This window comes from Meriones unguiculatus, chromosome 2, assembly GCF_030254825.1.
Source record: "Meriones unguiculatus strain TT.TT164.6M chromosome 2, Bangor_MerUng_6.1, whole genome shotgun sequence".
In the NCBI taxonomy this organism is placed as follows: domain Eukaryota; kingdom Metazoa; phylum Chordata; class Mammalia; order Rodentia; family Muridae; genus Meriones; species Meriones unguiculatus.
In genome coordinates, this window is record NC_083350.1 from 185,422,831 (window position 1) to 185,567,009 (window position 144,179).

Sequence of the window (144,179 nt, forward strand, 5' to 3'; positions counted from 1 at the left end):
TGATTTCAAGTTTTAACAGAGTTGTAGTAATAAAAAATACACACATGGCATTGGCATAAAAAGAGACATGTTGATCAGCAAAATTGAAGTAAAGATCCAGACATAAATCCACACGCATATGAACACCTGATTACTGATATAGAAGCCAGAACAAACTGGAAAACAAACAGCATTTTCAAATGTTTCTGGTCAAAATGGATGAGGGCCTATGAAAGACTCTATCCAGCAGTGTATCAAAGCAGATGCTGAGACTCATAACCAAACTTTGGGCAGAGGGCAGGGAACCTTATGAAAGAAGGGGGAGATAGAAAGACCTAGAGGGGACAGGAGTTCCACAGGGAGAGCAACAGAACTAAAATATCTGGGCACAGGGGTCTTTTCTGAGACTGATACTCCAAACAAGGACCATTCATGGAGATAACCTAGAACCCCTGCTCAGATGTTGCCCATGGTAGTTCAGTCTCCAGATGGGTACCCTAATAAGGGGAACAGGGACTATCTCTGACATGAACTCAGTGCCTGGCTCTTTGATCACCTGAGGTGGGGGACAACCTTGCCAGGCCACAAAGGAAGACAATGCAGCCAGTCCTAATGAGACCTGATATGTTAGGGTCAGATGGAAGGGGAGGAGGACCACCCCTATCAGTGGACTTGGAGAGGGGCAAAGGAGTAGAGGAGGGTGGGGTTGGGAGGGAATGAGGGAGGTGGCAACACCTGGATACAAAGTGAATAAACTGTAATTAATATAAAAAATAAAAATTTAGGGGCTGGAGAGATGGCTCAGAGGTTAAGAGCACTGGCTGTTCTTCCCAGAGGTTCTGAGTTCGGTTCCCAGCAACCACATGGTGGCTCACAACCATCTATAATGAGATCTTGTGTCTTCTGGTGTGCAAAGGTACATGCAGACAGACATATTCATGATAAATAAACATTTTTAAAAAAATAAAAAATAAATATTTAAAAAATAGATGTCAACATGCAGAAAAATAAAAGTAGATCTGTATTTTCTCACTTTTTAGTGTAGTTCTTGCAAGTCCGGTATACTTTGTCTCACAGATGTCTCTGGAAGGCGTACATAGTTTTCTTATGCTGGGAATCACACCAGGTCCTCATGCATATGAGACACTTACTGTGCCAAGTGAGCTGCATCCCTGACTTGTACAGAGAAGTGTTGTGTACCACATACCAGTTATTTTTGGAGAAGGCAAACAAGAGTTCGAAGAAAAGAAAATTCCCTTTAATATTTTGAAATGGCTGAATATATAAATGATTTTCTTATAAAAATAAATTAGGACAGTTTAATTGGTATCTTTCTAACATATAGACTGCCCTTTCTTGCATGCTGAAAACAGAAAACTGAGTGGTAATTCTGGGCTCTCCACTGCACATGTGCACCCTTGCCATGTTCTCGTACATATTAAATAATGACATCCACTGATTTGTCTCTCTATACAGGCCTTTTGTCCATAAAGATGATCCAGAGAGCAATTTCAAAAGTTATGTAAGAGTTTTACACTACCATTTACATTTGCCATAATCCTTACCTAAACCAACACCAACACATTATTAGTTAGTAGCAAACTGTTTGGATTTCATTAACTTTTCCAGTATTTTTCTTTCTTTCCTTCAGCCATGTCCCAGGACACAGACTACACGTAGTGCCTGTCTCATCACTTCTGGCCTGTGACAATTCTTTTTCTCTACCCATACTTTTATTTCTCTTCTTTTCTTCACAATTTATTCACTATATATCCTGATTGAAGCCCCCTCCATCAACTCCCCCTGTCCCATCTTCCCTTCCTCTTCCCCACTATCCCTTGACTTAACAAGCTATGCACAGACGGCAATACTAGAGACCTGTGACAAATTCTTAGACCTTCCTTTTACTTTGTGACTGACAGTTTTAAGACTATATCTAAAGCATTGGTGAGGTCAGACTTAAATTGTGTTTGCATGATAACTACACTAGGACATAGGATTGTGGGAAGAGTACCATAAATGAAGGGACTTTCCCTTTAACTCATATCAGAGAGGACATACATTAATGTGCTCAAATAATTCACATACTATCACAATAAGAAAATTAATCTCGTGAAGTATGCTTCTTGCTTAGCTCCTGAATGCTATGATAGAGCAATGTGAAAGAGTTAGTTTTGTCCTTGCTACATGAACCTCGTCAAAAACGAGGTTTTACATACAACAATTTCTTTTATTTTCTTTTACAATTCAGAGTCTAATAATTAAACTGTACAATATTGTAGAAAGTAGTATATCCAAGGGCTCATTATTTGTTTACATGCAGTTATACCTTCGCCTCTCCTATAGTCTAGCCCTGTCCCTAGCATACCTCACTGATTTTCTGCTTAACACATGCAGGAGGAACACAGTTAAACCATAGTGGGGGAGAGGCTACATTAAAAGGCTCTTTAATAAGGAGACCTTTATCTACCATGCATCAGAGAAGTGGAATGCTCTAGAGTTGTGGGGTCGGTGTAGGGTGCCTGATAATGTGCATCAGCCACAATACTTTCTTATTTTCTAGTAGGCTAGCTTGGATTTAGTCTCATGGTAGCTGGCTTCCAAAAAGAGCCTAGGAAAATGGTTTTCTATACAAACATTTATCAAGCACTCTCTGTTTGCATTCATTATTGCTATCTCATTGGATAAAACAACTCACGCAGCCAGATCAAATTTACAAGGGAAATGAGTGAGTTTCATGCCATGATGAGGAACGTGGCAAAACCACATTGTGAAAGGAATTTCACAAAAGGATTAAAACTATTCAAGATTACTTTTCGATTTACTCAGCACATCCTGACTCTTATAAAACAGCAATAATATTCTTCATCCATAGTTTCATATTTAATAAATTCAATTTTATAGTTTGTAAGTTATTTTGAAAATTCACCATAATAAATGTCAAATATTTCTTATTCTAGATAAATCTATGGTCTCCAGGAACCAATTAAATTTTTAAGAAATGTAGCTAATGTTTAAAGTGCATACTTTAAGGCTTTTAAAAATACATAGTATTGGAATTTAGTCCTAAGAAAATAAATAAGTCAGGTTTACATTAGTATAAAGAAGTTTAGGCAGCCTTAAATGTATCTATTGTGATGGCACACATACTGAACTGAAGTGTTTTTTCTGAACTGAAGTGATTTTTCTTGTTGTGGACAAATAGACCACAAGTTTGGGCTGTGAGTAGGATGACCAGTTAAGAAAATTGCATATTTGTTATTATGGTTATTGTGAGTGCAGTCTCTTTTCTACAAGTTGTCAAGATTCATAAATGTATTATTTATTTGAAATAAAAGATAGTTAGTTCTGTGGCAGCCATATTGTTTTCATGAAGGCATAATGAATAAGGTGCCAATTCTGTGCACTCCCAGTAGCCACATCAAGCAATGCAAGTAGCAAGATAAATAAATAAATAAATAAATATATAAATAAATAATTGAAGGGACTCTGATTGCAATCAGGTGCAAGAAGGGAGGTGTTGAGTTTGAGGGACAGGATGTTAGCGTGATGCTTTGGAATCAGAGAGTCTGTATATGATCTCAGCACAGGAAAGCGGTGACAGGAGGATCCCAGGGGCTTGCTGCTCATCAGTCTAATTAAATTGGAGAGCGCCAATTTTGATGAGAGATCCTGTATCGAACAGTAAAATAAGCACCAGGGGAAGACCCCAACCACTGACCTCTGGTCTCAACCTCTGGCCTCAACACACATGCATGGCCACAAATACACGTAAAAGCTCCACTCCCCAACATGTACACAAATACATACAGAGAGGCATACAAATAAAATCCAGAATTTAAAAAGAAGAACATTCTTCTATCTGTTATGAGACTTAATCAAAAATCCTCGGGAATATCAAAGATAATAACCTGAATTATGTAGGATTTGTTCTTTCATGTAAAAACATATTTTATTTTTAATATTATTTAAATTGAAATAGAATTATATCACATTCTCCCTTTCTTATATTTCCTCTAGGCTCCCAAACAACCCTCCCTCAAAGCTCTCTCATGTCCCCCTACTCTCAAGTTTTTTTTCTTTAATTGTAATTGTTTGGTTATAATTGTTGTATACATATGTGTGCGTGTGCACACACATCCTGTTGAATCTGTTTTATCCTGATGATGTGTATATGTATTCAGTAGTGATCACTCTACATTGGACATCCAATAAGCGTGTTCATCCATGGGAGAGGCTAATTTTCTTCCCAGCTGTCATTAGTTCTCTAGAGGTGGGATACCATGAAAATTTCTCCCTTTCATATTAATGTGTCCACTAACATTGTTATTGTAGCCGTTTCAAAAAGAGACTGCTTCACAGCACATTCCTAGGATTTAGGCTCTTACAGTCTTTCTGCCTCCTATCTTCATTGATGTTACATGAACAAGGAGCTGTGGTAGTATCCAATGAGGTTGGACTCCCCAGCATTAGAGTTTGCTCCCTCTAATGTGCCCAGCTGTAGTTTTCTGTGATGGGGTAAAGGAAAGTCTCTTCGGTGAGGAGTAATAACTTCAGTTATTGGAGGGTTGAGATTTAGAATGTCTTAATGAATTATTTTGGTCTAACAAAATGATGGTAGCAGATTCTTTTCTAAGCTCCATGACCTTAGTATCTCTAGGAAGCTGCCTAGATTACCAGTTCTTTTTTTAATTAAATTTTTGTTTTTTATATTACTTACAGTTTATTTACCTTGTATCCCAGCTGTAGCCCCCTCCCTCATTCCCTCCCAACCTCACCCTGTCTCCTTCATCTTCTCCCTGCCCCTCTCGAAGTCCACTGATAGGGGAGGTCCTCCTCCCCTTCCATCTGACCGTAACTTATTAGGTCTCTTCAGGAATGGCTGTGAGTTCCCTAGATTACCATTCTAGTCATGATTTCCTTTCTGTTGTGTGAGCCTTAAATCCAGTTAGACACCTTTTGGTTGCCAATATGTGAGTGCTACGTATTGTATCTTTATGCATATTGTGTCAAGTCTGTGATTGTCATGATTTGAAGATTTTACAGTTTTATAGAACTGTTTATATCCTTACCTCCCTTGGCAGTTTGAATAATACTTTCTGGAATCATGAAAGCTGGACAACAGAAAAAGGGACTTTCTGGTCAGATGCAGCTTGAATCATCTTAGTTATAAGTGCATGATGTCTTCAGCAATAGGGTCCCATCCTCAACACATGAGTGACAACTGAGGGCTGTTTCGGTAATCACATTGGTTTGGTGGTCACTTTGACTACCCTGACCAACCATTTAGAAGGAGGTTTCTTATGCATGGTAGGAGGGTTTATGTGAGCCTAAGGTTATCGTGAGGGGTATTGTCAGCCCCAGTGGCTTAACATATTTAAGACTATGTGTTTGTGTGTATATGTGTGCATGTGTGTATATGTAATTCACAATCACATACAAGTATTATGTATAATTTTAGATAAACATAAAAGTGTGATTCTTGGAGCCTTTCTCAGACCACTTTGGTGTTACTTGTCCCTCACCCATTGACCTGTCTCCCACCTCCAAATGTGGTAAGCAATAAATACTATTAAGCCATAGGGAAAAAGGAAATCATAACATTTGTAGGTAAATGGTTTTATCAAGAAAAAAAGGCATTGAGTGAAGCAGTCTAGAGCCAGGAAGATTATTTTGTCTCATCTCTAGATCCTAGTTTCAAATCCTCAAATGTGTGAGTAACCACAAAACCCATGAAAGTCTAAAGAGATCCTAGGTGAGAGGAAGGCTTTGGTGGGAAGGCAGGATACAGGTGGTGTGAAGTAGAGAATCTGCACTTTTTAGCAGGTGTTGTTAACAGAGTCCTGCCAGCTTTCCAAAGGAAGCACGTCATCACAATGAGAAAAAATAAATAAAATAAAATAATAAAATAAAATAAAACAAAACAGGCTATGGTCAAGGAACTTATTTAGGAGCTTTCCAATCTCCACTCACATATCCTAACTAAAATGGTAACTAAATACATGTGCTCATTACTGGACAGTGTTTTGAGAGGAAGGGGAGAGAAGGTATAGGAAGAGTACATGGTAAAAGGGATAGAAGATACCCTTTATGTCTGATCTTTAATAGAGCGGAAAGGAAAATCCATGACCCAAAATGCAGATGGAAACTAAAACCTGTGAGAAAGAGAGAATGATAGAAGTAAAAGAAAATATCTTTTAGTTATGTTTTAATAGAGATAAAGGGAACCATCAATGATTCAGCATACAATGACCTTAATAACAGCCCCGTGCAAGAGCCGCTATAATCAGGGAACACTCAGCACTTGGACTGTTTGAATTGGAAGAGAGTTTTAAACAAAGAACAAAAGAGCCTGGCTCATGAAGCTGTGGGGCCTGGGGGAGGATGGGATCACTCTGAGTGCTGAGGAAGCAAAGAAACTGCAAAATGTAACTTTTTACTTCCTTGAGATAAAGGCTGCAGAACTTGAGTCAATACAGGCGAGAACTGTCCCTGATGGCTGAGTCAAACAAAAACATTGGGGACACTTGACTATCATCTGCTTAAGGCCTCATAAATATCAGAAGAAAGCAGAGAAAAAATAAGCATTGGAGAGGTAACTGAACTCAAAGGAGGTGGTGTTTGATGCCTAGTTCACGGGTACAGATATGGATGTGTTCACGGAGGGGTAAAGAAAAAGATGATTCCCTGTGCCCAGATTTTTTGGTTCTGTTGCTCTCCTTGTGGAGCTCCTGTCTCCTCCAGGTCTTTCTATCTCCCCCTTCTTTCATAAAATTCCCTGAACTCTGCCCAAAGTTTGGCTATGAGTCTCAGCATCTGTTTTGATACACTGCTGGGTAGTCTTTCGGAGGCCCTCTGTGGTAGGCTCTTGTCCTATTCCCTGTTTTCTCCCTCTTCCTATGTCTGTCCCAATTTGACTTTTTGAGTAAGGATTGATTATCTTATAGGGGTCTTTTCTCAGACTGATACTCCAACCAAGTACCATGCACAGAGATAACCTAGAACCCCTACACAGATGTAGCCCATGGAAGCTCAGTCTCCAAGTGGGTTCCTAGTAAGGGGAACAGGGACTGTCTCTGACATGAACTCAGTGGCTGGATCTTTGATCACCTCCCCTGAGGGGAGAGCAGCCTTACCAGGTCACAGAGGAAGACAATACATCCAGTCATGATGAGCTCTGATAGACTAGGGTTAGATGAAAGGGGAGGAGGACCTCCCCTATCAGTGGACTTGGAGAGGGTGTTGCGAGGGGAAGACGGAGGGATGGTAGGATTGGGAAGGAATGAGGGAGGGGCAACACCTGAGATACAAAATGAATAAACTGTAGTTTATAAATAAATTTTAAAAAGATGATTCATCAGGGGGAAGTGATCTAAAAGCAGGCAACACAGTCCAGGTCAGAGATAACCCCCACTTCCCTAAATAGCAGGCCTGCACCAAGCCTAAGATGCCCATCAGAATTATCTTCTCAGGGTCTGTGAATTGTAGTATGTCTACCCTGTACTACATGACTAAAATGTGCTTATAAGTGAGTACATACCATATGTATCTTTCTGCTTCTGGGTTACCTAACTCAGGATGATCTTTTCTAGTTCCATCCATTTGCCTGCAAATTTCATGATTTCCTTGTCTTTAATGGCTGAGTAACATTCCATTGTGTAACTGTACCATAGTTTCTTTATCCATTTTCAGGTTGAGGGACATCTCAGGGGAGGGGATGAACTCAGTCATCATGTGAATAGATGAGCTGGGGTGTCCGGGTAGTAGGGCTCCCCTATTATGATGACTAAGGGAGAGGGGATGCTGGAGGGAGGATGGGACTGGGAGGAGAAGAGAGAGTGGCCTATGACAGGATATAAATTGAATTAATTAGATGAGAAAAAAGGAAATAAAAAGATGATTCAGCGGAAAAATTGAGGCTAATATAGCATTTTAGCTACTTTTAGGCCTCATGCTGATATGTGAACCTCTTGAGGCACACAAAAGGCTTTTATAGATGCAAATGATCTAGAGTGACACACATAATAAACAGATTCATAAACCACTTAAGCAATTAAGAGAGAATAAGGACAAAAGAAAGGGATCTACCCATATTACTTTAAAGAAAAGGTGGCAAAATTTCCATGAAGCCAGATGTTTGACAAAAATTAAACTAAATTTCGAAGTTATTTCTAGTTATATTCTAGCATGCTTTGAGGCCTTAGAGACAGAAACGATGAAGCCTTTCCTATGGCTGGACAGTTCCCTCCTAGAGTATATTCTGTAAATGCTAACGTGCTCAGAGGTTGTTTGCCTAGCCTGTGCCCTTTGAGCAAGTGGGTGCTGGTAATGGCAAGTCAAAAGTTTCCACGTTGGCCCAGAGCTAGAAACAGGAACTCAACTGCAACTATAGACAAATGTGAAGACCATGAGGTATAAGCCAGATGCACTGAAGTCCCTGGGTTTGGGGAGATATGCAGCAGCCTCACAGGACTGACAACACTCAAGATGAGGTAGCCTAGTAGCTCACTGAAAATGTCTGTAGATTATGGAAGGCCAGATATGGCAGTCTCCTCCATCCATGCAGCTGTATCCCTCTTCACTCTTGTAATATAACAATGAACAGACCTGATGACATCATTCTAGGATACAGAATCTATTGCCAATATGTCCTACTTAGTGTCTTCTTATCAGACAAGCACAACTGCACTTCTATTGGAAGTGGTGGTAGGCCTTCAGAGATTTACCCATTCTGAGAAAAAATGTTTTATTGCATAAGGCTAATCCTTAAGTGTCTAAGTGATTTGAAAGCATGTGGAAAAGCAGCAAAGACATCAGTTAAGGAGTTTAAATAAAGCCACCCTACCTGAGCAGGAAAGAGACTTCCCAGAAGCCATAACATTGTCGGATGAAAGTCCCAGTGATGGGTTGGGGACCTTTTATTACTTGTTGACTCTATCATTATTACTGGTGATTGAATGCAAAATTAGATGGTAAATAGTTATTGCTAAATGCATTACCTACTTTGACTGAAAGACAATGAGATTTTAGAGCAAAACTGAAGCTTTGTTCCAGCTGACTGGCTTTCACAGTGCTGAAAGGTACAGCATGAGCTTCAGCAGGAGAATTGCCACAATCAGTCTTGTTCACATGTGCCCCTGTGTGCTAAATAACAAAAATGTTACGTAAGTTATGTCCATTGATGTAAAAGTGGCACCAACTGCTATCATATTGGATTTAAGACCCACTCATAGAAAGGATCTTATACATGACTGAACACATGCCTGGCAAATCCATAGGCCCTAGTACTGAAACCACTTTTATTTTGTTAAGTGTGTATCAAATTGCCTTCCTCACACTTATCATTATGTCTCATAGGTTCATTGTCCCACAGGTTCATTCTCAACCTCAACTGGCCATGAAGGGAAATTCCTTTTTTTTTTTTCAGTGCAAGATGGACAGTAGAGATTTATAACTTCCCAGATCCAGAGACTGCTTGGTTTCTTGGCATAGTGGCCCAATAATTAGCCATAAGAAAATAAGCCGCTATCTGTATTTTTTTTCTCTCCCTTGATCAGGTATCATTGCAGAAGAGATAGTGGAAAGAATGTAAGATCCAGAGAAAGACATGCAGCATTATAAAGCAATTTCTCCTGATTGAAACACTCTTTTCAAGAAAAAGTATCATGAAGATTCAGAAAATTTATCCTTCAAAGCTTAGAAAGTAAGCAACTCAGGAGACTCATGAAATTGCAGAAACTTGTGAGATTCACAAAAATCCTCAAATTTATATGAACAGTTACAGTTGTTAGAAAGAGGACATTCTCAAAGCACCAGAGCTACCAACAAGTTAGGCAGAAAGCTTCAGAAACATGGTGGACATCATGAGGGATCACTCATATTGTGATGGGCCTTTCAGTAACCCATACTCCTGTGTGTAACGCCAATAAAGTCACAGGTCCAATAAGCCAATTTGGATGGAATCATTCCTTTGATCTGAAATTGACACCCTCCCTGAGGTTCATAGATATTTGGTTATGTCTCCCAGGAAAAAAGCACACAACGTAGACAAGCTGATTGAAACCTCAGGAATTGGCATAAGCATTTTATTGATATGACATATATACGTATTCATCCATATGTTACAAACTATGGTTTACAGCACAAGAAAATATAAAGAATTAATGTTTCCAACTGTGGTTCTCAAATATCTGTAGGTCCCTTAAGGGTTATTATTTCTTCTTCTTGATAAACTGGAATTGGAGGAGTGTAACAAGCATGAGAATATCTTCAAGAGCATCATTTTTGGTCAGACCTCCAAAGTCAGCTGACATTTGGCTGGGTCCTTTTGAAAACACTCTGTAAAACCTTGACTTCTCAAGTTTGAACATCCTTTTACGGTTGTCCACAGGCTTCCACTTTGTTTGTAGTGGCTTATGTGCAACTATGATCCAGCTAGGTTGCTCCATTTTTTTATGTAGGCTTACCTGTGTGACATTATTATGTTTTTTATGTATTCGTTTGCCTTACTGAGTTTTTAATTGACACGTATGTCTATAAATTTATATGCTTGTAGAATGTAAAGTGTGATGTTTTTTGCATATATACAGAGGTGACTAAATCAAACTAATTAGCATACTTGCCATCTCAGCTACCTACCATCTCATTGAAAAAGTTTCTGATCCACTCTTTCGGCAATTTTATATATGTAGTTGCTAAACATAATCACCATATAGTATTACTTGGCTTTAAAAAGAAGCCTTCTTCTCTTCCTTCTGCTGTTCCTCCTTTTCTTGTCTTTTTGTTGTACTTTCTCTTCTTGTTCTTCTTCTCCTTCCTTTTTCTTCCTCTTCACCCTTCTCTTCAGCATTGCTTCAGGTAACCTATGTGTGCTTTGAGCACTACTATTCTCCTCATATCTACTTATATCAATGTTATTATGGGAGACTGTACAAAGAATTTCAGGTTCAAGTACCTAAAGGCAACATAAATATTTGCAGAGAGGACGGAGGTTTTCATTCAACAAAGCATGTATGCAAACTGTTTCAATTCCAAGTGGCTACGTAATATATGATCACACTGTATGGACATGAGAAAAGGCATGTATGCTCTGCCAAAATTCCTGCAGTTGTGCATGAGTTGCTTGGAATGTCCCAGGTTCTGGTTCCAGAAAGCAGATTGAGTAAGTACATTTAACATGGATAAACTGCTCCAGAGATAATTAGAATGTCAAAGAACCACCATTACAGCACATCATCATACGTTTTGATTTGCTTCCAGCATCACACTCTCAAAATCCTTTATGAAAGCCGCAGTCTGGGATTTTACTGTCTGATGCTTTCGTGCTCTTATGTGTGTGCTATATATCTTTCTGTTGGAATAGAAAAGAGATCTTCATCTGTCTCAGCCTTCAGCACATGTTCATTCTCTCCTGGAGGCTCATGCATAGATAATGCACATTGTAAATCCTTGCAGATTCCAAGTTCTCAAAGAACAAAGACAACAAGGGAGCAGAGTGCAGCTCCCTGCTCATCCCTCCCTTCCCAGCACCTCCCTGCTTGCCTCACCCAAAGGAACAAACAGAATCATTTGTCCTTGTTATAAAAATGATTGAGCCACTTTAAAAGATTTAACTTCAAAGATCTGGCTCCTTGTTTTAATTTAATTTATCATTTCTTTGCGGTAGTTGTCAATAAATCAAGTCATAATCCTCTAAAATCTTAGCCACTAAATGTTTGAGGTTTGCATTTCAGTGAACTTTTGGCTCATTTCAATTTGGAGAGAAAATGTTTGGTGTTTGCTTCATCAATGGGTGAATCATACCCTTTTTCTCAAAAATGTATTTCACTTAACCTTAAGTAAAAGGTACAAGATATAGAGAGCTAAGTCAGAGGGTCTATATTTATATGTCTGTTCTATATCCCACTGCCAAAGACTGATTTCAATGGTTCCTCTCAATTTGTCTGAAGAGAGAGAGAGAGAGAGAGAGAGAGAGAGAGAGAAAGAGAGAGAGAAAAGACTTAAGCTATCAAAACTTTCCTAAGAATTAACCATGTTCACACTATAGAGTAAGGGAAAGAAATAAAGTCAAAGTATTACCAAAGAAAACTTGCACATGTGACACACAAAACCTGACAGGATAGCAGGTTCTCTGTGGCAAGCTGTGTAAACAGGCGTATTGCTTACGTGGTTTTATTTGTTTATTTTCAGTGTGTTTTAATTAATTTTATCTCCACTGGGAGCTCACATTACCACCTAAAGCAGTCATTCTCAAGCTGTGGGTCACAACCCCTTTTGGGGTCTAATGACCCTTTCACAAGGATAGCATATCAGATATCCAGAATATCAGATAAATATCTGATATTACAATCCATGACAGTAGCAAAATTATGGTTATGAAGCAGCAACCAAAATAATTTTATCATCTGGGGTCACTATAACATGAGGAACTGTAGTAAAGGGTGTCAGAATTTAGAAGGTTGAGAACCGTTGAAAGGTTGTTTGAAAGGGCAGTTTTACCTAGAATAGGCCTTGGGCCTTGGAGAACTCTTCTGGACCATTCTATGTTAATTGGAGATGGGAAGAGTCTATCATATTTTACAACAGAAGTTTAAATTCTCATGAAAAAAAAATTCTCTGAAATCATCTTTACTCCTGTCACTATCAATTTTTTTGAGGTTTCCACAAAATTGAATACTCAAAGACAAGAAAGAAGGGCTAGAACAATGGCTCAGTGGTTAAGGGCACTTGTAGTTCATACAGAAAACCTTGGCATCATTCTTTTTTTAATTTTATTTTTATTAATTATTCACTTTGTTTATTCACTTTGTGTCCCACCTATAGCTCCCTCCCTCTTCCCCTCCCAATCCTACCCACCCTCCCTCTTCTCCACCCATGCCCCTGCCCCAGTCCTCTGATAAGGGAGGTCCTTTTCCCCTTCCATCTGACCCTAGTCTATCAGGCCTCATCAAGACTGGCTGCATTGAAAAATGAAAATAGATCTATATTTATCACCCTGCACAAAACTAAAGTCCAAGTGGATCAAAGACCTCAGCATAAAACTAGATACTCTAAATCTCTTAGAAGAAAAAGTGGGGAACAGCCTAGAACTCATTGGCACATTTGACAACTTCCTGAACAGAACACCAACAGCACAGGCTCTAAGAGCAACAATTAATAAATTGGACCTCGTGAAACTGAAAAGCTTCTGTAAAGCAAAGGACACCGTCATCAAAACAAAACGACTGCTTAAAGATTGGGAAAGAATCTTCACTAACCCTTTATCTGACAGAGGACTAATATCCAGTATATACAAAGAACTAAAGAAGCTGAAAAACAGCAAACCAATTAACCCAATTAAAAAATGGGGAACAGAGCTAAACAGAGAATTCTCAACAGAGGAATATCGAATGGCAGAGAAACACTTAAAGAAATGCTCATCCTCATTAGCCATCAGGGAAATGCAAATCAAAACGACCCTGAGATATCACCTTACACCCATCAGAATGGCCAAGATGAAAAACTCAAGCGACAACACATGCTGGAGATGTTGTGGAGAAAGGGGAACCCTCCTCCACTGCTGTTGGGAATGTAAACTTGTACAACCACTCTGGAAAGCTATCTGGCGCTTTCTCAGACAACTAGGAATAGTGCTTCCTCAAAACCCAGCTATACCACTGCTAGGTATATACCCAAACTTTGCTCAAGTACACAAAAAGGATACTTGCTCAACCATGTTTATAGCAGCTTTATTTGTAATAGCCAGAACCTGGAAACAACCCAGATGTCCATCAACGGAAGAATGGGTACAGAAATTGTGGTATTTCTACACAATGGAATACTACTCAGCAATCAAAAAGGAGGAAATCATGAAAATTACAGGCAAATGGTAGGATCTAGAAAAGATCATTCTGAGTGAAAGATCCCAGAAGGAGAAAGACAAACATGGGATATACTCACTTATATAGACCTATAAGATATGATAAACATAATGAAATCTATACACCTAAAAAAGATAATCAAGAGAGCGGACATGGGGTAAGATGATCAATCCTCATTTAGAAAGACAGATGGGATGTGCATTGAACGTATGACAGGAGTCTACTGAGCGCATCTGAAAGACTCTAACTAGCAGTGTTTTCAAAGCAAAGACTCATGACCAAACCTTTGGCAGAGTACAGGGAATCATAAGAAAGAAGGGGAGTTAGTCTGATACGGAAAGGATAGGAGCTCCACAAGGACCAAATATATCTGGGCACAGGGTCTTTTCTGAGACTGACATTCAACCAAGGACCGTGTATGAATATAATCTAGAACCTCCGCTCAGATGTAGCCTGTGGTAGCTCAGTAACCAATTGGTTTCCCAAAGTGAGGGGAACAAGGACTACTTCTAACAGGAACTCAATGACTGGCTCTTTAGCCTCCCCACCCCCAAGGGAGGAGCAGTCCTGTTAGGCCACAGAGGAGGGCTTTGCAGCCAGTCCTGAAGATACCTGATAAAACAGGATCAGATGAATGGGGAGGAGGTCCCCCCCCATCAGTGGACATGGAAAGGGGCAGGGAGGAGATGAAGGAGGGAGGGAGGGAGGGACTGGGAGGGAATGAGGGATCGGGACACGGCTGGGATACAGAGTTAATAAAATGTAACTGATAAGAAAAAAATAAAATTAAAGAAAAAATAAAAAAAAAAAAGACTGGCTGCATTGTCTTCCTCTGTGGCCTGGGAAGGCTGCTCCCCCTTCAGGGAGAGGTGATCAAAGAGCAGGCCAATCACTTTATGTCTCAGACTTAAGTATTCATACATCCCTTACTGTATTTCCAGCGTTTCCGACATCATCTTCTGTATTCCATGGGCACCAGGCAAATAGGTAGTATACTTACATGCATATAGAAAAGGCGTTTATGCACAAAATATAAAATAAATCTTATTTTAAAAGATATGAAAGAAAGTAAATGAGTATATTATATAAACTGAAGGGTCAAATACACCTTAGAATTACAATGTTCCACATACATTAGGTGTTTCAAGTTTTAAAAACTAAAAAAAAAAAAAATGTTATTATAGCAGGGAAACAAATAAAAGCAGAAGAATATGTTGTGTTTTTAACAACTCACTTTCTCTGACACAAATTCAACAGAAATTCCCAACAGATGTGACAGGCTATGCTTAATGTAATCATCTCTCTGGGATGTATGAAGGGCCAAGTTACCAAACACGATAAAAAGTCCAGAGGTAGAAACATGAAGTTTCATTACATGTGGGCTCAAGTAGAGAAATGACGTCTAGATAAACATATAAAATTCAGGAGCTCAAAGCCAAATGCTATCACTGTTTTACTCACACCTATGCAGCATTCCCACTACAGAGAGTTGACTAGCTCTGGTTCTTGGGGCCTCAGATACCCTGAAATTACAGCATCACTAACAAATATGATACAAAGAAATCAGGTGACCTGATCAATCTAATATTGGTATATTTCTAGGTGGTCTATTGATAAGAAAAATGTCAATTTAAAAGTATCATCAAACAAGAAAGATTTGTGCTATGGCTGGGGCAAATAGTCCAAACCTGAGCAGAAAAACTGAATGCAAAGGGGGAGATAAATAAAAGGCCATGACAGCCAGCAGGTGGGACGCCAGAAGAGCTCATTCCTCAGTATGGGTGTAAGTGCATGGTTAACAAGTAGCAAGGGCACGACAGCCGTGGAAGCTGCTATTTCAGAGGGCCAACAATTCTGGTGGAGGAACCACAAATGGAACAAACTGGTTAAACAATTGGCTCAAGTACACAACAAGGACATTTGCTCAACCATGTTCCTAGCAGCTTCATTCATAGTAGCCAGAATCTGGAAACAACCCAGATGCCCCTCACATGAGGAAGGGATACAGAAATTTTGCTGTATTTACCCGAAGGAATACTACTCAGCCATTAAAACCAAAGAAATCATGAAACTTGCAGGCAAATGGTGGGATCTAGAAAAGATCATCCTGAGGGATGTATACCAGACGCAGAAAGACACATAGTATATACTCACTTATAAGTGCATATTAGACATATAGGATAAACAAAGTAAAATCTGTGCACCTAAAGAAGCTAAGCAAGAAGGAGGACCCGGGATAAGATGATCAATCCTCACTCAGAAAGGCAAATGGGAAAGACATCTGAAGAGGGAGAAAACAGGGAACAGGAAAGGAACCTATCACAGAGGGCCTCTGAAAGACTCTACCCAGCAGTGTATCAAAGTAGATGCTGAGACTCATAGCCAATTGGGCAGAGTGCAGGGAATCTTATGAAAGAAGGGGGAGATAGAAAGACGTGGAGGGAACAAGAAGACCAACAGAACCAATAAATCTAGGCCCAGGGGTCTTTTCTGAAACTGATAATCCAACCAAGGACCACTTATGGATATAACCTAGAACCCCTGCACAGATTTAGCCCATGGCAGCTCGGTATCCAAGTGATACCGGTACCCTGTGAGACTGTCTCTGAAGTGAACTCAGTGGCTGGCTCTTTGATCAACTTTCCCTGTGGTGGGGGTAGCCTTATCAGGCCACAGAAGAAGACAATGCAGCCAATCCTGATGAGACCTGATAAACTAGGGTCAGATGGAAGGGGAGGAGTACCTCCCCTATAAGTGGACTTGGAGAGGGAGAGGGACACAGGAGGAGATGAGAAAGGGAGGGTGAGATTGGGAGGGGATGATGGAGGGGGTTACAGCTGGGATACAAAATGAATAAACAGTAATTAATATAAAAATTAAAATAAAAATAAAAAATAAATAAGGTTCCCTAACTAGAGACAAGTGATCAGGATCAGGGACATCATGGCTACTATGAAGAGTTACCAAAAGAAAGTGGATGCTCTAAAGGAAGATGCTGATGAGTGGCAAACCCTAAACCCATCAGTGGAATGAAGGGAGGGGTGGAGCCCACAGGAATGATGAAGCAGACAGGGCAACTGCCAGCACAGGAGACAAACAAACACTCACTTACCAAATTGTTAAGGAATAGCACTTACATCTTTTGATTTTACGTTCTTACCGAAAAAATACCTACCCAGGATACAAAAATATAATAATTGATTTCAAATATGAGGATGAATTAAAAAAAAATAACCACCACAGTTTCATGAAAAAACAAACAAAAAACAAATATATGTAAAGAAAAGATAACAAATCTTACAAAAAAGCTAAAGACACCTTATAAGACATGAAGAAGCTGAATACTCCTTCTTGAAGGACAGTTCCTTTTTACTTGGATGGACAGGGGATTTACAACATTTTCAGAGGGATTCAGCAATGCCCCACACTTGACTAAATTACTGTGCAGAGGCAGTGAGACTATTTGTTGCAGAATTATTGGCTACCTGTAAGGGATGGGCTGAGCATTCAGTTTGAAAAGAATATGCCCTTCCTTTGGATGTAAACACCACAATGGGAACTTTGAAACGTCATATTTCATGATCCTTTTTTTGAAGGTCCTACACTCAATAGCTAAAAGAAAATGATTATTTTCACATGATTTTCATATTACAGACTTGAATCGGGGTCATCTTTCCTTTTTGAGATTAATTTCACTTTTTTTCATTGAAATGTTTGAGAAAACTTGTTTTACTTTTAATGTTAAATGAACTGGAAACATATGAATAAATTATCTCCATGAAACTTTGTGACTCATTGTTTAACACAATCCAGAGGATTGGTAGAACTGTGTTGATATGGATTTGGATTTTCTTAATATTTAGTTCCAAGGATCTCATATGATATTAAATGTTCTTCAATGAGCTACAGCCTTCACACAGCTGCTACAAATCCTTATACTTCAAGAAAGGTATGGCCATTCAAGGTAAAGCAGAGTTAGCTCTGCAGACAGACACCCCTTGAAGACATTCTGTGTTTCTTTCTGTCATCCCATGGGGTATGCACCCAGCCCTGTTATTTTAAAAGGAAAAGTAATATAAGCCTCTACACTGAACTTTATATAAATTTCTATCATATTTCAGTTGCATATCCTGTTGGCCTGTTTCTTCTAATTATTGTAATTTATATGGTTGGAATGTGAGATGACATATGAATGAATTGTATACCACTGGTATTTTCTCTCTGTGATATTTCTAGATTTAAAGTTTTTGAAAAATAATTTTTAACTTATACTTTTTAAGAGTGGTGTGTGTGTGTGTGTGTGTGTGTGTGTGTGTGAGAGAGAGAGAGAGAGAGAGAGAGAGAGAGAGAGAACTGTATGTTCATGCCCTTAAAGGCCAGAACTCAGCATCAGATACTCTGGAGCTGGAGTTATAGGTAGTTGTGATCCATTCTATATAAATGTAAAACTGAACATAGCCAATCTGAAAGAAAAGCAAAAGCAATGTTCTTAAACAGTGAGCTATCTCTTTAACCCCTCCCCCATTTCTTCTTTTATAAGAAAAAAAAAATGAATGAATGAAGAGAAACTTAACTGAGACTATTTTTCACTTGGAGTGTAAATGCTTGTCCTGCTTCTTCATTACTTCTAAATCTCCTTCAAAATCTTCTTTAAAAATGTTTACACATTGTTAAATATTAATGATTAATATTTAAATGTTAGACATAAATATTTTAATATTACATTAGGCCCATATTCCTATTATCTTAAAATGTTGATAAGAGGTTTTTTATCTCAGTATCTGAAATACATTTCTTAATATACTTTCTCATTAAATTTCCTTTGATTTTGATGTTTTCTGTATAATATAGTTATTTCAGCTATCTATAGCTCACCATTGTGTGGGAAAGAAATGAAGGATAAAATTCAGTGTTCTTCATTTAAACATACAACTTTATAAACTTCCTATTGAAAATTATTCTCTTCTTATTCTTTTTATTAGGAAACTTTGGGTCAGTCTCATTGCAGAGCGGGCTTGCATCAACCCAAAGCCTACTGTTTTTAGTCTAAATGACAGGTCTAATTCAAAACCCTAGAGCTTGCATTCTGTAGTGAGCTGTGACCTCTGCAAGGGGAAGTGCCTTCTCTTTGTCCCTTCAAAAATTAACTTTATTGCTCAACAATACATATGATTGTATGCTCTTTGTAGATTATTTTGCTGTGTTCTACAGAAACATACTGATATGAGAAAATTATATTTTAGGGATGAAACTGTACTTTGGTTTAGCTGCTTCTCCATACGTGTTGCATGCTAGTGGGCATTTGTAGCTCTAGGAGATGGAGACCTTTCTTTTCTCCAAAATCAAACAAAAATACAATAAACAAAAGCAAAAACGAATGCAAAATCCAGTGGGATTATTAGTGTTGTAGATTATTAAAAGGTCATTATTACTGCCAAATGCTGAAGAACTTGTTAAAATTACAGAAAAGGTATGGAGTGGATTGAATCCCTTTCTTTTTTTTTTTTTAATTTAAAATTTTATTTTTATTTATTTATTTTTTCAATGCAGTTTATTCAGGAACCTTGAACAATCCTCGGACCCCGGGGAAAGCCAGCCCACAGCTTAAATAGCCTCTGGGTAGCCAACCCAGGCGTGCCACGGGGTCAATGCAGATAGGTCCACATACATGGAAGCAAGCCAGATCCTCGGCCTTAGCCAAATGTGGAGTTGTTCGTGACAGAGAGCACTCACCATCGGGAAGGTGGAAGGCGGAAACCAGCTCCATCTTTAAGGCATAGCATTCCGCAGCTCTCTACAGTTCCCCCTTTTTGTTTTAGATGCATCAGGCAAGAGTAGAGGTCTGATCTCTAAAGCTTTCATTTCTTTTCTCTTTTAAAGCAGGGTCTTCCTACATATCCTGTAGGGGTCTCAGCCTTGCAGTGTCCCTGATGCAGCCTCCCCGGGTTGAAATTACAATGTATGCTTTGTGAATAATTTTATAGTTAAGATTAGAAGTTGAGCTGGTCGCCACGCGCTCAGGGTGCATTCTAGACATCGAATGGGAAATAACTAATATTCTGAAGGCCATTATATGATACTATTTCATTTCCTTTCTGTGTTTATCTTTGCATTACCGGATCTTTGATTCTTTAGTTTTGAAATGCTATACCCACTGAAATTCCAAGGCTTTATAGCTTAATTTTAATGTTTGATTAAGAAGGTATTCGTTGAAATGTTTTGTAGATATAAATAACTTCATCAGATATGGGGATTGTTTAACACTGAATGCCCGAGCATGAAGTTCTTTTGTTATGGGATCTCACTGTGCACATACACCCTGCTAGCCTGGAATTCACTATGTAGACCAAACTGATGCTCCACAGGAATCCACGGGCCTCTTCTTCCTAGTGCTGGGATTAAAATAAAGGTGTGAACCACCACACCAAGAAAATATTTTTTAATGATTTTAAATGTATGTCTGTCTGTGTGGGTGTCTGGCTATGTATGTGTGTATTCGTGTGTCTCGCACTGTGTGTGCCTCACATTGTGTGTGTGTGTGTGTGTGTGTGTGTGTGTGTGTGTGTGTAGGTGCTCATGTTAGTGTCAGTGCTAACAGAGGTCAGAGGTGTCCGATGCCCCTGGATCTGGAGTTGCAGGTAATTGTGAGCTGCTTCCCATATCATTAACAGAGGCCATTTTTATTTCCATAAAAACAGTTCTTTTACCTTCAGTTTCTTCAAAACTCTCTTTGAGAAAGTTAGATAAAAATTTAAGTATCTTTCTGATGGTAAAGTATAGGTGTTATATAACCGATTTATTTTCTACATGGATTCAAATTAGGCTGGGAGCAAATATGAGCAGGAAGTCGGTCAGGAGAAATAAGATCATAGTAAAATCCAAACCAAAATGTTGGACAGGACAAAATGGGATTTGTATAAGGTGTTAGAAATGTTTGAAGGAAATGGTTGTATTTACCCCAGACAAAAGGGAATCAGCCCATTGGGTTTAGCTAAGAAAACACTGGGGTACAATAACATATTTGGGGTGAAAATTGAATCTTTTATCTAAAATTAATAATCTCCTCACAGGAAAAACATCAAAACAATTGTTTTCGAAACATATTTTAATGTCAGTATTTTCATTATTTCAGGAACAATTTCTGGGCTTTATTTTTGTTTTGTCTGTTGTTATTAACTTTAACCGATATGTCCTCATGGAGGAAGCAGAGAATGTATGGGGCACTATGTAAACTACCTTAAACTCCGTGTAACAAACCTTTGCCTTCTCTCACAGTGTCCGCAGGCTTCTGCCACTATTTCCTTTTAATAGGACTCTTCTCTCTTCATCCCACCACCACCACAAGAAAGCTGGCAAATGTCTAGATGACCAAACAGCCCTAGAAAACAACACAATTTCTCCTCACAGCTGAAAGTCTACTAAATTTAGACACAATTCAGAGTATAAAAATAAACCTAAAAACAAAGTGTTTCTTAACTGGTTTACTAGAGTTGAACTGTTTTCATACAAACATGAACTCGGAATGTTATTAAGAATACAAGACAACTAACACTTGTTACTCAGCCATTTCAAAGTAAATAACTGATGATCGACATCCCAGAGAAATCATTGTCCCATCTTATTTATTTTCTTACAGTACAAATTATTTATCATTGTTCAAAGTCAATTATTATAAGGAAAAGTTCTCATTATTTCTCCCAGCTTGTCTTCAAGATTCTGCCTTACACCATGCAGTAACGACTTAGAACACAGTTCAGTGGGCTGTTTGTCTCTGTACAGCATCGATCTGCAGAGACGCCTGACACTGTTTAATCTGGGGCCCGCTCCATCAGGAAGGATTCATTACTCACATAAAAGACCCGGAAAGGCGCCATCAGCTTACCTCTTCCATGTTCCTTCTTAAGTCCTTTCCAAATTGAGTGAAAATAATACAGCTCCCAAATCTACCTTAAGATTTGAAAAATTCCCTGCATCGGAATTAGTTTCTTTAGTCTATCTTCAGTCTGTGAATTCCTGAGCTACTGATAAACATTATTTTCTGAAGTTTTTCTTTTTGTGGGTTAATTTTAATTATGCAGTTATACCATTAATTTTTCCCTAAGAAATTCACTATTTAAATAACTAACATCCTCCACAATTTATTATTACTATTGTTTAATAATATATAAACATTTTAAAGTATTTATTCTACATGCATAGTGTCTACTTTTAAGGTAGAATTCAGTAGCTATGGCTTTGGCTTTGACTTTTAGTACAAATGGAGCCTACCTTTCTAAAATACTTGGAGCAAAAAGTGATGAAGATTTCAGAGCTTGTTACATTTCAGAAGATCTGTGTTTACATAATGGGTTATTTTAGGAATGGGATATCTGATGCAAATCTAAACACGAGTCCCATTAATGTATCTACTTCTTTCTTTATATGTAAAATTTCAAGAAATTTTTATATATTGATCTTCTGTGGTCCTCAAAATCTTTCCAAGACTGAGATTGTTATGTGAGGTCAAGTGCATAATGGTTTACTGAGGAGTTTCATGACCATTGAACATTGTGCTTTGAAAATTGTATCCTGTGAATTTTGATATGTTGATTTTCTAATACAGTTTCTTTCAAGAACCTTAAGTTTTCCCTGTTTGAATCTTCTAATAACGCGTTGTTTGATTAAAGGGATATTCTTCCGTTTCTAGATCTCTTAATCATTTCTACAGATTCTTGGTTGCTGGTTTCTGGTTTTGTTCACTCTGGTCAGAAAACAAGCAGGATGTGGCTTAAATGTTTGTGGTTTATTACAGTTTGTTTTGTAATGTGATGCATGGTCTTTCATGCGGAAAGCTGTATAGGCTGGTAAAAAGAATGTGCAGTTTGGAGCTAGTGGATGTAATTTCAGTGAATTCCTGAGTACATGTGATATCTAGCGTCTTTTTTGTTTCTTTGTTTAATTTCTGTGTGAATATCCTGTCCATTGATGAAAATAAGATGGAGAAATCCCCATTATTATTGTATTAAAGTTTTTCTCTCACCTAAGATCTGATAATGTGTAAGAAAGTACATGTTCCAACATTTGATTCATATAGCCTTACGACAGCTACAATTTACAATCGATCCCTTGATTTGTTGATATTGTTACTACGATAAAGTAACTTACTTTGTCTTTTCTTACAAATTTTGTCTAAATATCTTTTGCCAGATATGATTTGGGAACTTCTTCTCTTGAAAGAGTTCAATTTGTTTAATATGTCATTTCATATTTGTATATGTCTCTATTTCTGTGTGTATCTTTCTTTGTTAATCAGTTTTTTGGAAACAGTAAACTTGGTCCTATTTTTTTTTTAACTCATTCAGCCAATTTGTGTATATTAGTTGCAGAATTTATGTTGCATTCTCTGTGGAGAGAGATAAGAATAAATTGTCTTTGCCCCACATATGGAAAATACTAAAATGTACAATGAGTTAGTATATTGGTCAATAAGGATATGAAAGCAAAATATATATTCTACATTTTTGTTTTTGTGCAACTGCCCAGTGAAAATAATCTAATATTAATTCAGTAACTTTGTAGAGCACTATTCACATTCCAAGCCCTAGGTTCAATGTGCTACTCTCACTCACTCTTGGATGTGATTATAATATCACTTAGTAGAAGGTTTTTATAGTTTCAGTGCCGTGTGGAGCAAACCCCAAAGAATAAGAAAATTCAAACCAAGAAAATGCACCTTGCTCTTTTCTGTCTTTGACCTTGATATTTCTGTATTCTTGTGTGAAGAATACTTTCCTGTGGCCTCAAAACAATACATAAGTAAAACCAGATGAAAAGTTGTTGGCTCAATGGTGTGAGAATAGTTCCTGCACCTCCATCTCTTTTCTCCTAACCTTCATTGAGACCTTGAGAGTAAATCAAACTCAGATGCATCCATGCCTTAGATTTATTATTCTTGGTTGCTTCAATCTCTTCTCAGCTAAAAATAACCTGGACAGCTCATTAATTACCAAGCCTATATTTTTCCTGTGGATCCTAGTAATATTCAGCTGTTTAATGTTTGGGTCACCCTGACTTTGAGAGCAAACAGGGCTAGATCTCCAAAGCAACCTGAGTAAACAACCAGAGTCATGTCTTTAGCTAAACTAATACTCTCTCCCCTCATTTGGTCTTGTAGTACTTAGGGGTGCTCTGGATTCCTGTGGAGAACTCCACTACTTCCCTTTCTTTTAATCATTCTACCAAAGAAATGTCTTTGAACACAGATTATTCATCTTCTATGGATAACACAGAAAATAGAGAAGAGACACACTTCTCAAATAGTATTTCTGAGTGACATTCAGCCCCTTTCTACTGTGTTAAAGTACTATGTTTCTTACTGGTTATTTGTGAGAAAAAACCACAAGGGGAAGAGTCGTCCTAAATTTTCATCTACATCTTTATAATACCAATTTTTAAGAATTGGAGTCATTACTACCCTGACTTCCAACTTGGCCACTATTTGTAGACAAAGGCTATGTCCTTGTTCTAACAAAATGTTTCCCAAAGAGGCAAAAGGCTCAGTTGGCTTAGAAGCATCCACAACCGAGAGATACTAAGCACCACTGAGTAGTAGAGAATGCAATCTCAATTTATTTACAGGCTGATAACTGAATGTGGAAACATGTTCAGTGTAAGGGACATTTTATAACTAGTTTACAATGACTTAGTGTCAAAGCCAGGGAGGATTAACTGAGATAATATGTGTAGTATTAGTATGTAACTACTGTTTGGTAATCATCACTGTGCATCTGTAATATTCCTGAATTAATTATGTTAATACATTTCTAACACTGTGAAGAACACAGCTTTTTAAAAAATCAACACTGAGGTTTCACCTTACACCCATCAGAATGGCAAAGATCAGAAAGTCAAGGGTTGATGCATGCTGGAGAGGATATGGAGAAAGGGGAACCCTTTTCCATTGCTGGTGGGAATGTAAACTTGTACAACCACTTTGGAAATCAATCTGGTGCTTTCTCAGACAATTAGGAATCTTCCTCAAGATCCAGCTATATCACTCCTAGGTATATATCCAAAATATACTCAAGTACACAACAAGGACATTTGCTCAACCATGGTCATAGCAGCTTTATTCGTAATAGTCAGAATCTGTAAACAACCCAGATGTCCCTCAGTTGAGGAATGGATACAGAAGTTGTGGTGCTTTTACACAATGGAATACTACTCAGCAATTAAAAACAAGGAAATCATGAAATTTGCAAGCAAATGGTGAGAATTAGAAAAGACCATCCTGAGTGAGGTATCCCAGAAGCACAAAGACACACACGGTATATATTCACTTATAAGTGGATACTTGACCTATAAGATAAGATAAACATACTAAAATCTGTACACCTAAAGAAGTTAAGCAAGAAGGAGGACCCTGGGTAAAATGATCTATATTCATTCAGAAAGATGAATGGGATGGACATTGGAAGAAGGAGAAAACAGAGAACAAGACAGGAGCCTACCACAGAGAGCCTCTGAACAAGGTGTCAAAACAAATGCTGAGACTCATAGCCAAACTTTGGGCAGAATGCAGGGAATGAGAAAAGGGGAAGATAGAAAGACCTGAAGGGAACAGGAACTCCACAAGGAGAGCAAAAGAACCAACAAATCTGGGCACAGGCATTTTTTTTTTTTCTGAGACTGATACTCCAATCAAGGACCATGAATGGAGATAACCTAGAACCCCTGCATACATATAGCCCATGGCATCTCAGTATTCAAGTGGGTTCCTTAGTAAGGGGAACGGGGACTGTCTCTGACATGGACTCAGTGGTTGCCTCTTTAATCACCTCCCCCTGAGGGGGAGCAGCCTTACCAGGCCACAGAGGAAGACAAGGCAACTCACCCTTATGAGAACTGATAGGCTAAGGTCAGATGGAAGGAGTGGAGGACATCAGTGGACTTGGAGAGGGGTATGGGAGGAGATGAGGGACAGAGGATGGGATTAGGAGGAGATGATGGAGGGGGCTTCAGCTGGGATACAAAGTGAATAAACTGAAGCTAATATAAAAAATAAAAGCAAAAAAAAATATTTTTACCAGTACTTCACATCTGATACAGAGCTAATAACCAAAATATACAGACACCACTAGAGGAACTAGACCTCAACAAACCAATCAATTTAAAGTAATTTCTAAACATTCTTAGCCATGAGGGAAATGCAAACCAAAACTAATTTGAATTTTTTAAATAGACTAGTGTTTTCATCATTTATTACAATTTATTCAATTTGTATACTGGCTGTGGCTCATTCCCTCTTCTCCTCCCAATCCCACCCTCCCTCCATCTTCTCCCTCTATGCCCCTCCCGTAGTCCACTGATATGGAAGGTCCTCCTTCCCTTCTATTTGACCCTAGCCTATCAGGTCTCATCAGGACTGGTTACATTGTCTTCCTCTATGGCTTGGACAGGCTGCAACCCCTCACCACTGGGGGAGGTGACCAGAGAGCCTGCCACTGAGTTCATGCCAGAGACAGTTCCTGTTCCTTTAATTAAAGACCTCACTTGGAGACTGAGATGGGGTTTTAGGTCCTTTCCATTCATTGTCCTTGTTTGGGGTATCATTCCCTTCAGGGCCCCCAGGGCTCAGATTTTGGCTCTGTTGGTTTCCTTTTGGAGCTCCTGTCCCTTCCAGGTCTTGCTATCTCCTGGAATATTATTCAGTTATTAAAAACAAGGATATCATGAAATTTGCAGGCAAAAGGTGGGAACTAGAAAATATCATCTTGATAGAGAGATCCCAGAAACAGAAAGACATACATGGTCTATACTCACTTATAAGTGGATATTAGCCATATAATACAGGATAAATAAACTAAAATCTATACTCCTAAAGAAGCTAAACAATAAGGAAGATCTTGGGAAAGACGTCCCAAGAACTGGCTTAACTTGAGGCCCACTCCATAGGAGGGATCCAATGCCTTGATGTCCAGTAACCAGAAACTCAGAGTTACAGAACACTAGTAAATTATTTACGCACATACTTTAAGAAAATAGGACTTCTACCACACTGTTAGATCATAAGTCTCTATTTTACAGTAGGGAGATAAGGCAATTTTCAGACTGAAAACCATCTGTATTTATACAATATTATCATCTATAGTGGCAACTTTTCTCAAGCAAACTGTTGAACCATAACAGGCTTTATAAAAGATAATGGACAAGACATTTTAAATATTTCAGATAGAGTCTAAATCACAATATATTTTAGTATGAAGTTGATTGGAAATAGTGAGTCCAGCAAAATCACATAAATATTTATGAATAAAATAACTGACCAAACCTGCAATTGGGCTTATCTTTCATATGATCTCAGAGTATTGTATTTTAACAAGATATTTTAGAGTTCAATGGAAAGAAGACATTAGTATAATCTTGGGTTTTAGGAAAATAGCTTTTTAGAACTGTGCATTTGTATAATGAACAGATCTGAGTACCGTATCCACCTACAACAAAATAAACTAGCATTCATTTTTAAGGTTATTTATAATTTTTAAAATACTAAACATGAAAAGTGCACTCAGCTATTACAGACAAGTAGAAATGTGCTGTTCAGTTACTAAGAAAGAATTCATCTGCTTTTGTGGAAACAGCTTTCTTCCCTGTACAACGGAACAGGTTGGCCACAAAGAGATCCTGTAGGGGCACTTTAAGGTCCCCCACAATAAGGAGAGTAGGAAAGAAGTTTATAGAGAAAGGAGAAACACAGAAAAGTTATTACGTGAAATAACTCCTTACAAGTCTAAGCAGCATCTTCTCTCTAAAGTCCTCTTTCCCTCCTTTCTCTCGCTTACTTTCCTTTCTTTTGTTGTTTATTTCAGTGTTACTTCAATTATAACTATGATGAAGGAACCACTCACCTGCCAAATCACTGCTTCTATTACACTGAAAACGAGTTTTAGGCAAAAATTACTACATGCAACTCAAAGCAGAACAGGTACTTTCGACACGTGAAGGGGCGAGAGCACCACGTTTCTGGCTGTCTCGCACAGGGAGACCTTATTCTTGGGTGTGCATTGTCTTTTCTTGAACACGTGCACATTAAGCATGCCCGCTTGATTCCGCTTGTCTGAGTACACACATGCAACATTTTCTCTTCTTCAAAGATGAAGTTTAACCACAAGTCCTTGCCTTGTCTGAAGTTTACCTAAGGCTCATGTTATCCCAATTTAATATGAAGACAGCATGGGACAAACACTCCGAGTTTGTTCTCATGCAGTGTGAACTTTGCCTCAGCTAGACATCTGTCACCCCTGTAAAGCAGAAAGTGGCTGCCTTTGAAAGGGAACACTCCCTTACCTTCATTCCAGGAACTGCCTGGAATAGTTAACTGCTATTTTGGCCAGAAGGCACATTTAATTTGGCTCATATTCCATCTCTCATTAACAAAGTTATTTATAGAATATGAATGATAGATGATTTACCTCTTCCCATCTGGACTGTTACCAGGGCTCTGTAGTTAACTTAAGCCCTTTCATAATGAGTAAAATGCCAGAATGTGAATGCAAGCTCTTTATTTCAGGTCAAAATACGTTATTACTGAAGGTCAATTAGGAGACTGAATACCAATCATAATTATAAATGAACTCTTTCAGAAACGGTATTTTCTCCTCTCTGTCTGTTCCTTTGTTGGTGCATTATCTCTGCTTTGGTCCAGGAATGCCAGGTACCTTTGCGTGATCACCAGAACCTAGCAAGCTAATTAATTCATAATTCTCAACCTGGGAACACTCAAAACAGTTTGAGAAAGACATATTAGCTCTTCAATCAAATTATGTTTGATTTGAACAGGAAGGAGATCATATTGGCTGAGTCTGCATATCTTCTTGCAATATTCATAGCTTCTTTAAAAATGTACCTAAAATAGGCGGGATCTTCATGTTCACATTACAAAGGTCAATCATGGGGGTACTGTAAGACATACCTGCCATCCACCTTCTTAGATACCTCTAGAGAGATTTCAGAATCCTCTTTGCCAATGTGGCAAGCTGACCATAGATCTCTGTAGAAATTTACCTGTGTTTCCCTTTAATTGAATGTCCAGCCCCAGAAGTGCATAATTACAGAAGAAAAAATAAGTGAAAAGAGGAATATTAGGCAAGCAATTACATAGCATGCAGGTCTCCCTCATGGAGATGTTGTTTTCTTCTTGTTTCTAGATTGTTGGTTCAGAATTCATCAACTAAATGCAAGTTGTTTTATTATATCAGCAGTAGATTTTGAAGCTAGTTAGTGAGTATTAAGTTAACCTCTAGACTGCTTTTTATGAAATGTGGTAACAGTGTTGCAGCTTCCTCATCTACATTTCTCGTATGAGGATAGTATAAATTCTTCACACTGCTGCTGTCTTTTTGGAAAACAACCTATATCAAAACATCTGTGAGTAAGCATTTCTCATGACGTTAATTATACATTTCAGACTAAATTGATTTTGGAATTATGGCAAAGCAGGAATATCATTGTCTAATATATAAAATAAGCAGTGTTTTTATTCAAATTCCTGGCTGTAACTGTTACTCTTGTCACAATAATTAACTTTCAGCATCCTCACTATGGATTCATTTTTATCATCTTTCTCTGTGATATATGACATAAACTCAACAAAGCATCTGCTTGAATGAGTAATTGCAATGCTAACACTCACATAATCATTACTCATTGCAAAAAAAAATAAAAAATAAAACAGTGCTAGAGAAGTAGGTAATCAGTCATGGTCCTTGTAATGCAGAATATGGAAGCCCAATGAATCCTTTCCTTTGCAAGTTGCCTTTCGTCAGTGTTTCGTCATCACAGTGATAGAAACTATCTAAGAACTTAACTATATAAATAATTGTCTACTTGTTCATATCACTATGTATTTTAATTTTTTTTGAAGTTTTTAACTCTAAAATTCAAAGATCACCTCTTTTTATGTTCTTTATTCATTTATGTTCACCCATGTGTTCACAAGGGTTTTGATTTTTCTTTCTTGTTTCTAATACAATTAACACTGTGAACCTGGACATTTTATAAGTGTCCTTGGTGACTGTTAAGGATCTGATTCATCTGAGTTAGTAGGTACTACTTTGAGAGATTTAGTCTATGTTCTCTTCATTCACATATATATGTTATATATATAATATTATCTATATGATTCTATCTTCTAATCATTAAAAAAAATCTTGCTTAAAGACCCAGAACAAAGGCAGTTTCAGTTTGGCTGATATAATATTTGTTTGTCCTGTTGACAATGTCAAGTCCGGGGCAGCAGAGGTCAAGCCTGGGACCTACAATTTCATGACTGCAGTAGAAGCAATCAAACTTACAACTGATGCCACATGCATGATACAGTCTCAGTCCTTTTTGATTTTATTTTTCTTGCTATTTTTAATGTCATTAATATCTTTAATATCTGAATGACTATGGGGATTTCAATCACATTGCAGTGGGGAAAAAATTATTGTCTTAGTCGCCGTTCTGTTGCTGTAAAAAGACAACATGAACACAGAAACTCCTACAAAAGAAAACATTCGATTGAGGGATTGCTTACAGCTTCGGAGGGTTAGTCCATTATCATCTGGGCAGATAACAGACAAGGCATGGTGCTGCAGCTGGAGCTGAGAGCTTTTCACCCTAATCTACAGGCAGCAGAGAGGAAGAGGGAGACTGCATCTGTTGTGGCCTTCTATTCCCCGCAACACACTTAATCCAAGAGTCCACACCTCGTAATCAATCCTGTTCAAACATCTTCTCAACTGGGGACTAAGCATGCAAATATGTGATCTTCTGAGAGCCCTATTCATTTAAACCAAGACAGGTATGATGGAGCACTGTGAGTAAAACTGTGTCTCTTCAGTCTCCTCATTATCTTTGTCTTCAGAGATCTAAACTGAATTTCATCAATGTACATTGTGACATTGCTATGAAAAATGTTATGGGTGATTTCATTTACATTTCTAGATTCCAATTTTCATTTAGAATTGTTTAATTCACCTTTTCATTTGGTTAGATTATAATTTGTGTAGGCAAAGGGAATCCAGGCACTATCTGCCTCACGCGCACATACTTCCATATTTATTTGAAATGTACTTGGAGGTTTATTTTGTGTATATACTGTATTGGGTGATCATGAACATTCATGGATGATGCCCACAGTTTGGGGACACCCTTGGACATCAGTTCTTGTGTTTCCCTTTCTTTGAGACCGGTTCTTTTTTCTTTCTTTCTTTCTTTTTTTTCTTCTGCTTAAGCCAGGTTAACTGGAAAACCATCTTTTAAGGACTCTCCTATCTCTGCCGCTCATCTTCTTGTGACTAGCAATGACACTAAGAACATCCATGCTGTGACTCTGGCATTTATTTGGGTTCTTCAGGTTTAACCTGGGGTGTTTACACTTACAATGGAGTGCTTTTATTCACTGGGACATATCCCAACCCCACCTGAAGTAAAAAAAAAAAAAAAAAAAAAATCATCTGACATCGGTTTGTTTTCACTTTTTTTATGAGTTGAATTATGACCCCTCAAGTGTTGGATGTTGATATCCTAACCCCCAGTGCCTCAGACTGTGCCTTCATTTGGAAACTGGATCTCTGCGATTTATAATGAGGTCACGCATTAGCAGGTTCTGACCCTGCCTAAATAAGACTGGTTTCTTTATGATGCAGACACAAAGTGGTGCACAGCAAGGGTACCACACAAATGTAGTGAATTTAAGGTAAAGACCGGAAGAGCCACAAATGGTAGTGATTCCAGTGAGCCACTAGGTAGGACACCAGAAGCAGCCTAGTACAAAGGGCCCAGGGGAAGGTGCCTGAATCTCACTTAAAAGAGAAGTTAAATAGACATCTGAAGTAGAGAGAGAGAGAGAAGGAACTGGGTGGGAGATGGGGTGGGGAGAATGAAGAGAGTGGAGATCAGGTGAGGAGTCAAGAAAAGAGAACAGAAATCAGCGGGGTTCATTCTTTTGGACAGGGATGGCTCCCAGAAGTCTATGAGGGTGACCTTATCTGAGACTCCTAGCAGCAGATCGATAGAGCCTGAAGTATCCACATATTGTAGCCAATGGGGAATTCCAGTGGAAGGACGGGGACACCAAATCACCCATAAAACCTTTAACCCAGAATTTGTCTTGCCTAAGAAGTATAGGGATAAAAATGTACTAGAGATTGAGGGAATGGCAAACCAATGACTGGCCTAACTTAAGACCCACCCCACAGGAGAGAGCCAATCCATCACTATTAATGATACTCTGCTAAGCTTGCAGACAGAAACCTAGCATAACTGTTTTCTGAGAGCCTTCATCCATCAGCTGATGGAAACAGATGCAGATACACACAGCCAAACAATAGGCTGAGCTCAGGGAGTTTTGTGGAAGAGTATGAGAAAGGGTTGAGGAAGTCAGAGGATGCAAGGACACCACAAGAAGAACTACAGAGTAATCTATCCTATTCCCATGGGGACTCACAGAGACTTAACCACCAACCAAAGAACATGCATGGGCCAGACCCAGAACCCCTACACATATGTAGCAGATGTGCAGCTTGATCATCAAGTGGGTCCCCTAACAATGGGAGCAGGGGCTGTCTTTGACTCTGTTGCCTGCCGTTGGATCCCTTTCCTCTAACTGCCTTGTATGGCTTCAGGGGGAGATGATGCCCTTAGTCCTGCTGAGACTTGATGTACACAATAGATTGGTATCATGGAGGGCCTCCCTTCTCTGAGAAAAAGGGGAGAAGGAATGGAGGAAAGAGGTGTAAGGGTGGGAGTGGGAGGAGAGGAAGGAGGGGGGTGCGATCAGACTGTGAAATGGTTAAGTAAAGAAATAATTGGTCATGAGTCTTTGCTTTGAAAACACTGCTAGTTAGAGTCTTTCAGATGCGTTCAGTAGACTCCTGTCATACGTTCAATGCACATCCCATCTGTCTTTCTAAACGAGGATTGATCATCTTACCCCATGTCCGCTCAATTGATTAACTTTTTTAGGTGTATAGATTTCATTATGTTTATCATATCTTATAGGTCTATATAAGTGAGTATATCCTATGTTTGTCTTTCTCCTTCTGGGATATTTCACTCAGAATGATCTTTTCTAGATCCCACCATTTGCCTGCAAATTTCATGATTTCCTCCTTTTTGATTGCTGAGGATAGGAGCTCCACAAGGACCAAATATATCTGGGCACAGGGTCTTTTCTGAGACTGACATTCAACCAAGGACCATGTATGGATATAACCTAGAACCTCCACTCAGATGTAGCCTGTGGTAGCTCAGTAACCAATTGGTTTCCCAAAGTGAGGGGAACAAGGACTATTTCTAACAGGAACTCAATGACCGGCTCTTTGGTCTCCCCACCCCCGAAGGGAGGAGCAGTCCTGTTAGGCCACAGAGGAGGGCTTTGCAGCCAGTCCTGAAGATACCTGATAAAACAGGATCAGATGAATGGGGAGGAGGTCCCCCCTATCAGTGGACTTGGAAAGGGGCACGGTGGAGATGAGGGAGGGAGGGAGGGACTGGGAGGGAATGAGGGATCGGGACACGGCTGGGATACAGAGTTAATAAAATGTAACTGATAAAAAAAATAAAAATAAAAATAAAAGAAATAATTGGGAAAAAAAAGCTCCTCACAAAAGTTCTGAATCTTTAACTAATAAGAATATTGACTTCAAAGCTCAAGCTTCCAGGCTGAGAAAGTAAATGTTTGTTGTTTGCACTGTTCTGCTTGCTGCTTGTGTTATTTTATTTTGGTCACTCCAAGGAAGGACTGGAGCTGGATAGTGTTAAGTAATGCTTTCAAATATGCTCTTCACTTAAGCCCCAGCATACTTTCTGCTCTGAAAATAGTTACTTGTGTGTGTGCTTTCCAAAGAACAAAATCTGTCTTTCAACTTTACCTGACATATTCCTCCTTCCTTCTCTTCTACACTAGATACTTTTCTCATTGTAGTTACCAAATACCAGCAAGAAGCAACTTAAAGGTAAAAAAGGGGGGGTTTGCCTCACATTCTGAAGGTGCAAGCAGTCCATGTTTGTAAGGATCAAGGAGATGTGGGAGCAGGAGCTACTCTTTGATGGAGGGATTACTCACATGACATTATTTGCATACATGTGAATGTTTTCAGAAGCAGAGAAACAAATGAATGAAAATAATGTTATGTCCTGAAGTTTAGAGCCTTGGTCCTGTCAGTCCTAACAAGGCAGGCTTCAACATCCAAGCTCAACAGACCTATGACAAAGACAGACTGATAACCAAAAGGAGGGGGAAATAAAAAGAAATTCAGTATAGCCGTATAGCCACAATGGAAAGAAGAGCAAAGCCCAGTGACCTCCCAAACAACACATTAATTTTAAAAATTTTATTTATTTATTATGCATTATAATTTATTAACTTTGTATCCTGACTGTGGCCTGTTCTCTCATCTCCTTCCAATCCCATCCTTCCCCCCCTCCTCACTTCTCCCCCTATGCCCCTGCCCTAGTCCACTGATAAGGGAGGTTTTTCTCCCCTTCTATTTTACCCTAGCCTATCAGGTCTCATCAGGACTGTCTGCATTGTCTTCCTCTGCGGCCTGGTAAGGCTGCTCCCCCATCAGGAGGAGGTGATCAAAGAGCAGGCCACTGAGTTCATGTCAGAAACAGCACCTCTCATTCAGAAGGGCAAACAAGACAGACATTGGGAAGAAGGAGAAAACAGGGAACAAGACAGGAGCCTACCACAGTGGGCATCTGAAAGACTACCCATCAGGATATCAAAGCAGATGCTGAGACTCATAGCCAAACTTTGGGCAGAGTACAGGGAATCCTATGGAAGTAGGGGGAGATAGAAAGACCTGGAGGGAAAAGGAGCAACACAAGGAGAAAAACATAACCAAAAACCTGGGCCGGGGGCTGCAGAGACTGATGCTCTGAACAAGTACCGTGAATGGAGAGAACCTAGACCCCTACTCCAATGTAACCCATAAGCAGCTCAGTCTCTAAGAGAGTTCCCTAGTAAGGGGAGCAGGAGCTGTCTCTGACATGACACATTCATTTATTTTTATTTATTTATACATTTAGTTCTAGAATTATACACAGGGCCTTCTCCATGCTAGAGTAGGGCTCTACCACTGAGCTGCATCACAGCAGCATTTTAGTTATGTAGCACAAACTTTCTTATAGTATGTATACATATTATAGCCCAAATTGTATCCTGGGCTTATCATAAATATACATTATTTTATTATAGATTTATAAGCTAATAAAAATTATATCAGATATATCTTAATGTCTTAACATTTCTTTTTTGTTTGTTTAGAGGTCAATTTATTTAAGTGTGAGAAAAACAAGTTGAATTTTTTGATGTTTTTAAAATTCATTTAAGTAAATGAAAATTTCAGGTATGTGTGAAATAGATTAATTCATACTACCTAATACAGCTATTTGCCATTAAATGCTTGCTTTTCAGGCTTCTTAAAGTCTTCTCTCATACAATATAAAAAAGAAGTATTTTTCTAAAACTTTTTATAACTCTTTGTAAAGTTATATGATTTACAATTTTATTTCATTAACTTCTTAAAACTCAGCAAAAAGAAATTTCAATAAAAATATAAAAGTAATTCCTCCTATTATACTGATCTGATTAAAATACTCAGTTACTGACAATCAGCAATGGAGAAGTCTTTCCTTGATTGTTCTCATTAAAAATAATGGCCTGTGATATGAACTATCAGGACCTCACACTATTCTATCAAAACATTTTAGATATCTTCCAATTCTGTACTGATAGTGGCACTCAGTCAATCTACTTTTCCAATGGTCTTTGCCATATCCCCTCTTGTCAGGCTTCTACAAGCATTTTGAATCTTCACTAGATGGGTTTTCATTATAAGTACATTTTCTTTTTTATAGTTTTTTATATTAATCATATTTACTTTGTATCCCAGCCATAACCCCCTTATTCATTCCTTCCCATTCTCACCCTTCCTTCCTCATCTTTTCCCTGCCCCTTCCAAGTCCACTGATAGGGGAGGTCCTCAGGGCTGGCTGCATTGTCCTCCTCTGTGGCCTAGAAGCCTGCTCCTCCCTCAGGGGCGGGGGAGGTCAAAGAGCTAGCCATTGAGTTCATGTCAGAAATAGTCCTTTTTCCCCTTACTGGGATACCCACTTGGATACTGAGCTACCATGGGATACATCCGAGCAGGGGTTCTACGTTATATCCACACATGGTCCTTGGTTGGAGAAACAGTCTCATATAAGACCTCTGTGACCAGATATATTTGGTCTTTGTGGAGCTCCTGTCCTCTCCAGGTCACACTAACTCCCCCTTCTTTCATATGATTCCCTGCACTCTGCTGAAGGTTTGGTTATGAGTCTCAGTATCTGCTTTGATACACTGCTAGGTAGAGTGTTTCAGAGGCCCTCTGGAGTAGGCTCCTGTCCTGTTAACATTTCTTTGTTGATTGTTCAAATGACTTAAATGTGTGATCTGCTTCATTAGTGCTATGCATGATCTACTTTTGATTACTTTATTCATGTGATTATTTGTAAGTTTCTCTAACTCGGAGTACTCATAAACAACAAAAATGTTTCTAATATTTTTGTTTTGTTTTGGTTTGTTTTTTTTTGTAAATTTTACTATGATAGTGATAAGCTTTACATGTTTTAAGTCTGGCTATGAATTAAAAGTTTGTATACTTCAAAATATGCATTTTAGAGTTCTATTCCCCAGTATTGTTGTATTAGAGATGGAGCATTCTAGGAAAAGACAGGCTTGCATGAGGTTAGGAAAATGGAGCCATTATGATGTAGTGAGTAAGTACACTTGTAAGAGTAGGCAATGTAGAGTCTTTGCTCCCATGGGACAAACAAAAAAGAGATCATGCAAGCAAACAAGGCAATGATGGCTTGCCACCTCAAGATAAGAGTCCTCAGAACGAAACATGCCTTGTGATTCATTACCTTGGGACTTCCCATTCCCAGAACCATGGCAAACAAGTCTTTATCATTTGCGATACTTGATATGACTATGTTCTTCACTATGGGAGCCTGAATGTGTAACATGTGTCTGCTTTTAATATTTCCTGTGTTTATTCTTTCTTTTAAGTGCCTAACAAAGATAATACCAAAAAATACTATTCCACGTTTATCCTTAGATAATTGAATCAGAGCCTGAAAAACACACTTCCCAAGTCAAAGTAACAGTAGTTTGCAAACAACAGACTGGCTTGAGATTCAGATTGGTGGAGTAGCTTGCACATTTAATATTTCTTATGAATGATTTAACCTAAGAGATAAATAGATTTGGGCAAGAAATCAATTTGGATAATGGTTTTAAGATTTGTTATATGCAATTCAACATTTATCAAAGATGTCTCCTCATTCAAGATGACAGGGTTTTTTTTTGTAATATTAAAGAGAAATGTCATGATCAAGGTCACAGATTTCATTTCATGAATTGCAGCACTGACTGTGTCTTGAATATTAAAGATGGTGTCTTAAATATTAAGTGGGCTTGGCTGCGTAAAAGATCTAATGTAAGTGTCCTCAAAACTAAAGCCACTTTTAAAGCTTCAGCCAATACAGGCCATACACATTCATCATCAACTACAGGATGGCTTTTGACCGAGCTGGCTTTTTCGAATAATCCACTCGCTCCTGCGGGATCATTCAGCTGTAGCTGTAGCTGTCTGACAGAGGGGGTAATTTTTGAGTGTTTATGTTTGTGGGTTGTTATGGTTTTTTTATTTCAGTTATCTTTATTTAGGTTTTTCCTGTGTTTCAATTTTTTATTTTTTAATTTTCTTTAGGCTCTTGGGGAACATATGTCCAGGCAGTGTTACAAATATACTCCAACACAATGTCATAAGCAAATTTAAGATAGGATAAGGATGTGACTCGGTAGTTAGTGCTGGCTTTACATGCACTGAGCCCTAGGTTTGATTCCCACAAGACTGCATATCTTGGGTTTGATGTGGCACACATTTTCAATCCCAGCATTTTGGAGATAGAAGCAGGAGAATCAGAAGTTCAAATTAATTTCATAAAAAATGGAAACATCCCAATTAGGGCTGACTATTCCCAGATCTCTTACTCTCTGCATCTTGTCTGAGTCTGGGTCCCTGTATTTATTCCCATCTGCTTCCTGAGGAAGGTTCTTTATTGAAGGCTGAGCAAGGCATTAGTCTACGAGTATGTAGATTAAAAAAAAAATACAATGTCATTAGGAATCACTTTATTGTTACATTATTTTGGAGAACAATAGTATTTTGTTTTACCCTTGGTCCCTGGGCTCAGGTTCTTGGTCACCCAAGCATAGTCAGATATTTGGTTCTATATACTGTGGAGTGGGCCGTCAATCAATCTGCTATTAGTTGGTTACTTCCACAAGCTTTGTGGTATTTTTCACTAGTATACCTTGCAGGTGGGACACTATTATAGATCAAAGGGGTTAGATTTTGATTGGTATTTACATTTCTCCTTTGGTAGCATGCAGAGTACTTTTCTGTACCAAAGACACTAGCATGTGCCAAATCCCCCCCCAGCCCTCCAGGTCTCAGATAACTCTGAGGAAAGAAAAAGAGAGTCAGAGTAGGGGGAGGAATCATGGCCTTTTAAATCCACAGGATCTATGTTCATATGAACTCACAGGGTCTGAGGCTTCATGCACAGATCGTGCAATTGTCCTAGAATAATTGCCCCAGAGCTGAAGGGAAAAGTGGTTAAAGATGCTCCCATCTTTAACCCAGAATTCATCTCCAACAGATAAATAACCACATGCAAATTAAAATTTAGTTTTCTCCAAGGGAGTCTCACTGGGAAAGAAATTACTCTTTTTTAATTAATTATTTTTATTCTTTTACACTTTATTCATTATATATTCCGATTGAAGCCCCCCTCCCGCAACTCCTTCTGGTCCCACTTTCCCACCCTCTTTTCTCCTCTCCCCTTTCCCTAGCCCGCTGAAAAGGGGAGCTCTCCTCCTCTGCCATCTGCTCACAGCTGATCAAGTCTCATCAGGACTGCCTGGATCCTCTTCGTGTCTTGGCAAGGTTGCCTCACCAGGGGTGAGTGATCAAAGAGCAGGCAAAGGAGTTTATGACAGAGGCAGCCCCCACTCCTCTCACTAGGAGATCCATATGGAGACTGAGCTGACAATCTGCCACATCTGAGCCAGGGGTCTAGGTCTTCTCCATGCATGGTCCTTCATTGCTGCATCAGTCTCTGCAGGGCCCCTGGGCTCATAATTTTTTAGCTTTGTTGATCTCCTTGTGGGGCTTCTTGTCCCTCTAACCTCATGTCCTTCATGTCCCTCTAACCTCACCCCCCCCCTTCCATAAGACTCCCTGTGCTCTGCCCAAAGTTTGGCCATAATTCTCAGTATCTGCTTTGATCCCCAGTTGGGTGGAGCCTTTCAGAGGACCCTCTATAGTAGACTACCATTCTGTTTCCTCTCTTCCACCAATTCTGGGCTGAGAAAGAACTTAGGGAAACCACACCCTTCACAAGAGCTACAAATAATATAAAATATATCACTGTAATATTAACCAAAAACCTAAGTGACAAGAACTTTGAGTCTTTGATAAAATAAAATGAAGATGTAAGAAGAAGGAAAGATCTCCCATGCTCATCAATTGGTAGGATTAAATGTTCATCCTACCAAAGAGCAATGCACTGATTAAACACAATTCCCATCAATATTCCAACACAATTCTTTACAAACCTTGAAAGAACAATTTTCAAATGCATATGGTTAAAAATGCATATGGTTCTGTTCAGGAAGTTGTCTCCTGTGCCACTGAGTTCAAGGGTATTCCCCACTTTTTTTTTCTAACCGATTTAATGTGTCTGGTTTTATGTTGGGGTCTTTGATCCACGTGGACTTTAGTTTTGTGCAGGGTAATAAGTATGGATCTACTTTCATTTTTCTACATGTAGACATCCAGTTGAACAAACACCAACAGCACAGGCTCTAAGAGCAACAATCAATAAATGGGACCTCGTGAAGCTGAAAAGCTTCTGTAAATCAAAGGTTACTGTCATCAAAACAAAATGACTGCCTACAGATTAGGAAAGAATCTTCACCAACCCTCTATCTGACAGAAGGCTAATATCCAGTATATATAAAGAACTAAAGAAGCTGAAAAGCAGCAAAACAAGTAATCCAATTAAAAAAAATGGGGAACAGAGCTAAACAGAGAATTCTCTGTAGAGGAATATCGAATGGCAGAGAAACACTTAAAGAAATGCTCAACATCATTAGCCATTAGGGAAATGCAAACCAAAATGACCCTGAGATTTCACCTGACACCCTTCAGAATGACCAAGATCAAAAACTCAAGTGACAACACATGCTGGAGAGGTTGTGGAGAAAGGGGAACCCTCCTCCACTGCTGGTGGGAATGTAAACTTTTACAACCACTCTGGAAAGCAATCTGGCACTTTCTCAGACAACTAGGAATAGCTCTTCCTCAAGAGCAAGCCATACCACTCCTAGGCCTATATCCAAAAGAGGCTCAAGTACACAATAAGGACATTTGTTCCACCATGTTTGTAGCAGCTTTATTTGTAATAGCCAGAAGCTGGAAACAGCCCAGATGCCCCTCAACTGAAGAATGGATACAGAAATTGTGGTACATCTACACAGTGGAGTATTACTCAGCAATGAAAAATAAGGAAATCATGAAATTTATAGGTAAATGGTAGGACCTAGAAAGAATCATCCTGAGTGAGCTGTCCCAGAAGCAGAAAAACACACACAGTATATACTCACTCATATAGCCATAACATAGTATATACCTACTAAAAACTATACATCTCAAGAAACTAAACAAGAGAGAGGACCCTGACTAAAATGCTCAATCCCCATCCTGAAAGGCAAAGAGGCTGGACATCAGAAGATGAAGAAAACAGGAAACAACCTAGGAACCAGCCACAGAGGGCCTCTGAAAGCCTCTGCCCTGCAGACAATCAAAGCAGATGCTGAGGCTTATGGCCAACTGTTTGGCAGTGTGCATGGAATCTTATGTAAGAAGTGGGAAATAGTTAAGAGCTGGAGAGGACGGGAACCACACAAGGAGAGCAACAGAACCAGAAAACTCGAACACAGGGAACTTCCCAGAGACTCATAATCCAACCAAGGACTATTCATGGAGATAACCTAGAACCCCTGCACAGATGTAGCCCATGGCAGTTTAGTGTCCAAGTGGGTTACATAGTAATGGGAAGAGGGACTGACTTTGACATAATCTGATTGGCCTGCTCTTTGATCACCTCCCCATGAGGGGGGAGCAGTCTTACCAGGCCACAGAAGATGACAAGGCAGCCACTCCTGAGGTGGTCTGATAGACTAAGATCAGAAGGAAGGAGAAGAGGACCTCCCCTATCAGTGGTCTTGGGGAGGGGCATGCATGAGGAAGGGGGAGGGAGGGTGGGATTGGGAGGGGAGGAGGGAAGGGTTTATGGGGGAATACAAAATGAATAAAGTGTAATTAATAGTAAAAAAGTAAAAAAAAAAAGTAAAAAAAAGAAAAAACTGCATACGGTTACCAGGCCACAGAGGAAAACAATGCAGCTAGTCCTGCTGAGACCTGATAGGCTAGGGCCAGATGGAAGGGGAGGAGGATCTCCCCTATTAGTGGACTCTTGGAGGGGCATGAGAGGGTGGGATTGGGAGGGAATGAGGGAGGAGGTTACAGCTGGGATACAAGTGAATACATTGTAATTAATATAAAAATAACCCCCATTTTTATTCATTATTAGCCAGATAGAGCCAAGTAATTGTGGTAATGATACTTACTTTTTTGCCCAATGCTGGAATGCTAGTAAATTTAGGTATGGTTACTCGCATGCCTCGCTGGGTGCCTGTGCCCATTGATGCCCCTCACGCTATGACTCTCTTCAGACAGAAAAGGGATCTTGGAACTACAGCCACCATTGTTACTGCCATCTCATTGGCGGCTGTTGGAGCTACCACCAGGGCATTAGCCATGAGACATACTGGGCAGACTGCTCAGACCCTGAATAATCATTTAGCCAATTTAGCTCATGCCTTAGTTGCATAAAAATAAAATTAAAATTAAAAAAATGAAAAGTTTCTGTAAGGCAAAGGACACCATCAAAAAGGAAAAATGACAGCCTACAAAATGGGAAAAGATTTCTCATCAACTCCACATCTGACAAACATATGAAATTGAAAATATATAAAGAACTCATGAAACTAGATATCAACAAACCAAATAACCCAATTTAAAAGTGGGGTACAAATATAAACAGAGAATTATCAACAGAGAAATTTCTAATGGCCAAGAAACACCACTGAGGGCTTCTGAAAGTCTCTACCTAGCAGTGTATCAAAACAGATAGAAGACTCATAACTAAACCTTCGGCAGAGTGCAGGGAATCATATGAAAGAAGAGGGAGTTAGTATGACCTGGACAGGACAGGAGCTCCAAAACAATCAAATATATCTGGGCACAGGGGTCTTTTGTGAGACTGTTTGTCCAACCAAGGACTATGTATGGATATAAGCTAGAACCCCTGCTCAGATGTATCCCATGGTAGCTCAGTATCCAAGTGGGTACCCTAATAAGGAGAACTGGGACTATTTTTGACATGAACTCAATGGCTGACTCTTTGACCTCCACCCCTTCCATCCGAGGGAGGAGCAGCCCTGGTAGGCCACAGAGGAGGACTTTGCAGCCAGGCCTGTAGATTCTTGATAAGCTAGGGTCAGATGAAAGGGGAGGAGGACCTCCCCTATTAATGGCCTTGGAAAGGGGTAGGGAGAAGATGAGGGAGGAAAGGTGAGAATGGGAGGGAATGAGGGAGAGGGATACAGCTGGAATACAAAGTTAATAAACTGTAACTAATATATATATATTTTTCAATGCAGTTTATTCAGGAACCTTGAACAATCCTCAGACCCTGGGGAAAGCCAGCCCACAGCTTAAATAGCCTCTGGGTAGCCAACCCAGGCATGCCACATGGGCAATGCAGATAGGTCCACATACATGGAAGCAAGCCAGATCCTCAGCCTTAGCCAAATGTGGAATTGTTCGTGACAGAGAGCACTCACCATCGGGAAGGTGGAAGGCGGAAACCAGCTCCATCTTTAAGGCATAGCATTCCGCAGCTCTCTACAGTTCCCCCTTTTGTTTTAGACGCATCAGGCAAGAGTAGAGGTCTGATCTCTGATATTAGAAATAAATTGGGACTTTGTACTGATGTTCATTTAGGTGTCATCCACCCAAAGAGCATCAGACCCGTCCTATACCTTTTTCTCAGAGGCGGGACCTGGGGCATCAACCCGCATGCAATCAGACATGCTCTTCTCTGGGTCGAAAGTGGCTGACCCTGAGTGCAGTGCTTAGCCTCGCATCCTGAGCATAACATTTTAGCTTTTTATGGTATCCAACCATGCTTGGGGAGAATGTCCTGCTTCAATGGCTGTAAAGGCCTGAATGATCATGGCTGCATCACACTGTTGTGAGACTCTAATCTTGCATATATACCACAGGCAAACCAAGGAGACCAACACCAGAAGGCCTGCTAACGCTCCCATGCCCGCCCATTCCTTCAGATGATTCATGGCTGCAGCAATCCATGTTGATAATCCTGTGGCTAGTCCTGCGTCCACTCTGGTAGAATTTACTGTGACAATGGCCACTCTCAGCTGCTCCATCGTAGTATCGAATTCTCCAGTCCAATTACCTAAAATATAGCTCGACAATTGTTTAGACAGATTTGCAACACAGGAAAAATTCTCATGTTATATGTTAGTGACTCAAAGTCCAGCATATTTTCATTGACAGCCAAGTTGAGCGATTTGCCATAGGGTATCAATTTGCTCCTGCACGAGGTCACTCCTCTGATTGAACACCATCAAGCTTCCTTTTAGTTGAGCATTAATTCCTTTATGTAAAACTAAGGCATGAGCTACATTGGCTAAATGATTGTTCAGGGTCTGAGCAGTCTGCCCAGTATAACTCATGGCTAATGCCCCGGTGGTAGCTCCAACAGCCGCCAATGAGATGGTAGTAACAATGGTGGCTGTAGTTCCAAGATCCCTTTTGACTTTCAAAAGTGGAGGAAAACATGGAGTTAGTCAATTGGCATGGAACACGTCTCGCCCCTGGGGCAATGGTCTCCTGAACCTACTCAGACCTTGGACACCACCACTGCTAGTTCTAGAACTGATGCAAGATGTTCCAACGAGGGGGTTAAGGCTTCTCATAATATTTCCTATAAGCCCACACCTGTTTGTCTATATCCCCCATTTTTATTCATTATTAGCCAGATAGAGCCAAGTAATTGTGGTAATGATACTTGCTTTTTTGCCCAATGCTGGAATGCTAGTAAATTTAGGTATGCCCTAGTTACTCACATGCCTCACTGGGTGCCTGTGCCTGTTGATGCTCCTCACGCTATGACTCTCTTCAGACAGAAAATATTTTTTTTAAAAAAGAAGCACTTAAAGAAATGTTGAACATCTTTAGTCATCTAAGAAATGCAAATTAAACAAACTCTGAGATTCCATCTTATGGTTCATGGGAAACATGCCTCCATTTTTTGGTGGGAGTATAAACTTGTACATCCACTTTGTAAATCAACTTGGAGGTTTCTCAGAAAATTTGGAATAGTTCTACTTTTTTTTTCCAGAAAGATTTCTTTTTATTTTTTTTCATGCTCAAATGAATTGAAAATAAAATGCAAAAACAAAACAGTAACACAACATTAAAAAAAAGAAAACCTTCCATTGAGATAACATTGTTAGACTCTAGTTGTCAATTGAGTTCTCCACTAAAGAAACAGAATTAACATAGTTGAAAGTTGTGTGGTGAGGAATTAACACCTACTCAATCAAAATTTCAGATCCCGATGGGACTCACATTTCTTTCTTTCTTTCTTTTTTTCTTTTTTGGTTTTTGAGGCAAGGTTTCTCTGCATAGCCCTGGATGTCCTGCAACTCTGTCTTGTCATCTTTCTATATCTTCACATCTTCATTCCTAGGAGTGGACCAAAGATAAACATGTAATGAAATGTGAGCCCTGCCTATTGGTTGTGATGCATGCCTTTAATCTAAGTACATGAGAGGCAGAGACAGGAATAGTTCTACTTTAAGAGTACTTCATACTACTCCTAAGCATATACCTAAGATAATCCACCATACCACAAGGACACTTGCTCAACTGTGTTTATAGCAGCTTTATTTGAAATAGCCAGAACTGGTAACAACCAAGATGTCCCTCAACTGACAAATGAGAAAAGGAAACATGGTACATTTATAAAATGGGCTATTACTCAGCCATTACAAACAATGACATCATGAAATTTGTGGAAAAATGGATGAATCTAGAAAAGATCATCTTAAATGAGGTAACTCAGACCTTGAAAGACAAAAATGGTATGTACTCACTTATAGGTGGACTTCAGTTATAAAGTACAGGATAACTATGTACAAACCACAGACCCAAAGAAACTAAGTAACAAGGGCCCAACAGTGGACGATTGAATCTCACTGAAAATGGAAAATAAATTAGGCACAGGGGGTGGATGGAGGGAGCAGACTGGTGGTGGATGGAGGTGTTGAGGATGAGAACAGGAGAGATGAATTAGGAGGGAGATGATAGTGGTGGGGGAAGAGAGAGTACTAGAAGAAACATCTGGATGTGGGGTGGTCATTACTGGGACAAGCTAGAAGTTTAAGACAATGGAAACTCCTAGGAATCTGAGTGTGACCCTAGCTAAGTCTTCCAGCAATGTAGGATATGGTGCCTGAACTGCCTATCTCCTGTAACCAGGCAAGACTTCCAGTCAAGGGACTGGGACAACACAGAGCCACAAAACTTTAGACCCTCAATTTTTCCTGCCTGTGAAATGTACAGGGGTAAAAGATAGAGCAGAATTTGAGGAAATGTGCAACATTGACAGTCCTTGCCATGAGAGTGAGTCTACCCCTGATTCTATTAATGATACTCTTCTATACTTGCAGGCAGGAGCCTAGCATAATTGTCATCACAGGTGCTTTACCCAGCATCTGACAGAAACTGATACAGTGACACCCACAGCCAAACATTAGGTGGAGCTTTGGGAACCTTGTGGAAGGGGATAGGGGAAGGATTGAAAAAGCCAGAGGGTCTAGAATACCACAAGAAAACCTACAGAGTCAGCTCACCTGGGCCCAAGGAGGCTCATAAAGAATGAACTGCCTACCAGAGAGCATACATGGGATGATCGAGGCTGTCTGCTCATATGGAACAGTTGTGTAGCTGGGTCTTCACATGGAACTCCTAAAGCAGAAGCAGAGGCTGCCTCTGATTGCACTGCCTGCCTTTGGATCTCTTTCCTCTAACTGTACTGCCTCTTCTAAACTCAGCAGAAGAAATCTTGCTGGAACTTGATATGGCAAGGCTGGTTGATATCCGTGGGCTATCCACAGGGAGGAGGAGTGGATGGCAGAGGGAAGGGAAAGTGAGAAGGAAAGACTGGGTGAAGATGAGGAGAGAAAGTTGCTGTGATCAGGATTTAAAGTAAATAAGTAATAATTAATAAAAAATAAATATAAAATCCCTTCTAAAACATAATATATAAAAAGAGTTTGGGCATGCCTGTAAGAATGTATTTAGACCAACCTAAGTCTAATAAACCTTTTAAATGTCTATTATTTACCCTGGTTGGCTTTATCAATCATCATCATTATTATTAGTGTTTGATATGGGAAAGATTCTCTTAAAATTCACACAGGCAAAACCAAATAGCTCCCAAGCCCTCTTAGATTTATAATACTGAAACTGGCATTATTGTTTTTTGATTAAAGCAAACAACAACAACAAAAACAATGATGCTTGCAACCTACTGTGAATTATATTTTTCTTTTTATGTAATTAATCAATCCATTGTCATTGAGATCAGTCAAAATTATTTTCAAACCTGTGGGAAGTCACATGCCTCTAAATTTAATCTCCACTTATTTCTTCTTCTGAGAATATACATGCAAACTTTATTGTAGCTAGCCCAGTTTTATTCAACAAGTACAAATGTACAGAATATTGCCAAACTCTGAAAAATAAAAGTCCTGTTGGAATTGTGACAAATACCTTTATGTCTATTACTTGGTTTAGGCCAGAAATAATACTCAAGTGTGTAAAGGCCAGAGTCTTTGTAACTCAAGGTCAAAATGGTTATTTTTCACCTTCAGATTAAGCATGAAGTGCCATTTTTTGCTTTGCTTCATGTATTGAGACAATGGCCTAGGTGACAAACACATGTTTGCTAAAGAGTAGGTGGATGAGATGTAATCATGTAGCTCAGTGGTAGGATGCTTGTCCAGGAGAGGTCCTGAGATTGATTTCTAGCACATAGAAAAGAGTTGGTGAGAATGAGTGGGAGAAAGAAACAGATGGGTTGGGGGAGAAAAGAAAAATAGGAAGAGAGTAGCAGACAGTTCAAATGTCAACTTGATGTAGAGTAACCTCGCATTCCAGTCTCTGGACATGCCTGTGGGCATACTTTTGAATCTGTTTGGTTTCTTAGGCCTCTTTCTCCCTTCTCTACCCCAATCCCTTCCAAGACCGTAATACCGGCTAGGAGAGAAAGGAGGTTAGTGGGGAGATCTGATATTGTTCTCTTTGGCTACTCCCTGCTGGTTAGGGTCTTTGTGTTCCTTGGAGGAAGTTTAAGGATATCTCTGACTTCTCTTCAAACTGTATCAGCAACAATTGGGAGCCGCAGGAGTGGACGCTAGCAGCCTTCTTCTTTCTCAGGGCCTCCTTTCTACAGACTTGGGCCTTTATTCCCTCTCAGATTCCTCAGACTGAAACTATCTGAAGCTCTCAAAAAGCCCCTCTCAGAGCCTGCATGAGGCAAATAGTTTGCTGCTGTGGACCATCTGAATCAGTCCCATTTTTTACGCCTGGGATTAAAACAAAAACATGTTTACATCCGCAACGCATGCCTATAAAGAACTGGCAGGATGAACCACTCACTGATGGCGGCAACATTTCCTGGGCCTGGGTTGTAAAACAGGAGAAAAAATTGACCGTTTGAGCTGCCAGGACAGCCCCACGAGCATGGGCTGTGCCTTCCATCTCTGGGAACCAAAATGAATTGAACCACCTCTTTCTCCTTGAAATTATGTGTGACAGGAACTTCCATCACAGCACCTGGGGAAGCAACTGAGAGGGAGAGGGAGAAAGTACCTGGCAGACAATCTGGAACACACAGTAATGCAAAGGGTTTTGTTGACTAAGCATAATAAAATCCTTTTTTTACTAACGTAGATGTTTCTAGGGCTTATTGTCCTTGGGACTTTGTGTCTACTCAATTAGGATAACTACTTTCTGACTCCCCTTTCAAGTAAACAATGGTGTATAAACAGATGTAGGCCCTGAAAAGTCAGCAACTTTGCAGTTGATGAGCCAACACATTTATGAATATGGGCACTGCCTTCTCCATCCCTTCCTCTCTCTCCACTGTGGTCACCATGTACCCAGAGTAGGAGAACGCTGTCATAAAACAAGACACTTTGTATCTCTGAATCAGACAGGGATGACTTTTTGGGAAATTGGGACACATATAGGTTTTTATCAACTCTTTCTTGTTCAGTCACTGACATTCAGACTTTATCTGTTAGGTTCCTGCTACGATTAATCCATAACATCAATCTTAATCAAAACCATCTATAAATTTTATTCACAGAGGAAAACAATAGGTCTACATAAATCAATGTTTAATCATTTGTTTTTTGGCTTATGATTAGTGTGCATATAGTGTCTTAAGAGATCAATTCTTTTTTCCCTAAGTGAAAAGCCATCCTTCACAAAGCTTGGGATCAATTCAGTAAATTCCTTGTCACATCTCAATGGCATGCTCAAAGCTTTTCTTTGCTTGTAAAATTACTATTGATCTCACAGTGATTAAATCTTTTTTTAAGAGGCTGTGATAAATTTCATCTTGGAAAAGTAGTTTCTGAATTAGAAAAAATAAAATCCACAACAAATTTAACAATTCATAGAGGGAGATAAATAATATTAAGGAATAAGAAATATGACCTGGTCCAGATGAAAGAACTTTACCCAATTAAATATGCATCATCCAAAGTTTTATTTCCTTCAGCATAATAAAAATTATGTTTTGATTTCCCTCTAAGAACAGGCTCATATTTGACTACAGCAGCTTAAGTTTCTTGTATTTTTCACAGTGCTCTTTCGTTGCTTTCTGAGTAAAGCCATAGTGTCTTTAATGTAAGAAACAGTGGAGAAATGCTGCTCTAAAGGAAAAAAAAGATATTTTTGGTGAGTAAGAGTTCAATTACATAAAATTATTTTTAGATTTGACCTAGAGTGTTGGCTGTAAAAATAAAATAAAATATCTCCACTCCTTTCAAAAAGCTGTGAAGGGTGAACTGGCTGGTGAAGGGGCAGGAACACATTCTGCTTGATGGATGCGGTTTGTTTATGTTTTATTTTTAATGTTTTAATGGCCAAGACCTTGAAGTGTGGGGCAGAAAGGAAGTGAGAAGAAAGAATTTAGAAATGTGTTCCTTTGACTTAAGAAGGAAATGAAGGGATCTGGAGTATTTACTCACCAAACAATGAAAAGCAAGTTTACAACCAAGGGGAAACATCCAGCATATGGTTGAAACTTCTCAGAGAACATATTGATACAATTTCACAAATTAAGTGAGATGAAGTGAGAATGAAATGTCGCCTCTGCTTAGCAGTTGAGAAAATTGACTAAATGTCTCAGAAATAGAGTCTGATAATTAGAGAGCAGCCCACAGGTTCTAAATATGCTTTGATTGCAAAGGTGATAGATAACAATTCTGTTACAATTTTTCATGCCCAATCGGGATGCCTTCTACCTCTCAGATGTTTGAACAAGAGAGAGCATCCACTAACTGAAAATTTTATTAGCCAATGACAAGAAAAGTGGGAGACAACAGGAAATCAGCTTCTCAGCCTTTGGGACTAAGGAGTTGTCGATGGGGAGGGACTCGACCATCCCTGATTCCTAGAAAGGCTTGACTACCCTTTCTCCTTATTATCCCTGTTTGATGCACCGTTCTACTCTTTACCATAATAACTGTCAGCCCTGAGGACGTGTCACGCATTATTCAGGTGGGACTCCGGTCAAACAGAGGTCTCCTGCCATCCTTCTGCTGAGAACTCACACCCAAACTTTTCCTGTACACCCACTTGACCAAGGACTTGCAGACCATAGATGTCCTGTTATCAAGAAAAACAAAATCAGGATGTGGCAGACGTTAATGTGTGTTCAATGAGCTTTGCTTCTTTCCCTGGTGGATATCTAGATTTAAGCTCTAAAGAGAAGTAAATGTTTCCACAATTAGCTTCAGAAAAAAAGTTTCATTAAGCTATTATGCCTCCTACTCCAGGCCTCCTTCTATCAACACTAGGTCTGCCCACAATACTGACAAGGACTATTTTTAAGGAAGAACATAATACTTTAAATAAGCATTATTTTGGCTCAAAGTGGCCCAACATAAAGAAATAGGTATTGAGGGTGACGACATGGCAGCGCCAGGAGTACAGTTCGTCTGAGGACCAGAACAACATCTTTGGTACAGCGACCAAGAGACTGAACTCTGGGCCTTAAGACAACAGCAATTTTGTTTCTAAGGTGAGAGGAAACTCCATGGTGTGGGAATTAATCCGGTCCACTCTCAGGTCACCCAGCCAGAAGCCAGAATAGATCCCGGGTCACACAGACACTCGCTTGCCAGACCAGAGCCACGGGCCTGCGTGTCCTGATCACCTTTCCAGGCTGAACGGTGGGTACAAAAACACCAGAGACTGGGAGTCCCAGTCACTAGAAAAAACCATAGGGAAGGAAGGAAACAGGACTGACCTCAGGTCACCCAGTCTTTCCCTGGAAAAGGTTCTGCAGAATGGTGGGCATGCACAGCCACCTCTGAACTGGGCTCCAGCCTCCAGCACAGAGACTTACTGGGTGTCCAACTCCCTGTCACAGACAGAGCTGTGTGCCCCAGAGCATCAGAGACTGGGATTCATTGTCGGGAGAAAAACCCACAGGAAGGAAGTAAACAGGGACTGACCTAGGTCACCCACTCTACCCCTGGCAGGTGCTCTGTTGTGCACCAACTATCCATCACAGACAGAACTGTGCACCCCAGCTCACCAGACACTGGGAGTCCTGGTCGGGAGAAAACACCACAGGGAGGGAGACAGCTGAGAGCACTCAGCCGACCCCCCGACCCCCAGCACACAGGGGAAAGTTCCCAGGAAAAGGTCTCAGACTCCTGCCCAGCCACCAGCCCGGAGCCACCACCCACCAGCACCTGTATGCTCTATGCGCCAACCCAAACTCCACAGACTGGGCCTTCCTGTTAGGAGAAACCCCATGGTAGGGGAAACACCTGGTCCTACCTCAGGACACCTAGCTCTGGAAGATTTTCTAGCTATCCACAGGCTCCTGACTCTAGCCTCCAGCTGCACGCATGAGAGCAGAGTTCACCTGCCACTGATTACTGCTTGGGTACTGGGGTACAGAGCCCCAACCTCAGACCTAGATAAGCCTAGGATCCCAGTGATCAACCCCCAGAACTGCTCCAAGGGGCAACCAGTTATCCCTAATTAACTGACCAAATCACAGGGCACCCAGGTTACAGCAGCAGCTCACTAAATTTGCAGCAAGAAAACCAGAAGCAGGGCAGCTGTCTCCAGGACTTCTCTGGCTGAGAGGAAAGTCCGCTTGACTAACAAAGATCACAGTTACCACTCAGGTCTGTACTCCTGAGGAGAGCTATGGCAATTCCTGAAAAACACCGGCCATTTAGTGACCATACCCAAAAAGATGAAGAGGCTTCCTTCAGGAAAAACCATCTTCCTGCTAAGGGCATTCTCTCCAACACACGATTCCAGGAACCACCAGAAATTAACACCCAATACTTAAGATAGTCCAATGGGTAGAGGCCAGTGTAAAACCTCAACCAACAAAAGATAGAGCAATATGGCATCTCCAGAATCCAGTTATCCAGGGGCAAGCAGTCCTGGACACCCCAGCATAACTGAAATTCAAGAAGATGACCTAACATCTATGCTTATGAAGAGGATAATAGAGGAAACAAATAAAATGCATAAAAACCTAGAGGAAGATAAACGCAAACAGATTATGGCCATCTGTAAAGAAATAGAGGAAGATGAAGACAAACGGATTATGTCCATCAGTAAAGAAATACAAGAAGCTGCAGCCAAACTTTGGCCTTTAGAGAAATACTTAAATCACTGAAAAAGAAAAAACAAAAAACAAAAAACAGAGGAATGTTCAAACAAACAGCTGAAGGAATTGAAGGAAAAACAGGAAAATATGGTCAGACAGGTGAAGGAAATAACAAAACAGCTCAAGATATGAAGACAGAATTGTAAAAATTAAAGAAAACACAAATGGAAGAAATTGTGGAAAGAAAGAACTTAAGGAAGAAAACAGGAACTACAGAAGTAAGCATAACCAATAGATTACAAGAGATGGAAGAAAGAATCTCAGGTGTGGAAGAAATCAATGTATCTGTCAAAGAAAATAATTAATCTAAAACATTCCTGACACAGATGGTCCAAGAAATTCAAGACAACATGAAAAGACAAAACTTAAGAATAATAGGAATAGAGGAAAAAGAAGATTCCCTCCTCCAAGGCCCAGAAAATATTTTCAACAAAATCATTGAAGAAAATTTCCTCAACTTAAAGGAGAGGCCAATAAGAATACAAGAGGCCTACAGAACACCCAATAAATTAGACCAGAAAAGAAAATCCTCCCGCTACATAATAATCAAAACAGTAAGTATACAGAATAAAGAAAAAAAATACTAAAAGTTGAAAGGGAAAAAGGCCAAGTAACATATAGTGGCAAACCCATCAGAATCACACCTGACTTCTCAACAGAGGCTATGAAAGCCAGAAGGGCCTGGACGGATATCATGCAGACCCTAAGAGAACACAGACATCAGCCCAGGCTACTATACCCAGCAAAACTCTCAGTCCTATAAATGGAGAAAAAAAGATTTTCAACGACAAAAACAAATTTCAACAATACCTACACACAAATCCCGTGTTACAGAAGATACTAGAAGGAAAAGTACAACCCAAGAAAACTAACTACTTTCAAGAAAACACAGGGAATAATTAACCTTACTACAGCAAAACAAAAGGTAAGAAGGCACAAAAACTTACTACCGCAGCCAACATCAAAATCAAAGTATTGATTAACAGCCACTGGTCATTAATCTCTCTCGACATCAATGGACTCAACTCTCCAATAAAAAGACACAAACTAACAGAATGGATGTGTAAACAAGACCCGGCAATCTGTTGCATACAAGAAACACACCTAAGTCACAAAGATAGACATTACCTGAGGATACAGGGCTGGAAGACAGTTTTCCAAGCAAATGGACCCAAGAAGCAAGCAGGAGTAGCAATTCTACTATCTGATAAAATAGACTTTGGACCAAAATTAATCAAAAGAGATGGGGAAGGACTCTTCATACTCATCAAAGGAAAATTTCACCAGAAAGACATCACAATCCAGAACATCTATGACCTAAATACAAGGGCACTCACATTGTAAAAGAAACATTGACAAAATTTAAACCATACATAGATCCCCACACATTAATACTGGAAAACTTCAACACCCCAAGCTCAACAAAGGATAGGTCAACAAAACAGAAATTAAACAAAGAAACAATGTCTCTAACAGAGGTGATAAATCAAATGGACCTAACAGACATTTACAGAATCTTATATCCAAACACAAAAGAATTTACCTTCTTCTCAGCACCACATGGAACCTTCTCCAAAATAGACCATCTGGTTGGTCACAAAGTGAGCCTCAACAGATACAAGAATATTGAAGTAATCCCCTGTATCCTATCTGATCACCATGGAATAAAGCTGGACCTCAACAACAACAGAAATAGCCAAAAGCCTACATACACATGGAAACTGAACAACTTGCTACTAAATGACAGTCGGTCAAGGAAGAAATAAAGAAAAAAATTACAGTCATCCTAGAATTCAATGAAAATGAAGACACAACATACCCAAACTTATGAGACACAATGAAAGCAGTGCTAAGAGGAAAGTTCATAGCACTAAGTGCATTCAAGAAGAAATTCGAGACAGCTCGCTCAAGCAACTTAATGGCTCACCTAAAGGCTCTAGAAAAAAAAAGAAGCAGACACACCAAAAAGGAGTAGATGGCTGGAAATAATCAAACTCAGGGCTGAAATCAATAAATTAGAAACAAAACAATTCAAAGAATCAATGAAACTAAGAGGTGATTTTTCAAGAAAATCAACAAGATAGTCAAACCATTAGCTAAACTAACTAAAAGGCAGAGAGACACCATCCAAATCGACAAAATCAGTAATGAAAAGGGGGATATAACTACAGACACTGAGGAAATACAAACAATCATTAGGACTTACTTCAAAAGTCTATATGTTACAAAATTTGAAAATCTAAATGAAACGGACAATTTTCTTGATTGATTCCACTTACCAAAGCTGAATCAAGACCAGGCAAATCAATTAAATAGTCAAATATCTCCTAAGGAAATAGAAGTGGTTATCGAAAGTCTCCCATCCATAAAAAAGCCCAAAACCAGATGGTTTCAGCGCAGAATTTTACCAGACCTTCAAAGAAGAGATAAGTCCAGTTTTCTTCAAACTATTCCACAAAATAGAAAAAGAAGGAACACTACCAAACTCATTCTATGAAGCCACAATCACCTTGGTAGCTAAACCTCATAAAGACCCAACAAAGAAAGAATTTCAGGCCAATCACCCTTATGAACACTGATACAAAAATAGTCAACAAAATACTTGCAAACCGAATACAAGAACACATCAAAGATATCATCCACTATGACCAAGTAGGCTTCATCCCAGGTATGCAGGATTGGTTCAATATGCAGGAATCCATCAATGTAATCCACCATATTAACAAACTGAAAGAAAAAAAACCCACATGATAATCTCCTTAGTTGCTGAAAAAGCATTTGAAAATATGCGACACCCATTCATGTTTAAAGTCTTAGAGAGATCAGGGATACAAGGCACATACCTAAACATAGAAAAGGCGATATACAGCAAGCCTATAGCAAACATCAAACTGAATGGAGAGAAACTTAAAGCAATCCCACTGAAATCAGGGACAAGGCAAGGCTGCCCACTCTCTGCATATCTCTTCAACATAGCTCTGTAAGTCCTTGCTAGAGCAATAAGACAGTTGAAGGAGATCAAGGGGATACAAATTGGAAAGGAAGAAGTCAAATTATCACTATTTGCAGATGATAAGATAGTATACGTGAGTGACCCCAAAAATTCTACCAGGGAACTCCAACAGCGGATCAACACCTTCAACAAAGTGGCTGGATACAAAATTAACTCAAAAAATCAGTAGCCCTCCTGTATACAAAAGACAAAAGGGCTGAGAAAGAAATTAGGGAAACAACACCCTTCACAATAGCCATAAAAGACATAAAGTACCTTGGTGTGAATCTAACCAAGCAAGTCAAAGACTTGTATGAAAAACATTTCAAGTCTCTGAAGAAAGAATTAGAAGAAGATATGAGAAGATGGAAAGATCTCTCATGTTCATTGCTTGGCAAAATTAACATAGTAAACATGGCCATCTTACCAAAAGCAATCTACAGATTCAATGCAATTCCCATCAAAGTATCAACACAATTTTTACAGACCTTGAAAAAAAATTCCCAACTTCATATGGAATAACAAGAAACCCAGAATTGCTAACACAATCCTCTATGATAAAAGATCTTCTGGAGGTATCTTTATCTCTGATCTTAAGCTGTACTATAGAGCAACAGTAATAAAAACTGCATCATACTTTCATAGAAACAGAATGGTGGATCAATGGAACCGAATAGAAGACCCAGAAATAAATCCACACACCTATCAATACTTGATTTTTTACAAAGATGCCAAAACCATACAACGGAAAAACAATAGCATCTTCAACAAATGGTGCTGTTCTAACTGGAAGTCTACCTGTAGAAAAATGCAAATAGATCCATACTTATCACTCTGCACAGAACTAAAGTCTAAGTGGATCAAAGACCTCAACATAAAATCAGACACATTAAATTGGAGCAGCCTTACCAGGCCACAGAAGAAGACAATGGAGCCACTCCTGATGAGACCTAATTGACTAGGATCAGAAGGAAAGAAAAGAAGACATCCCCTACCAGTGGACTTGGGGAAGAGCATGCATGCAGTGTGGGAAGGAAGAGAGGAATTGGGACCAGAGGAGGGAGGGAAACACAGGGGGGATACAAAGTGAATAAAGTGTAATTAATAAAGAATTTTTTTAAAAAAGAAAAAAAATCAGAAGAAAATGTGGGGAAGAGCCTTGAACTCATTGGAATAGGAGACACCTTCCTGAACAGAACACCAACAGCTCAGGCTCTAAGAGCAAGAATCAATAAATTGGACCTCATGAAACTGAAAAGCTTCTGTAAAGCAAAGGACATGGTCATCAAAAGAAAACGAATGCCTACAGATTGGGAAAGGATCTTCACCAACCTATATCTGACAAAGGGCTAATATCCAGTATATATAAAGAACTAAAGAAGTTGAAAAGCAGCAAATCAAATAATCCAATTAAAAATGGGGAACAGAGCTAAACAAAATTCTCTGTAGAGGAATATTGAATAACAGAGAAACACTTAAATAAATGCTCAACGTCATTAGCCATTAGGGAAATGTAAATCAAAACAACCCTGAGATTTCACCTTACACACATCAAATGGCCAAGATCAAAAACTCAAGTGAGAACACATACTGGAGAGGCTGTGGAGAAAGGGGAACCCTCCTCCATTACTGGTGGGAATGTAAACTTGTACAACCACTCTGGAAAGCAATCTGGCGCTTTCTCAAACAATGAGGACAGTGCTTCCTCAAGATCCAGCCATACCACTCTTAGGCATATATCCAAAAGAGGCTCAAGTACACAATAAGGACATTTGCTCAACCATGTTTGTAGCAGCTTTATTTGTAATAGCTAGAAGCTGGAAACAACCCAGATGCTCCTCAACTGAAGAATGGATACAGAAACTGTGGTACATCTACACAATAGAATATTACTCAGCAATAAAAAACAAGGAAATCATGAAATTTGCAGGTAAATGGTGGGAGCTGGAAAAGATCATCCTGAGTGAGCTGTCCTAGAAGCAGAAAGACACACACAGATTATATGAGTATATGTCTATACTCATATAGACATATAATATAGGATAAACCTACTACAATCTGTACAACTAAAGAAACTATTCAAGGTATAATCTGGGTATAATGCTCAATCCCCATCCTGAAAGGCAAAGAGGATGGACATCAGATGAAGAAGAACACAGAATACAAGTTAGGAGACCCTGCCAAAGAGAGCCTCTGAAAGGCTCTGCCCTGCAGACTATCAAAGCAGATGCTGAGACTTATGGCCAACTGTTGGGCATAGTGCATGGAATCTTATGTGAGAAGTGGGAAATAGTAAGATCTGGAGAGGACAGGAGCTCTACAAGAAGAGCAACAGAACCAAAAAATTTGTGCACAGGGGTCTTACCTGAGACTCATACTCCAACCAAGTACCATGCATGGAGATAACCTAGAACCCCTGCACAAATGTAGCCCATGGCAGTTCAGGGTTCAAGTTTGTTCCATAGTAATGGGAACAGGGACTGCCTCTGACATGAACACATTGGCTTGCTCTTTGATCACCTCCCCCTGAGGGGGGGAGCAGCCTTACCAGGCCACAGAGGAAGACAATGCAGCCACTCCTGATGAGATCTGATAGAATAGGATCAGAAGGAAGAAGAGGAAGACCTCCCCTCAGTGAACTTGGGGAGGGGCATACGTGGAGAAGGGGGAGAAAAGGTAGAATTGGGAGTGGAGGAGGGAGAGGTTTATGGGGGGGATACAAAGTGAATAAAGTATAATTAATAAAAAATAAAAAAAAACAGAAAAAAAGAATACAGGTATTAGAATGATGCACCTGAATTTATACCTAGCTTATATCTATAAAATAGCAAAGAGCATCTTTTCTGCAGGAGTGGAGGGTCAAAGTAGAAATCATGGAGATACTTGGGACAATTTTCTCATTCTAGGAGCCTAACAGACAGTATCATTTCACATCTCTGTGCCCACTGCTACCTAGTCTGAATGGAACTTGGACTGTACTGCTATGCATGTTTCACTGGCATAGCATTAATGGGAGTCACACAGGTTAGCTAATAGGACATAAATTTTATTTTAATTTTTAGTAAGGAAAGTCTAGATATAATATTTTAAAATATAGAAATTAGATAAGTGGTTAAATGCTGAATCTACTGAATGTGGCTTTGCATACTTTGGGTATGATGGCCATTTGTAGCTCTAGAGGAAAATAAGCATAAGGAAGGTACCATGACTCTCATCATTAGAGATAACAGAGTCTGGTTCTGATGAAAGCCATTACAAATATTTATTTCAAAGCACTCATTAGTCATATTTAATATAAAATTCAAAGACATACCTAAATATAACATCTAAATGTGTCTAAATATTATGTTATATTATAATATTATTATATATTATACTCATTATTATATATAATATATTATAATATATTAAATATCTAAGTGTCTCTATTGCAAAAAGTAATTTGGGAGGGTTCACTACATCCCCCTTGCTTGTAAATAACTTTTTGGGGTTTTTACCCCTCTTAAGACCGTTGAGCTCTCTAGGCTGTCAGCAACTTTATTTAAGCAGCAGCAGAACTTCAATGAGCAGAGTTTAGACAACATCACTTGTACGCGAGAATGTGCTCATCAGGGCTGCAACCGGATGTTGGGGCTCGTGTTTAACAACTGAGTGCAGAGCACCAGACTAACCCTGATGTGTGTTTATCATTTATACATGAAAAACCATTTGTACATGTTCACCCATCAAGAGTGTTTATTAAATGAGAGGCAACATATTTCTAAAATATGAGACATCACTAGTATCACTCTCCAATAGAAATCATATTCATTTACTACTTGAAAAATGCAAAAGCTGCAACTATTTGATAGGAATAGAAAACCTAAGCACAAGCTCAGTTTGTTTGTAGGCTTCATTAAAACACGTTCTCTAGGAGTAAAGATGAGCTGGCCAGTCAGCCTTAGGCCATATTAATGTTAAAATAATCTTGAGTTTTAAAAGGATATTTTATTAGTACACTTTCAAAGATTTTTTAGTTTACCTAGTTTTCATGCATTTGTGTCTGTGTGAGTTGTATGCACCTCTGTTTTCAGAAATCTACAGAGGCCAGAAAAGGATGTTGGACCTGGAACCACAATTACAAGCAGTGATGAATGGTTGTGTAGATGCTGGGAACCAAACCTATGTCCTCTGCAAGGGCAAAAAGCCATATCTCTAGCTCAAGATACTTTACGTGAGTGATTATATTCAAGAATTTGCTTTGCTTTGATTTTTGTTTTAAGTGAAAACTGAGTATTTCGCAGACATATTTTCTATGGAGTTCTGTGTAATTGTTTGGGGCTGGGGGTGCATCTGTTACTGAGCATTGAGTTAGGCATCAGTCAGGTTCTTAGAATTGAATAGATCCTGTCCTCGCCAGGTCTTACTATCTCTCCCTTCTTTTCTAAGATTCCTTGTACTCTGCCCAAAGTTTGTTTATGAGTCTCAGTATCTGCTTTGATACAATGCTAAGAGTGCCACAAGGATGGCAAAAAAACCAAAATATCTGGGTATAGAGGTCTCTTCTGAGACTGATACTCCAACCAAGGACCATTCATGGATACGACCTAGAACCCCTACTCAGATGTACCCTATGGCAGCTCAGTATCCAAGTGGGTTTCCTAATAAGGGGAACAGGGACTGTCTCTGACAAGAACTCAGTGGCTGGCTCTTTGACCGCCTCCCCTGGATTGGGGAGCAGCCTTGCCAGGCCACAGAAGAGGACAATGCCACCAGTTCTGATGGGACCAGATAAGCTAGGGTCAGGTAGAAGGGGAGGAGGACCTTCCTTGTCTGTGGATTTGGAGAGGGGCATAAGAGGAGATAAGGGAATGAGGGTGGGATTGGGAAGGGAAGAGGGAGAGGACTACAGCTGGAATACAAAGTGAATAAACTGTAATTAATATAAAAAATAATAATATAATTAAAAAAAGAATGGAATGGATCCAACCAATACACAGGTGTGTAGCTCAGGAGAGACGGGATTTTACAGTTGCCCGGGGTAAAATGCATATCCTTAAACACATAAGCATACTGCTTCCTCTTGGAAACAAACTGTAACAGCGTCTTTGTACTAAGACATCACTTATTTCTCAAATTAAATATATGTTCCCATGACATTTGGTCATGTAACAGAATCTTGGCAGTTGCAAGTGCAAAGTAAAATTAGTAAAGCTTCTTAAATATACAACCAAAACTGATACAAATCAAATACATACTGAATGAGCAGTGTTTCTGGTAGTGTCATATGTACTGTGATGTGGAACATGTTTCTGAACATGCATTTACACTTTGCAATGTGAGTATCATTGTGTCTCACAGTGTCAAAGAACACTGCCTGAAATACCTTTTTAGATTTGAGCCCACCACATGCTATGAGTTTCAGTGTGTTTATTGGACCTACAACATTTTGATCTCACAGAAACATAATAGCTTAATACAAGAAACAAAGACTGTAAGTATTTTCTTAACATCAATCTTGAACATATAAGTATCAAGTTAGCATGTTATTGGATTTGTGTTTAATGCAGTGTTTGATCTTTAAAAATACTGTTTTAGTTGCTGTCCTGAGGAACTCGACAAGGAGAGCAACACAACCAAAAAATCGAGGCCCAGGGGTCTTTTCTGAGACTGATACTCCAAGCAAGGACCATTCATGGAGATAACCTAGAACCCCTGCAGAGATATAGCCCATGGCAGCTCAGTGTGTAAGTAGGTTTCCTAATAACGGGAACAGGATCTGTCTCTGACATGAACTCAGTGGCCTGCTCTTTGATCACTTCCCCCTGAGGGTGGGGGACAGCCTTACCAGGCCACACAGGATGACAATGCAGACAGTCCTGATGAGACCTGAGAGTTTCAGAAAACTTTATTCATTGAGTTTTAGTTTACAACAGAATTTCCAACTATTTCTAAAATGTTCTTAACTATTCTTTTGCTGCTGTATACAATGTAATTATTTAAAGTGGCAATTGTCAGTGTTGATGATTACAAACACCAAATGGAGATATCCTGTACCTTGCAAAATCAAATATCTGGTCAACATTTAATTCTTCATGAAAATGAACTAGTACATCCATTTTATTAGTATACAAATTTTTTTAATCTTTATTACCTGTAAAATTACATATAAATACAGTGTGACTATATGTAAATAAAAACCATAGAATTGTTTTAAATAAACCTTTGCTAAGTATTTGGTTTTTATGCCTATTTTATATTCTTGTGTACCAAAGGCTGAATAAAAAACCTTTTGTCACAAAGAGGGTAGAGAAGAACAGATTTAAGAAGGCTTGATATAGCCCACCTGTAACCACAGTTATTAAGGGTCAGATACCTAAGCTTCTCCATTTCTGATAATGATATTTATTATCGCCTGCTCTAGGAATTAGAAATACTTATATAGACACATAGAGTTAACAATTTTATTAATGGCTTCACAGCAAGAGCATAAAACATATTTCCTGCCAGTTATAAAAAGGATTCTAATACATGCATTATATAGTGCAGCCTTAAGAGGTGGACTCCTTGAAAGTTCAGTGTTTAGTGACCAGTGAATTTTAAGACAGTCTTACAAGCTCAAATCCTAAAGTAAAGAAACAACAACAAAAACTTTTAATAGGCTGTTGCTTTTCATTTTTTTCTAACGGAAATAGATTCACAAGCCACTTGACACTTCCACTCATCTCATTTGATATGCATATTCTTTCCAAGATCTTGCCTGCTTTTGACTGATCATTGTAATAGTGTTGCCAAATACTGGTACCATATCACTAGAATTGTTTCTAGTTGCAACGTAAGAACAAATGTTTTGTTTTCATAAAACTTGTATGTTTTCATGAATGTCTAGGAAAAGTCATTAGATCTTGCTGTTACACTAATGTCTAAATGCACATGTCTAGGCAAGTGACACTGGCCTGAAACTCTGAAGCCTATTTTGCCATTAGCCCAATTAAGCTTGAGTAGAGAGAGCAGGAAGCTGGAAGGCTATGAACAGGACTTTTCCCTTTTTGCTTCATAATACTGATATTTGTCTATGTCCGTATCATCCTTGTCCCCCAAGCTTGTCTAATTCTTCCTTCATCAAGGCACTGCCCCAGAAAATCTTTTTCACTTTGGCAAGGATATATTGTTCCAGGGATGTTCTTCCCGGTGTGATTTTTTCCCCATAGCTCCCAGCACTGAACATTCCTCAAATCTCGTGTTCTCAGATACCAACTGAGAACTGACAACTCTTACAGGTCAAGAGGATAATCTGTTCAGGATTTTGATGCTAATTAATTTCTCCACACAAGAAATCCAAGAGTTATCAGCATTCGGGAACTAGTGCCCACTATTGTGAATGGCAAAACAACAAGGAAAGTTGAGATTACTATTACTATAATTGATAAACTATTACACAGTTTGTGAAAAGTCTTCTCAAGCAGAACTTAGACCCCAAGGTAGAAAGTCCTTGTCAGCATACCAAGATGTCTGAGTAAAAGGAAGTTGGGGTTCAAGTATCACATTGCAGTAGGCACCTGAAAATTTGTTTGAGGTAAATTAAATGCTCTTCTATCAAAGGATGCATTTGTTTCTTTTCATGGACAGGTCAGTGCCCTGGAAGTCTGCATATCCTTGAGGAGGTAATAACTGTACTTTTTCAGCAAATTGCCTTGTAACCATATCATTAATTATTCATAGATTCTATAAATAATGTCGGTGTTGGGCTTTTTCCAAAGTCTTTGGGAAGGTCAATAAAGTTAAATAGTAAATGCACATTACAACAGCAGGTTGTTCTGCTCTCTGCTCCAACATGACATTTACTACCTAAAAAATATGTATGCAAATGACATTAAAGTAAAAAATGCTAAACAGGATGCTAAGTATTTTTCATGGAGTTGATATTTATTCACAACAAATCTACAAAACAAGAATAATGTCCAATAAGATAAAAAATGTGCAAATAGGACAGATTTTTATTATGTAAGCAAAGCATAATCTTCTTTTAAAAACATAGACAAGACAGATGTTACACTCATCTCTCGCATACCTGGCCACATAGGAATGACAACTAATGGGTGATTTTTGTTGGAATGCAAAGAAGAGAAGCTTGGTGTGGGTCATGACCTCATTCTATACCTACACAAAGGTGGTGAGACAGTTAGGAACCTCCTCCTTCCATCCTGTTACATCAAAATCTGTAGTAAACAGTAACACTTGATGCTATATCAAGGCCTCCCTAATTCTGACCACCATATACAAGAAACTATAGCAAAGACATGTGCTACACTTAAAAGTCAGATAATTTAGATCTGAGTTGATTGGTCACTATTGTAGTTCTGTTGTAGAACTTTTGAGATGAAGCAAAGGCTCACGAGTTTGGGGCTAGCAGGGCTGCAGGGCAAGCTACTGTTTAAAAAAGGCAGGAAAGAAAGACAACTCAAATCCAACTGCGGTTATTAGATGATTTACGTCAATAAAACATTGTTCCCAAAATCTCTCTTCATCAGAACGGTTCTTCCTGTGTGAGAAAATTTGTTTCTTACATACCTAATTCCATCACCTCTTTACTTCACTAGTGCCTCAGGCTTGTCACCTCTGTGGAAATAATTTTTCCAGAGTGGATAATCCTACTCTTGGAGACTAAGGACTTAGTGTCAGCTTCCTGACATAAGGACTTTGTATTCATCTACTTGCTGAGCTGTCTCCCACCACTTCACTCCCACTAAGCCCCATTTCCTGTCTGAGGAAGCTGTCCATCCTCTGGTAAGTAGCCTGCCCTGAGTCATCAAGGATTTCCAGTTTGGTTACCAGATTTAACCATTCTCAAGCTCCAGTCCTATGAATCACTCACTCTCCCTCTTCAGAAGATCCTTCAGAATCACTGTTCTAACAAAGGCCCACTTTGTTTCCCCAAGTCCTGTCGCAGACCCCTTTGACCTAAGTAAGTAGGTGGAACTGTTTGCCTCCATATGGGTCAAAGAGACCCATAGAGATGTACTGAAAACACACATGCACACTGCTTACTTCTTATACATAGTAGGCCCTGCTCTTCCCGTGACATCATGATCTTCCCGTGAGATGGCTCTGTTTTACATGATGTGAAGCCCTCGAGGGTTAGGTGAGTCTCGCAGAGGTAGGAAATTCATGACCCTTGTGCTTTAACTATAAGGTGCAGTTAAATTTGGTTACACATAGCTCTTAAGTTTCTACCCAGTTGCAGAAAATGTTTAAGCTGTATGAGAAACTAAATAGAGAAATACACTTAAGTAGCTTCTAGGGGATTATCTTCAGTATATTCTCATTTTCTTACATTATTATTTTTTTCCTTAGGATCTTTTAGCTATTGTCTAATCCCCAGTGTCCAGGTAAGACAGGCAGGTAAGCACCGTGTCCTTCATACTGAAGCATTGTTAACCCAACCTTAGGCCAAAGCTATCGCTGACAATATGTTCCTGAACTAAGTAGAATAATGAATAAGGAAGATAAGAGTGGAGCATTGGACCAAGTTTACTTTATGCTCAATATTTTAAATGTTACCTTAATCCAGTTATGTGAAATGATAAAAAGTTACTCATAAATTGATTTTTTTCTCAATTTAGTAAACAATTATACCTGTTCCAGTACGTTTTACTCATCTTCTAAAAGGAGAGAATCTGTGAAGTGTCAGTCTGGTAGTGAACTTTGGATCATTATCCTTAATTAAGCAGGGGACACTGTCTTCTACATCGACCATGGTCCCAGCACTAACACTGCAACATGTGAAAATAACAATCTGAGTCCAGGTCACAGGGAAAACTCGGTTCCCTTGTTTCAGAATTAAGCAAAAACGCTTACAGTAGCTGCCTCACCCACAGAAAGGACATCACTGTTGCCTCACTTCCCTCCTGGACCATTCGCTCTAGCCACACGCATTTCCTCACAAACACTTACATTCACACATGCTCTGGTCCTAAGGTATCTGTGCCCTCATTTCCTCTCCCTACAACAACTTTCTCTAACTTTTTCCATGTACTCTAAGAATTCCCTTAAGTATTGTTACTCATCCCTCCTGTCCTTGAACTGCTGGACCTAAGTGATCTTCCAGCCTTCACTTCTAAAGCAGTTGGAGCTGTGAGCACCTAATGTGAAGCTTGGAGAACAACCTTCTCAAAGAACAGAACCAACGTTTCATATCTCAGTTGGTACCCCATTTGTCTCAGCTTGCGGTTTTATTATGGTGAAGAGACACATGACCTAGGCAACTCTTATAAAGGAAACCATTCAGCTGAGGCTGGCTCACAGTTTCAGAGGTTAAGTCCATTATCATCCTGGTAGGAAGCATGGCAGTGTGCAGGCAGACACGGTGCTCGAAAAGGAGCTGAGAGTTTTACATTTCGATCCAAAGGTTTTGGAAGAAGAGTGTCTAACACTGTGAGGAGTGTTAGTGTGTCGGAACTCAAGGCCCACCCCCAAAGTGGCACACTTTTTCCAACACAGCCGAACCTACTCCAGTGTAGCCACACTTTGTAACACTGCCTCTCCCCATGGTCCAAGCATTCAAACACATGAATCCGTGGTGGCCAAACCCATTCAAATCACCACAGCATTGAGAATTCAATGTATTCAAATAGTTCAAATATAATATGATTAATTGTGTTTGATTTTCAAGGCATTTAGTGACCTGAAATTAGTTTACTTACATGTTCAATTTACTAGATGACTTCTATGTACTCATAGAAAATAAACAGCACAAATGTAAAAGAATTCGCTGTTTTTATTAATGTATTCAAAACACATATTCCAAAACTTATGGTTAGCTTACCTATGCACTCAATGTGTGTGTGTGTGTGTGTGTGTGTGTGTGTGTGTTGTTGTTGTTGTTGTTGGGAGAGAATAGCATCAATAATGAGTACCGATGAAGTTGCTATTGAAAACAAAGACATTCCTTATCCTGACTGGTTTTTACCAGGTTATAAACAGATATTTTATAGGAATCGAAAATTTCCAAGCAAAAATCCACTTTGTAAGATTTTTAGAAAACACATACTGTAGGACTAATAAATGAACATGTCAATCATTTCTGGGTATACTAATATATAAAAGTCTTGATTTATCAAAATATGATTTATAAGAATAATTGAATTCCAAAATTTTGTTTATTTAAAATACAAAGGACTTCATTTTCTCTAATAGTACAGTATTTTCAAACCATATTTTCCATTGATGTTAAAATGAACTCTTTGTGAAATGCCTACAGCTGTAAACTGGGCACTAAAATAACTGTTTAACTTGTTAACACTGCAAAGATTAATAAAAAAAAACATGTGAAAATACAGTTCCTGAGGTAAGGTAAAGTTTTAGACTTATGGAAAAAGAATACATATCCCTAAATGGACAAATGCCCAAATGTAAAATTAAGAATTTGCACGTTACTTTTGTAACTAAAATTCTAAGTAAATATTTTATGGTATCATGTTCCCTGAATGCTAGATTTTTACAATACAACTGTCCCTTATGATATTTTCAGTCATAGAAGCGATATGTCATCATTTTTTGTGATGCTAATATTAATAAATAATTGCTAAGATTGAAAATAGAGGGAAATAGTCACATATCACACAGCAACAGTGCAGGATTATGGACAGGAATTTATTATTTGTTGCCATTGTTGTTGTTTAACACTAAAAATTGAACCACAGCCTGATACCTGCTTTAAGAACAATAGGCTTCTTGGTATTTCTTCTTCAAATTATATATATATTGCTCAGAAAAAAAGTTATTTGTAACTTTCTTTGATAATCCATTAAACCTTCTCTCTGAACACTGATACTGAGCTGCTAAGGCTTTTTATCAGTGTGAAAACTGAACTGGAGAAATTAAACAACTTGATCCAAACTACACCACTAATGTCATTAAATTGAGCCTTAAATCTAGAACTTTGAAACTTCAAGTTCTATATCCTCAGTGTTGCTTCTATTAGTCAAGGTTCCATTCCTGCAGCAAATACCTGCAGTAACGAGCTTGTACAGAGACCAAGGTTGATCTTGGCACATTGTTTGGAGATTCTCATTCGTGACCTGCTGGCTTCCCTGTTTGGGGACAGGACTAAACACCCAGCTCACAGCAGCAGAAAACAGAAAAGACAAAAGGATGAGACCATAATTCTCCACTGAGCCATGCATGCCATGCATGCCATACCTCCAGCTTCCTAAAGCCCTCCCACAAGGACTTAGATGTGACGATTTTGACCAAACTGTAATGGCATCAAGCCCTTAAGACAGGAACCATTACAGAACACTTAAATCTGAACTACAGAAATATGATATGTAAAAGTAACTTTTATTTGCCTGGTTAAATTGTCTCGGCAGCTTACTATCTGTCTGCTAACCGAGGCCTAGTCTTGGAAGCTTCTAGTCTCTGTACAATCTAACCTAAGCCTAGAAAGTTTTCAGGACTGTGACTTTCTTCTTACTAAGCTCAAGCTCACCCTTTATTTTTCTTACTGGACTCTGACTGATTCGTCTCAGCTATTCTGGCTCAAACTCCTTTCTCAGCTAACTTTTCAATCTGGCTTTTCTTTCAGCCCCTCAATCGCTGCTTGGCCTCAAACTAACTCAAGCAATCTGCTCTAATCTCCTGGATCCTCATTCTCTGGTTCATGCAGTCTTCACCTGACTTCTCTCTCTGCAACTTGTCTATTAATGCTACAGTAAAAACTGCAAAACAACCCTGAGATTTCACCTTATTCCCATGAGAATGGCCAAGATCAAAAACTCAAGTGACAATACATGCTGGAGAGGTTGTGGAGAAAGGGGAACCCTTTTCCACTGCTGGTGGGAATGTAAACTTGTACAACCACTCTGGAAATCAATTTGGCACCTTCTCAGACAACTAGGAATAGTGCTTCCCCAAGATCAGCCATACCACTTCTGGGCATATATCCAAAAAAGGCTGAAGTACACAAAAAGGACATTTGCTCAACCATGTTTGTAGAAGCTTTATTTGTAATATCCAGAACCTGGAAACAGCCCAGATGCCCCTCAACTGAAGAATGAATGCAGAAACTGTGGTACATCTATACAAAGATTACTCAGCAATGAAAAATAAGGAAATCATGAAATTTGCAGGTAAATGGTGGGACCTGGAAAGGATCATCCTGAGTGAGTTGTCCCAGAAGCAAAAAGACACACACGATATATATACTCACTCATATAGACATACAACATAGGACAAACGCACTAAAATCTGTGCATCTAAAGAAACTAAACAAGAGAGAGGACCCTAACTAAAACGGTCAATCCCCATCCTGAAAGGCAAAGAGGATGGACATCAGAAGAAGAAGAAAACAAGAAACAACCTAGGAACCTGCTACAGAGGGCTTCTGAAAGGCAGAAGAAGAAAACAGGAAACAAACTAGGAACCTACCACAGAGGGCCTCTGAAAGCCTCTGCCCTAGAGACTATCAAAGCAGATGCTGAGCCTGATGGTCAACTGTTGGGCAGAGTGAATGGAATTTTATGTAGGAAGTGGGAAATAGCAAGAGCTGGAGAGGGCAGGGTCTCCACAAGGAGAGCAACAGAGCAAGAAAATTTGGACACAGGGAACCTCCCAGAGACTCATTCACCAACCAAGGACTATTCATGGAGATAACCTTGAACCCCTGCACAGATGTAGCCCATGGCAGTTCAGTGTCCAAGTGGGTTACATAGTAATGGGAAGAAGGACTGCCTCTGACATAATCTGATTGGCCTGCTCTTTGATCACCTCTCCCTAAGGGGGGAGCAGCCTTACCAGGCCACAGTAGAGGACAATGCAGCCACTTTTGATGTGAACAGATAGACTAAGATCAGAAAGGAGAGAAGAACCTCCCCTATCAGTGGACTTGGGGAGTCGCATGCATGCAGAAAGGGGAGGGAGAGTGGGACTGGAAGGGGAAGAGGGAGGGGCCTATGGGGGGATATAAAATGAATAAAGTGTAATTAATAAAATAAAATAAACTGTTTTGTCTGTCATTCATTGTCCTTTAAATTAGCTTCCCTTTTCTCTTTCTTCTCATGAGAGTTGGAAATACCCTCTTCTGTCAACTCTTTCTCTGATTTATCATCTTTTGATACCACTCAATTAGACATCACTTTCAAACATGGGTGTTTCCTTCCACAAACTAACTTTACCTTCATTGCTTGGGATTAAGGCATGTACCACCATACCTGGATCTAAGCTTTCCTTTACCTGAAATTTGCTCTGTACCAGGCTGGCCTTGAAGTCAGAACTGCTTGCCTCTGTCTCCTGGATTAAAGGTGTGCTTTTATCCCACCCAGATCACAGAGACCTAGAAGATCTTTGAATATGTTCTCTTACCAGAACAGCCGTGTTCTGAATTAACATTCCTCTACAATGATATAATTCCTGCATATTATAATTTAGATAATTAACTTCATGCTTGCAAACACTTAATCTAAAAATCTAAAAAGGAAATAAACTTATTTGGTTTAACCTATAGCATGACATGGCCATTAGCCAATCAGTTTAATTTGCGGGGTTCTGTTACCTTGGCTCTTGAAGTTAGTGACTCATTTTTTCTTATCAATCTGTTTTCTAAAACTCACAGATTATTTCTCACAAGTGTGCAGCATGTTTCTCCTGGGTTGTCAGGTCATGGGCTCCAAAGTAGCCTTTACTCATGCACTTCGCTTTAGCCAGAGCGTCTCATGTCCTCTCGGTTCCCCATCTCAGTGTTCTACTACCTGCTTGAACCTTCTGTGCACAGCATTCCTTCTCTCTACTTTTATTTCACCTCTATTCTACTATTCTACCCAGAATAAACGCATCCATCCTCCTGTTCACTGGCCTGTTTCTAGTTTCCTGACTCCTACACATATCAGAAATAAACATACGAACAATTTTCTACGCCAGAACCCACAAATGAGAGAGAACACGCAGCATTTTTCTTCAGGAGTATGGGAGATGTCACTAGTATACCTGTTTCTAGTTCCATCCATTTACTTAAAATTTTCTTTTTTCTTTGCAACCAAGCACTATTCCACTGTATGTGAGTGTACCACACTTTCATTATCATCAGTGGATAGGTTGGCTCTTCTTAGCAATTGTAAGTACAGCAGTAGTGAATGTATTTGTGGAAGTAGCTCCATTACAAGTCATGAAGTCCTTTGGGTACATGCATAGGAGTAGAATATTCTAGTCATGTGTGTGTGTGTGTGTGTGTGTGTGTGTGTGAGTGTGTAAATTCAGGTACCTATGGAAGCCAGAGGTGTTGGATTACCTGGAACTAGAGTTATAAAAGGATATGAGGCACCTGAACTCTGGTCCTCCACAACAGCAATATATGTTTTTAATTACTCAGCCATCCCTCCATCACTTGATATGGAAATTTTATTTCTAGTTTTAAAGATACCTCCAGACTTGTTTCCAAAATTGTCACAAGAATTTGCATTCCCACTAAGAATGTATAAGCATAGCCATTTTGTCATATCCATCCCCAAGCTTGCTGTCATTTGTATTCCTGACATTAGCCACTCTGGCTGAGGTGAGCTGGCTGTTTTAAGTAGTTTCTATTTGCATTTTTCTGATAGCTAAGAATGTTAAACAAATTTTAAGTGATTACTGGCCATTTCATTGGGGAAACTTTCTATCCAGATTCATAGTCCATTTTTACATTACTTTGTTTTCTTTTTTTGTCTATTCTAAAAACTGGTCCTCTGTGAATCTATATTAGGGAATACTTTTCCCATTCTATCATCTGGTTCTTCAAACATCTGACAGATTTTCTTACTTTCAAGATCCCCTGTCTATTGGTCTCGTATCTTGTGCTGCCGTTTCCTCCTTCAGGAAGTCCTTGTCTGTGCTTGTAAGTTGAAGTGTACTATACATTTTTCATTTCAGCAGTTTTGGAATATCATAACTTACCTTTAGATCCCCAGTCCATTTGCTGTTGAGTTTGTGCAGGGTGAGAGTAAGCACATAGGTTTTTGTTGTTGTTGTTGTTGTGTTGAAATCCATGTTTGCTAGTACCATTTGCTGGAGGTTGTCTTTTCTTCAGTGTACATTTCTGGCATCTTTGTAAAGATCATGCAGTTGTGTAGAGGAATGCTAATTCACAACCTGGCTAATCTGGCAGGAGATCACATCCTTCTAGATATGTATGATCCAGCTGGAATACAAACGTGCCTCTTATCCAGGAGACAGAAACAAATAGTTCTAAGTTCAAGGGCAGCCTGGTATAGAGCAAGTTTCAGGTAAAGGAAAGCTTAGATCCAGCTGTGGTGGTACACACCTTTAAATCCCAAACAATGAAAGAAAAGTTAGTTTGTAGAAGGAAGCAACCATGTTTGAAAGTGATGTCTAATTGAATGGAGAAAAAGTGAAAAATCAGAGAAAGATCTGGTAGAATAGGATATGCCCAACTCTCAGGAAAGAGGAAGAAGTTACTTAAGGGGCAATGTGAGAGAGAGAGAGAGAGAGAGAGAGAGAGAGAGAGAGAGAGAGAGGAAACAGTTGTAATGGGACATTAATAGAGAGACAGGTTGCAGAGAGATAACTCAGGTGAAGACTGAATGAGCCAGAGAATGAGGAGTCCGAGATTAGAGCAGATTGCTGGAGTTAGTTTGAGGCCAAACAGGGCATTTCAGGGAGAGAGAATGCAGAGAGAGAAAGAGAGAGAGAGAGAGACCAGATTGAATAAGTCAGCTGGGAGAGGCATTTGAGCCAGAACAGCTGAGCAGCTGTGTTGAGCCATCCAGCCCATAGCACAGTAACAAGAAAGTGTGATGAGCTTATAAAGTAGTAAGTCTCAGAGTCTGAAAACTTTCTAGGTTAGATTGTACAGAGGCTAGAAACATCCAGGACTTGACCTAGGGTTAGCTGACAGAGGCAGTAAGCCTCTGAGACAATTGTAACAGGCGAATAAAAGTTACTTTTACATAGTTGAACTTGCATGGGCTTTGTTTTCAGTCCATTGATATATGTGCCTATTTTTTTTTTGTATCAGTGCAATTCTGTTTTTTATTACTATGGTTCCATAGCATGGTTTGAAATCAAGTGATACCTTGGCAATACATATTTCTTTTTTGTTCAGGATAGCTTTGGATATCCTTGATTATTTGTGCCTTATGAACCTTGATATTTCATATATGTGTGTGTGTGTGTGTGTGTGTGTGTTTGCATTCGGAAAGATTGACCCTAATATTGTGAATATTGTGATTGGGATTATACTGCATCTATTAATTCTTTCTGGTATGAAGTATATGCTCAAACGATTAATTCTACTAATTCATAAACATAGCATGTAGTTCCATCTAGAAGTCTGACAATTAATTCCTTTTTTTCAGTGACTTAAAGTTTTCACTACAGAGGTCTTTCCCTTCACTGGTTGGTTTTATTTTTCAAGTATTTCATGAGTGTACACGTGTGTGTGTATAATGAAACAATTGTTTTTCTGATTTATTTTTAATATTTACAGTGTTAGTATATTTGTCTGTTAATTTTTGTTTCAAATTTAATCATCTCTAGGAGGATTTTTGGTATTTTATGTAAAGAATCACACCATTTGAAAATAGCCATACCCTGAATTCTTCTTGTCCTATTTGTGTTCCTTTATTACCTTCTCTTGTCCTATTGATCTATCTAAAACTTCAAGAGCTATACTCGGGAGGAGCAGAGAGAATGATGCTCTGGCTTTGTTTCTGATCTTAGTAGAAACTCTTTGAGTCTTTCTTCATTTAAAGCTATAAAATTTAAGCAATAAAAACGAACTATTTGGCATGGAACATTCAGAGTATCAACTTTTAAAATCATCAATTACTTTATAATATACAATCACAAGTTTAGCAAGTCTTAAAATAGGAGTGATCAAGAGTCACCAGCAGGGAGGAAAGGGGATGGGACAAAAAGATATGAAGACTGCAAATTAGACACTCCAGAAACTGAACAAGAAAGAAAGAAACAGTTTATCATAGTTATTTTACATAAGTATTTTCTTCAATAATGTATTTATACTATGAGGAGTAGACACGAAAATGAGAAAAGAAAAATGTATACACACTTAAGTAGATGAAAAAAATTACTGTGAACTCAGTATATGGAATATTTCAGTGTTTCCCCAAATTGCATCCTCTCCCTCCCAACTCAGGATCTTGCTAGTCATAAGCCCTCTCATTTCTGGTCATCACTTAATATCCAAAAATAATGATTTTCCCATATGCTCAATATAGGAAATGGAAACAAGAGCATTAATCCAGCTTGATCTCTTTATTATTGCAAAACTAAGAAAATGGAAATTTTTTTATATTTGGTAAGTACACCTTACTATTTCATGATAGATACTGAAAGTTTTATGGTATATTTAATATTACTCAAAAATTGTAGAGAACAAGAGATTTAGCTGGTGGGTAAGTGATTAAAGTGATAGCACTCTCAAAGTCCCAGGTTTGATATAAATTAAGAAAAAAATATCATAAAGTTAACTGGAAATATTTTTTACCTTTTAAACTTTTTAGTCAATAAGGGATAATTGGTCCCAGTTATCTGGTTCCAATGTTCATTTTCCATGGCAACATCTTGCATTTCATCAACAATAACTTGTTCCAACCTCTTTATGCCTAGGAATATTCTCCCATTAGTTGGTTGGATCCATATAAATTGTGTTTTCAGCTACCACCTAGGTCAAACTACCAAGAAAGCAATTTAACGTGTTGCCACATTTCCTCATTATTTGGTACCTCTCCTCTCATGTCTTTAAATTTGTCTCTCTAAGACTGAACATCTTCAAGTAATATCTACTATACGACCTAACTTGTCTTTGCCTGCATCCTTCAAATAATACAACCTGGACCTATGCTACTTTTATATCAGCAGACCTACATTTCCATACTATTTTTTATAGGCATGACTGTGGTTATCAGAAGAAAAACAATCATTTAGAAAATCCAGTCATAGCTCTGTTAACACTACTCAATTTTTTTTCTTTTACATTACTTTCTGGTTTCAAAGGATCTCTAAATATTCTGTGAAATTTCATCTTGCAGACAGACCATAATGTCCTATTTTTAAAAAGCTCATAATCTATATAATTCAAAGCTTTGTTTGTTGTAAAATTTGCCATTAGAAGTTCTTGTCTCATGACATCAGATGATTAGAGTACCATATGCTGCCCCTCAGCGATGAGATCCATCCATTTGCTTTGGGGGCCCTGAATATCTTTTGGAAGTTCAGTGTATAACTTTAGTTCATTTCTCTGGAAATCTAACTACAGTGTTCATATGACCCTCACCACTTACGCAGAGTAACTATTGAGCAGTGGCCTGTCATAAAGATCGGTCAGCAGTGGATAAATGTGCAGCAGCTGCCCTCATGTAACTGGGAAAAGACAGCAGATCTTACTCTCTCTTGGACAGAACCTGTGTCGTCAGGCCAGTGCACAAGTATCAGCCCTCTTATGAAGGTGAAGGACAGCTCACAGCAAGAGAGGAAGCTACAACACTCCGGAAAAATGCATTGATACACTTCCAGTGCAGTAATGGTCCCTGATTAACATCCTTTCTGATCTGTTTATTTCATGTTAAGTTTTTTTTTTAATGGCCTTCCAGATATGTAGTGATAAAATACCCCACTTCATATGTTCTGTTTACCCAGGAACATCACACACACACACACACACACACACACACACACACACTCAGAGAGAGAGAGAGAGAGACAGAAAGAGACACACACACACACACACACACACACACAGAGGATATACTTTTGGAGAATCAGTGATTCATACTATTTAGTTAACCCCATTCATAGATTGAGAGTAAGCAACTGCCACCATTATTGACAAAACAAATAAGAAAACACAAAATAAGATGAAGACAAACGCAAATGCTCAAAAAATGGCCAGGCTCTTTCTGAGAAGGATCCAGGGCCCCACAGGGATGGACAAGTGTGGCAAACATGAGGCCCTGTTGGCTGTAGTTTGAGCTAACCTGACACCTGCCCCAGCCAATCCACCTCTCCTTGTACAACTGCTTTGGAAATCAACCTGACTCTTTCTCAGACAATTAGGAATAGTGCTTCCTCAAGATCCAGCTGTACCACTCCTAGGCATATATTCAAAAATATGTTCAAGCGTACAACAAGGATATTTGTTCCACCATGTCTGTAGCAGCTCTATTCATTCACCAGAACCTAGAAACAACAATCTCTCAATCGAGGAATGGATACAGAAATTGTGGGGTTCATTTACACAATCGAGTAATAGAATACTACTTAGCAATTAAAAATGAGGAAATCATGAAATTTGCAGGCAAATGGTGGGAACTAGAAAAGGTCATCTTGAGTGAGGTAACCCAGAAGCAGAAAGACACACGTGGAATATAGTCACTCATATGTGGTTATTAGACATATAATATAGGATAAACATACTAAATTTTTCAATCTTCTTAATAAAAATAAATAAAATGTCAAGTCTGGATTTCTGAGTACATACAAGTGCTACAAGTTTTTCACAACTACATTCAGGGTGTAGCTTTCAAAACCTTCCTTTAGGAGAAATGCCTACATAGTTATTTTTAGTAAGACATGTAACATAATAATCATGAACACAATTTTCCTTGAAATATCACCATCATTGGTAAAAGTATTCAAATCAAGAAACAGAACGATGATCTTGACAGGGTAAAAGATCAGTCAATTTCTTATCATTGCAATTAAATACTGCATCTGGGTAACATTTCCTAATGTGCTTCAATTATTTTTTAAGGAAAGGTTCATAGATAAATTAGCTACATTAGATTAATAATATCTATTTACAATTGAAACTAAAGGCCCAGGCATGTAATCCAGTTAGCTCATTTGGCTAGAATATGAAAATCCTCTCAACTTCCATCCTTAGAACTGAGAGGCGGGGAGTTAGGAAGAACCGAAGGAAGCAATAGTAACAAACAAGATACTGCGAACAACTCCTATGACTCAGCAAGCAGAGGCAGAGGAATTTCAAGTGTGAGGCTAGCCTGTGCTACAGTGACACCCTGTTAAAATTCCATCTTTAAAATTTTAAACTAGGTTCAACTGATTGATCTTGATCCTTAATCACAAACTCAAAGAAGCTAGGAAACAAGAAGGACCGAAAGGAGACCCTCCTTGAATCTCAGTCAGGTGTGGAAATAAAATAGACAGCTGAAGAGGAAGGAGAGAGGGTGTGGGAAGGGAAACAAGGTGTGTGGGGGAACACATCTGGGGAGAGTGGAGAAGGGAGTTTGAGGGCCTGGAAAATAAAAAGAAAGTGAAGTCGGGCATCCCTGAGATGATCTGGAGACCTTCTACAGGGTAAGCTACAGGGAGGATACAGGGATGTCTACAGGAAGTGCAGGGATGAAGACCAAGTACAGACTAGGAATGACCAACCTGGCCCAACTTGACACACACCCAATGGGAGAGAGCCAAGCCCTGACACCAATAGTGAAGTTCTGCTGTTTACAGACAGGAGCCTAACTTAGCCATTCTCTGAGACACCCAACCTTCCATCTGATTGGATCAGATGCTGAGACTCACAGCCAAGCATCATGCAGAGCTCCAAGGAGTCCTGTGGAAGAGTGGGAGAAAGGGAAGATTAGAAGGACTTGGATGGGACAAGAATGCTGTGAGGACAAGAATACTGCAAGATGACCAACAGGGTTAACCAAACTAGAAGCATGGCAGCCTACAAAGATGGACGCACCAATCAAAGAGCAGCCATGGACTGGACCTAGGCCTCCCACCCATATGTAACCTGCAGGCATTTTAATCTGCTTATGAGTTCCCTAGTGAGTTGAGCAGGTGCTGACTATGACATGCACTCTGTTGCCTGCTTTTCATCACTTTGCCCTAGCCAGGCTATCTTCCCTAGCCTTAGTGAGCTCAGTCCTGATGAGACTTGATGTGCATCATTTGGCTTCCTGGATGTTTTTTGAAGCCCTGTAGTAACAGCAGAGGGTGACGTTGGCTATGGATCTAAAACAAGGGGGCTGGGGGGAAGCTTCCCTTTTCTGAAGCTGAAGGGAAGAGGGGATAGGGTGAGAGGGTAGGAGGGAGGAACATGGTGTAGAGGAGAGAAGGGCTGTGATCAGGATGTAAATTAAATGTATAAACAAAAATAAATGAAAAAAAAAAGAACAGAAAGAAAACTGGAAAGAATAGCCTCACAGCTCAAAGTGCTAATTGTATACTACTGTAGCAGGCATTTCCTCCAGAAAATGTTTGGAGTAGCGGTCTGCTTCCTGTCAGTAAGTAGATGTTAGGCTGCTTATAAAACAGCAGAAGCCAGTTATTCACACTGGGCAGCGTGGCGAAGGCTAAATTGTACCCAAAAGATGGCATGCTGTTGCTGTCAGCGCTGCATCACACAGATACACTGTGAACAAGTCTGCGGGCTGTGTTTCTAGTGTGGGGATGGTCAGGCCCAGTCATTTTGTTTCTAAATCACAGATTTTTTTTTAAAGATTATTCCTCAAACTGGGTAAATCATTTTGGTTTCAAAGGCTAAGAAAATATGCAAACCTGCTAATGAAACCCATACATTTTCTCCACACAGTTCTGGATGGGACTGGAAGTGAGTAAGGATGGAAACAATCTTCTATTCATATTCTAAATGCAGATGTGTACTTCGGGCAGACTCGAGTTAAGTATCATACTATCTCAAAGCCACACCAGGAAAGAATAACACTGTAAAGCTAGGATAATAAACATGTTGGCCAAATTATGGTCCAAATGTGGAACTTTCACAAACAATTATCTCTCCCCTGGCACCTTGAATGTGGTACCTTTTACTTTTAATATTTTAATCAGAGGTCCCACTTGAGCTGGAATTTTGAAAGGGGCAGAATAAGTACTGCCTTGACACAGCACTTTTTTTTTCTTCTTATGACTGTGACAATGTTTCCAGAATCATCTGCTCAGGAGCAGGACTGAAAAGAGTAGCTTTGACTTTTGTATTATTATTTTCTTTCCCTTTTGGCAGCTGGATTTGGCTTCCTGGATGTTTTTGAGGCCCTGCAGTAACAGCAGAGGGTGAGGTTGGCTCTAAAACAAGGGGGCTGGATATTTGCTAGGAAAATCCCCGTTCCCTTGTTGCTCTTTCTTTTTCTAGGACTTATTTATTCATTAATTTATTTCTCTTTCTGTAAATGAGTGTTTTCCTGCCTCACAGAAAATATGCACAAAGGAGTAGGGATGCCAGAAAATGGTGGAAGATCCCCTGAACTGGAGTGTCAGGCAGTTATTAGCTGCTGGTGTGAGTGCTGGGAGCTGGGCTTGGCTTCTCTAAGGAGCTTAACTGCTTTTAGCTGCTGAGCCATGTCTCCAGTTCCTTCAGTGGCATCTTTGGACTAACTTTTTGGTCTTTTTAATTTCAAACAAATTTTAATTAATATGCATTATTAGCACAAGAAAAGATAATTATATATTAACTTAAGCAAGTCTAGCAACAAATACAGTGTTGACCAAAACACGAATGTCAAAATTGAGAGATTTGCTGATTCCGGCGCTTCTGTAACTACAGAAAGAAATAAAACCTGTTATTTTTAGAATAAGTTTAAGAACTTTTATCTGATTATTAGCCACAGGAAAAAGACAAATAAAAATGATAACAAGTTCCATCACAGTTTCCTTTATAACACTGCATTGTTCTGAGTCCCTGCATGTTACAGAACTTTTCCCCCATATGTTTGTCATTTACATCATTTATCACAATATCACAAAATTATATCTTCAACAAAACAATTATGATATACTACTTCTATTCAATCTATTTTGAAGAAATTTCAAAAGGCAAAGGAATTACATGATGGAAATAATGGAGACCTAACTGTATTTACACACATATTCTAAAAATATTTACTTGTGGTTTATTTTATTTTGTATGTGGGTTACACGTGGTTGTGTACATATTTGTTTGAATGTGTATATGTTAATTTACATCACGATTACTAATGATGGATAACTAAGTAAAGTTGGCATATAAAGTATATGCATTTATATAATATGCACATTCATTTCTATGTCCATCCTTTAGTACCATTTTTAAATGAGAGAATTAGAGTATAGATAGGTTAAAAGGGTCACCAACATTTCTGCAGCTAGCAAATTCCACAGTCACCACAGCAACTCAGTTCTGAGCTGAACAGTTAACAATGTTTCAATCACTTGCTTTAGGGCTGACAGAACGGGACATAACACATGTATGTACATATGGACATGTATGTGATTACTCACATACACATAAATTATTCAAAATATAAATGAAAACATTGGGTATGTATAGCTGACCTTTGCAGCTTTGTGGGTTCCTTTCTCTCTTCCACCCTTCTCTACCCCTTTACTTCTCTCTTAAACCCTAACACTAGATAGGAGAGTGAAAAGGATAGAGGAGGAAGGGGGTGACATTACTGTTAGACTACTTCCTGCTGATAAGTGACAGGCCCAACAGCATCCAACCACAAACCAGCCACACCTACCGGGGTGCTAGTATTCATATGCCTCTGAAAAATTCCTAGAATTCCAGGCATCACACACTTGCAGAAAAGATCTGCAGCTGGCAAAACCACACCACTGCCAGAGCACCAGGCAAATCATAATCAGCTGCTGAGAAGTAGGCCCATTTACCCATATCTGGTATTAAAAGAAAATCATGTTCCCATAACATTTCTGTGTGTGTGTGTTTAAGAAATCAAAATTACACAGTTCTCACTACAAGCATGACTGTTACACATATCTCATATAATTTTTAATAAGCTGTTCATAGACATTCAACCCATTCATCCATAAAGTGAAAATGTTATTTAGTCAAATATAACTGAAGTATTAGAAGTCCTAAATATGTTTATTTAATCATGACCATTTTTATAATTCTAATCACAGAAAACAGTAATTGATAACAAAGTTACATAGATGAATGCCTGAACATCTTTGAATTTCAAAGCTTTCCATTAGTCCTTCTCTGCCAGTATCACTACTACTTGAGAATTACTGCAATATGCAATTATGCGGTCACAAAATCTTTGCAACTAAGCTGGAAAAACTTCTGGCAGTTGTAGCAAGGATGGACTGGAATAGACAAAGGAAGAACAAATCTGACCTTCTTTTGTTTATGAAGAATGTTTACCTGTAAAGTCTACTAAAATGAATGCAGAAACCAATTTATTTCTTTAGTCTATTTAGTATCAAATTGGAATGAAAACAATTATACCTAACACAAAAAAAGCTTCTCACCAGTGTGGCTTGAGCTTTCCAGCTCTTGAAGCCTGTAAGGAGGCTGTGGTGACATCCTCACTCCATTGTGTCTCACTAGCATCTCAGCCCTGCTGTGGCCTCTCCTGCTCTCGTGCCACAGGACCAAATGTCAGGAGAGCAGCTTCTTTCCCACATTCCTCAACTCATGCGCACCCTCCCCTCAATACCAATACACTATCACACTATAGGCAGGTGTTACCTTAATGTCGTCAACAAAACACTGTTCAATCACTTACCAATGAAGCTAAATCAAAAGTATAATCTCTAAATTAGTGTATGTATGTAATATAATATTGATAAGGGAAGTTCAGTAATTTTTAGATAATATCTTTTTAAAAAAAGAAAGTATGTATTTCTGAAATCAAGTGGTTTTCACATAAAGAGAAATTTTACTGAAAATAGAAAGAGAAGAATTAGGCTTACACAGCCTCAGAGGAAATGTACAATGTAGTTGTACATCAAAATTGTTTTTCTAGACATAAGCAATTACACCAGCACTAACAAAAATCCTCCAGACAGAGTCTCATTTGGAAATATAAATTCATTACACATTAAGCCATTTTTATATATACATTGTTTGTTGGGTACCATTAACAGAAAGTTTATAATTCAAATAATGAAAAGGTTTGAATATTATTAAAAGCATAAAAAATCATAAATAAATATTTTTTATAAATGATAGAAAAACCTGCAATATATACTCTTCTATTACAGTGTTCTCAGTAAATCTATTAATTTTGTTTATTTATATTAGACTAATAACTAGAGATAAAATATTTTGTATTTTATTAAATGCATAGAAAATGACATTTTTTTAAAAGTGTCTTTTTTCTGTGTCCCTTTGAACTACAAAGCTAGAATCACATCAGCAAAATCAGGTAGGAAATTGAGGACATGACTTAAATTATAACATCAGTAGCCTGTAATTTCAATGAACTAAACTTATGCATATGGAAATCCTTCCTTTGTGTCACAATATCCCCAACTCTTTCCATTACATCCTAATCCACTATTCCTGACATTTCCCTTCCTTATTTTAAATAGTTTTTATTTTTACCTTCATAATGATTATTTCCTTATATGATTTATGACTGCATTGTGTATAATACATTATATATAATCTAGGAACACAGAAAATGTGATGTTTGTCTTTTGCATAACTTCAATTCACTTATTTTTTAATTAAATTTTTATTTTTTATATTAATTATGGTTTATTTATTTGTATCCCAGCTGTAGCTCCCTCCCTATTCCCTCCCAATCTCACTCACCCTCCCTCCCTCATCTCCTCCCATGCCCCTCCCTAAGTCTACTGATGGAGGAGGACCTCCTCCCCTTCCATCTGACTCTAGCTTATCAGGTCTCATCAGGACTGGCTGCAATGTCCTTTTCTGTGGCCCAGCAAGACTACTCCTCCCTTGCAAGGGGGGGAGGCCAAAAAGCCAGACACTGAGTTCATGTCAGAGAACATGTCCGTTTTCCCCTTACTAGGGAAACCCACTTGGATACTGAGCTGCCATGGGCTAAGTCCAAGCAGAGGTTCCAGGTTATATCCATACATGGTCCTTGGTTGGAGAATCAGTCTCAGAAAAGATCCCTGTGCCCAGATATATTTGGTCCTTGTGGAGCTCCTGTTCTCTCCAGGTCATACTTACTCCCCCTTATTTCATATGATTCTCTGCACTCTGCCAAAGGTTTGGTTATGAGTCTCAGCATCTGCTTTGATACACTGCTAGGTGGAGTTTTTCAAGAGGCCCTCTGTGGTAGGCTCCCATCCTGTTACTTGTCTTCTCCTACTTCCAATGTGAGTTTCAATTCACTTATATGATCATTTCCCATTCCTGTCATTTTCTGAAAATGATATATATAATTTGTTGTTCTTTATAAGTGAATGAGATCGAGTTTATCTCCAGTCTACCAAATGCACTTAGGCTGACTCCATAACTTGGCTTGTGTGAAAATACCATAACAATCATGGATGTGCAGGTATTTCTCTGTTATGCTGTGGTGGTTGAATAAGAATGCCCCTGTTTGCTCATGTATTTGAATTCTTAACCATTAGGGAGTGGAACTATTTAGGATTAGGAGGTGTGACTTGTTGGAGTAAGTGTGGACTTGTTGGAATAAGTATGCCACTGGGGGTCAGCTTCGAGGTTTCAAAAGGCCTAAAGCCAGGCCCAACGGCTCTCTTCTCGCTGCTTCCAGATCCAAACGTAGAACTTTCAGCTAGTTCTCCTGTCCTGCTCCCTTCCAGCTCAGGTGTAGGGCCCTCAGCTAGCAGACCTGCCTGCATGCCAGCATGCTTCCTGTCATGAGGATAATGGACTACGCCTCTAAAGTTGTGAGCAAGCCTCCAATTAAATGATTTCTTTTCTAAGAGTTGCCATAGTCATGCTGTCTTTTGAAAGCAGTAGAATTCTGAGGAAGATATATGCCTACTTGCATTCCATGGGTGCCTTCCCAAATACAGCTAGAATGTCTGGTAGTTCTTAGTCATTGGTGATGGTGGTGGTGGTGGTGTGTGTGTGTGTGTGCATGTGTGTGGTCTGAATGCATGTGTCTGTGGATAGGGATGAATGTGTATGTTGATATCAAATGCTTTCCTAAATTTAAAGCTACCTTGGCTGTGAGTTTCAGAATCTGCTTCGATCCCCTGCTGGGTGGAGTCTTTCGAGGACATCTGTGGTAGACTCCCATCCTGCCTCTCTTCAACCACTTCTGCTGTCTTTTCTATTTGTCCTTTTGAATGAGAATTAAGTATCTGGCCTAGGGTCCTGCTTGTTACTTAGCTTCTTTAGGTCTGTGGATTGTAGTATGGTTATCCTGTATTATGTGGCTAATATCTGCTTATAAGTGAGTACATACCATGTGTGTCTTTCTGGGTCTGGGTTACCTTACTCAGGATGACCTTTTCCAGATCCATCCATTTGTCTGCAAATTTCATGATATTCTTATGAAAGTATGGAATGCTTCATGAATTTGTATGCATTCTTTGCTCAGGGACCATGTTAATCTTCTCTGTATCATTCCAATTTTAGTGTATGTACTGCGGAAATAAGCACCAATATATTTTTCTTCCCGTAATGGAAGATAATGTAACTTCTTTCTTTCTTTCTTTCTTTCTTTCTTTCTTTCTTTCTTTCTGTTTCTTTTTTATTAGTTTTTTTGAGACAGGATTTAGCCTGTGTAGCCTCAGCTGTGCTTGACTCACTTTGTAGACCAGTCTGGCCTAGAACTCACAGTGATCCAACTGCCTCTGACTCCATGATGGGATTAAAAGTATATATCACCATGTCCAACTATAGCCTCATATTTTAAAACATGTAGAAACTTAAAGCATTTGTTGACTCTAAATCTAGTCTGAAAAGATGCAGAAGAATAATCACAAAAATATATAATGGAAAATACCCATTCTGTACCTACCATAATCTGCAGATGTATTGCATAACTTAGGAGATTGGTTCATGGTCATGTGACCAGACTAAGCCCAGGTAAGGGAACGGTATTCCTCAGCTCTCACTCAAGAACTCTCCCAAGTGAGAAGTCACACCGACCTGACCAAGCGCAATGCTTCGTGTCTAAGAAGCAGCCGTTGCCATTCAGCCTCCTCTGGAGAGGACGGAGCCTGTGGGGAACTGTGTAGACAGGAAGTGCCCATTTACTTCCTTGTGCCATGGCCTTCCACATACCTACTTCAATTTAGTAATGACTATTAAAATTAATTAGGTCTATAAGAATGAATAATTGTAAATCTATAATTTATCTCCACATCAGTTACAATGTGAGCCAAAAGATCAAGCTTAATGGGTAAAATTTAAGAGCTACAGTCTTGTAATTTAAGGCTTTTGGCTAGATCCTCTGTCTTTACATACCTATCTTTAAGTCTGGGTTTAGTTGACTAATGATAGTATTTTGAAAAGAAATTGTAAAAATGAATTAACTAATAATTTTAAAAGGCTGAGTCACAGTATGCTAGCAGAATGATCTGGCTGCTCAGGAAGAGCCCATCTAAATCTGTTGTCTAAATATGCTAGACTTTACGTAGGGTCCAGGAATTATTCACATTGTAACCAGTTCTCAGAGGAGGCTAGGCACAGTAAACTTTGAGAGATGTTTATATAGGTAATTTATAAAGTACTACATCACTATATAATCATGTATGTTCTTTTTTTTTGTATGTTCTTTTTACATGGAATAAACTTCAATAATAAAATCACATTTTCAAAAGGAATGCTTTACTTTGGATATCACTACATACATCCCTTGAGAGTAAAACCCTTGGTATAAAGACAAATCCTTAACGTCACAAATGCTTTATGGTTTTTCTATTAAAAATAATCGCCTTTCATCAGAAGAGCATAAAATATTTTGATATAAAGTCAGTATACACGGTATCTTATAGGGATTAAAACCTATTTAAAGTAATAAAATACTACTACTAATAATAATACTAATAATACTAATGATAAAAATATTAATTATATAAAGTAGAAATAGTGAAATAAAATAACAATACAACCATCTTTATTTACTTAGAAGTGAAATACACTTTACCTTGGAAATGCTTCCATATACAAATTCAAATATTTAAATATTTACCTCCCAAAGGTTTTCTAGAAATGCATATGGCTTAAAATAGAGAAAACTTTACAATGCCCACAGTTGTTCAGTGAATTAAAAAAGGTGAGTAGTTTGGCAGTATGTATTGATAACAATGGTAATTTTATAACTATATCTAACTTTTGAAGTGAGACTTTTTCAGTAATATCCATTAGTAATGTGCAGTTAAAAATCAAGCATTTGCATATGTGCTTATCGTTAAATAGCATAGGTGTTAATCACATAGGAGTACTTCAATTAAATCATGTTATATTTATAATCTACTGTTTTGACATAAATGTCTTCAAAGAATATTTAATGGCATAAAAAAGCCTATTTCAAAATTACGACATTTAATAATGTGATAATAGTTCCAAGTCCATTGAAAGGGTCACAAATAAAAAAATCAATAGAATAATGTAATTAGATCCAAAATCTGAAGCAGTTAATTTTGGATAATTATCTATAAGTTACTTAAAATTTAGTAACCTTTAATTTATTAGTTGTAATGGTTTTGCAAAGGTTGATTTTTTTTGTCTAAGATAATGTTAACTTACCTTTGTAAAAGAATGCATACAAATTTGAAAATACATATAAAGACAGGGGAGGAAGAAAGCTAATAAAATTAAGTTCTACACATCACCCACAAAGTAATAATTAGCAAACGCCGAAGGTTTTTCAATAGACTAGAGGTTTGGGCTCAAATTCCAGAAAACCAGGTAAACACAGACATGCACATACAAAGCTATTACCTTACTGTGGATAAACTGGAAGCAAACCAGATGCTCCGAGGAAACACGATTGTCCGTGGTAATTGGAGCTTAACAATCCTTCTGTTGGGTTTTTACAAGATTTTACTGAGTTATGTTGTCAAACGAAACAGACAGGGGCCTTTAAAGTATGGATGGATTTCAATTAAGCCTTTCTGTAGTTTTGAATATTTGAATAGGTAGAGAGGAAGCTGAATAGACATGCTGCAGACAGAGACAACAACAAGAATGGGCCTGAGACGTGATGAATTAGCTCTGTGTGTTTCAGGTCACTTAGAATGGCAGGCATTGGACGTGCATGGGAGCCTACTGAGAGAGTATGCTTCCAAAGTCAATGAAGCTCTTGGGGAGACAGATAAAGCTTCAGATAAAAAAGGACGAGGGACAAGGAGGAATGTGTTATCTGTGGTGGAAAAGAAAAAGAAACATGTACCAGTATTTTAAGGAGACACTAGCCGCAGAGTAAAAAACACAAACAAACTCCACTTTGTATGCATATTCAAAAATAGAATATGACAGCATAACAGCTTTTTCCTCACTTTTAGTTGGTGACAGACTTCTCTAGCACATTTTGAATATCTACACAATTTTACTCCTGGGTACTTTCCATTTTAGGAACAAGGTCATAGAGAAGCAAAGATGCTCAAGGTCAAATATTAAGATCAGAATTTCCACGCTTATACTTATGTTAGTCTGAATCCTGTGCCCTTTGAAGTTTTAGACCCTGTAATCCATACATTTGAGTTTGGAATTAGTCCCATTAGACATTTGTACCTCTTGGTATCTCAATTTCTTTCTTTCTTTCTTTTTTTTTTTTTTTCCAAATGAATGGGGTGGCCATACCTCAGTGCTCAGGAGTAAGTTATTTACTATTTATGACACACTGAAAATTTTGCACAGCACCGAACATGCAGCTCTCATTTTGCATTACTGCTGCTTCTTACCTCATACCAAGCGTAATGAAAAGAGAGAGAAGTGGCACAACTGCAGCCATTCACCTGCAGCAGATGTATAGACTCGTCGTTCTTAAAGGACAACATGTGTTCCACAAACCTAGAAAATAATGCATCAAGATTCAAGGGCTGAATATATATCTGTAATACTTCTGGAAAGCTCTTTTCAATTACACCATAATTCTCAGAGAAATAATTTCATATATGGCTCGGCATTGCTCTGGTATTCCAGGAAGATGCTGTAGTGTATTCAAGCCTTATGCAGGAGTGTATGCACAGATACAGAAATGGCATTCAGCCATACTGGAATTTTTTCCACTGCTGGGTCAGAGCATGATCAGATCATCTGTGGAAAGCACGCCCTCACAGCACAGCAGCACTCTCACAGCACTGTGAAACTGATCAAATAACAACTACCCTTCGGTTGACCATTTTCTTACTTAAAAACAAACTTTAAAACAATGGGTTAGAGGGCTGGGATATCATCACACAATTTTGTAAATTACTCACACCTGTAAGACAGGCCCAGTTGCCCTGAATATATTCAGTCCTGAATCCGTTTCAAACAATTGTGGATAGAAAATATTCAAGGCCAAATCCGTTGCACTGAACATGTAACGGATGCGATGTAACAGCTGTTTCTCTAGCATTTCATTACATTAGGTATAAAAAAGTAACCACGACAGGATTTGAAGTAAACATACCCACATGCAGGATTACATGCAGATGCTCACCAGTTACAGAAGAGGCTTGAGTACCTCAGAATTTTTTCCTATTTTTCTTTTATGTTTTAATTTATTACAATTTATTCACTCTGTAGCCCAGCTGTAGCCACTCCCACATCCCCTCCCAATTCCACTCTCTCTCATCTCCTCCCGTGCCCCTCCCATAATCCATTGATAGGAGAGGACCTCCTCTTCTTCTATTTGACCCTGGCCTATCAGGTCTCATCAGGACTGGCTGTATTGTCTTCCTCTGTGGCCTGGTAAAGCTATTCCCCCCTCAGAGGAAGATGATCAAAGAGTCAGCCACTGAGTTCATATCAGAAACAGTTCCTGTTCCCCTTACTGGGGAACCCACTTGGAGACTAGGCTCCTACAGGCTACATCTGTGCAGGGGATCTAGGTTATCTCCATGCATGGTCCTTGGAGAAACAGTCTCACAAAGACCCCTGGGCCCAGATTTTTTGGTTCTGTTGCTCTCCTTGTGGAGCTCCTGTCCCCTCCAGGTCTTTCTATCTTCCCCTTCTTTTATAAGATTCCCTGCACTCTGCCCAAAGTTAGGCTATGCATCTCAGCCTCTGCTTTGATACACTGCTAGGTAGTCTTCCAGAGGCCTTTGTGGTAGGCTCTTGTCCTGTTGCCTGCTCTCTCCCTCTTCTGATGTCCACCCCGTTTGCCTTTCTGAATGAGAATCTTACCCAGGGACCTCCTTCTTGTTTAGCTTCTTTAGGTGTACATATTTTAGTATGTTTATCTTATATTATGTGATTAATATCCTATTATAAGTGAGTATATACCATGTATTTACTCTTTCTGCTTCTGGGGTACCTCAATCAGGATGATCTTTTCTAGAGCCCACCATTTGCCTGCAAATTTCATGATTTCCTTGTTTTTAATTGCTGAGTAGCATTCCTTCGTGTAAATGTAGCACAGTTTCTGTATCCATTCCTCAGTTGGACATCTGGGTTGTTTCCATATTCTATTACAAATACAGCTGCTAACGAACATGTTTGAGCAAATGTCCTTGTTGTATACTTGAGCATCTTTTGGATATATGCCTAGAAGGACCTCAGAATTTTTGTATTTGAAGGTGGTTCTGGCACTAGTTCCTCATGGACACTTAGATACACCTGTGTACATGGGGAAGTGACATTACACTCAGTTTGCACATACAAATTGTACCCATAGAAATTCCTGATTTTGATATTGACAAGTGTATATAAGAGAGAAATACTGGGTATACTTATTCAATGCATAATAAATCTTTATGTATTTTCTTTGTAATTTCTGCTTTTTATATATTTTTAAATAACCTTAAAACAGAAACATTTAGAAAATCACTACCAGAAAGAAATCTTTTTATAAAGACTTATTTCCAGTATAGAAAGCCCAAAACTCAATTCCCCCAAAATAAAATCTTTCTTTGTAAATAAAATGGTATAGAATTCACAAAGAGATTTTTGTCCAGTTCACTGCTCAGTTGAAAATTTACTTCTATCAATATAGTAAGTATATTAAACATTTATACAAAATAACACGTTAAAATGTTTAATGTACCATTAATGTGAGACTGTGTTAAAATTATTACAAAGAAATGTCTAGGTTGCTCATCTCAAAATATTTTGAAAGATATGCCTAAGCACATACTAACTTAAGTAAAGAGAGTGAATCAGCCATAGAAAGTAGAACACCATGACTATAGTTGCCTAGTTGAAGGGGTAAAATTTCAACTTTGAAATACTAGTAAGTAATCATTTTAACAGTTGGTTTGAAGTTATTTGGCTTTCACAAGAAGTTGTGTGACAATATAAAATGCCTATGTCTAGTGATTACTGCTTTTCCTGTAGCTAGCTTGCACACACTGAAGCCTGTCTTCCTGTGACACGCTCTTGCACACACTGCAGCCTGCTTACACAGTCAAGAAGGTGGCCTCGATGTCACAAAGGCTAGTCAGATCTCAATAGTTCTGTGTGCTGCTCCATTCAGTCTCGTTGCACATAGCCTTGAATAATCACCTCCTTCTGTGACAAAGCAGGAGAGAATAAAGAAATAAGAATAGCAAGATATCTAAAAGAAATCTGTGGTGAAGATATGATTTCATAAGCTCTTATTTAGCATCAAGGGTAGAATATATTTCCATTTAAGACCCTTCCATACATGCAGAGGGAAGGTTATTTTGTCCTTGAGGTGCAATACTCAATGAATAATTAGAATGCAAGCAAAAACAGAAAATGGTGAGTTTTAGAAAAATAATTTGTCAAAACCACAGCATACCATTCTCCTTTCTGATCATCTTGCATTTAAATTAAAGTGTCTCAGAAGATGTATTTGACAGCGAATAGAACTCAAATGCCCTCTTGTATGTGTTAACCTTATTAATTGCTTTAACATTCAAGTGCTTGCATTTACTTGCATAGAAAGTTCCGGTTATTTATTGCCATTTATTGTGGCAGACCTTTGTTCTTTGTGTTATTCAGCTCTGTTATTCTTAGGAGCCAGGAACTCTGACAGCTGCTGCCAGTTCCATGAAGTTTGTTTAAAACAATGGGGGAAATTGCCTAGCAACCTCACATCCAGTTTCTGGTACCCTCTTGGAGATCACATTCCACACACTCAGCTCATTTCCATAAGCTCACAGGGGAAATCTCAGTGCGTGTGCACACACACATGCAGACCAATACACCATAACCAAAATTCCCAACTGGGTTTCTTAAAATCTTGCCCAGTCTTCACAATCTATGTGACTGTTTGACATTTTAGGCCTGGGTGGTTATTAAACCTGAACTAATTGCATGGAAATTTATGCAAATCAATTATTTTCTCCTCTTCAGAGTTTCCTGTTTAAGGCTTACTTTTGTCAAGACATTAATATACAGCTGAAAATAGGGTTTTATTTATTTATTTAACTAAAAAGGTAGTCAGAAGTTCTCTTCATCCTGCACCTAATATGTGATACTTTATAGCCATTGTCTATTTCATTATAATTCTCAACATCCTAATAACTTTGGAAAATGCAGATTTATCTTGAATTAACTTCAGAACATGGCGGAGGAATGAAACCAGTGCTAGAAAGAGTCACAGAAGTGGACTGCTTTTACTTGTATCTTTCTTTATATCCGTTGATGATAAAAAATGTTTAGGATGTTATAAGACTTTGTGAGAATGCCATGCCAATGAGTTACAGAAATTGACTCTAACACTGAAACTTCATATGTTCATTTGTTCTCTTACTTTAGGATATCCTAATTTTTATCCTCATATTTTTATTTGCAAAATGGAAACAGTAAAAAAAAGTCAATGTCCCTTTCTAAATAGCATTCTATAATTCTATAAATGTCCTACCTCTTCCATAAAACTCTTTTGTGTAAAGAATTGCGAATGAAGAGACGGCTATGAACGCAAAGTTGTTTCCCAAATTTTACTATCATGTTGAACTAATGTCTGAGAAGGTAGGAGAAAAGAGTGGCCAAATGATTGCAAACAGCTAGAAATAGCAGTAAGGTCCCTGTCGTAAGATATAGAGAGCAGGTATTCCAGTCTTAATTAAAATAATGATTTCAAATTACTAGAGATTAATGAGAAGTGATTTAAGTTCGAATTCTAGGAATGAACAAAATGCAGTTTTTATACCAAATGCAACCTGGTACCTCATTCCATAAAGAGTTGATGGAGTGCAGCGAATCTATTCATATTCAAGCTGTCTGTGGTTGCTTTCTTTGTCAACGGGAAGCTGAGTGAAACTGTAATATCTGTTCAGGGCATACTATGTAAAAATTCAGAAGTTCTCCAAAAACCAAACTGACAGGAACACTGTAGCAAAGGAAATGTGGACTCCAGAGGCTTGGAATTTTTTAATGTATACTGAAAGTCACTGCCATTATGAGCATACACATTAGTCACATTAGAGAGAGCTGACAACTTTGTTGTAACATACATTAAGGACAATTAGGTGGCAGAGTAATTCCTCAATTATCTGTTGCTCATTCTGAAGTGCCCACTAGCAGAACCAATAAAATGGAAAATTAGAAAATGTTAATTTAAGGGGGGAAAATCATGTTTATCTCTTCTGTTCCTTCTTGTTAATTCTTTCCATTTATCCTGATAATCATAAGTACTTAGGTTGTGATTCTGGTTAGTAGTGAATTTTGTCGTGCTCTATGAAGATTGCTGTGACATAAGGGAGAAGGCCATCACAGTGTCGTTACTTTGAAGAACACAGGATGGCTGCGTCTGTCCTTTAGGATCTCCTAGGTCACTCAACAATTGCACAAATTCCTTGTTATCCATAGATGTGGCACTACATAATATTGTCAAGAAAACAGAGATAAAGTAGGATGGAGAGGGAAGTGGCCAGGCGCACTATAGAGTGAAGGAGACAGAAGAGAGTAGAGAAGCAAAAGAGTACCATACCAACAGAAGTAGCTTACATCCTATTTAAGAATTTACTGTATTCAAATGCGGCTACTATGGTCTTCATGGAAACATTCATTTGCTAAGAGTGGTAAGAGAGTGTGAAGATTAAGCAGCAGAAACATTAAAGTAAAGCATGAACTACAAATTCCACATAGTGAGGTAAGTCTCACTGTGGTGTCCTGTTTCCACTCCTTCATCATCTCCACCCTTCTCTCACTTGGCTTAGCTTCTGGATGTATATCCCTTTTATCTAGTTCTAAAAGTTGGTCTTATTTTCAACACTGAAGTTTCTTCAAATCTGCCCAAGTTTCATTTCCATGGCCTCAGTAATGATTACTATCTACTGCCCCCATTTCCCTACTGTTTGCATCTCAACTATGATCAGATTGCCCAGAGATAGGTAAGTTCATGTCCTTTTGCTCTTGTATCTGCTCTATGTCTTATTTTGGATCCATTGTCCTAACTCTGGCATCCTGCCTTCCTGTGTTTTTCTTTTGCTTTTGGCAAGTAATCTTTTTGTCTCATACCCTTGCCAGCAACTTTCTTAAAAGTCTAGTTATCAGATTTTCTGCAGGGTCCGACTCTTTGGAATCTGACCTATCTCCCACGCCTACATGATCTAGTCATAGATAACTGTGAAGACAATAGTAGAGTGATTCCGGTGAAACTGATGATGTAAATAACATGGTAAATGGTTTCTATTTTGCCTTTAGTTTTACATTGCCTGTGTTTTTCCACCTATATATGTTCCCTTATTTCCAGGAACCTGTTTATCTAATGACAGTTCTTACCAACCCTTAGCTTCTACTCATGAAGAGGTTTCTTTTGCACAGGGTCTATAAAAAAAAAAAAAAAAGAATTTAACATGGGTTTTGCAGCTGGGTAATCTTAATATTTAACTCTAATATCAGTGACACTGTTCTTAAGAAACTTAGCAAAGGAACTCTACTTGGTTTGTTTTAAAAATGGGTTATTATTCCTATGAATATAATCAAACTGATGAATGATAAAAGAATGTATACAAAGTCCTTATATCAGCACCAGCGACATAGAATTCATCAGTATGCAGAAGTCACTTGCCTCTCTCTCTCTCTTTTTTTTTCTTACTCTATACATACTAGAGAGAATATTTAGGTCAAATTACAGCAAAGCAAAGTGAAAACACCCACTTCATCTTTTTCTAAGACATAGGTCTAGACCATGACATCATGTCTCATGTCTCTTTCCTGCTTAGGTTAATTTTTATCCCATTGCCAAACAGCATAAAAGACAATGGAAGAAATAGATTCTAAGATCCAAAGATCTAGAAATGAGGGTTTCACAAGGTATGAGAATAATCGCGTCAGTTTTTAAGCCACTGATATTTAATTTATGGAAACCTGAACTTCACTGATTTATAGTCTCTAAGTCTCAGAGAACCATGTTTAAATTATCAGGCGAAATATGGCGATCAACCAGAAACAAGCCAGTTTGTAAAAAGGTCATTAGTGGATCTGAAGTAGCAACACAACTCAGCAGTGTTGTTTTATTTCCCATTTCTTTGGCAAAGTGGGTGCTAAAACAGCTTGATAATACTTACAGAATGTGCCAATAATTAGAAGTAAAATAGTGTGTATCTAAGTGTTTTCTAATACTCCTTTTCCACCTGTGCCCTGTGAAAGGCCCAGGAGCTATGTGCCAACTTGGACAGCGACCAGCTTCGTGTAGAGTAGATTGGGTCACGGTTCCAATAACTGTGTATTTAAGTGTTTTCTAATTCTCTCTTTCCACATGTGCCTCGTGAAATATCTAGTGAGCATGTGCAGCCTGAACAGTGTCCAGCTTCATGTGAGTAGATTGGCCACTACTATAATTGCATTAATGAAACTGGTCAAAAGAAACATCAAAGGATGAGTCTTAATGCTAAGAGTCTTAATGCTAAGGATTTGAACTACAAATAACTTTTTCACAGTTCTGGGTGGTGTAAGTTTAAATCCAAATGTGAGTTGATTTGTTCTGTAGTTGAATGTTTATGTCCTGTTGCAGATAGCTGTTTTCTGTATATTTGCATGGCAGACAGAAAGAGAAAGCCAACTCTTCAGAACTTTACTTATGAAGACATTGATTACATTTGTTTAGTGCTCAATTCTTGTGGTATCACTGGACTTTAGTTATCTAATAGAGACTCAGTCCCCAGAAACAGAATCTCTGGGGCTCAAACTTCACCCTAGCAATATTCAGTGTGCATGCTTCAGCTCATATTTTTAATGAAATTGTTTTTTGTTGTATGTATATATTTATATCCTATTCTGTGGATAGTTACATAACAATACGTTAACATATAATGTATAATAATATATAGTTATATAATAAAAGAACAATATTATTAATGAGAAAATAAGCAATATATTCACATTGTAATTAATAACTTGTTTTAAACACTATAAGAAAAATATCATTCTCAAAATATGTGCCAGGTTAATACAAAATATTTAAATTAGGCCAACATATACAGCCTCAGGAGGTAGTTTGTTACAATATCAGAATATTGGAAGATGGCAATCTAAGGAGCATTTGAAGCAGTAAATGTTAAAGTACTTTTTAGTTAACTCGGAGATTTTTCTTTTGCTCTACAGTTTTGCTCTACAGTATGTGCCTCAAAATGAGGAAAAGGTTCAAGTGTAATATTATTTCCCACTCAGTTAAAGAAACTAATCTAAGCCAAGTAGAACTGTTGAAGTGCTATGTTTATACAAAAGCCTGTCTGATCATTAGAGTGATTACTCAAGTCCAGGCTTTCTACTAACAACTTTACAATTGTAAGCGGTAGGAAAGTGAGCTGAGTAAATCTCCATCAAGCTAATGGTGCCTACCTTAACTGATCAGTAAGTGACTACCCACTTAGGAGTGGGTGGTCAGTGAGTCCTTCGGGCCTCTCCTAACTCCCATTTTTATTGTCATTCATCCTGTACTATTCATTTCTTCAAAAGGAAAAAAAAATCCAAAGATCCACAGACTGTGTTGTTTGCCTTTGGTCATAAATTACTTGTTCGTGACTTCAAACCAATTATTGCCCCCTGAGGAATCCTTTCTGAAGTTGCTGCAGTGACCCCAGGAATTGCTTCCGGAATGACATTCTTTGGTGCTCCCTACCTCTTATCTGCCTGGCACTCATCACTCAGCCCAGGGCACTGTTCTGCGCCAACACTGCTTGCAACTATGAACAGAATCTTCTTTGTCTCTGTTCAAATAATTACATTTCGCTTGTCCTGCCTGCACACTGGAATGGAGTTTAATGAAAAGATGGACTGATTTCAGATGAAATCTAAAATTGATCCACTGGCAATATCTTTTGGGCTTATATTTAAACTAAGCACACAATTACTTAAGATATGGAATCAAATCAAAGATAAATCAACCTGTATGTCTAGAAAGAAGAAAGATGGAAGAACTAGTATATATATATATATTACATACATATATATATCTGTGTGTGTGTGTTAGAAAGTCTGAGTTTTAATACCTGATGACTGTGTTTCCGTTTGACTTGATATTTGCCTTCACAATGTGAATTTCTTGAGGAATGCAATGCTTATCTTGGATCCAATAAAACTGTTTCCTGCAGTAGACATTTCCTATTATCGTAAGGCATACATTTCTTGTAATTGCTAATAAAGGCAATAGCTTTTCTTTGCTGTCAGGGGCCACCGCTCATGCTTGTGGTCAGAGGTCTGCGGACAAAGCTTGTTTACAAAAATATCTGGGTATTTGTAGATACAAGACAAGAGACTTGAGGTTGTGACACTGGAAAATGCTAAGTCTTCTCCATTAACAGCAGAGGATGAGAGAACAGCAGTCAATGTCAAACTATGCTAAAAGCCTTCCTTAACACAGAAAGACTTATTGTGATGGTAAACTGTTTCATATCAAAATGTAAAAACACAAATTAAGTGCAAAAACTATGAGATTTTGGTCATCCCAAATTGTAAAGTTAAAATGTTTTCTTAAACATTGTACAGTAGGAAATAAATGAAGAAGCCTGATAGATGTTAAACATGTATACATGTGATAAAAGTCTTACAAAAATTTTAAAATTAGATCAATCATTTCTTTTTAAATATCTACCATGTTATAGTTTAATTGGAAAATTTATAAAAGACACAGATGATAAACTATTAACAAAAGTAAACTTAAAGGGGGTTTTGTTTTCTGAGTGTAGAGGGGATTTGCGTAGATGAATTTAGAGAAAGAGAGAGAGTTCTTGTATGTTGGCACTTTGGAGCAATTAAGGAAATGCTGAAGAGTCAGGGAGTGATCATGGGGTGACCACGTGGATCTGCCTTTTGCTCTGTGGGACTGTGAAAGTTAGATCTTGCGGTAGCTGATGTGTTGTCAGGCTTTTGTAGTGAAACTTCTTGTTATTCACAGAGCCAAGGGAGAAAAGCAACCCAGAGTGAGCTCGGTGAACCTAGTGAACAAGGTCTGAATTGGACAAAAGATCTATGAATTTAATGCTGAAGGACTGGCACAGTGGCTCACAGAAAGGAACATATCAACCAGAGAATATAGTGATTCAAAAGAGATGGCAAGGGAAATGGTGAAATCCATTAGAAGGAATACAAATTATTTCTGGGAAATATCAAGAGGCAGAGAGTCAGTCATGGAAAATAACACATTGTTATTTTTTTTTCAACTATCACACTGCCTTCCCAAGAGTTTAAGTGTAAAGAAACCAATATAGCAGCTATAATTACAGCTGATTAAAGGAATCATTCTATTTAAGACACCCTGATTATTTTGTATTCTATATGTAATGTCTATTTTAATCATGTATGTGTTATTATATTTTGAATGTAGGGTGAGATTGCATCTCAGTGGTCAAATATTTGTTTAACATGCACCAGGATCCATCCCCAGCACTAAGGTAAAGAATACTAAGAAATAATTTAATGGGTATCGTTTTTCTTTGTGACACTGAAAATTAAACTGAGAATATCACTTATGGGAGCAACTAATATATAAATAAAATTAAAAAGAAAAAAGAAAGCAAAAACTTGATGTTAAGCCCTTGTTATTTGCAATAATAAATGCAGATCTTGACTATCCTGAGTCAGCAACTAAGATAAAGTGTCTGTTTCTTTATCAATTGGGAAACTGTTTGACAGTTTGACAGAACATGATAATGTGAACAGTCTAAAATGACTATTGGGCCCTTCTTCTTTAACCAAGATCTTCTCAATTATTTTCTATACTGAAAACATCACTGCCAACACACAGGAACAGCCATGAGTAATATCTACAGAGTAATGTCTATAGTGTCAATCATCATATGATCAGTCCACTAAATATCAAGATGCTCTTTAATTGTGTTTGTGTGACACAGAGTGTGTCACATTATCTTTACTGGGATAGTTGTTGACTGTAAATGAGATTACTTGTACTGACTGCTTGGGTTTAACTATTCATCAATGGTATATGCCAGAAGGGAAATATTTGCATCAAGGTATAACACACAGGCAAGATTTTATTTCTGCTTCTCTTGTTAACTATTGAGAAAACATTTTGGATATTACGGACAACTTAAGTCAGCACTGTTTTGAAAGGTCTCTCGATAGGCATAATAAAAGGTGTTTCACTAGCAGCTTACCCCAACTTTATTTCTGAACTGAAACAAACTCAAGTAAAATTTTAAATTATCTTCCCACTAGTTATGGGGGAAAATGTGCATTTCTGGTTTAAATAAGAGTAATTCAAGATTGGCTTATGAAACTAGAATTTCTACACATAAACTCTTCTAAGATCTTTTGGGATCACATGCTGTAGCAGTCATCAAAAATTCTGATGAGCTATGTGTATCATAAAGATTAAATTTCTCTACCAGCATACAGGAGCTTAAAATATAGAGACAAGAGTGCTTTGGCAATATTCGTTGGGTTTTGTCAAATCCAAAGTGTTTGAGAATTATGTTTTGAAGTGTTTCTGAAACCAAAATACTCAGTACTTTTTTGTATTTGGTCATCCTTTGTAATGTCTCCAAATGGGATATTGTTCTCAAGTTCTATGGTTAATAAAAAAGTTAGAAATGGTTTGGAAGGTGATCACAAGTTTACTCTCCCAAATAAATTTTATTTCCTTCTGAATTTTATCGCAACATTTTCCTATGAGCAATGTCTCCTAGAACTATACCAATTTAAAACAAAATTTCAATAAATAATAATAATAAAACAAAACCAAGTAACTCAGTTTTCCAAACTTTTTCTAGTCCATAGGGCTCTTGGATCACAGGAATTTTTATACAGCATCCCCAGTAAAAAATGTGCTCTTATTGTGTCATTCATTGAACAATTATGTCTACACAATTATACAATATAATAATTGTTAATATTCTAAAAACTTTGTAGTAATTTGAAAAGAACTGCTATCCATAAATTAGAAGAATCACTATTTCCATGTAATCTTTAAATAATTACAGTGACTTACAAATGGATCATGTGTACCAATTGGTTAGTCCACAACTTAATCTTTAAAATCTGGCTCAACACTGCTAACCTTATTTCACCCTGATTTTATAACATCCTTTGACATCTACTGTGGAAAGAAATGAAAATGCCAGGCTTACAGAACACGGCTGTCAGGACAGACTGTATTATAATTTCATGTTGCAGCTTGAGTTGGTCAGGCCTGGAGGTCCCTGAAGCTCCCATTTCTGCTGGAGCTGTAGAAGATCCCCAGCAACTTTCAAGAAATCTCACATGGATCTCAAGGTGTCCATGCACATACTTGGGAACAATACATTTTTCCAGTTCTTTCATCCTTTAGAGTTATCAATTTACTCATTGTTAAGTAAGGACTGAGAATGAATGCTTGTTTTGAAATAATGAGTAATGATATTCAATAAGGTGTTTTGTGGAGACAGAGTTTTACTTTATTGTCTAAGCTACCCTGTCACCTTTGTTTCCCAAGTCACTGAGCCCCTAAGCTTTCAACAAGAGCCCAATACGAATTTTGATTTTTTAAAAGTAGTGACTAGACACAATTCTCTTTAATTACCTCAAGATTTTCTTGAGAAGGAGAAGTAAAAGATTTGTAATAAAGAAGTAAAATAAATTCTTAAGTAATACTAGAAAATCTCAGTAAGTAACAAAGGTCTTAATGATAACTGTCTCCATTCTTATCCTTGCTGATTCTCATCTGTATGTATTTTCTTAAAAATAAATAAGTAATATTGGGATACTGATATCTCAGAAATTACAGGCTTAAATTGAAATGATTAAAGGCCAGGCTTAATGGAAGAGGAGACAAATGAGAAAAGAGTATGAATACATGTATATTAAGATGCTATGAAAACAACACATACTAACCTAAAAAATAAATGTTTTGAAACCTAGAAGAGACTGCCTGTTTGTACAGAAACAGTCTATAGTATCTATCAGATTTTTAAATGACAATTTCAGAAATAGTGATAAAGGGGAAATGTTATCAAGAACTCAAAAATAAATAGATGAAGGATAGATAGATAGATGAGGAAAATTTTCAAATCACAAACTTAAGTAACAATACTATATCTTTATTGAATGTTGAGAATTTTTTATCATAAAAGTTAACATTTAGCTATTCTAGTGAAACTTTATTATCTGGAGTCTGGAATAAACATGATTATATGTTATAAAGGTTCATAAATTTTCCTGTGCCTTACCACTTTTATGGACCTAAAATAATATTCTGAGAGGTGCAATGACTTGTGCAAAATAGAATTTTAACAACACATCCATTAAAACAATAGCCATCTGAAAGTGGGAGAATCCATCAATGGTGACAAGTCACCAATATCTAATAATTGAACAACTAAAAATTAAACTTACAGTAATAGTTATTCCTTGATCTCAGGTACTATTTTTGAGTTTTGCTTTGTTTTATTTTGTTTCATCAGCCTCCTTCAGACTTTGAAACACAGACTCTCACAAAATAATAACATTTCTAGTTATTAAATAATTATAGAAGGAATGTTGGAAAATTAAAGTAAACAGGACTGCCCTCTTTTTATGCTGAGATACACACGACCTGATGGTAAAATATGAAAAATCAGATAAATGAAACTCAAGACTGCCTACAGATGCTACAATGGCAAAGAAAAGCACGAACACTGATTATTATCTTACTATCGCTTTCAAGTTGAACAACATTTTTAGAAGCAAAGGCAATAAGGTATTTTCTATATTTGCATTTTAAAATGGAGTTGTGTTTAGACTCCCCACCAATGATTGTTTAGCCATGAAGAGATGGTATTATGTGAATGCAGTTAGCCCTCTTCCTCATTAAACTGAAAACTGTGGTTGGCAATGTGATACAAGGTTGAACAAATGAACCTGTTAGCAAGAAAGCAAAATTAATCCCCCACCTTCGACTTTACCCTCTGTGGCTCTTAAGCAGCTTGCACACAAATGAGCCACATTGCTTTGGCTTTGAGACACACACACCCAGAGCATTTACTTATAAATCATTGCAAGAAAATAAACATATAATCCAACAAAGAGAGTTAAGAAATATAAACAAGAGGAAATGAAAAAAAAAAAAACATTCTTACCAATATTTTATGTACTTCAGACATTGAATTGTACTACCTTGAACCAATTTTTGCAAGAACTCCTACAGTGAAGCATATGCCTTATCCATATTATGTTTGTCCCAGCTTTTGCTAAGGAACACTGAACTATATTGCCAGGAAGCTTCCTATCACACACGGCATAGAGACTTGCTGCTACCTAAGGGAATTTCAGTGGGCTGACTGACCAAAGAAAGACAAATGAGCCCTTCCAAAGCTGTGTGGCAAACTTCCATTTTGCATGAAGACTGTACTCAATGACCTAAAAAGAGCCTTTCACTTCCATGCTTCCAAGGGTCTATGATTTGATGGTTTCCATTTTGGAGCCTTTGTGTGACTTGTAATCTATTTGGAAATGCCAGCGGCACTATGAGCTAAAATATCTGGCATTGACTAAAATGCTTTTAAAATATATTGAAACTATTTATTAAAAACAAACAGCTATATGTCATCAGTGTTAGATATTTTTCTGTAGCTGTGATAAAATATCATGACTGAAAGTAAATTCTGTAATATTTTATTTGGGCTCACATTTCAAAAGAAAGCCATAGCATGGTGGCAGGACAGGAAGTCAGCTCATTATGTCTTTTTTTTTTTCATTATGTCTTTATCCACACACAGTAAACAGAGGAAGAGGGAAGGAAGAGGTGAAATGATGTGATAAACCATTAAACCCACCCCAAATAATATACTTTTCCCTTTATGGCTGGCCATTCTAAAAGTTCTGTAAAGACCTCAGACCAGGTGGGGACCTAGAGATTATACACACACACACACACACACACACACACACACACACACACCCTACAAGGACAGGGGCATTTATTCAAATGACCACAGCAACTCTTTGCTAATTAATATTTCCTCTGAGACATAACACATTTTATTTTATAGTTTTAAGTAGAGCCTAGTTATAAAAATTCTCACACTGGGTTTAATTGCCTCCTGGCTAGAAAGAACAAAAAGGAGCTATCTAAAATAATCATGGTGAATTTAATTTAGACTCCAAGTGCCAGAATACTGCATGTTAGGGATTTCATATGTATAATTAATAATCTACTCAGTGACAACAATATATAATTTAATTCAACGTGAAGCATGCTCTTGGGTAATCAGACATTGGTGTTTTAAATGGCTTGTTTGTTGTGTTTTCTTCACTTGCATTTTAAGTATTAATCATCTGAGTTTATAAAGTAAACATGGAACTCGGAAGAGTGCTGCTCAGCTGGGGAAGTGGCTTCAAAGTGGGAAAGTAGGCCACTTGGCATTCTGCCTACACTTGCATTTCATAGCCCTGCCTTAATTAGACCTGTTAGATCATTTCAGTTCTGCACATGCCTTCAACAGCACAGCTCGTTTATGTTTCTTTGAGCAAACTCATTATCACCTTCTTTAATTTTGCTTTAAATTTATTGGTTTAATCACATGAATTGCAACTGCAAACATGCAAGCTCAAGGCAGCCAACTTCATACTTAAAGTTTAAAGCCAGTTTTAGAAGACAAGGAGTTAGTGTAGTTTATTATTTCTTTAATTAAATTTAATTATTTATCCATGTTACATCATGGTCACAGCTCTCTTCCTGTCCCTCTTCTCCTCTCAGTCCCACCCTCTCCCTCTCTTCTTCCTTTCCCCCTCCCCTTTTCTTGAAAAAGGGGGAATCCCCACCCTGAACCAGCCCACCAGGGCACATCAGTCACATCAAGACTAATAATATCCTCTTCCACTGAGGCCAGTCAAAGCAGCCAGCTAAGGGAATGTGATCCAAAAACGGGCAACAGAGTCCATGTCAGAGACACCTCCTACTCCACTTGCTAGGAAACCCTCATGAAGAACAAGCTGCCCATCAGTTACACATGTGTCCAGGGCACAGGTGCAGGTCATGCATGCTCTTTGGTTGGTGCTGCACTCTCTGTGCCTCCACAGGCACATGATTCTGTTCATGATTCTGTTGGTCTTCTTTTGGAGTTTTTATACCCTCCCCTTCGGGTCCTCCTGTCTTTCTCCACGCTCTTCCACAGGACTCCCTGATCTCTGCCTAACGTTTGGCTGTGGATCTCAGGATCTATTTCAATCAAGAAAGGGAGACAGACAGAGTAGTCAGTCAAAGTAAAACAAAGTAAAATAATGGCACACACTTTAACTCATTTTAGATTCTTTATTATTTCTAAAATGAGTCAGTGTATGCCATTGTTTTACTTTGACTGATTACTAAAAGAATATTTTCTCTTTTCATTTTCTTGAGATAGGATTTCATGTGTCCCAGACTAGATTTGAACTGTCTAAAAATCCAAAGATGATTTTGAACTTCTGTTCCTCTGCCCTCCTCTGGAAAGGAACGGAGGTGTGAGGCACCATTCACAGAGTATACAAAGCTCAGAATCTCATACAGGGCTTCCTGCATGTTAGACCAGCATCTCACCAACTGACATCCCTCTGCTATACCTGACCGTGATTTGACAAAATTAAATATTGCAAACGACCAAGTGATGATGACTTGAATGATTTATTTGAATTTGTTTTCATACTTACATTGTTTAACTGCTCTATTCATTACAGTATTTATGAATATGCACAGATGTTTGTAAATAGTATTCCAAAAATGGAGAAAGAAAAATTAAAAATTGTAGATATTCTTTGACTCAACAATCTGCCTGAAATTTGGCCTCAACATAAAAACATATATAATTAACAGGGGGAATAAATAAAAAAGAAAATTATTTGAATGGTGACTTGATCACTTAGAAGAGTGGTTCTCAACTTTCCTAATGCTTTGACCCTTTAATACAGTTCCTCATGTTTTGGTGACACCCCCAACCATAAAGTTATTTTAGTTGATATTTCATAGTTGTATTTTGCTTCTGTTTGGAATTATAATGTAAATTTCTTAGGTGACCCCTGTGAAAGGTTCATTCAAGACCCCAATGGCTTGTGACCCACATGTTGAGAACCAGTGATTTAGGAGCTATTACTTCATTCAATTACACCAATAATTTTCTTCATGTCTCTTTATAATCCATCTGCATTTCTACGTAGGTATCCACACTATAATTTTTATCAGCAAAACTACTTTGCAAAGAGTGATTCTCATAGAATGTTTGTTTGCATTTTTAGAAAATCCAAAAGTGAAGTGTGTTAGCAAGGAGTCCTTCATGTTATCTAGTACAAACAAACTTGAGTTTTGGAGGGTTTTTCCCAGGAGGGTGGTAGGGTCATCTCAATGATGACCAGTGAGTGAACATTCCAGTGTGATTTGCTGTTGTCTTGCATCTACCACTCTACAACATCTACCACAATTTCATGCATTCACTGTGCTATGGTGCAGTAACAGGGCAAGGCAGTTACAAGAAAGAGTGCTCCCATTGCTTGTTGCTCTGGACATTGTTGTTTATTTTGTTATTTCCATAGTCATGTCGCTGAGATACCTGTTTGCTTGCTGCCTCTTTGTGGCACACCATTTCTAGCTTTTAGAAGCTACCCTAATTTCTTGGCTTGGAGAAGCCTTCCATGACAGTGACATATTTCTTCCACATTCATGACTAAAAACAATGGGTGAGTCTCTGTATTACATTGAGGTTATCCTCCCTCTGCAATTGTGCCCTCAGAGAAACAGGGAAAAGTCTCAGTTTCTAATGATCATTTGGGTACTACATGACCATATCTCCTATCAACAAACTTAAATGGCTCTGAAAATGTATTATTGTTTTATCAAATCACAGTGTGTTTGTGGGTTTCAAGGACTAGCACAACTTTCAGTCAATATTATGATCTTTATAAAAGACATCTATCCATTCAATTTGTCAGGTAAATTCATCCTTCATATCTTTAGGTTGCTTAAGGGGTTGTTTGATCACAGTATCTACTGAGATAAAGGGAAATCATTAGTACTAGACAACTCAACATTCCTCATCTTGCCATCTAACTCATTTAAATGAAGTACAAGAGCGGTAAAAATTGTCCTGGTAGACCATCTCTCCATACAGGTCTCCAAACTAGAAAATGGGTCGTATGCTTAAAAATAAAATGGTGAGGCAGGTTTAAGACAAATTGTATAAGCATTTCAATTTTAAAGAAGGAAAACTGAAGACAGAAGGAAGTCACCTGTCTACCCCAAATCAGAATCTACCTGTAGAATATGAAAATTATTTTGAACCACTATTGGCTTGCAAATAAGTATTCATGATGAAACTGGTGAGGGCTCAGAGTAGAATAAGGAATGTGCCCTCAGAAAATTGAGAAAAGGACCTCTGGGTGACAGAGTTACAAGTAGGTAAACACAATGTTATTATGTGGAAAATACTTTGAAGAGCTTAGATTTTTTAGTGGAGGTGATTATTTATGAAAATTGTTTGATGTGCAGCCTGGTAAAAGGTCAGATGAGACAAAAACAAAGAAATGAATGAAGATATAGAACACAGAGTGAGCTGCCAGTGACACTGCTGAAACTGGCTTCAAAATGAAAGAAGAGAGCTGGGCATGAGAAGTATGAGTGCCTTACAAAGTTAATGGTTGCATGTAGGCTTAGATTTTTTGCCAAACCTGCTCTGTTTAGGGTTCTTAAACACCTTTACCTCCCTACCAACACCCACCCCACCTTACATAGGAGATTAGTAGGGAAAAAGGATGTAGCCCTCTTTTATCTACTTCCTGCTGATTAGAGTCTAGGGGCTTTTAGGGGATTACCAAACTCAGTCATCAGGATTTCAGCAGTCCAGTCCAAAGGCCAACACCAAACAGCAACAAGAATCAGTATGACAAGTGAGCAAAAGCTTCCAGACTCAGTTGGATAGTCCTGAGAAGTTCTCTGAAATGCTTCCCTCTGTGAAATCAAGATCAGCACAGCAATGTCAATCCCAAAAGTCATGCCTCACCATGAGTGGGCCTCTATATATCTCCTCTCCTCAGAGTCCACCCACGGATATGCTCAGTTGGCCAAAGTTATGCTTCTCCCAGGAGAGAGATCACAGCAAGATATTATGTACATTTATCCTATGTATAGGATAAACATACTCAAATCTGTACACCTAAAGAAGCTAAGCAAGAAGGAGAACCCTGGGTAAGATGATCAATCCTTACTCAGAAAAACAAACGGGATGGACATTGGAAGAAGGAAAAAACAGGTAACAGGACAGGAGCCTACCACAGAGGGCCTTTGAAAGACTCTATCCAGCAGTGTATCAAAGCAGATGCTGAGACTCATAACCAAACTTTGAGCAGAGTATAGGGAATCTTATGAAAGAAGGGGGAGATATTAAGACCTGGAGAGGACAGGAGTTTCACAAGGAGAGTAACAGAACCAAACTATCTGGACACAGGGGTCTTTTCTGAGACTGATACTCCAATCAAGAATCATGCATGGAGATAACCTAGAACCCCTGGTCAGATGTCGCCCATGGCAGCTCAGTATCCAAGTGGGATTCCTAGTAAGGGGAACAGGTACTGTCTCTGAAATGAGCTCAGTGGCTGGCTCTTCGACCACCTCCCTCTGAAGGTGGAGCAGCCTTGCCAGGCCACAGAATAGAGCAATGCAGACAGTCCTGATGAGACTTGATAAGCTAGGGTCAGATGGAAGGGGAGGAGGACCTCCCCTATCAGTGGACCTGGAAAGGGGCATGGGAGGAGATGAGGGAGGAAGGGTGGGATTGGGAGGGAATGAGAGAGGGGCAACATCTGGGATACAAAGTGAATAAATTGTAATTAATATAAAAAATAAAAATTTAATTAAAAAAAACATCATGTACCCTTTCACAAGACTGCTTGCCACATGGCAGAACTGAGTCTTCAAAGAAACCAGAAACCTCCGCTTCAGTTGCAAGTTTTAGAAAACCATTAAAATAGATTCATATATTACCCACTTCTGCTGAGCCCCCATGTGGACATTTTTCACACTGATGTCAGTGTTATCATTTTGAATGGCTCTTACTACCACACCAGCATGTAACCCCCAAATGTTAGTTTCATAGTGAAATGAACATAACTTAGCGTTTAATAAAAGGTTTGAAATTGTTTCATTGTAGGAAAAAAATCTATTTAACAACTAATATCAATAATGAGAAGTTGTGAGCCACCATGAGGGTGCTAGAAACTGGAGGCTGGACCTTTCCAACAGCACCAATTTCTCCTAGTTACTGAGCTATATTTCCAGGCCCAGAAGTCAATATTTTAATGTATGATAACTCTAATATTTTGCACCACTTCAATATTACTTAAATATATGACCCCCGCCTTTCATTGTTGAAAAACATCATAGAGTGTGAACTGAGTCTTCTCATCTTAGCAGTTCTGGGAATCAGGACTCAAATTTTTGGAAAGATCTTGATGTATTTTCAAAATCTTTATAAAACCTTCTTATTGTTTAAAAGTGCATATTCCAAAGATATTAAATGTTAAAAGATAAATCCTTCAATTCCATTATGGCTTTTAATGGACAATTTGCCTCAGTCACCAGGAATATTCCTTTCATATGATAATAGGAACTTACAGTGCTGCATTGTAATTTGTGCCTTTTAATTGATTTTACAATTAAAAAATATTTAGACTCATAATATGCCTTATTGTGGGTGTGGGGATGTTAATTGTGAAAGTTCATTAAGGAATATTTTGTTGGAATAGAACTGTTTCAATGTATAACATTATGACTATTCGTCAATCATCTAAATGTTGACCAAAACTGTACTTGATCCAGTTTAAACTATTTTCTCACGTTATTTATAATTATGCATTTTATATAAAATGCCATTTTAACATTACAACTTTTTACATTATTATCAGAAAAGATTTTGTAATAATGGTGCTCCTCTTGTTACTGAGTTTTATATTGTTTTGGTTTTAATTCATAAGTTATTTTTAATTATTCAAATAGATTCTTAAGTTTGAGATGACATTAGTCAAGGTCATTATTTTTCATTCTTCTGAACTGTGTTTTACAGTGTTCTCTCATTTTTATTAATGAATGGGCCAAATTACATAATAAAATATTTGATGTTATTTTTGATAAATGTAAAAATATTCACCAAAGGTAATATTTTTACATCTAATATGACCTTGACTAGTTTGGCTAACAAATGCATAGTACAATGTCCACTTTTGAAAAACTATTTACTTTTTTTATTTATCATTTGTATGAATTTGATTGGAAGTAAGTTGGATTAGCTATAGTGAGTTTAGTTAGTTTGGTTTTGCTTCCCTTCCTTCCTTCTTTCCTTCCATCCTTCCTTCCTTCCTTCCTTCCTTCCTTCCTTCCTTCCTTCCTTCCCTCCTTCCTTCTTTTTTCATCTTTTTTTCATTTGTTTCTATTGTGAACCAAACCCATGTTTTCATGCTTACCACTACAAGCACATGTCACACTCACATGAGCTCTATGATTTTTTTATTTCCTTGAGGGAATGTCAGACCATATTGCAACAAAAACAAAACCCGAGGATTAATTAAAAGAAGAAGAAGAAGAAGAAGAAGAAGAAGAAGAAGAAGAAGAAGAAGAAACAACTTGCAAGAATAGCTGTACTGAAGAGACAAGAACACAGCCATTGTTCATAAGCTGAAGTGCTGCAGAAAAGCCCTCAGGTGCCCGCCCCATCCTCTCTTTGCATATTGCAGTTCACAGGACAGTGATGAGCCACATGCCTTAAAAAAAGTCTGAAGTGCTGAGCGACCATTCAGAGCTGTGAAGAGTGTCTGTTTCAACTGGGAGGTCTCCAGGTAACTGTCAGTACACATGAAGATCATTGAGGATGGACCACTACACACAATCTGGGGTTAATAAAACCAGGAACTGAAACCAACCACAGGCTTCAGACCTCGGTGAAAAGAATGAGATCCTCTTTGCCTATCATTCTCTTCCTCCATCTCTTGTATTCTGATGGTGATTCTTATATCTGTAGTTCCTGGTCTCTTCCTTAAGTTTCTTGTCTTCAAGATTTCCTCAGTGTGTGTTTTCTTTATTTATTCAGGTTTTGAACCGTTTTAATCATTTCCTTCACCCGTTTAATTATATTCTCCCTGTATTTTTGTTTTCTCTTTAAAAGCCTCTGTTTGCCCATCAGGCTCAGCATCTGCTTTGATAGTCTGAAGGGAAGAGGCTTTCAGAGGCCCTCTGTGGTAGGTTCCTAGGTTGTTTCCTGTTTTCTTCTTCTTCGGATGTCCATCCTCTTTGCCTTTCCGGATGGGGCAGAGTGAATGGAATTTTAGGTAAGAACTGGGAAATAGTAAGAGCTGGAGAGGACAGGGTCTCCACAAGGAGAGCAACAGAACAAGAAAATTTGAACACAGGAAACTTCCCAGAGACTCATACTCCAACCAAGGACTATTCATGGAGATAACCCAGAACCCCTGCACAGATGTACCCCATGGAAGTTCAGTGTCCAAGTGGGTTCCATAGTAATGGGAAGAGGGACTGCCTCTGACATAATCTGACTGGCCTGCTCTTTGATCACCTCCCTCTGGGGGGGAGCAGCCTTACTAGGCCATAGTAGAGGACAATGCAGCCACTTTTGATGTGAACTGACAGACTAAGATCAGAAAGGAGAGGAGAACCTCCCCTGTTAGTGGACTTGGGGAGTGGCATGCAAGCAGAGGGAGGAGGGAGGGTGGGATTGGGAGGGGAGGAGGGAGGGGCTTATGGGGGGATGCAGAATGAATAAAGTGTAATTGATGAAAAATTTAAAAAAAAAGCCTCTGTTTGTGTGATGGGCTGTCTCTGACATAGACTGTTGCTTGCTTTTCAATCACTTCCCCCTGACAGGGCTGCCTTGCCAGGACACAGAGGAAGAGGATGTGCTCAGTCATGAAGTGATGTAATGTGTTGGTTGGGTTGATGGGGGCATTCCCCTTTTCTCTGTAGTAGTGGAGGGGGAAACGGAAAGGGAGGGAGGGTTGGACCAGGAAGAGAGGAGAGAGGGTGCTGCAATCCAAATGTAAGATGAAAATAAAAATAAATTAAAAAATATAAATAAAAATAAATAAACAAAATTAATAAAAATAAATAAATGAATGAATAAACAAAGAAATGGAATCTAGTGATACCTCTCAACCTGAGCAATGAGATGGTATTTCAAACTGCCTAAGTCTTTAAGATTGCTCTTCCACTTGAGGCTTTCTGGCGATGTATAAAGATGTACCACTGCCCCTTCTCTTAAGAACCAACCAAACTGGCTGTACAAATTTACATTCCCAGCAGCAGTGGAGGAGGGTTCCCCTTTCCCCACATCCTCTCTACCATGTGTTGTCACTTGAATTTTTGATCTTAGCCGTTCTGATCGGTGTAAGGTGAAATCTCAGGGTTGTTTTGATTTGCATCTCCCTGCTGACTAAGGATGTTGAACATTTCTTTAAGTGTTTCTCTGCCATTCGATATTCCTCTATTGAGAATTCTGTATTTAGCTCTGTACCCTATTTTTAAATTAGATTACTTTATTTGTTGTTTTTTAACTTCTTTAGTTCAGACAATTAGAAATAGTGCTACCTCATGATCCAGCTATTCCACTCACAGGCAGATATCCAAAAGATGCTCAAGTACACAACAGGGACATTTGCTCAACCATGTTTGTAGCAGCTTTATTTGTAAGAGCCAGAACCTGGAAACAACCCAGACTCCCCTCAACTGAGGAATGGATACAGAAACTGTGGTACGTCTACACAATGGAATATTACTCAGTAATAAAAAACAAGGAAATCATGAAATTTGCAGGCAAATGGTGGGAACTATAAAAGATCATCCTGAGTGAGGTATCCCAGAAGCAGAAAGACTCATATGGTATATATTCATTTATAAGTGGTTATTAGAAATATAATATAGGATAAACATACTAAAATCTGTACACCTAAAGAAACTAATCAAGAAGTAGGACTCTGGCTAAGATGCTCAATCCCCATTCAGAAAGGCAAAGAAGATGGACATCAGAGGAGGGAGAAAACAGGGAACAGGACTACAGAGGACCTCTGAAAGATTCTTCCCTGCAGAGTTTCAAAGCAAATACTGAGACTTATAGCCAAACTTAGGGAAGAGTGCAAGGAATCCTATGAAAGAAGGGGGAGATATTAAGACACCTGGAGGGAACAGGAGCTCCACAAGGAAAGCAAAGGAACCAAAAACTCTGGGAACAGGGGTCTTTTCTGAGAATGATATTCCAACCAAGGACCACTCAAGGATATAACCCAGAACTCCTGCACAGATGTAGCCCATGGCAGCTCAGTATCCAAGTGTGTTCCATAGTAATGGGAACAGGGACTGTCTCTGACTTGAAATGATTGGCCTGCTCTTTGATCACCTCCCCCGGAGAAGGAAGGAGCCTTATCAGGCCACAGAGGAAAACAATGCAGCCACTCCTGATGAGACCGGATAGAGTAGGATCAGAAGGAAGGAGAGGAAGACCTCCCCTATCAGTGGACTGGGGGAGGGGAATGGTTGGAGAAAGGGAAGGGAGAGTAGAGTTAAGAGGGGAGGTGGGAGGGAGCTACAGGATACAAAGTGAATAAACTCTAATTAACAAAAATAAAAATTCAAAAATACACACACAAAAAGAACCAACCAAATGGGCCTGCCAATCACCTGAATAGAAAAACTTTCCAGAATGGCATCTGTTAGGTGAACAATGCCTATCTGAATATGTAGTTTGGCACAGCAGTCTCTGGCACTGGCCATACTCGCCCTTTGCATGGTGTTGTCCTTCACAGTGATCCCTTTGGGCTTTGCCCTCTTTTGCTCTTGAGAATATTCTACTTCATAAACAGTTCCCTCTCCCTATCTTTTATATTACACTCTTTGTGTCTTGTCTGAATGCTCTGACAAAACTTACAGAAACAGAGCAAGACACCACTAATGCAAACAGCAAGAGGGGGAAACTGAATTTGTACATCAGTAGGAGCAGTACTCCACAAGTCCTTTTCTCAGTAGGGAGGAGCAATTACCTCTAATATGGAGGAACCAAACAAATCTTAAAAGAAAGACCTAAAGTTGTACAAATTTCGTTATACAACTCGCCTGCATTCCAGAATAATGTTCAGAACTACTTATAAAATATAATACTCAATGCCCCAAAAGACATAACATGCCAAGTTTACCATCTGCTCAAAAATTAATCACCAGTCAAAATTCCAGGAAAAAAAAAACTCATTTGTGATTAAATAATGATCAGTTAAACCAGAGTTGGAGCATACAAAAAAGAAAAAAGTTGAGGAGAGTAAGAATATTTAAATAATTAACACAACTCCATTCCAAGCACTGGGAATGTTAAATAGACTTTAGAAGGTATATGAAAATAAAGATTCACATCAGAATTCTAGTGATAAAAACTGCAACATCTGACAAGAACAAAAAAAAATCATACACGTATAAGGATTAATGTATAGGTCAGTTTTGAGAGGATCTTATCTCTCCCCCAGAGGCAGCATCATAAGCAACTACAGACGGAGAGGTAAAGGAAGACCCTCACTTAGAAGAAAGCTGGTAACTTGTGAAATGCATGTTCGCATGGCATTTCAGGAAATCACACCAGGAGCATGGTGACAGGGGGACAATCATGTGGATTAGGTGCTTTGACTGGAAAATAAAGGATATAAAACTCATTTAACCTGTCATGAGTTTTTGCTGCCCAGTTCATGGGCTCTCAGCTATCTAGCAAATGGTGTCAGAAGAGATTTGTCTTACTAGCATTCAGGAAATAAAGATGGTCTGGTTGCAAATATTTTTTTTTAATATCATAAAATTGCAAGAAAATAGAAAAATCCCCCTAAAAACCACTAGGTACATTATAGGTCTGATGTTACAAATTAAAATATGATTAAATACATTAATATATGACATCAGTTTTTGAGGAGGACTTACTAGCAGTCACAAAATGTCAAACACTAGTGTTCACAAGCTGAGTTTCTCTAATCCAGTCCCTGTAAAACCTAAAGGGTTAGATTACATAACCTTATAGGTTATTCTAGGCTTGAATTTCCCTTCAGTTCACTGTCAGTGAGCTTCCCAAGATCTATCACTAGTTCAAGGCATTTATACTGAAAATCACTTGTGAGGACAACGGTAGTTTCCTTAGTTTGTCTAGGTTTTCAAATTCCCCAGTTGGTACAAGGATACATGCAATGTCTATTCAGGCATTCACAAAAATCCAAGACTTCTTCTAGGAAAAAATGGAAAGAAATTGTCTCTAACCTGTAGAGCAGAAGAAAGGAAAGATCCCACTCCTTCCCCACTCATGGTCTTTACTGTGTGGCCTCCACATCCTCTCACACATAGCAGCAATTGCGAGTATGACTGAATGGGCACCTGATAAATCTAATGAATGCACTTTGGATTTATTATATAAGCTCACATTAGATCAAACTTCTGCGTCACTTCTTCAAAATCACAATTACATTCTCACATTGGTATGCTTTTTAGGTTAAAAAAAAAGTGAAATGATGTCTACATGTTCACATAGCACATGCTATATTAGCCAACACTAAGGATAAATAGAGCTGAAATGAAAAAAGGAGCCAAAGGTGATTTTAGAAAGGAATCCTAGAAAATAATAGTATATTTGAATCGTGTGCAGCCTTTAACTGCAACTCACCATACTGCCAAGTGACAGTATAAAACATTTTATAATACTGGGAAAGCATTCTGAATATATAAATTATCTGTGTTATTTCCCTATAGCATATGTTTCTGAGATTTTCAACAGAACATAAAATATACATGGATAAGAGATGCTTTTAAACTCTTCAACAAAGCCAAGAATCTCAAGATATATTTCAAAGATGCACACTTTCAGTAAACTAAAAACATATTCTCTTACATATTTTGAAGTATTATTTTAAAATTCTATTCATATCATTTGTGTGTGCACTCGCGTGCTCATGTACATACGCTGTGGGGTCAGGTATGCAATGGCACATGAGTGGAGGACAGAGGAGGGCTTGACTACATCACGCCTCTCCGACCGTGTGGGTTCCAGCGAAGGTTTTCAGGTATGGATGCAAACACCTTGATCCCCTAAACTATCTTACTGGCCCTTTCTCAGCAAGTTTTCATGCAAATTACTGTTAAGGAAAGGAGCAATGGAAAGAAAAATGACGGATAATAAGTCTTATCTAAGACAATCCAAATTAACACTTAGAAGCTTAGATAAAGCCATTCTAAAACAATAATCAGTAATGCCTTGTTAATCTTCAATAAAACATAGTCAGAAGACCTGACAGTTAAGAGAAAAACATGGTCCATAGCTGAGTAGATACTTTAATTGGTCTGTATGTTGCCTAACCTCTTTGAAGAGGACATTCCTGGGAGAAAGGTCATCCGCCCAAGCAGCAGGGAACTGATTAAGTAGGGTTGCTTTGTTCAGCCTTCATCAGTTATGTTCCCATGAACACCTGTGGGAAGGAGGGCAGAAGTGGGGAGAACAGTTTAAGTCATCATTTCTGCAACACTGACATATATTTTATAACATTGTAGTTATTGCTGGCACTGCCAGGCCTGGCACTGACCCGCCCTGCTGCATGTACTGCTTCCTGCTCATCAGATCACCCTAGGGCCTTATTCGCACTCTCACTCCTGCTTGCTTCCTCTCTCCAAAACCGCATCTGTGTAATTTCACATTGGCCTTCAGTGATCCTATACAGTCTATTACCAGGCTCACCAAAGTATGGTCAGCACATACTTGAGTGATGTCAACCACATTGAAGGTATCTGACCTTTCAAATGTAGATGGTAAAGGAAAAAGAAGGCGTCTCCTCCTTTTCCTTGCATTTGTTACTGTATTTTTGTATTTATTTTTGATTCTGTTGTCAAGAACATCTAGTGATATTGTCAGGACTTGAAAATAATAAAATATAAGATAGTGATTGTTTCAATCCAAGTTGCTGAGTCATTACAAACAACAGAAGATAATGGTTTTGAGTCTTAAACATGCTGAGTGTTAACACTTACTTACATCGGAAATTCTGCATCTCTTTACTGAATATCAATAGTATGGATGTGAAAAACAGTGGTGGAGAGAATCATAGAGAGAGGCTGGTTAGTGGGGAATTAAGCTACAGGTGAAGGTCTGGAGCCGGTGACACTGTGGTGAATTTAGACAAACATTATGTCTGTGCTCTTCAGAGAGTTAAAAAATGATATGGGTGTATTCATTACAAAGATATGGTAAATATTTGAGGAAAAGGAACAGTGAGTCTGATTCTAACTTTAAACAATGCACTGATTACTGGATGTACCACATGGTACTCCATTAACCTCTGCAAGCTTCGTGTTTTTACCCGCAAGTTAAAATAAAACAGAAAGATCTTCATACCCAGACAGTCCATGTGGAGACAATCTCCTTCCATCCCTAACAGAACAGCTATCACCTGCTTCTGGAGACACCCTCCGAGCGGGGTGGTAGAAAGGAGAGCAGGAAGGGGAAGGACTCAGCTGGAGCCCACTACTGACCTTTGTGTTATAAGAAAGGCCTTCCCAGTGGAACCCTGGAATGTGTACGCCTTGAATTCAAACCAAAACAGGAAAACTAGTTAAGAGTAAACTGAAGTTACTTCTGTCTCAATTTCCAAGAATAATGTTTTCTAATAAAATCCGAGATGGTAGAAAGAGTTGAACAGATGAATTAAGTGTAGTTAGTGTTATCTCTATGGTGTGAGCTCAAGGGTAATCTAGGATACAGGAAAAATACAAACCTCATTAATTTATCACTTTTTTTTCAATAAAAGCCATGTTGTAATGACTCAGACACTGATTTTTTTTATTAAGCGAAGGCTTAAGTATTTTTATATTGCTAAAAATAGATAACTAATTTACAAAAGAAGGTGAAAACAGGATTGGTATATTATGCTGTATTTTCTAGGAAACTAAGACATAAAAAATTTTCAAATTAGCAAATTATTTTTTAACAATAATAATCTTTCAAACATATAAATAAAAATAATCAGTCATTTTGAATTTTGTAATTCAAAATAGGTGAGTGAATACTTAAATAAATTCCAGGAAATAAAAATCACATTCAAATATTATTACTGGATTTTAAAGGATAGTGATGGCAGTAGAAATATCCAAGCCTTGTTTAATGTAAACATATTTTAAAATATTGAACATTTCAGCCTAAAAGACAAAGCAAATACTCCAAAGTAAGATTTTTTCATCCTGCAAACAGTAGCTTAAGCAAACTGCTATAGCTTACTTATAAATATAAAAGACATAAATCACGAACCCAAGGCCCATTCCATTTATTTGACAAAGTTATAATCTGTTAGGCTTATTTCTATCCTATGAAGTAATATGGCTGCATTTTGTTGCTTAAAAGCCGTTCTGCACAGGTGAAGTCACATGCACACTCCAAAAAAGAAACGTAAACACTGTAGACAACAAGGCTCAAGAGCACTAACGGTTTCAATATCAAATAGGTAAAATGTGTGTGTTTATGGAAACCACACAGAAACTCACTTCATCAAAGAAAAATAATGTTGATTTCAGATCTGAAGTGTCATTGGCATGACAACAACTCCCTACAGAATAAATTTAGGGGCCCCGTGAAAGGCAATATTTATTTTTAAACAAGTATTTCAGTGACACCTTCTTCCTTGCAAATGTGTAACTCATGATTTATGCATGAGAAGGAAAAGATTGCAATCTCCCCAGTAAGTCTTAGTCCAAATGAAACACAAATTCAAAGACATTTACCTTTCAATTTGAGTGATAACAGGTTTTCACATGTATTTTCCAATAATTGCCTCGACTTTCTCATTCAGTTTGGCTGGGAATTGCCTGGTTCTCCAAGGTTTTTTTTTTTTTTTTTCTTCATTTGCCCTCTGGCATAAAGAAAGAACTGAAATTATACAAACCCAGCTCTGTGGCAGACGCTTACAATGACGAGCAAACAGATGATGGCAGCCAAGAAAACAGTTAGGAGAGACTCTTGGTTACCATGGAATTACAGACAACTCCAGAAAACCTTGTGTCAACATGGATTTTCAAATGACCAAGGACTGTTGTGAGAGGTTTTGCTGTGAAAGCAAGTAAATACAGAATTTGTTTGGAAAATCTGAAGCCCAGATGGCCACTGGCATGCTGGCTAGACCCAATTTCTGATGACTTTGTATGGCTGTAGAAATAGCAGCTCCTAAGACTTTCTTAACTTCTTCCTTTCCTTCTTTTCTGAAGTACTAAGTAAATTTCTTTCCCTCATTAAATCCTTAAGGTTTGTATAATTACAAAATCAGATGCAACTCAAATAAGGTACATTCTTCTTTCTTTTAATTCTTATTATTGTTGCTTTATATCCCAACTGTAGTTTCCCCTCTCTCTTCTCTGCCCAGTCCCCATCCCATCTCCTGGCCACCTGGCCCGCTGGTCCCCTGGACCCCCCAGACACTGTGTTCTCTGTGTCCACTGTGTCTGTGCCTCCACCCCCTTGGAACCTCTCTTTCTCCATTTCTCTTCAGAAATGGGCAGGCCTCGAATGGATATCAATCAGCCATGGCATATTAAGTGGCAATAAGACCATGAACTTCCTCTCCTATTAAGGCCAAAGGCAGTAACCCAGGAGGGGAAAAGGGTCCCAAAGTCCAGCAACATAGTTAGAGACAGCCCCTGCTCCCATTGTTAGGAAACCCACAATAAGACCAATCTATATCATATGTGTGGAGGAGCCTAAGTCAGTCCCATATAGGCTCCCTGGTTGACAGTTCAGGCTCTATGAGCCCCTGTGAGCTTATTAGTTGATTCGGTGGGTTTTCTTGTGGTGTCCTTGACACCTCTGGCTCCTGTAATGTTTCTTCCCTGTCTTCTGCAGGATTCCTCAAGCCCTGCCTAATGTTTGACTGTGAGTCTCTGTATTTTGTTTCCATTATTTGCTAGATGAAGCCTCTCTGATGATGATTGGGCAAGAAGTCCACCAATCTACGAGCTGAAGTGGAAGTTTCTGGTTTCTTTGGAAACTCGGTTGTGTCTTGTGAATATGCTTTTTGTTTTGGTCTCAAGTGTGGGATGTGGGAATGTTTTCTCCTTCAGAAAACAGCCACCATGATGGAGGCATTGTGATGTTGGTCATGCAAACAAGCCTTTAATCCAGAAGACAGAGGCAAGTAGATCTGAGTTCAAGGTCATCCTGGTATAGAATAAGGTTCAGGTTAAAAAAAAAGAAAAAAGAAAAAAAAAAACAACTTAGATCCAAGGGTGGTGGTTCATGCCTTTAATCTCAAACAATGAACAGGTAAAGTTAGTTTGTAGAAACTAACTTTAAAAATGATGTCTACTTGAGTAGCAAAAGAGGTGACAAGTCAGAGAAAGACTTGACAAAATAGGATACTCCCAACTCTCAGGTGAAGAGAGGGCAAAGGGAAAGTACTTACGGGGCAATGCAGAGAAGAAAAGAGTTTTATCAGGACAGTAATAGAGAGATTTGTTGCAGAAAGAAAACTCAGGGGGATTCCTCTGAAATCATTACTTGGAAGCTGCTATTACCTTTTTATATCTTATGATAGCTTACTCAGCCTAGTAGGCTTTTAGTTAAATTTGATGTTTGTTTTGAAAGCAGTAACTGAAAAACGCAACACATCTTGATAATAACTGTCATCAGATGAATGCTGTTCAATGGTGAATTAGCCCTTTTTGGTACCCTGCTTGATATTCATGTGTGGGAACCAGATAACAGTGACTTGCCTTATATTTGGATTTGGCATAGAGTATGTTTATGTTGAGAGTGCCCTCTTGTTTCCTTTTTAAAATTTTATTTATTACAATTAATTCACTTTGTATTCCAGCTGTAGAACCCTCCCTCAGCCCCTCTCAATCCTGCCTTCCTTCCCGTTTCTCCCATGCCCCTTCCCCAGTCCACTGAGAGGGGAGGTCCTCAGAATCCCACAAGTCTCCAAAAATAAATTTCTTTTTTTATATATTTTTGATTTTATATTAATTACAGTTTATTCACTTTGTATCCCAGCTATAGCCCCCTCCCTTATTCCCTCCCAATTCCACTCTCCCTCGCTCATTTCCTCCCATTCCCTTCCCCAAGTGCACTGAAAGGGGAGGTCCTCCTCCCCCTCCATCTGACCCTAGCCTATCAGGTCTTATCAGAACTGGCTGTATTGTCTTCCTCTGTGGCTTGGTAAGACTGCTCCCCCATCAGGGAGAGGTAATCAAAGAGCCAGCCATTGAGTTCATGTCAGACAGTCCCTGTACCCCTTACTAGGGAACTTATTTAGATACTGAGTTGCCATGGGCTACCTCTGTGCAGGGTTCTAGGTGATCTCCATGCATGGTCTTCGGTTGGACTAGCAGTCTCAGAAAAGAGCCTTGGACCAGAATTTTTGGTTCTGTTGCTCTTCTTGTGGAGCTCCTGTCTCCCCCAGAAGTTTCTATCTCCCCCTTCTTTCATAAGCTTCCCTGCACGCTGCCCAAAGATTGGCTATGAATCTCAGCATCTGCTTTGATACCCTATTGGGTAGAGTCTTTCAGAGTCCCACTGTTGTAGGCTCTTGTCCTGTTCCGTTTTCTCCCTCTTCCGATGTCTAACTGGTTTGCATTTCTGAGTGAGGGTTGATCATCTTATCCAGGATCCTCCTTCTTGCTTAGCTTCTTTAGGTTTATAGATTTTAGTAAGTTTATCCTATATTATATGTCTAATATCTACTTATAAGTGAGTATATCCCTGGTGTGTCTTTCTGCTTCTGGGATAACTCACTCAGGATGATCTTTTCTGGTTTCCATCATTGCCTGCAAATTTCATGATTTCCTTGCTTTTAATTGCTGAGTAGCAGTCCAATGTGTAAATATACCATAATTTCTGTATCCATTCCTCAGTTGAGGGGAATCTGGTTTTTTTCCAGCTTCTGGCTATTACAAATTAAGCAGCTACAAACATGGTTGATCAAATGTCCCTATTGTGTACTTGAGCATATTTTGGATATATGCCTAGGAGTGGTATAGCTGGATCTTGAGGAAGCGCTATTCCTAACTGTCTGAGAAAGCACCAGATTGATTTGCAAAGTGGTTGTACCAGTTTGCATTCCCACCAGCAATGGAGTAGGGTTCCCTTTTCTCCACATCCTCTCCAGCATGCATTGTCACTTGAAGCAAATTTCTTTTTTTTTTACTTGTAGAAAAGGCTTTTGCTTTGTTTTATTTTGTTTTTAATTTTCTTTTTTTTCATAAAAGTTACTTTTTTATTTTCTTTTTTTAAAATTTTATTTCTCTCATTAGTTACATTTTGTTAATTCTGTATCCCAGCTGTATCCCTCATTCCCTCCCCAATCCCACCCTTCCTCCCTCATCTCCTCCCTGCCCCTTTCCAAGTCCACTGATAGGGGAGGACCTCCTCCCCTTTCATATGACTCCCTTTTGTCAGGTGATTTTAGGACTGGATGCAAAATCCTCCTCTGTGGCCTAACAGTACTGCTCCTCCCTTGGGATGTGGGGAGGTCAAAGAGCCAGTCATTGAGTTCCTGTTAGAAATAGTCCTTGTTCCCCTTACTATGGGAAACCAATTGATTACTGAGCTATCACGGGTCACATCCGAGCAGAGGTTCTAGGTTTTATCCTCTCATGGTCTTTGGTTGAGTGTCCATCTCAGAAAAGACCCAGAATGATGTTTTCTAGATCCCACCATTTGCCTGCAAATTTCATGATTTCCGCCTTTTTGATTGCTGAGTAGTATTCCATTGTATAAAAATACCACAATTTCTGTATCCATTCCTTCGTTGATGGACATCTGGGTTGTTTCCAGGTTCTGGCTATTACAAATAAAGCTGCTACAAACATGGTTGAGCAAATGTCCTTATTGTGTACTTGAGCAAATTTTGGGTATATACCTAACAGTGGTATAGCTAAATCTTGAGGAAGCGCTATTCCTAATTGTCTGAGAAAGCGCTAGATTGACTTCCAAAGTGGTTGTACCAGTTTACATTCCCACCAGCAATGGAGGAGGGTTCCCCTTTCTCCACAACCTCTCCAACATGTGTTGTCATTTGAGTTTTTCATCTTGGCCATTCTGATGGGTGTAAGGTGAAATCTCAGGGTCGTTTTCATTTGCATTTCCCTAATGGCTAATGACGTTGAGCATTTCTTATAAGTGTTTCTCTGCCATTCTATATTCCTCTACAGAGAATTCTCTGTTTAGCTCTGTTCCCCATTTTTTAATTGGATTACTTGTTTTGCTGCTTTTCAGCTTCTTTAGTTCTTTATATATACTGGATATTAGCCCTCGAAGCAAATTTCTTAAAAATTCATTCAATACACTGTTTACAAGCAACAATTATTTAGACAAATAAAAGCTTCTCTAGTACCACTAACAGTCCTCTGAAATGAAAAATATGCTACTGACCCAAATTATTTTCTCCCACCAAATAAGACAGAGGTTATATTTGTCCCTTGTTTCTTTAGCACAACATGACCAAAAAGAAAAAATGAGTCTCTGTCTTAAGACAGGTTCATAGTCCATGAAGCAAATAAAATATGGCCTACTGAAGGCCTGCTTAACGATTCATTTCTATTTCAAAAAATGATTTTATTTAGCTAAGGCACATACAGATGTATATTAGATTGATTAGTCAAGAGAAGCAAAAAGAAATTAATTTGGTCATATCTAACCCATGGATGAAAAGGACCAAGGAAAAAGTATCTGATAATGGCAAAACATAGTGACAATAAATACATACATGCTGACACGTGTACCACAACTTTCAACTGCTTCTTATACTGTTTCAGTCTACAAATCTATAGAAATAGTCGATCTAACCATTTTGTATTATGTACTATTGCATTTTTTAAATAACCATATCACTCAGTGCCTCACATGTTGTCAAGATTGTGATTGGACATGTTCTAAAATCTCAGTTTCAAAAGTAGTGATAAAACTAGAAATAAACTGCTTTCTTTATATTGTCATTAAAAAAGATAACTCAGATGAAGACTGAATGTGAGAATGAAAAGGAGCCTCTGAGACAGTGAAACAGCTTATTCAGCAGTAGTTCTCAGAGACTGAAAAGAATCTAGGCCTAGGTTAGATTGTATGGAGAGTAGAAGCTTCCAGAAATAGGCCTGGGTCAGCAGAAGTAGGCAGTAAGCCTCTCAGATGGCAACTGAAACAGACTAATAAAAGTGGTTTGCTGTTCTGGTTGTTTTTGTTTTCATATGGAGCTCAGCATGGTTGGTAAGAAAACCCAATGTGATTGAAAATAAAGAAAGCCCACAAATGTTGCAGAAGCAGAAGGCATCTGACAGAAATGTTGAAGGGGACAGGAGACATCTCTCAGAAAGCTTCAGAGGAACAATTCCCCTGGGATCATCTCCAGCGGAAGATTCACTTCACTGAGTTTGGCTAGATGCCAGAGAGTCTCAGGAGACCTCAGAGCAGCAGGAACCTTGAACTCAGAGCAAGTCATATGACTCAGGATCCTAGGAGACTGTGAATCACAGTTAGCCATTCTAAAAAGAAAACTTTAATTACAAAGGCAGACCTTCCTTCTTTAAAAATGGGAAACTCCATTTCAGATCCCTCGAGAACAAGGATAGAAGTGGAGGGAATAGAAATGTTACTTGAAAAAGCCATTATAATATTCATTGCAATTATGACCACTGAAATAAACCTTTTTCTACTGTCAATTGCAATCTTTCTATTTCCTCTTTCAGAAAAGGTTGAAAAAATAGCTGTAAAACAAACAAACAAAAAATTGTTTATGATGATACAAAGGCTTGAGATCAAAGAGACAGGAACTAAGAGAATAGAAAATACTTAATTGTGAACCTATAGTCCCTAATGAAATTGAGGATCATGACAGAGAACCTGCAGATAATTGGGTAAGAAGCCTGGTTTGCTGGAGTGGACCTAGCTAAAACCGGCATGGACCTGGGCATGAAAGGAGAGTACCTAAATGTCTAGTTTATGTGTGGATTCACAAACATCTAATTGCACCTTGATAAACAAGAAAGGGGAATAAGATTAGCTAAAAGACACTGGATGGTAAATTGGGTGTGATAGCCCACACCTGTAATACCAGCATTCAGGGAGGCAGAGGCACGTAGAAGCTGTGAGTCTGAGGTCAGCCTGGTCTACAAAGCAAGTCCATGAAAGCCAAGGCTACACAGAGAAACTCTGTCTCGAAAAAACAAAAACAAAAAAGAAGTTTCCAAATGAAAGGCATCACTCAAGGAAGAGACACAGAAAGTATATCCACCTGCGTGGAGACAGCTTGACAAACCAGCTGAAGAGAGGTGATAGTTCAGCAGATAGTTTGTTCATTCAATTCAAACTGACATGTAAGACTAAGGTTTTCTTCTTAAATAAAAAGATTATTTTTGTTATTTGGCATTAAAAACACAGTTAAGATATTTAAAATCTTTCAAAACTTTAAAGAGTTAGTACAGATCAAAGAAGATGATGACCACCAAAAAATTCTCCTTTAGGAGCTAGCTTCATAGGTGGCAAGCTGGCTGTTATGCCCAGGTCGCAAAGATCCCAAAGACCACCAGGAGGCTGACCACAAGACAGAAGAGCCTTCATTTCTGCCTTAAGCTTGGACTCCCCAAGTCCAATGCAGTGGATTAGGGAGAGAGCCCTGAACAGCTGCAAAGCTGGGTTTTTGTTGTAGTTTGAGCAAGGAAGGGACTTTCAGTACTTGATGTGTTCCCATTTAGCAGAAGCAAGTCTGTCATAAACTGACTGGTTGGTGCTGACCTAAGGGATACAAGGTGACTTCATGGAGAGTCCAGGTAACACAGTGTACTAACAAAAAGTACACAGGTAACAATATCATTTTGACTAGCTAAACAAAGTGTTTCTCACTAACCTTAAATTTGATTGGTCAAGTGCTTGGGCACTTTTCAAGTCAGTTGCTAGATTATTGTTTCTGATTATCAGAGAGATTATTTAGTTATTGTATATTGTTTCCATGGACTATAGTTTCATGTTCTGGGAAATAGAAACAGGGTCTAAGCAACTGTGGGAACATTACCAGGAAACAGAAACTTGGGCCTACAGTGTCTTATGGAGCCTGTTGAGGCAGCACAGCTGCTGCTGACTAGTCACTGGGCAAGAGATGCTCTTGCTTCTACTGCAGACTAAAAGGTGGTCAAACGGAATGAAGAAAAGTCGACTACCAAGCTTTATAAGGGCAAGTGTTATGAACACACAAAAAAAAAAAACCTGGCAGATATTTTGAACTAGGAGGCTGAAGATCATGTTCCAACGTTATAGAGATATCTTGGGTGACTGTCCAGGAAGCTTACAGTCTCTGTCATTTTTATAGTTTTGAAAGATGCTTGCTTTGCACTTCCTGTTGATTCAGATAGTTATCCTTCTCAGGCCTTTGATGGGATTGAAGACTAAATAGTTATTGTCTTAAAGTTAAACTTAAGTTGTTTAGAATTTAAGAAGATGTTTTAGGCTTAAAAAGATGGTTTTTGACTGGTAATGCAAGTTTTGATACAAAGCAATTTAGATACAGAACTTTGGACTCACCAATATAGGATACATACATAGTAAAATACTTTTTCAAAGTTGCAAATTGCATAAGGACTAGACATTGTGAATGTAATTTTTACATGATAGTTTATCATTTATTGACGTTAGAGGAAAAGTCTTTTACTTACACAAAAAAGAGGAAATGTTGCAGGATATTTGATCCCATTGTGAAACCCAAATTTTTGAATTGTGAAACATGGTTTCTTATTTGGTGTGGTTGAGGCCCATCACACGCCTTTACTCGAATAACTTTCTGTTTATTGTAAACAGGTGATTATGGTGTGGTTCACTTAGCCTAACACACATATTCAATCCAAAGCTTTCTGTACACAGGATTTGATAAATTTTACCCTAGGTCAGAAGGCAGAGCCAGAAACCAGAAACCAGCTGACAGGGATTAAAGGGTAGGTGGGACTCTGAGTTGAGGAGTATTTATGACAGTGCAGAGAAGAAGGTCAGCTGGGTGCTTTCTCTGCCTCTCTAAGCTAGCATATTTTCATGCCAGCATCTGGCTCCTGAGTCTTTATTGGTAAAATAGAACAGTTGGGTTTTTCATGTAAGGGAGCATGGTTTTTGTGAGCTGCAAGGCATCCTTGTGTGAACTCTGAGAAGGGTTAAATGGGAACCTATAGACAGTAACACAACATTTTCTGCATCTCTATGCTTTTGTATGACTGTGTTTTGCAACAGTTCCATCCTTAGCTGTTCTTCAAAAGGAGAACTGTTTTTGCTGCTTTGGCAGAGTTTTGCCACTTCAGAGGACTTGTGCTATTAGGAGCCTAGCCGTTTCTAATGGATCATTCTGCTGCTGCTGACATGTGCTGCTGCTGCTTTGCTATTTGACTAGAATGCTGGTGTAAATGTAAACATTTTCTTCATCCATTCTTTGGTTAAGGGAAATCTAGGTTGTTTTCAGTTTCTGGCTAATACGAATAAAGCTGCTATAAACACAGTTAAGCAAGTGTCCTTATGGTAGGATGAAGCATCCTTTGGGTATATACCCAGGACTGGTATAATTAGTTATTGTCGTAGATCAATTCCCAATTTTTTGAGAAATCACCATAATGAGTTACAAAGTGGTTGTACAAGTTTATGCTCCTACCAACAAGAAGGAATACAAGCTGTTACTTGTGTTTTTGACCTTAGCCATACTGACAGGTATAAGATGAAATCGCAGTCATTTTGATGTGCATATTCCTGATGACTAAGTATGTTGAACATTTTTAAGTATTTCTTCACCATTTGAGACTCCTCTGTTCAGAAATTTCTGTTTAGATCTGTACCCCATATTTTAATTGTAATATTTAGTTTGTTGATTTCTAAATTTTTGCGTTCTTTATATATCTTTAAAATCAGTCCTCCTCCCCCACCATCTGATGCTAGCCTATCAGGTCTCATCAGGACTGGCTGCATTGTCCTATTAGTGGACTTGGAGAGGGGCATGGGAGGAGATAATGGAGGAAGTATGGGATTGAGAGGGAATGAGGGAGAAGGATAAAGCTGGGATAGCAAATGAATAAACTATAATTAATACAAAAATAAAAATATTTTTTAAAAAGGAAAAATCAGTCCTTGATGGGTTTAGTGAAGAATTTTTCCCATTCCCCATTCTGCGCGCTGCCATTTTGTCCTGTTGATGGTTTCCTTTGTTTTACAGAAGTTGTTTAATTTCATGAGTTCTCGTTTATTAATTGTTGACCTTAGAGCCAAAACTATTGCTGTTTTGTTCAGAAAGTTGTCTCCTGCGCTGATGTGCTCAAAGCTATTCTCCCCATTCCCTTCTGTCATGTTCAGTGGGTCTGGTTTTATGCTGAGGTCTTTGATCCATGTAGACAAGTTTTCTGCAGAGTGGTAGATATGGTTCCTTTGCATTCTTCTACAGACAGACATCCAGTTAGTCCAGCACCATTTGTTGAAGAGGCTTTATTTTTTTTCCATTGTATAATTTTGGCTACTCTGTCAAAAATCAGGTGTCTATATGTATATGGATTTACTATGTGTTTAATAGATTCCATTGACCCATCTATTTGTTTTTATGCCAATACCATGCTGCATTGATTACTATAGTTCTGTAATAGGGCTTGAAATCTGGGATTCTGGTATCTCCAGAAGTTCTTTTAATATACAGGATTATTTTAGCTATCCTGACTTTTTTATTCTATACGATATTGAGTATTGAGTATTCAAGGTTTGTAAAGAATTATGTTGGAATTTTGATGGAGATTGCATTTAATCTGTACATTCATTTTGGCAAAGTGACCATTGTTACCATGTTAAACTACTGATCCTTGAGCATGAAAGATCTTTCCATCAAGAAGATGTCCGAGTTCTGAACAGCTATGTCCTAACCTCAATGGCTCTCACGTTTGTAAAAGAAACATTAGCGAAGCTTTTAATCACACATTGAGCCCTACACATTGCAAAATGAAAGACTTCAACATCCCACTCTCACTAATACACAGCTCATCCAGACAGAAACTAAAAAGAAAAATAATGTAACTAACAGATATTATGTCTCAAATGGATCTAACATCTTCAACTCAAATATAAAAAAAAATAAATACCTTCTTCTCCTTGTGGAATCTTCTCCAAAACTGAACATATGCCCAGTCACTAAGCAAGTTCACAGATACAAGAAAACTGAAAAAGCCCTCCCTTTATCTTCTCAGACCACCATGGATTAAAGTTGGATTTCAAAAACAACAGAAAGCCTACAAACACATGCAAACTGAAAAACTCTCTCCTGAATGACTACAGGGTCAAGGCAAAATGAAGAAAATAAAGAATTCCTAGAATTCACTGAAATGAATGCTCAACATGTCTATACTTATGGGACACAATGGAAGTAGTGGTAAGAGAAAAGTTTACAGCATTAAGTGCCTTAATAAAAAAATTAAAGAGAGCTCATTTTAGCAACTTAACCGCATACCTGAGTACTATAAAACAAAAGAAGCAAGCTCACTCAAGAGGAGTAAATGGCAGAAAATAATCAAATTCAGGACTGAATACTAAAAGGAAGCAAAAAGAACAAAACAAAGAAACAAAGAGTGGTTCCTTGAAAAAAAAATGAACAAAGTAGACAAATCCTTATTCAAACTAACTAAATGGGAGAGAGACTATCCGAATAAACAAAATCAGAAATGAGGAGAAACATAACAACAGACAACAAGGAAATCCAAAGAATCATCAGATCATATTTTAAAATCCTGGACTGCATAAAATTGGAAAATCTAAATGAAATGGACAAATTTCTTGATTTACAACACCAAAATTAAAACACTATATGTGATTTATATAGACCTATAACCCCTAAAAATACAGAAACAGTCATTAAAATCTCCCCCTCCCCAAAAAAGCCTGAGGCCAGAGGGTTTTAGTGTAGAATTATACCAGACTTTCAAAGAAGAGCTAATAACAACATTCTTCAAATTATTCCACAAAATAGAAACAGAGGAATGTTGCCAAATTCATTTTATGAGACCACAGTCGCCGTGATATCCAAGCCACAAAAAGACTCAACAAAGAAAGAGAATTACAGACCAATTTCCCTTATAAACATAGATGCAAAAAATACTTAATTCTGTTCTTAAATTATATCATTGCAAATGCTCTAGCAGGAAGGCAATATTCTAGAGGTATTTATGTGCTCTGCTTTGGCTATCAGATATTGAAACAATCGAACCCAAGAGATTGGACTTTCCCAAGACCTATAAAGAGAGTCCACATTTTTCACAACCTGCTGACCACCTTATAGAAAACACTGGAAACAAGACAGTGGTGGGTCAGGGATGTGCAGGGATGCACATGATCAGGACTTCTTAGTGAAGAGTATATTTGCTTTCCCCTTAAACCTTACCCTGGTAAATGGACTTGGCGAAAAGGCTCCTGGTGGGGAGGTGGCCCAGCCTTCTCTGGATTTCTTTCTTCTTGTCTGACTGTGACCATGCTAAATTCATCCCTTCTTTTCATTACTACTGTTTAATCAACTTACTGATGCCAGGTGGCTGAGCCAAGTTTGTTAGGACCTTGACCTTAACAATTCCGGTAATTAGTCAGCTCAGAAGAGATTTTATTATTGTTCATTTTGGTTTTTTATGTACATTTTACATTTCTTTCTATTTTTTTCCTTTTGTTTTCTTTTTGGTGGATGCTGATGTTAAAATCAGAAACATGAGAAAAAGCAGTACATTGGGTGTGGGCCGCCTGTGTGCGGATGTGGATGTGCAAATGTTTGTGGTTGGGGGTGTGTGTATGTATGTGTGTGTAAAACAGGCTGTTTCACTATTCCTAGAGCTCTTCATTCAGGTAGATTTGCAAACCACTCAACTTCCAGGACCACCCATCCCTGCTTCCAAGCATTGTACAGACTCTGGCTCTTGGTCTCAGGTCTCCATAGCTACATGACAAGCACTTTACCCACTTAGTCATGCCTAAAACTCTGCTTAGTGCTGCTCCCATTCAGGATGGCCCCACAGACAGCGGAAGGAGGTAGCTGGACAAAGGAAAATAATTTAGAATTTTTAAAGCCCACCAGGACAAAATATCAGTACAATAAGTAATATCACTAGGGTTTTGGATCGTTTATAGTTAAGGCTTTCTTGCTTATCTTCTATTGCTTGTAGTTCTTCATACAATGGCATGTATCACATGTCTCATTAGAGTTTTGAATCTTCACCCAAGAGTGTGTGATTAGCATTATAAGTCACAGGTTGCCATCAGACACTCTAGAGTGCCTCTGTACCTGTGCCAGTCCGCCAAGAGTTCCCGACCTTTCCCTCTGCCAACTTATTTTCTGCATATGCTAATTGTGGCTTTTGTACGCAGGGTTTGGACCTCACTATCCATTCCATTCTCATCAGGATTTGTACATGCTAGGAAAATGACATAATTCTGAGCTAAATCTCTCTCTACATATCATTTTTTTCTTTCCAAGTAAGTCAGGTAAGAATAATACAGAGTTTGGAGTAGGACAAACTCACATACAGATCGTAGTAAAGACACATTTTCCTTACTTTTAATCCATTTTAAGTTAACATTTGAAGTAATGAGTTTCATTATGACATTGTCTTACCTATACACCATTATACATTTATTTATGTATTATTCTGGCATTTATTTATTCCTTTCTCACACTGTCCTTGCATATCTTCCCATCCTATTTTTCTTTCTTACCCCAGACTCACTTTTTAAATAGGCAAAATGGTTACTACAAAAACCTCATACTTTCATCAAGAAAATGGGAAACAATAAAATTTATCTATGAAATGAGTTTTTGAGAATTCAATGAGATGCCGCACCTAAATTGTCTGAAGCTCAGTGATACAATGAGAGCTGTCAGGTTAGTGGTCTCAATCCTCTCTGAAGCTTCCTCCTTTCTTCCTGTAACCTAGGGGCCAGGTACACATAATATATACGCACACACACACACACACACACACACACACATGCAAACACAAATGTAAAGAAAACTGTCTATGAGTAGAGATTTAAAAAGAAAAAAAAAACCTACATTTAAATGCAGCATCCAATTGATATTGCCTTTCTTCACTGCAATTTATATTGGGACAAAATTTCATCGTGTAAGGAAAGAAAGGTAAGGTCACCCAGGCCTCCTCACATTTCTCCAGTATGTCAATGACCTGACTTTCTACCCACAGTGCGCTTGCCAAGGAATCCATCTGTGGTTTAGCCTTGGGTCAAAGAAGCATTCTTTTCATGCTCAGTAGTCAAGAGAGAGAATCATTCAGCATGGAAAGATGCATGTATCACCAGAGAAAACCCCTGTGTGTAACACTAGCTCACCATTCTCTAGCTATTCCTGCACCACAGCAGACAGTACTGACATTTCAAAGGCCATAGTTATTTCACTGAGTAACCAACAGGAACAGATTTGAGTTTTCTGACATAGTCCATCCACTTATTCAATGATTTAAGAAATATTACCAAAGATTTGATACTCGCTTGTTAATCACTAAAGATTGTCTCATGGATAATACTAACATGGTCCCAAATTCTACAGCTCTAACCATCCAGGAAAGAAAACAAGCATTAACCTAAACTTAACACAAATACACACAAGCTCCAGCATCACTGCAAAATAAGAAAGAATGAAATGGTTTCCTTGGTCTGACTGAAAAGAGACCCTGCTATTCAGTGGGCTTACCAGAGAGAAGGTATTTTAGAAGTGAAAACAATATGTTACAATAACAGAAAAAAAAAGAATAAGATAGGTTTGGTGAAAGCTGGGAAGTGAAATGGAGCATTAAGAATGTGTGAAAGAGAGGGAAGGCTACTGATTGGTCAAGGCATTTGGAGATGATGGTCAGAGTTGAATGCAGATCTGAGGTGGGATAGACCCATGCAGTATTTTGACCAACATCTATCATGAACTAGGACAAGATCCAAAGATTACCTATCTCTCATTAAATTTTCCCTGGAGAAAAGGAACTACATCTCAGCACAATCTCTGCACTTATTGCCTGAGGGATAATGGGAATTTTCTATTGCTTCAGAGTTTTAAGAAAATCCCCAGAATGTGAGGGAAAGTATAAAGTATTTATGATATACAAGGACTGCAATAAGGAACACATCTCACTCCCTACCCGATCAGAGCTTAGAAAAATACCAATTCCAGGGTTTTCATCAATATCTTTGTATTTTCTTTATTTTTCTTAGTCTCATTTAACAGCATCAGGGGAGAGTCTCAATTCTTGCCCACAGAGATGTTACTATAATTTAGATGTTGAGTATCTCCCAAAGGTCTGTGCACAGAATGATTGGTCACCAGATAATTTTGCTACAAGATGCAGCTCATGTTAAGAGAGTCTTAGTAGGTTGGAAGCATTCCATCAAATAAGATTCTGCAACCAACACCTTTTTTTTTTTCACCTCGCTGCCTCCTACATTGTAAAGTGGACAATTTAATGTAGCCCACGTTTCCTCACTGCCACTTGGTGCCCTCATCAGACTCCCAAAGCAATGGGCCCATCTAATCTTGAAACAGAATTTCCAAAACCATAGGTTAAAATAAACCTTTTCTCCTACAAGTTAATTGTCTCTGGTATTTCATGATAGTAACACAAAACTAACTGACAACAGGTATGAAAAGAAGTGACATCAGCCCATAAGCTTTGTGATTGAAAACTCCCCCAACTCCTCACTGGGATCTGCTCTTGCTTACATGTCACTCTCTTCTGCCATAGAATTTGCAAGTTCATAGCCAGGATTCAAGATGAAGTAGTGCTGTTAGACCATAGTGAATGAAAAAGAAATGCTTTTATGTTTTCAGAACTTTTGCTTTGGTTGGGGAGTTACTGCTGATAAAATATTATATGTTTCATAGTTGCTGTATAATAAAACCACAGCAGTCTCTCTCTCTCACACACACACAAAACAAAAACATTTCAGTCCAATTCCTTCTATAGATTAAACATACCTAGTTACCAGGTTTCCCAGGATCAAATCCCTCCACATTGTCTATAAAGGTCACAATTGATGTCAGCCCTGTAGAGAATTAAGCTGTTTCTGAAGTCAGCAATGTGACTCTGGGAAACTGAGTATCAGCTGGTAACATCAATTCCCTGTGTGCCTGGACATGGAATGCTCAAACATGGCAGGTGACTTCTCTGAAGTCCAAGTAGAAGAACTTAACACAGGTGAAGCCATTGCATTTTTGTGACCCTTTTGCAGCTCAGTTGTAATGTCTCCTTGTGTCTATAGTATTGCAGTCACTAGAAATTAGTTACTGGGTGCATCTACACTTAAACAGAGTGGATTTTTCAATGGTTTGAACAACAGGAAGCTTGAAAGAAGCCATCCTAGAGCCCACTTAATCCCACTCACACAATCCAAACTGGTTCATAAAGGGGAAATGCACAATTTAAAAAGAAAATGGTAATGGGAGCAAATCTGAGCAAAGAGTCCTTGATAGAATCTGGCTCCCTATGTCCTCTTGTCAAGCTTCTCACAAAACTCATATCAAGTAAATGTCCTCCTAACAGAGATCAACAAGAACCAGATAGGTAACTGTAGCTTTGGAAACATGAATGTTCATGTTTACTGTCCCATGAGCAGAGAAACCAGATGGATTCCATAAGGCTTGTTAGTAGGTTGAGGAAAGTAAGGGTGAATTTGAAGAAAGGTTTGAATATTGTTAAGACCTTCCCCTAAGACTGGAAGGCACAAAGATTTAATGCCTGCATCCCACTTTACAGGTTCGAAAGTCCAGCATAACTGCAATAACCAAGATGTCAGCATAAGTGAAATAAGACATCAAAAGAGCCACTTGGAACCCAATCTCCTGTTATGTCAAGAATCCATGAGTTGCCCATTTATCAACTGGGAGGTGACTGAACTTTTAGGAAGGGGGGCTTGGTAGGACATCTTAAGTCATTGCAGGTGTGTCTTCAAAAAATGATGGGCCTCTGACCTGTACAGTCATTCTCTTGCTTCCTGCCTCAGGAGCTCAGCCAGTCAGTCTTATGTGTATGAGCAGCCCTCACCAGAAACCAGACATGCGGGGTGACTCCATGTAAACAGATTGCCTCCATGGTAAACTAGACCTTCTAAGCCTTTCTATTCTTTATAATAAATTTCCTCTGTAAAAATGTTGTATTACCAGCCATTCTGTCTTAGGGGAAACGACATGGAAAAATGCATCACTAGTTAAGTTTTATGTTTATTTTCGTCTAACCTATCTTCTTCCCAGCTTGAAAGGACAACAGCAGAAAGAGAAGAAAGAAGAATTAAAGACAGAGAACAAGCTTAGTGGGAGCTCATGTGGGTGAATGGTGACCCAGCACAGGGACACTAACGCTTTGTTTAGTGGTAAGACCACAATTTTAGCATCTACACCTACTTTACTCAGTAATATAGGCAGTTAACAGCATTGCCTCAGAAGGTCAGAACAATAATTGACAAAGCTAAAGAAAAATACATAAGCTCACAACAGAGTGACAGATAAAACATATTTCACTGATAGCACAGAAAACAGACAATAATGAGAAACAATAAAACCTGAAAAAGCAATCAGCAAATTTCCACTCTAAACTTTCACTTAAGTATTGGGGAATATGATCGCTAGCAAATTCATATGAAAGATTTCTCAGGATTTCATGTAAGAGAAAAATAGAGGAAGCTGCAAATGCTCTCTTTCTAGGAAGTTATTGTTCAAAGATCACAATTCAAACAAATGGGAGAACAATGGGTTTTTCTCAAATCATGACGGAAACGGAAAGAAGGGGAGGAGAGGGAAGGGGAGAGGAAGGGAGAGGAAAAAGGAAAGGAAAAAAAGGAAAGGAAAAGGAAAGGAAAAAGAAAAGGAAAGGACAGATAAGGAAAAAGGACAGATAAGGAAAAAAGAAAGGAAAAAAGAAAGGAAAAAGGAAAGGAAAGGGGAGGGAAGGGAGGGGAGGGGAGGGGAGGGGAGGGGAGGGGAGGGGAGGGGAGGGGAGGGGAGGGGAGGGGAGGGGAGGGGAGGGGAGGGGAGGGGAGGGGAGGGGAGGAACAATAAAAGGAAAAAGGAAAGGAAAAGAAAAAATTAAAGTTGGGACATATAGGGAGACCCCAGAGGAAGGGCTATTGGGACACTTAGGTAGCATCCACAGACCTCCGAAGAAACAACTTCTGAATCATTGGTGTTGATTAAGTGTTTTATAGGTAATCCTTAAAAATAAAAGCCAGAAACCCAATGGTCAGGATAGAACTTAATAATCTCTATCAACAGAGTGAATTCACCACAACTCCTTTAAGTTTCTTTCAAACTCTGAGGAATACAAACTAAGTAGGTGGTTATGACTATCTCCCCCATCATGGCACTATGATCACTGGGACTTTCAACTAATTAGTTCTGTTGACTGTTATACATTATTTATCATCTTATGCCATTGCTTTTCACAGATTTTAAAACTTCCACCTTCAAACCCTAAGCTGCACAATTATAACCGAAATGGAGAATTCCAATTTGAATGTTGAAAGTCAAAGAAATAATTTAAGTAAGTGAGGCCGACTGTGCCACCTGCCCTGAAGACTTAACATTTCATTCAAAAGCACAAACTCTCAGAACACTCACATGCTATTTACAAACCAAGAACTGATAATTGAAAAAAATAATTTTGCAATGATTTTTAAGGATTTCAAAAGGAAATAAAAATGTCTGTTCATTATGAATTTACCTCACCCTATTAAAAAGAAGTAAAATTGGAAAGACATGATTTTATTTGGAATTGAAATATGACTTCATAATAGTGTTAACTGAAGGTTCCCTTCTTTTCATCCATTTTAATTCAGGGAATATGAAGGCAAAACATAAGCCAGTGTGTGGCCAATTACTTGATTATGTAAAACTTAGCTAAAGGAAAGGTTGTTAATACTTGATTTAGTTACTAATGGAAAGGATGTAGAAAAGGTAACTATAATGTAATATAAAGTAGAAATTTTTTGCATGCATAACCTAGAAAAATAATTAATGTGTTTTAATTTAATTGCAAGATGCAGACCAACACAATGCTATATTATTCACCAGGATTAATTATCATCAGGTGTATTGTCTATATAATGACTTGAGGAGAAGAGGGTTAAAGAATTTTACAAGCTATCTGAACATTAAGTGAAACTTGGTCTCTAGCGTCTTTGCTGCCTGTAAGGTTAGTACATCTGGTTTGACTCATTACAGCTCCTGGTACTCATTTGTATTGGTTCTCCACAGCATCCTGCTTCTCTGGCCTCACAAATAAGAGCCTCTTCACCCTTCATCTCACACAATACCTTAGGCTTTGTTCCCACCTTTCTCCTCCCTTTATTTCCATCTCTTGGAACCTTTCTATTTGAGCTCTCTCTCTCTCTCTCTCTCTCTCTCTCTCTCTCTCTATATATATATATATATATATATATATATATATGTCTTTCTCTCTGTCTCTCTATCTGTCTCTTTCTCTGTCTCTCTATCTCTGTGTGTGTGTGTGCCTGTCTCTCTCCCTTCTCTCTCACTCACAAATTAGAATCTAGAACTTACATATGAGGAAACCATGTAGTATCTATGTTTCTGAGTTTGTTTTATTTCACTTATACAAAGATATCTACCTAGTACCATTCATGCAAATATCATTTTACCATTTTTAATGACTGAATAAAATTCCACTGATCCCATGCTATGGATTATGTCTTCTTACACATTCATCTGTAGATTGAACTGTAGGCTAGCTTCACAGGTTTTAAAGAGTAAAATAATATAGAACGTTGTGAGGCAAAGAGCTACGCTTTCCTGCATTGACGCATTGACATCCTACCCTTAAGCTCATTCTTGAGCCCAGTATTTTTTACTTCCCCATTTGGTGTTCTGCTCCTCCCTCCTCATGTACTCATGACCCTGGTTTTCAGTTGTTCATTTTAGATGATTCTGGACTTTCCATCTCTGTGAACCATAGCAAATTACTTACTCACACCCTACCACTCCTTAAATTGAGAAATTTCCTGTTTTCTTCCATGGAAGAATTGAAGATACTTTTTTCCCTTCTGTGATCTGTCTTCATAAAATGAAGCAATTTTCTTAGTCTTATATTTTCATCTATCATGACAATGCCTACAATGCCTCACAGAAATAAATAAATGAGAACACTTCCAAATTTCCAAAATATTCATTCAAATTCCATTTTCCTTTGCTGATAATTATATTTGTCACTTGAATACATTTGTCACAAAAAAAGCCTTCAGACATAATAGCAGGCAGTATTGGTTGGCAGCTATAATTCTCCCACACTGTAGAATTTTCGTTACCATTTTTCAGTGGCTAAAAGAATATATACCCTGACTCTGGAAGGCAAGCTATAAGCTTACATGTATAAGAAGGGCTTAGAGACACAGTTGTAATTAGGTACAGACTGAATTGTCCTGTTTGGCAGAAATCCTCTGGCAGTGTGAAATTGTATTGAAACTGAAGATATTGTTTATAAACATCTTTGGACATTGAGGTGGCTGGTAGAAATAACTCCACACAAGGGGAGTGGAGAGGTGATGGAAATAATTCTGATTTTTACAAAGATACTTGAGCAGCTTCAGAATGCACTCCTTCCTGTGCTGGGGTTGGAACCCTGTGCCTCAGGCACATGGTGCGGGCACCCTAGGCCTGCTGCAAACTCCCCGTCCTTTGCTGGATCTAACTATAAATTTCCACGTTCGTGAGGAAATTATGCCACGCTATTCACTTAATTCATGTAAAATCTTTCTAAAACGTATATAAATATTTAAATAAAACTAATTAATGTTCATATCTCTAGAAACCCAAAAACAAGTGCCTCTGTGGTTGACAAGGCTGACTAAAAATGTTGAAAGTTCTCATACTTTTCTGCAAGTACTCTGAATTATCTGCTCTGTTCTCTCATGGCATGCTTGCCTGTCATTTCAGACTCAACAGGAATATTTTCCCAGTCATGTTAGCATTCCACTTAGAAATCCAACGATGATATCTGCTATAGATAGAAGAGTAGATTCACAATGCCAACTTCTCTTCAGCATGACCCACCATTTGAAGAGTGAAGCCACAGTTCCCCTGGCATGTTCCCAGATAATCATGGAGCTTTAAGGGTTAGTAAGAGCATCCATCTTCTGTCCAGAGCTAGATTCAGTTCATGGGAACCTCTTGCTGGCTCACCCCTTCAGCTCAAAGACAGTGCACAGAGGATGCTGTTGATCAAATTCACAAAAACTCTGAGAGAATAGATGCATGCTATTTTAAGCTACTAATTTATGGCATAATTACATGGCAAGAAGCACTAATCTACTAAGTGAAATTCTGATACTCCCAAATTACATTGCATCTGAAATTTATGTAGAGTACCATCCTTACTGAAGAAATTATAGTTAGTAAGACTCAGATCCTCAGGGAAGAAACTACCTCCTACCTGACTTCATGTCCACATCATGTGAGCAAGCAATAATTCCTCAGGGTGATAATTATACAAAAGGAGAACTGTGATTTGATGGTGCAAGTAGAAAAATATGTTTACTGGTAGCAGTCTTGAGCTCCACTGTGGCGGTAGAAACAAGCAGTAATTCTATTACATTTAGTTAATCTGTTTTAAATTTCCTCCAAGAAAAAGAGGGCCACTGGAACCATGAAAAAAAATGCTCACCAAACAAGAACAGAAAATAGACCTGCGTGGTTTAAGCAGTGGCGTCACAGGCACGCACCTCAGTTTCATCACTTCATGTCCTTGCTTTTGATGGCTTGTGAGAACATGGTTTTCTGACGTGAACCAGCCCAGATGAGAATAAAGAAAACAACAAAGCTAACTCTGGTGTCCTTGGAGATGTGCTGTATAATGTTCTCTTTAAGAGGAACATTTGTTGTGTGGTTTGCACAGTTTGAAACTCATTTTAACTTCCAAAACAAGCCAATGACTGAGCAAAGGCAGTGCGATAGCAAGGGGGACACTCTTATACCAGCACCTCCTTCTTCGAATGGGAAATACATTTTTGTTCCAACTACCTATACGCCTGAATGGGATACTCTCCTAACCGTGCTGTGGTGGCAGTTCTCTTTATTTCTGTCCACCCTACAGAGCTATTAAGTCTTCTTCATGTTTGGAAGCTCCTGTCACTTTACCAGTGCTTTAATCCTCCATTCCCAGAGGAGCCCATTTTGTTTCTAATCATATCCTTCCCGAATAGCTCAAGTAAAACCAGATGAAAAGCTAAAAAGCATCCTTTGGTTTGTCGTATATTTGGGGGGAAAACAAAGCCTGCAAGGAACACTCTGTCAACTTTCTGTGTTACCTGTTCACTTTAACAAGGAATTTCTCTTTCTTACAGGTGAGAATTGATTAAGAAAATCAGACAAAATGTCTGGAAAATTTTTGAACATCATGGTAATTTTCAAGAATTTTATACAACATAATTTGATCACATTCTTTTTCCTCTCCAAATTCCTCACAGATCCTTCCACACCTCACTAATCAATTCATGTGAGGGCCTCTGAAAGCCCCTGCCCTGCAGACTATCAAAGCAGATGCTGAGACTTATGGCCAACTGTTAGGCAGAGTGAATGGAATTTTATGTAAGAAGTGGGAAATAGTAAGAGCTAGAGAGGACAGGGTCTCCACAAGGAGAGCAACAGAACAAGAAAATTTGAACACAGGAAACTTCCCAGAGACTCATACTCCAACCAAGGACTATTCATGGAGATAACCCAGAACCCCTGCACAGATGTTGCCCAGGGCAGTTCAGAGTCCAAGTGGGTTCCATAGTAATGGGAAGAGGGACTGCCTCTGACATAATCTGATTGGCCTGCTCTTTGATCACCTCCCCCTGAGCGGGGAGCAGCCTTACCAGGCCACAGAAGACGACAATGCAGCCACTTCTGATGAGAACTGATAGTCTAAGATCAGAAAGGAGAGGAGAACCTCCCCTATCAGTGGACTTGGGGAGTGGCATATATGCAGAAAGGGGAGGGAGGGTGGGATTGGGAGGGGAGGAGGGAGGGGATTATGGGGGGATACAAAGTGAATAAAGTGTAATTAATAAAAAATTTAAAAATATTAGTATAACAAAGGTTAGGTCAAGCAAACAAGTATCTTAATTTGACAATGGAAAGTGAGCCTTGCCAAACTAATAAGTCTCTTCTTCATTCTTAAAAAAATATAGCCTAGAGGATCTGGCTTGCTTCCATCTATGTGGACCTATCTGCATTGCCCCCGTGGCACGCCTGGGTTGGCTACCCAGAGGCTATTTAAGCTGTGGGCTGGCTTTCCCCGGGGTCCGAGGATTGTTCAATGTTCCTGAATAAACTGCATTGAAAAAAAAAATATAGCCTATGTGTTTGCACAAAAATAAAACCAAACAAACAAGACAAAAATCACACATTCCCACAAAATATGCCATCCACTTTTTATTGGCCAACTGCTCTGAGCATGGGACCAGCCCTGGACAATGGTTGACAAATCCAGAGTTACTCCATTAAACAAGCAAACAAAAAAATTACTTTCTCTTCCCCAGAATCTACATGTTGTAAATAGCTTCCTGGTTAGGGGCAGCATTTGTGCCCACTTCCCACTCTCCTTGATGGTTTTTGTTGTCGTGTGCAGGATGGATGCTCTAAGAAAAACATTTTTAAAAAGAATTTTTAAAACAGAAGCAGCTAGAAAAAAGAGTGTTGTACATTTCAGTATACAAATATGAACAATTGTTGATGCTACCCAGAAGAAAACTTTAGGAAGAAATTTAAACAAACAGAAAAGATTCATCACCTGTTTCTTGAACATAGTACTTATGGTAAGGACTTAAAGTAAATGCAAATTAAAAAAGCATTTTAAGATGGTGAAAGAAAACAAAACAAAGAATAATTTTATGTATTGGAAGAATAGTCTTCAAAACTAAGTGTCAAACAAAACCACGTTCTTCTGCAAAATAAAACTTTCATATCACAAGAACTGCTACTAAGGCCCTGAGGACTGACAGAGCACTGAGGCTACATGCAAAGAAGGGAAGGATGTATTTTAAGATTTTAACATCACTATTTAAATAACACCTGACTAATTACAGACAAAGGAAAAAAATCAGTATATAGTGGGGACCAATTATGACTAAGGAAAACTAATAATGACAATAGTACAAATGGCAGGGCTAAGTACTGTGATGAGCTTATATATTTTATATGAAGTTACAATTTATTTTATCAAATATATTGTATAAGTCAGTTTTTCCTAATTTTCCTCTGGCGTTAAAAACCCTGCATAAACTAAGTCTTTTCATAGAATTATACACCTGCTACATTTATTTCTGATTTTAGTTCCATTTCTTAATCCTCAGAAGCAGAAGTGCTAGACCAATGAGGATAATATATTTTATGCATGGAACTAAAAATGTTGTCGTAATTAGTCTAAGTTCAATATATGTAGCACAGCCTTCTGCAGCAGTGGTCAGAGAATGAGACAATAGAGAAAAGATAATATTTCAAGTTGCATGGCCAGGTGGCTTCTATAAAATTAAGCTCTGCTTTTGTAACAAAGCCAGGAGCCATTGGGTGAGGGAACAAATGGGCATAGCTTTCCACTAGGAGATTTTAATTTGCAAGGATAGATGGCAGGCTGCATTTGACCATATCTCTGCTGCAAAACAACCACTGAAAACTATATGAATGTAATTACAATAAAATATATTTTAATGTAGAAATATGAAAAAATAACAAAAGACTAATCCAAAAGGATGTAGCAAAATAGAAAAAGGAAAAGCAGATAGATGTAAAATAATAGAAACTATTGATATGCCTAAAATCCAAGTGCAAAATAAATGTACATTCTCTAATAGAAGAAAGAAACTGTTAGATTTAATAATTTTAAGGCAGTTAGAGCTAACTCAGCATTGTCCATGAGATAGTTGATTTAAAACACGAAGATACGAAACAATAAGATAATTGATTTAAAACACTAAGGTTCAGAAAAACGAAAAACTTATTCTCACTGTTATTAATTAGCTAAAAGGTGATATGACTCTCTTGGCAACAAGCAGGAAAAAACTCAATATAGAGGTGCTAAGAGAAGCAGGGAAAGTTACGCTGACACATTTGTGGAAAAAGTTTATTTCGTGCTCTCTTCCCAGGACTCGTTGGTCCTGTTTTAGTATTTAACTTGTCCCAGTTATTGCAGCTTTACATACACCATAGCTTGGAGTTCGTCAAGGGAAGCCCTAGTCTTGTTAACCTAAGTGCACTGGAGATGACGGACCTTGCATGCAATGTGACTTTTCAAGGCTTTCAAAACAGCCTGTGTCAATTACCTTAAAATTGCTGGGTTCCTCAATCAATGTTATGGAGAACTGACATCTTAATGACTTTGATCCTTTAACTTTCCAGTACTAATACCCTCATACCCTATGCTTCCAGCTCCAGGGGCTCCAAAACCTTGTGGATTCTGTAGGTACTGCACTCATATGCACAAACTCACATTTACCTCCTTATTCTACTTTGGCAATAATTTGGTCTTTTTAATTATTAAAATATTACATGATTTTTAAAACAAATTCATTCCTAAGCATCCCTTGGCTTAGAATGTTCAGTCTTATTGCTATCATTTAAAATCACTTCTTTCTGCTTCTGGGATACCTCACGCAGGATGATCTTTTCTAGTTCCTACCATTTGTCTGAAAATTTCATGAGTTCCTTGTTTTTAATTGCTAAGTAGTGTTCCATTATGTAAATACACCACAATTTCTGTATCCATTCCTCAGTTGAGGGACATCTGGGTTGTTTCCAGACTCTGTCTATTACAAATAAAATTAGAACTAGAAAATATCATCCTGAGTGAACTATCCCAGGAGCAGAAAGACACACCTGGTATATACTCACTTATAAGGGGATATTATACATATAAGATAGGAGAAACATACTAAAATCTGTACACCTAAAAAAGCTAAACAGGAAGGAAGACTCTGGGTAAGATGATCAGCCCTCACTCAGAAATACAAACAGGTCAGACATAGGAAGAGAGAGAAAACAGGGAACAGGACAGGAGTCTACCACAGAGGGACTCTGAAAGACTCTACCCAGCAGGGTATCAAAGCAGATGCTGAGGAATCTTTGAGCAGAGTGCAGGGAATCTTATGAAAGAAAGGGGAGATATTAAGACCTGGAGAGGACAGGAACTCCACAGGGAGAGCAACAGAAGCAAAAAATATGGCCCCAGGGGTCTTTTCTGAGACTGATACCCCAACTAAGGACCATGCATGGAAATAACCTAGAACCCCTGCACAGATGTAGCCCATGGGTTACATCTACGTAAATTGGTTCCCCTATAAGGGGAACAGAGACTGTCTCTGACAGTGAACTCAGTGGCTGGCTCTTTGATCACCTCCCCCTGAAGGGGAAAACAGTCTTACCAGGCCACAAAGGAATACAATGCAGCCTGTCCTGATGAGACCTGATAGCTGAGGTCAGAGGGAAGGGGAGGAGGCTCTCTATCAGTGGATTTGGGAAATGGCATGGAAGGAGATGAGCGAGTGTGGGTGAGAGTGGGAAGGGATGAAGGAGGGAGCTACAGCTGGGATACAAAGTGAATAAACTGTAATTAATAAAAAATAAATTAATTGTAAAATAAAATAAAATCACTTCTTTCCAAACACTTGCTGGTAATATTGAAAAAAAAAATCCAACTAATTCTCTCATGTTGGTCTACTGTCCTGCAAAGCTGCCAATTTCATTTGGGAAACATTTTCTTTTTTTCAATAAATTTATTCATTTATTTATTTTATGTCCTGATCACAGCCCCCTCCTTCCTCTCTTCTTGGTCCCACCCTCCTGCCTTTTTCTGCCTTCTCCCCTCCCCTTTTCCTCAGAAAAGAGGATCCCTAACACACAAGCCCACCCTGGTTCATCAGGACTTAGTATATCCTCTTCTGTTGAGACCAGACAAGGTAGCCCAGCAAGAGGAGAGCTATCCGAAAGCAGGCTCCCGAGTCCATGTTAGATACGACCCATGCTCCCCCTGTTGCTAGGAGACCCACAAGAGGACCAAGCTGCCCACCAGTTACAAATGTGTCATGGGTCTAAGTCTAGTCCAAGCATGCTCTTTAGTTTGTGCTTCAGTCACTGTAAGCCCATATGGGCCAAGGTTAGATGACACTGTTGGTCTTCTTGAGGGGTTATGGTCACCTCCTTACCTGTCTATCCTTTGTCACACTTCTCCAGACTCCCCTAAATCTGACTAATATTTGGTGTGGGTCTCAGCATCTGTTTTGTTCCACTACTCAGTAGATCCTCTCAGAGGACAGTCATGCTGGGCTCCTATCTGCAAGCATAACAGAGTATTATTAATAGTGTCAGGAGTTGGCTTCTTCTATGGGGTGGGTATCAGTGGGCTAGTCATTGGTTGGCCATTTCCTCTTTCTCTGCTCCACCTCTAGATGTGCACATCCTGTAGGCGGGGTACATTTTGGGTCGAAGGTGAAGGTTTTATGGTTTGGCTGGTGTCTCCCTCCTCTACTGGAAGTCCCTTCTGCCTAGGAGGTGACCCCTTCATTCTCCGTGTCCTCCTGCGGTAGGAGTCTGCTAGAGTCACCCCCACATCCTCCCTGGAGCCTATTCTGTCATAGGTCTCAGAGATGTCCTTCCCTTTCCGAAACCATTCTTGGGAGTGAAGAATTAACACTTTTTTTTCCTTTCTCTGTATTCAGCATTCTAATGGATATTTTTGTAGAGTTGTGTGTGTGTGTGTGTGTGTGTGTGTGTGCGAATTCTGTAGCTCCTGAAGTTAGAACCACACTAATTTATAATAGAGTTGGTAATTATTAATCATTATTTTGCTAAAATAATTTAAATCAAAGTTATTTCTTATCCAAGTGCTTAATAAAATGCAAAGTTTACAAATTACAGGGCAGTAGAGGCAGTTCAGTGGTTAAGAGCCCATTGCTCTTACAATACTTTGGTTTTAGTTCCTTGGGCCCACAGTAGATCACAGCGAGCATGATTACAGCTCCAGGGGACCCAGCACCTTTGGAGTCTGTGGGTGCTGAGCTCATGTGCACAAACTCACATACAGATATACATAGATGCACATAATTCAAAATGAAAATATTTGTGGTTGTGAGCTTAGCCTTTAACAGCTGAGCCATCTCTCCAGCCCTAATTTAAAGAATGCTGAACTAAATTAAAGTATACAGATACTTGTAATTGTAATAAATAAATAAGTATCGAAAAGTGTATGTGAGAAAACTTCGTACTTTATAAGTTTAAAGTTAAGAGTAGAGGTTAAAATTTTCTTAGAATGAGAAAATTCAAAGCTTAGGATAAAAATATTGCAAGCAAAAAAGCAATGGAAACAAGATGGCAGATAGTACATGCAGAGGAATAGCTTCATGGAGAAAGAAGAGAAAATGAACACTAGACTTTACTTTCAGATCAACACAAGGTCTGCACCATGAGGGGCAGGCAAAAGTAATTCCCCATGTTCTCAGACTTCTGGCTGTCCCTGGAAAATAAACCTCCAAATCCACCCTGGATGCTCTGTATTTAGTAGTGTAGACTCAAGACCATCTCTGCTGACGTAGTCTACAGGCCTTTTCTAGGGCAGAATGGCCTTGAAGTTTCCAGATTGAAAAGTCTTATGCATCAATCTAGCCTGCCTGCAAAACCCAGTAGCAAGGCCTGATGGGGATCATCAAATAATTAGATAAGAGTCTTTTGACAGATTGTCTGATTAAGTATTCTCCCAGAAACACACAGTCTGAAAGGATAAAATAGGACACCCTCATTTAATTATGTAAAGCTCAAAATAAGACAACAAAGTGTGTGAAAACCACCTAAGGAGCAGGTTCTCTTTCCACGAGTTGAAACAAAGACATGGAGTAACACAGCAGTCTGCCTGATCGTTAAGAACAATTACCTAGGGAAACTGTCTCATGGAACCACAAAAACATAT

The 144,179-nt window shown here is 38.6% G+C and overlaps 1 long non-coding RNA gene and 1 other non-coding gene across 3 annotated transcripts; both read right to left on the bottom strand.

Moving 5' to 3' along the window:
• Positions 1–43,407: 43,407 nt before the first annotated feature.
• LOC132652232 (uncharacterized) lies at positions 43,408–116,193 on the bottom strand. Of its 2 annotated transcripts, XR_009589713.1 has the most exons (6): positions 116,001–116,193; positions 113,593–113,701; positions 86,629–86,737; positions 83,739–83,950; positions 44,705–44,821; positions 43,408–43,526 (listed from the first exon to the last, which is right to left on the bottom strand). It is a non-coding gene; the product is annotated as an uncharacterized LOC132652232 (long non-coding RNA). The 2 variants fall into 2 exon arrangements; XR_009589712.1 differs by lacking the exons at positions 43,408–43,526; positions 83,739–83,950 and having other exon boundaries at positions 43,670–44,821.
• LOC132652709 (U6 spliceosomal RNA) lies at positions 83,271–83,377 on the bottom strand. The gene has a single exon (XR_009590285.1). It is a non-coding gene; the product is annotated as a U6 spliceosomal RNA (small nuclear RNA).
• Positions 116,194–144,179: the final 27,986 nt, after the last annotated feature.